At 38.6% G+C, this 121896-nt stretch overlaps 1 protein-coding gene across 1 annotated transcript; it reads left to right on the top strand.

Moving 5' to 3' along the window:
* The first annotated feature begins 350 nt into the window (after positions 1-350).
* On the top strand, positions 351-92578 carry cntn3b (contactin 3b). The gene is made up of 23 exons (XM_055213570.2): positions 351-809; positions 11878-12015; positions 24075-24210; positions 33411-33586; positions 43501-43596; positions 49803-50006; positions 57101-57203; positions 57900-58084; positions 64542-64678; positions 67454-67583; positions 68112-68262; positions 68351-68478; positions 72226-72401; positions 77219-77336; positions 77994-78152; positions 79957-80106; positions 80674-80744; positions 81248-81482; positions 84387-84496; positions 87074-87260; positions 88041-88153; positions 91216-91381; positions 91892-92578. Exons 2-23 carry the CDS (start codon positions 11961-11963, stop codon positions 91984-91986), a joined length of 3081 nt encoding a protein of 1026 aa, XP_055069545.2. The 5' UTR covers positions 351-809; positions 11878-11960; the 3' UTR covers positions 91987-92578.
* The last annotated feature ends 29318 nt before the right edge of the window (positions 92579-121896 follow it).

The raw sequence follows: 121896 nt of genomic DNA, 5'->3' as shown, positions 1-121896 counted from the left end.
ATGCAATTCCCAGTATGAAAAATGCCATAAAATATGACATCTTAAATTTGTGATTACTAATATTACCATATTATTGAACAGTATTTTGCTTGGACTTATCCATATGCATCCAAAAACAAACTTCAAGAGCGTACACTTGCTCGATGGCTTGCACCTAAGGTTGATATACAATATGTGCATTTGACAAGCCTCCTCCAAATGATTTGATTGCAAATTTGACACTTAAAACACAATGATCCGGTCCTTGACATTCCAGTTCTACATTCTGCTTCTGCACAAACCACAGAGGATCGTTGCAAGAAAGCGCGTGCGTTAAGACGTGACGCAAATGATTACTATCACATAATCAAAGCGTTGTAACACTTTCCTGGTTGAATTTGGGGCGTGCTTACACTGATCCCCTCCACCAGCATACATCAACATCATGACCAGCGCGCCTTGAGGTGCCACAACTGCGCACTGCATGCATCTCTGCGCGTCTGCTGGAGGCGATGCGCATCTTATATATCTAACCAACCGTGTCCACTAGTCTTTCGGACCACTCTGCTGGTGAAAACGGGGCACGTGTGCGATTCGTGGACTAATCTTTAAGGAATAATCTCCGCGAACCGAGAGGGAATAAGCCTCGTTTTTACGCGTTCTGTGGCATAATTATTTGTGACTGAAAGTCAGAGATCGATATTGGAACGATGTTGCCGACGAAATTGGGGGGTTAGAGGTGCCGAGGTGTATCCCGCCACTGAAAATGGAGTAAATTCCTTGTCTTTTCTTATTTTAAGTCGGAATACATTGAAGAGTATTGCATCACGGTGAGTTGATACATTGTAATTGTTTCATTATTCGAATTTAAGTTGAAGCGATCGCATGCGCGCGAAACGCGTATTCACGTAGCTCACGTAAGTTTTATGTGTTCATCACACATAAAGTACTACATCGTTATAAATAAATGATGTGCTATGTTAACATACATAAAAAGGCTGAACTGCTGGACAGCGCGTAAAATCTGTCCACGACCACGATGGATTTCTACACATGTAACGGAAGCTTTTGGGTATCCTGTGAAGAGGGGCGTTCACAAAAGACGCATTCTGTGTTGTTTTATTGTCTTATCTACAGTATGTAAATGCGTCAGACGGACGTCTCGTTGCGTTTTCAAGTTTTAAACACTATAACTTTTCCAAACGACTGCATTCAGTTACATTCTGCTGCACTCCGTATTGTTTGTTTTGGGGCAAGTGTGCTTTGGGATGAGAACTAAGGTCTCCAGACAGCTTTTGCGCTTGTGGTAACCGTGACTGTGTGATTTATGTGGCGAGTTGCGCACTGATCTCGGTCATCTACAGGGCGCACAACATCTTTCTTACTGCAGAGAACTTAAGATGAACATTGAGTCAAATGCAATACTAAGATCTATAGGATAGAATAAGCTATAAAAGCTGGAAGGTACGCGTCTTCCCTAGGCTACTATTAGTTGTGATTAGTCATCCATTGCAAAAGTCTCAATTGCCTGATACAGTACATCAATATTTCATTTATCTCATAAAGGTATGGATGGACATGGAAAGTCTAAACAATAAAGTATAAAATGACACAGGGGGAAAATTGTGAATATTGGTCTCTATGAAGCCTGGATATTTTTGATTTAACTTTCTCTAGTGAACATAGATTAGTTATATTTTATACGGCAGATATTACTCTTTATTAGTGCTAATGATAACATAATGCTGTCAATGGAGTGTATAATTGAAGTTATTTGCCTAATTGTTTAAATATTACCTTCAAATCGGAATGGAGATTCATTGGTGAATACTTTGAATATTCATTAAAGATAACCTCCAAACGTGAATCAGTCACTATTAGCCAAGACGGCTACTGTCTGTCACCTGGTTTATAATCTCACAAAGGTGTGACTAAGCTCTTGGAACTTTAATGCCATTACAGTACAGTATATGTGTTGCAGGAGAGAGAGAGAGAGAGAGAGAGAGAGAGAGAGAGAGAGAGAGAGAGAGAGAGAGAGATGGAATGAAAAGCATATCCGGATCTATCCGCACCACATCTGCTATTCAAATAGGAATGGGATCTTTCTCTTGTGTGCTCATGTTTATTTATGGATGCATGGCTCATCTCATTTTGTTGCTAACAAGCACAGCTAAATTAGAGGTGAGAAACAGCGGTGAGCGGAATTGAGTCAAATCTCTCCGCAACGCTGTCTGGCTTCCTCCGGGACTATTTACATCTCTCATTGTGCCGCATGAAGTTTATTTAAAGAGTAACTAAAGATACACTTGAAAGTGAGGATGAAATGTGTGCATTGTTAGTTTATATAACAGGGTGTGTGTTTTTAAATGTCTTAACATCCATCCCTCTCGGTTGTGGTTCCTGCGACCTCTGCAAACTTGTACTTCGTCTGTTTTTCTGTCCGTGGGTTACTCCAGTTTGTTGTCCATCTCTTTCTTTTGAGGCTTCAGGCAGAAATTTGCTGTAATGGTTGAATTGTGACAACTCCCCCTCTGTTAAGTGCACTTCAGCTACTCCTCCGTTTCCACAACATGTCTATGAAACACACTTCTGCGTTCAACAGAGAATGCATTTCTAGGAATGTTGTTTTCTGGCTTTGAGCTTGGTCTTCCTGCTTTTCCTGTAATTCGCTTGGATGCTAAAGCAGAAAAAAATCCAATCGGGTGTAAGGAGTGCTCTGGTGGATGAGCACGGATGTTTTCTGTTATGCTCGGGTTCAAGGCTTCCACTTTAGATCTGTATTCACATCTTGCACTAAACCCAAGCTCATATTTTATTGAATCAACTTCTCTTTGTAAAGATTAAAACTTGCACAGTCTTCTTAAAGGTACAGTTCATCGAAAAAGTAAAAAAATCTGTTATAACTTACTGGTCTTGGTGCCTTTCCAAAATCATGTTATTTTATCTGAGGAACATAAATTAAAATGTTTTTATGAAATGCATGGAGTTTCTTTCTCTACTACAGTACTTTAATGGCATATAGTGATAATTTTTTAATTAAAACTAAACCAATAATGCACCATAAAACACCTCATATGACTCGTGATCTACAATTAGAGTCTTCCTAAACAATCCTGTACCTTTATGTGACGAACATACCAACATTTGCATGTACTTATATCTTCCTCTAATTTTTGCATCTTTACAGTATATGCTGACTATGAACTTGGGATGCATAACGATTAATCGCGATTAATCAATAGCAGAATAAAAGTTTTTTGTTTACATCATATATGTTTGTGAACTGTGTATAATAACTTTGTATAGATATATGCACACACATGCATGTATATATTTAAGAAATGTTTACATGTGTATATACATGTCTATATTTTTGCATAATTTATATTATGTATAAATATAAATACTTAATATATAAATATATATATATATTTTTTTCTTAAAATTATACATGCATGTGTGCATATTTATATTTACATAAGTATTATACACAACTTACACACATATATGATGTAAACCAAAAACTTTTATTCTGTTATAGATTAATCGCGATTATACCACGGCCCTCATAAATGCTGTATTCTGATTGGCTAAGAAATGTTCCATGGGTGTTGATTATTTTTCAATAACCGCACGCCTAACCTTTAAAATATATTAAGAATAGGCACCAGAGCAATGTTTGTGGTAACCGTGGTATAAGCGGAATAATTGAATAATTATTTGAAAATAACCCAAACACGCTGGGTAACGGCGGGTGTGCATTATTTTCTTATAATTCAACGGCCCATTGTCAATTTTTCCTTACTTAATCGTTATGCATCCGTACTATGAACTGTTGTAACATCAGTATACTATAGTCTTTAGACAATTACTTTATTTTCTTTAGCAGACGTGTCTGATTATTTGGTATATCTAACATCATCACAGTGCTGTTCTCACTTGAAATTAATGGTCTGATAGTCGTGCTGGAATGTGATTTATCATCATTGGCTAAAACACAATATTCAATCCGCTTCATCACAATGATGGATGAGTTGTAGTAGGAATATGAAACCAACTCTCAATTTAAACTTTCAGCGTCAATCCAAGTACCATCAAACAGCTCATCTACAGTAAATATGATCTACAGCATTGCTCGCAAACTGCGTGTGAGAAGATTCAGAGCTTTATGGTATGTAGTCATTTAGCTGACACATTTATCCAAAGTGACCTCCAGAACATCTATTGTGTACAATCTGGCGGTTAAGTGCATTGCTCGAGGGCACAATAGTAATGGTTCAAGGATGGATCTTGAACTGGCAATCTTACAGTGAAGCCCACCTCCTTGAGGTGTTTAGTTTGACTAAAGGATGATCACGATTTTGGCAAGTACGTCTTATTATTGGATCGGCATCAGTTGTTGGTTTTGAAACAACTTTCTTGCCAAATAAATGTATTCTTAACTCTATTCCTAACTATAAACTACCACTAAATTCAGAGATAATGATAGGGTTGAAAAATTTTGGTTCCAAAACCTGCGCCAGCCCTCAGATTCACTCTTAAATATCTTGTTCGGATTTAGCTTCAGGATCCAGATTTTATAATGAACATCAAGTGGAGAACCAGCAGGGTAAAATGTTTAGTGTATTCAAGTCAAAAGTAACAAGAATGTGCTCTACAACAGGGGTTTTCAAACCTGTCCTGGAGGACCACTAGTACTGCACAATTTGCATGTCTCCCTCATTAGACACACCTGGTTTAAATCTTTAGCTCATTAGTAGAGACTGCAAGACCTGAATTGGGTGTGTAAGGTAACTGAATGAGGTGTGTCGCAAAAGGGAAACATGCAAAATGTGCAGTACTAGTGCTCCACCAGGACAGGTGTGAAAACCCCTGCTTTACAACATACAAAATTTGGATTACAAAAAAACGCTCCCAACCAAGGTATAATGTAGCGTTCACACCAGACGCGAACGAGGTAGTTGGACGCTTGAACATTTTGAGTTTACTCGCTTCATTCGCGCATGAAATTCTAATCATTCGAGACATTCACACGGAAATTCACGTCATGGGAGGGGCTCCTTCTGCCTTCGCTCGCTTCCTGTAATCCCGCCAATACTGCAAGCTCCTGATTGGTTAACGCAGCGTGGAAATCCACCAAAGTTTCGATTTTTCAACTCAATTCACACAAAGCAGGCCATCCGTGCGTTCCGCGCAATTCATGCCGCGTCTTCCCCGCCATTTGCAGGATGCCTATTTGCGTCTTTGCATTGACTTAACAGGTAATTCACTTGCGCTTGCCGCCTCTTTTGCGTCTGGTGTGAACGCTACTTAAGGGTCTAATCTAGCATATCGATAGTCGTTTTCACCAAAAAAAGTACTTTTAAACCACAGCTTCTCATCTTGCACTAGCCTTGCATGATTTATGCGAAACAACCATTCCAGTGTTTACAAGGATAGAGAAAGAGGACCGTTCCGACGTTGTTGTATGTGGAATGATACTAATTAATGTCTTTGTGTCAGTTTAATGTTTAAAATGGTCCGCAAGTGTGCGTTTCGCATATGTAATGCGCAACTTTTTGCCGTGATTACTGATTACATAATACGTAAGGTCGCGCTGGAGGGTCATACGGCTAGTGCAAGATGAGAAGTTGTGGTTTAAAAGTCTTTTTTTGGCGAAAATGATGATCGTTTTGCTAGATAAGACCTTTATGCCGCGGTTGAGATCGTTTAGAGTCATTTGAAGCTGCATTGAAACTGCAATTTTAAGCTGCATTGAAACTGTAAACTGTTGAGGTCCACTATCCCATGTTTTCCTAAAAAAACATTATTTCTTCTTGACTGAACAAAGAAAGACATAAACATCTTTGATGACATGGGGTGAGTAAAAGCAGCATAATTCTTTAATATTATGTAGAAAATGAAGAAGCTAAATAGGAAAAAAAATTAATTTTGTAATAGTAGTTTAGTTAATAATGGAAATTTACTTCTCAGTCCCTCCAGAAAAACGTGATTGTGCGATCGCGCGATATATTGCATAATCAGCCAAAGTCCGCATATTTATGCGGGGCTGCATTTTTTCCAAATACGGCGCACTTTCGCCGCATTAATTACATATTTCCGCACACAAAATATGCGGGGCTTGCATGATTTTATAATCTCTGCATTTTCGTAGCAAAAAGTCACATATATATTAGCAGAAAGTTGAAAAATGTTGCATTTGCTTCCCAAAAGCGCAGCCGTGTCCTCTATTGCCATGGGAACGTTATGAAGTGACGTGATTATGTGACGTGAACATCATTGCAGCTTTTGCAAGTTTCCGCAGTTTTTGCAAGTTCCGCAATTTTCGTAAATTCCTTCGCATAAATTGCATAAATATCCCATATATTCCATCGCATTTTTTAAGAAAACGTGCCGCAAAATCAAGGATTTTTGCCCGCAACAATCACAAAAAACTCTGCGTTTTTCTGGAAGTACTGACTTCTGGAAGTTGGCGAGACCTTCCTGGCAAAAGAGGTTGCATGCGGAGGAAACCATTGGTAAACTCTGTCTACGTTTACCCCCATTCGGCATCACATGCAGAGCTGGGTTATCCAATCTGACAGACTTTTCCTGCGGCATAACATGTCCACAAAACTCAAAAGCCACCGAGCAAATCCACCAAGAGACCCCCTGTCCCTACAATTTTAACAGTTATCCACACTAGAATACAGCGCCAAACAAGGGTCTCCTCTGGAGATTATGCAATTATATGAGAACGATAGCAGATTGCCCTTCCTCCAAATTGTCAAGCCTTTATTGATTTAAAGAGCCAGCACAGCATAAGAAACTATGTGTACACAAATGATTTTAAACCTCAGGGTTGATGACGATACAATCTCGGGGACAATTCATTATGTGTTCAGTGAAGACTGACTAACTGCAGATAGGATGAAAAATCAAATAAATTATATGGCCTCAGGCTATGGAGCTGGAACAGTGACAGCTTTGGATTTTCAAAGGAAAACGCAAGCAAAGGCACGGCTCCAGCGCTCGTTGGTGGAAAATCCTTATGAAATGCTGTAAAAATCCCAGAGTGCACGCCAGTCTCGTCAAGTTAAGTTTTATGGGTATTAAAAATAGAACAAAAGCATTTTGATGCAGAAGTTCACATGATAAGAAAGCTAGAGATACAGTACATATGAATCATCACTTTTTAAGTGATAAATGAACACATTGTGTAAACAATACTTTATTAATATTCCAAACAGATTGGTCATCTTAACGTGGGCAACTTGGCAACACGGTAGCTCTATTATAAAGTAAAGTGAACTGGCTCAACGCCTGCTGCCTACAGACATCTGCATTCTAATGCCAAAATGTATTTGTTACTGGATGCTAATTTAGTTTTTCCCACATTTGGGAACAACCGTCGTGTAAGGAGAGTGTCTTTGATTCCGTAAAATGCTACTTCACTAGATTTTTAAATACACTGTTGGAAAAAATGGTCAGAAATATTCCCTAGCTGTCACTGGAGTGGTACCCTTTCAACCTTTACACCTAAAGAGTTCATATTAGTACCTCAGAGGTACATATTGGTACTAAATAATGCATATTAATATCTCAAATGTACATATTAGTACATATATTGCTACCAAATCTATACCTATTCTAAATGGTAAATATTAGGATCTTTAATTAAAGGGGACATATCATGAAAATCTGACTTTTTTCATGTTTAAGTGCTGTAATTGGGTCCTCAGTGCTTCTATCTACTTAGAAAACGTGAAAAAGATCACACCCAAAATGGCACATTTTTGCTTACACCTACGAAGTGGCAATTTAAACATGTTATAACTTATCTATATGGTATTCTGAGCTAAAAAAAAAAAAAAACTTCACATATGTACTCTGTGGACACCAAAGTTTTATTTGACATATTAAAAAGTCTTGTGAAATGTCCCCTTTAAACGGTACTACCCCAGTGACAGCTAGGGACCTTTTTTTTTGTGTGTAGGAAAAAATATTAAGTTTTATGTTTTACTAGTATGATACTGTTCAGTGTAGTACATAAGGCAGAGGTTTTCAAATTAGGGTCTTCAAGAGAAAAAAAGACAAAGCAAAAATGGTAAAATGTAGCTTATTGTTTAAGTGTGTAAACAATTTGTTGTCTTAATAATTATAATATCAAAATTACTTTTGATCAAACAGTTTAAAAGTTCCTTTTTACAAAATATGGATATATGGATCTGAAATTTAGGAAAGGGTACCTCGCTGAAGGTCCCTTCTATCATTAAGTGCGAAAACGCCTGCATTAAAGGTGCAGTGTGTCATTTTTAGAAGGATCTCTTGACAGAAATGCAAAATAATATACAAAACTATATAATCAGGGGTGTATAAAGACCTTTCATAATGAACCATTATGTGTTTATTACCTTAAAATGAGACTTTTTTTCTACATACAGAGGGTCCCCTTACATGGAAGCCGCCATTTTGTGCCGCCATGTTTCTACAGAAGCCCTTAATGGACAAACTTTTTTTACGAAGCTGTCTCCGAAGATGACATGTTTGTCATGTGGTGGCTACCGTAACTTCTCTATGCATTTTAAAAGCGATGGGTGAGCAGTGGACTGAATTTGCAACCTCATCACTAGATGCCACTAAAATTTACACACTGCACCTTTAAAGGGATATTTCACACAGAAATGAAAATAATGTCACTAATGACTCATGTCGTTTCAAACTCGTAAGACCTCTGTTCGTCTTTTGAAACACAGTTTAAGATGTTTTAAATTTAGTCCGAGAGCTTTCTGACTCTCCATTGAAAATCTATGTACGGTATACTGTCCATGTTCAGAAAGGTAATAAAAATATCACCAAAGTAGTCCATGTGACATTAGTGGGTCAGTTAGAATTTGTTGAAGCATCGAAAATACGTTTTGGTCCAAAAATAAAAAAATGTGACTTTATTCAGCATTGTTTTTTCTTCCGGGTCTGTTGTGAACCGCATGCATGAGACTGCAGTGACGCTGCTGAGGTACTACGTTGCTGACGTACGACACTCCTGACGTGTTATCTTGTGCACCCCAGCTTCGTTTACAGTCTGAGGGAGACGCACGCTGTAAATTTCCCAAACATGTCTGAGGATAACACATCACCAGCGTTGTACGTCAGCATGTGCATTCGCAAAAAGACCGGTAAGAGAAGAAAATGCTAAATAAAATCTTATTTTTGTTATTTTTGGACCAAAATGTATTTTCGATGCTTCAACAAATTCTAACTGACCTACTGATGTCACATGGACTACTTTGATGATGTTTTTATTACCTTTCTGGACATGGAAAGTATACCGTACATAGATTTTCAATGGAGGGTCGGAAAGCTCTCGGTCTAAATATAAAACATCCTAAACTGTCTTTCCGAAGATGAACGGAGGTCTCAAGAGTTTGGAACGACATGAGGGTGAGTCATTAACAACCTTATTTTCATTTTTGGGTGAACTATCCCTTTAAGGTATGTATCTAGTAATCAAAACAACAGGTTCCTATGTTCTTGTGGCTTAGTGGTGGAGCATTGCATTAGCAGAGCAAAACATTGTGGGTTCGATCCAAGAGAGCACATGTATACCTTGTAATGCACTGCATGTTAGTTGATTTGGATAAAAGCATCTGTAAATGTAAAACATCAAGTTGTTTCAATCTGGAGGAAAATTAGTTATTGTTTGAATGTTGCTCTTTCATGGTTCAGGAAGGAGACTTCAACTTTGGAATAGAACTTGAAACAAATGAGACAATTGTTAACATTGTAAATGTGTAAAGCAATCAAATAAATGTAGAAAGTATTATTGTAATGCAGAAAGAGGAAAAATCCGATTAGAAATTGCAAACGTCTCCACTTGCTTTCCATTTAATATGATTGTGGAGAAATAATTGAGATATTATCAAGTCCTCCTTTGTAGTTTTTCTTTTCTGTAGGAAGTTATTCTGTCAGTATCAACCCTGTGCAGAAACATCATAGATGTTATTTATTATATACAGTGTACAGTTTGTAGGTGGAATGCTACAGTATACATTACTGAAAGCAGCACTAGTTGAAAGCTACAGTATCAGTATTTAGGTTGGCTGCTTGCTCCTATTAATAGTCAAGCGAAAGTAGCTTTTGAGGTCAACAAATTCCAGCCCCCTGATTTCTTTGATGTTGCAGGTTTTGGCTCGTATCTTTGGCTTTAAAAGTGATGGTGCATAATCTATACCGCAAATATCACAGCAAAACTTTCACTTGTAGATCCGCCATTAATAGTGCAGAATTAACATTTAAGATTTTTTAACAGGAATGTGAAAAAAACATCACATTTTCCATGTATAATAAGGATGGTTTGGGTTTGGTTATATTCAAGTAGTGGCTAAAAGTGATGCCCAACTTTGAACAATTGACATCTTTGTTGTTGTTTTTTATTTGAATATTATATTAAAGATGCATTATGCATGTTGCATTGGTGTGTTCGGAGTATGATGCTCATGCAGCTTTGAGAAGAATTTAGTGAGGCTTTTGCAAAAAAATTTTTTACAACACTGTGCAAGGTCGATACAGACATAGCCCATGATAATGGCTACAAAATATTACCACAAAAGGATCAACAAATAAAATTGTAGTTAATGTATGCTTAATTACCTGTGAGCTTTTTGTTTTATGGTGCATTTTTGATGTTTGAATTAAACCCAGATTCTTTAAAGGGACATTCCACTTTTTTTGAAAATAGGCTCATTTTCTAGCTCCCCTAGAGTTAAACATTTGATTCTTACCGTTTTGGAATCCATTTAGCTGATCTCCAGGTCTGGCGCTAGCACTTTTAGCTTAGCTTAGCACAATCCATTGAATCTGATTAGACCATTAGCATCATGCTAAAAAATAACCAAACAGTTTCGATATTTTTCCTGTTTGAAACTTGACTCTTCTGTAGTTATATCGTGTACTAAGACCGACAGAAAATTAAATGTTGCAATTTTCTAAGCAGATATGGCTAGGAACTATACTCTCATTCTGTCGTAATAATCAAGGACTTTGCTGATGTAACATGGCTGCAGCAGGCGTAGTGATATTACGCACTGCCCGAAAATATTCCCCTTAGTAACTTTCAATAGCAGGGGACTATTTTCAGGCAGTGCATAATACCAATATGTCTGCTACAGAAGAGTCAAGTTTTAAATAGGAAAAATATAGAAACTTTTTGGTTATTTTTAGCGCGAGGCTAATGGTCTAATCAGATTCAATGGATAATGCTAAGCTATGCTTAAAGTGCTAGCATCAGACCCGGAAATCAGCTGATTCCAAAACGGTAAAAATTAAATGTTTAATTCTAGGGGAGCTGGAAAATGAGCATATTTTCCCAAAAAGTGGAATGTCCCTTTAATACTCCATGGTTTGCCTTAATGCCAAAGTACACTCTCAGAAAAAAGTTACATGAATGTACAAAGTTGTCACTGGGGGACACCGTTTTAAAAAGTACACATTTCTACCTAAAAGGCACATACTGGTTCCTTCTTATGTACACGCTGGTACCTTAGAGGTACATACTGGTACCTTAAAGGTTATACCTGTACCTAAATGGTACATAAAATAACCTTTTTAAAAGGTACCGTCCCAGTGACAAAAAAGGTACAACTTACATTTTGATGGTTCAATCTAACCTGAGAAGGCATTAAAGCAAATATTGAATTTTTTGATGTATATACATCTTTTGTTGAAATATAGTCTCATTGATCCATCTGACATTTTACTTTCAGCTCCAACAGTATTTGACAACATTTGTCTCAGGCAGTGAAGGTGATCACTTTAACAGAGGCCTAATCTTTCTGATCGGTCTATAAAAGCAAAGCGGCTGTCATATTTAGGCCCTAAATGTCTCATTTTAATTATTTCTGTAATTACTTTCCTCCACAGATTATACGTCTCGCGTTCAAGGGAGAAATTATTCCATTCACAGGCAATTGGATGAGAGTCATACTTGCCCTTGGCAACTAAAGATGACGTTACTATGGAAACGACTTGTGGTGCTATCAATCATCAGCTGCCTAGCAGGTAAATTATTGTACTGCTGATTTCATTCAAACTAAAGTTTTTTTGCATGCTGTTTTTTATAATGACTGTGTGTTTGTGTGTGCGTGTGTGTGTGTGTGCGTGCGTGCGTGCGTGTGTAATGGACTGTCACGTTTGCTGTGATTGAAAAAGAAAATTGCATTACAATCTTAAGTCTTGGATTTGTTCATCCTGCGAGTCAATCTGGTATTCAAAATGCAAAATATGTTGTTTTGAAAATCATTTAAACTTAAATCAACTTAATGGTTATATTGAGAAAATAAATAAAAGTATGTTATTAAGAAGGCTTATTGAGGAATCAGGCTTATTCTTTATATAAAAATTGTGATCTTGCATGCTTGCAAATATTATATCACATGCGGTGTAGGAAGTGATATTTGCTTATACAAAATCTCTAAACTAAACTTAATTAAACTTTTCTGTGTTAATCATCTGACCCAGTTTATACTACACATGTGAATGTGTTAAGACCTAGCAACCACCCAGAACACCATAGCAACCACATACCAATGCTCTCACTCACAATACCTTATAGCATTATTATGCACAGTCATGGTCACTAAAAATCGAGTGTATATAAATTGAAATGCATCCCTATAAGAAAACTTTTAATTATCATCTCGGAGGCAGTGGGGAGTTTTAATTGATTGGAAAGGCAGTTTTTTATTACCTCTCCTCATCCCGGCCTCCTATATTCGTTTACATTCGTGCTCCCCGAAGGCTGAAGTGAGATTGTGGACTAATACTGTGTTTGTCAAAGATGATTATCGGGATCCTTGGAATGGAGGCACGTCCGTATCTCGGCAGAAGTCACTTTCTCTCTCTCCGCCTCTCTGGACCCAACAGATTACAAATGAAACTCCGAATTCAAAGGCATCAACTTATTTTTGTTCCATGGTGGCAAAGTTCAGTAACTTCAGCAGAAGGTTTGATTAATGGTGGAACAGATGCTATTGTTTGGAGAAATACAGACTAAATCATTTCCTCTTCGACTTGTATTCATGAAACCGAAACACAGAACAATTATAACCGGTGCATGCATCAAATTCCTATTATATTACAGACAACTGTAGTTATGGTGTGCGTTTCACAAATGATATGCACAACTGTTCTGTTATTTCGGCAATAGTAGCAGCCACACGAGTTCATTTATTCGCAGGATGATATTTCAGCATGTTCGCAGAATTCAGGTGGCCGCAGGGTGTTTTTCAGTAATGTTTGTTAAGGCAGAGAAATTAATGCCTGTAAGTCTCTGGCTTTCATCTGTTTAGACATATGTTACATAATACTATAGGGATGAAATATCTTGTGTAAGAAGTTGCTAAATATGGAAATAATTGTGTTTGCTGTGGATTTTAGTCTTCCTAGTGCAAATATAATAAAAAATACAATACATGAAGTAAAAAAGGTACACTACAAAGCTGCCACTGTGATGGTACCCTTTAAAAGGTACTATTTAGGTACAGATACAGTATGTGAGGTACCAATACCCATGAATCAATTTTGCATTTTAAAGACGTTCAAACACAGCCCAGACGTTAAAACCACGTCTGTCAGGGAAAACCACGATGTCTAACCATAGCATCAAAAATAAATAAAATTAATAAATAAATGAAACCATACACCTCGTAATCACTGTTAATAAATTAAATTCAAGTTTATTTTTTAGTGCTGGGCAAAGATTAATCGCGTGTGTGTGTACTGTGTTTAATTATTATGTATATTTAACCACATACACATACATATATTCATTTCAGAGTTTTTTTTATTTATATTTAATTTAAAAAAATGTATATATCATATAGAATATATAAAAATATAAAAAATGACATATACACATGTAAATGTTTTTTTAAATACATACATGAATGTGTGTGTATTATTTATATATATATATATATATATATATATATATATATATACAGTACAGGCCAAAAGTTTGGACACACTCACTCGTTCTTTATTTATATATTTTTTCCACATAACAGAATAATAATAATAAACTCGTCCTAACTATGGCAAAATTCTGTTATATTTTATCATCTGAAGTGCAGTCACCCTTCGCCTAGAAATTGCAAAACCATACTCGTGAGAAGAAGCTGCTTCTTGAAGTTTTACTTTAGACTGAATTTTAAAGAATATTGAAGGACTTCATTTAATCTGGGCTCTTATTGACAGATTTTTCTTTAATATTTACATAATAATTACAGACAGCACACAATCATAAATTATGCAAAAAAAAATCACTTTTATTTTGTATACGATTAATCGCGATTAAAGCGGACATGGCACAAGACTTTTTTAAGATGTCAAAAAAATCTTTAGTGTCCCCAGAAAACATATGTGAAGTTTTTGTTAAAAAATAGCTCACAGATAATTTATTATAACATGTTAAAATTGACACTTTGTAGGTGTGTGCAAAAATGTGCCGTTTTGGGTGTGTCCTTTTAAATGCAAATGAGCGGTTTGTTGCAATTGAAACTCAATTGTGCTGTGAATTATTTTCTCTCTCTCCTTTTCTCTGCACTAAATGGCAGTGCTGTGATTGGATAGGGGAGATTAAGGGGTGGTATTATTATAATAAGAGCTCCTTATGACATCATAAGGAGAGGCATATTTCAACGTCCTATTTTCTCATGTGCTTGTAGAGAATGGTTTACCAAAACTAAGTTACTGGATTGATCTTTTTCACATTTTCTAGGTTGATAGAAGCACTGGAGACCCAATCATAGCACTTAAACGTGGAAATAGTTGGATTTTCATGCCATGGCCCCTTTAATCTTTGCCCAGCACAATTATTTTTGCAAAAAGTGGGTTCCCTTTCAGTCGGTCACTACGACGTCACGTCGTGACCGACGAATTGGGAACCGCTTCGCGGGTGACCTATCTACTTCGAGAACTATCAAAAACGCCAATGAACTTGGCATGCAGGTATTTGCATAATGCCGGCGCCGCCCCGCCAGGTGCGTATATAAGGCACAGGTGCATAATACCAAATCAGCTTTATTGCTTCGAAGCCGGCAGACATCTGCTCACGAGAAGCTATTCTAACTGATCTTCGTAGATCCTGTTCTGGGAAGAAAAGTCTCAGCTTGCTGAAGTTGGTTGGGCAAAGACACCTCAGCGGAGGCTCGCAGTGTTTTTTTCCACCCTTTCTCTCTCTCTCTGTCTCTTAATTTAGGACTTGAGTTCGAGTGAGTGCGTTTGCCTCTCCCTGTGTGTTTCACCAGCTCGCACAAAAGAGTGATTTCCCTAAAAGAGCAGCACGTTTGAGCTTTGTGTCTTTTTAAAGACAGCCACTCATTCGTGTCACGGTCGGGGTCGTCTTTTTAAAGATGGATTTCCGTCCGTGCTCCGTTTCTGGATGCGGTGTGTTTATCGCCCCCCAGGATGGCCACAAGCGTTGTCTCTCGTGTCTGGGGCTCCAGCACGCAGAGGCAGCGTTGCGTGATAGTTCATGCCCCATCTGTGAGGGCATGACTATAGCGGATTTGCGGAGACGGGTGTCGTTCCTCCGGCAACGGCCCCCGCCTTCCCAGTCTGGTGCTGCTAAGGGCGCAGCTACCAGATTGGCGAAGGATGACCTCCGTATAACGGTGCTGGGTCGGTCTGCTGGTTCGTCCAGTAGCTCCCAGCGCCCTGATCCGTTGCCAGCGGAGGTCCCGATGGAGACGAGCGGCCCGTGTTCTACGGTGTCCTCGCGCTCTGTCGAGCCTCCACCTGACGCGATATCCACCGTAACGTCGGAGGGGGGGTTGTCAGCCTCAGACGTCGATCCGGATCCGCTCCCGCCTTCGGGCCAGGTTGCGGCTTCTGCGTTCGACCCTGAGATGGCAGCCATGCTCGCTCGGGCGGCGGAGGCGGTCGGCTTGGAGTGGACTAAACCTCCCCCACCTGAACCGTCCCGCCTCGATGATTGGTTCTTCGGGGGTGCCAGGGCTTCTCAGTCCTCGCCCCCGGTGCCTTTCTTCCCCGAGGTGCATGAAGAGCTGACGCGGTCGTGGAAAACCCCGTTTTCCGCCCGGAACCGGCCGTATCAGCCTTCACCTCTCACCTCTCTCGAGGGTGGAGATGCCAAGGGGTACACTGGTATCCCGTCAGTGGAGCGCCCGGTCACGATGCAGTTGTGTCCGGCCGGTGTCGCTTCCTCCTGGCGGGACCAGCCTACTCTCCCCTCACGGGCCTGTAAGCAGTCTTCGGCGCTGTCCGGTGCTGCTTACAAGGCTTGTGGGGAGGCAGCCTCTGCCCTGCATGCCATGGCATTGCTGCAGGTCCATCAGGCTAAGGCTCTGAGGGATCTGCACGCGGGAGGTCACGACTCGGCGGAGTTCTCGGAACTACGTGCGGCTACTGATCTGGCGCTTCGTGCGACCAAGGTCACCGCACGCGCCGTCGGGCGTGCGATGTCTACCCTGGTAGTCCAGGAACGCCATCTCTGGCTGTGTCTGGCGGACATGAAGGATGCTGATAAAACCCGGCTCCTGAATGCTCCGGTTTCCCAGACCGGCCTGTTCGGCGAGACGGTCGAGGAGTTTGCCCAGCAATTCTCCGCGGCCAAGAAGCAGACTGAGGCCATCGCTCAGATCATGCCACGTCGGAAGCGTCCTGCGCCTGCCCCATCCACGTCGGCGCCTCAGCCTGCTCCTCGCCGAGGGCGTCCTGCGGCGGCCGCCTCCGTTCCTCCCCGGGGCTCTTCTAAGAAGCGAGGAACCGGTCGTCAGCAGCCCGCCCCGCCCGCTCAGCCCGCTGCAAAGGGTGGTAAAAGAAGATCAAAGCGGCCCTGAGACGGGCGACCTAGAGATGGAGGGGATCGCTCTTCGGGAGATGGTGAAGGCACCACTCCCCCCACCGGAGGAGGGCCGGTTGGGGAATCTTTTGTTTCATTTTTCTGTTCCGCCGACTTTTCAGTCGGCACCCACAAATCCACAAAAAGAGCGAATTCCACTTCCATCTCTAGGTCTTCAGATGAGCTCTGGAGATACGAGAGGGCTCATAACCCCCCCTCGTTCTCCGACTCATCAGAGGAGAACGAGAGCGACGCACGGGCCCATAACCCCACCGCGCTCTCAGCCGGTAGGAGACAGCTACGGGCTCATAACCCATCGTCTCCCTCCTCCTTCGCCAGAGGGTGCATCGAGTGGCGTGAGGTGTCTTCAGCAGAGCCTCCCTTACTCAACCAACCCAGCAACGGACTCAGGTGAGTGTTATCACACACAACACTGCTGTCGGTGCGGCCGTTACGCACACACTGGCGATCACCTCCGTTGCGCCCGCCGCGGGTACACCGATCGTGCCTTTAGTCCCTCTCGCACGGTATCTGGGGGCGTGGGAACAGCTTCCCAGCCCGTCGCGTTGGCTTTTACGCACGATTCGTCTCGGCTATGCGATCCAATTTGCCCGGCGTCCCCCCAAATTCTCCGGCGTTCGTTTCACTACGGTGAGAGCTGCCGATGCGCACGTCCTCCGTGCGGAGATCGCTGTCTTATTGGCGAAAGACGCGATTCAGCCGGTCCCTCCAGCCGAGATGAGGTCGGGGTTTTACAGCCCTTACTTTATTGTACCCAAGAAAAGCGGCGGCTTGCGACCGATCCTGGACCTGCGTTCGCTGAACCGTGCACGTCACAGAATGCCGTTCAAAATGCTGACGCCCAAACGCATATTTCCATGCATTCGTCCAAACGATTGGTTCGCATCTATCGACCTGAAGGACGCGTACTTTCACGTATCGATTCTCCCCCGACACAGGCCGTTTCTCCGCTTTGCGTTCGAGGGGCGAGCATACCAGTACAAAGTCCTCCCATTCGGGCTCTCTCTGTCGCCCCGTGTATTCACCAAAGTAGTGGAGGGGGCTTTAAAACCCCTGAGAGAGAGAGGTGTGCGCATTCTCGCGTATCTGGACGATTGGCTAATAATAGCTCAAACACGTCAGACGCTGTGCGATCACAGAGATTTAACTTTAAAACACCTCGCTCGTTTGGGTCTTCGGGTCAACTGGGAAAAGAGCAAGCTTTGCCCCGTGCAGAGAATCTCTTTTCTCGGTATGGAACTGGACTCGATCGATTTGACAGCTCGTCTAACAGAAGCGCGTGTACAGTCGATTCTGACTTGCCTGAATACATTCAAGAGCAAGAGCGCGGTCCCGCTGAAACAATTTCAGAAGCTTTTGGGGCATATGGCAGCAGCCGCAGCAGTAACTCCGCTCGGACTGCTTCATATGCGACCGCTTCAGCGTTGGCTTCACGATCGAGTCCCGAGGAGAGCGTGGTTGCGCGGCATTCACCGTGTTATCATTACACCTGCGTGTCGTCGCACTTTCACTCCGTGGTCAGACCGTGCGTTTCTCCGAGCCGGTGTGCCTCTGAGACAGGTCTCCAGGCACGCGATAGTATGCACAGATGCGTCAGACACAGGGTGGGGGGCCACGTACGATGGGCTTGCGGCTTCGGGGGTCTGGACGACACCCCAGCTGCATTGGCACATAAACTGCCGGGAAATGTGGGCTGTATATCTTGCGCTCGTCCGTTTCAGCAACGAGTTACGGGGCAAAGATGTATTAGTTCGTACAGACAACACTGCGACCGTGGCGTACATCAATCGTCAAGGCGGTTTACGCTCGCGTCACCTGTCGCATCTCGCCCGTCACCTCCTCACTTGGAGTCAGAAGAATTTGAGGTCTCTTCGTGCCATTTACATCCCGGGTACGCTCAATGTAGAAACGGATGCGCTCTCTCGGGCTGCGCGTCCCGGCGAATGGCGACTCCACCCCATTGCGGTTCAGCAAATTTGGAGACGTTTCGGCAAAGCGCAGATAGATCTGTTTGCTTCCCCAGAGACGACCCATTGTCGCCTGTTCTATTCACTAGCCGACGACTCGCTCGGCGTGGATGCATTGGCACACAGCTGGCCGCGAAACATGCGCAAATACGCGTTCCCTCCGGTGAGCCTCATTGCGCAAACCTTATGCAAAATCCGGGAGGACGAGGAGAGCGTGCTGTTGGTGGCACCGTATTGGACAACCAGGAGTTGGTTTCCAGAACTCTCTCTCCTCGCGACAGCCCCTCCGTGGAAGATTCCCCTGAGGAAGGACCTTCTTTCTCAACAAGAGGGCACATTATGGCACCCGCGCCCCGACCTGTGGAACCTCCATGTGTGGTCTCTGGACGGGGCACGGAGGATATGAGTGATTTACCGCAAGAGGTATCTAACACTATTGCTGCTGCGCGAGCGCCGTCTACGAGACAGGCTTACGCGCTTAAATGGAACCTGTTTGTCGACTGGTGTTCTTCCCGAAGTGAAAACCCACGAGAATGCCCGATTAGTGTTGTGCTTTTATATCTCCAGCGTCGCTTGGAGAATAGGCTGTCACCATCCACTATTAAAGTCGATATCGCTGCGATATCAGCTCACCATTCACCCGTAAACGGTAGAACAGTGGGTCAGCACGACCTAGTCATTAGATTTCTCAGAGGCGCTCGAAGACTGAATCCTTCGCGTCCCCCCTCTATTCCTCCTTGGGACCTGTCCTTGGTGCTGAAATCACTCCAGGAAGTCCCATTCGAGCCTCTGCATAGTGTGAGTGTTAAGTTTCTTACAATGAAAACTTTAACTCTCCTTGCTTTGGCTTCTGTTAAGAGGATAGGGGATATTCATGCATTTTCGGTCGACGAATCGTGCCTTCAGTTCGGGCCGGCTGCATCCAGCGTAACACTGAGACCCCGGCCCGGCTTTGTGCCCAAAGTTCCCACCACTCCTTTTAGAGATCAAGTGGTGAATCTCCAAGCACTGCCTTTGGAGGAGGCAGAACCAGCCATGGCTTTGTTATGTCCTGTTCGTGCACTCCGTGTGTATATAGACAGAACGCAAAGTTTTAGGACCTCAGATCAGCTCTTTGTTTGTTACGGTGGTCAGCAGAAAGGAAAAGCTGTCACCAAGCAGAGGATGTCCCATTGGATTGTGGATACTATAGCCCTTGCATATCAAAAGCAGAATGTGCCTTGTCCATTTAATTTACGTGCCCACTCTACACGCAGTGTGGCATCATCTTGGGCACTGGCTCGCGGTTCCTCGCTAACAGACATTTGTAGAGCTGCAGGCTGGGCGACACCTAATACGTTCACAAGATTCTATAGTGTTCGTGTCGAACCGGTTTCCACTCGGGTTCTTTCTACTAACTAGTTAAGAATGCCGAGGGTCGGCTCGTGTGTCGGCTTGGAGCCTCTATTTTGGTGCTGCACATTTGCACCATTATGGAAGGCCATCGGGGCAAAAACGTCTAAAAAACTGTTTTTGCCTCTCCTCCACCGCCCTGATAGCTGGTGTTGCGGAGCATCCGCTGTCTACCTATCACTGATGTATTCTCTGTAAACCTGTGTAGGCTAGGCGTCCACATTTGTCCCCTACGTGGGGTTCATTTGTGTGTATAGTCCGTGGGGTTCTAATCCTCCACGTTTTTCCTTAGCAGAGCCTGCTCTGCATCTCTCAACATACCATGTATTGTTCAGAGACTTTTTTGAGCAACCTGTCGGTTGTTTCATATATTTTTATGTCATCCATTTAACCTTCTTAGGGGATGGCTTCCGCAGTGTTCTAGCTCCGCTCAGTTTAGACGCTTCTCCCAGTTCGCTGCTTCACTATCGTGGGTTAAGGAACAGGTAGTGACCGGCCTTCTGCATTTCGCCTTAGGTTCCGCCCCTTATGTGGAGGGCGGAGGGCTTTTGCAGGCACTGGAAGGGTTCAGCTGCAGTGGCGTTTTGGTAGGGATTCCCAATTCGTCGGTCACGACGTGACGTCGTAGTGACCGACTGAAAGGGAACGTCTCGGTTACGTATGTAACCCTCGTTCCCTGAAGGAAGGGAACGGAGACGTCACGTCCCGTCGCCACAGTTTGCTGTTCCATTGCTGTTCAGGCCGGGCACTGTTGCTCGGCTTCTCAGCAATAATATAGCTGATTTGGTATTATGCACCTGTGCCTTATATACGCACCTGGCGGGGCGGCGCCGGCATTATGCAAATACCTGCATGCCAAGTTCATTGGCGTTTTTGATAGTTCTCGAAGTAGATAGGTCACCCGCGAAGCGGTTCCCAATTCGTCGGTCACGACGTGACGTCTCCGTTCCCTTCCTTCAGGGAACGAGGGTTACATACGTAACCGAGACGTTACTTATACTGCCCTACAAACAGGGTCTGAAATTAACACCCGCCAAGCGCCAAATGCGGGTAAATTTTCCGTTTGGCGACTAAATTCAAAAGGCTACCCGCCACACTGGCGGGTGATTTTCATACCAAAATATTAATGCAATATAATGTGTTTGCCAGTAACTAATCTGGGGACGAGGTGAGCTAGCCACAGAACGTCTCTACGCTCCAAGTCTCGCACTAGAGACGGTCTGTTTCTAGCTAGTACTGCAGGTAACTTGCGGTCTGCAGCTATCTGCTGCATATTAGCTATCAATGCATCCCCGCCCTGCCCATCGGGCTATCTTGACTTATAGGGAGGAAAAAATATATTTAAATGCTTATGCATTCTTTCACAGATTTGGATGTGTAATAATGGTGTATGAAATTCAGGGTATTTAAATTACGTTTGAGCGCGCGCTCAAGTTTTACTTTCACTTTCGCGATCGCGTGAAAAGACGCAGTACAAGAAGCAATCCGTCATGATTTGTCATGGATTTGTTGGGCAAATCCTCCTTCGTCCTGTCAGTCATTACTATCCTCACGTAAGAAAATTAAATCTCTCGCAGCAAGCTTTAAAGTGATATAGATTGTACGGGCAGTGAAGAGAGTGACTGTTGCACAATCGGTCTTAAAGCGACAGTAACCCCTGTTTTTCTGATCGAAAAAATTATCCAATCTGTAACTGGATGATCCAAACTGTGAGTTTTGTGACCCACTAAACCACTTTTAAATGGTGAGTATATCTGGTGTGGGGATGAGCAGGAAAAGTTGGTTTACATGGAAATCCAGTCTTTTTGTTTGTTAAAAAAACAACAGCATCAAAACAACAAGAATAGCAGATTAAACATTGTGGTTAGAGGCCTTATTGGCTTTGTATTGGCAAAATTTGGCCTGAGGTAAAACTAATTGAATAAGCCTGTGCTATGCCCACAAAGTCAAGTGGCATTTTCTTATCTGTGACTTCATTTAATATTTCAGATTCAGAATCTGATGTATAGATATTTCACTTTGGTTAGAAGAAAATTTTGAACTGATGATTGATATGTACTGAAAATTGATATGTGTTATTTGTGTTTTGATAGATGTTTTGTTTTAATATTCTACATTTAAAGTAATGTATTTTTTATTCGGGCTACTTGCATTCATTTCGGGCTACCAAAAACTAAAGAGTGCCTGCCCGAAGGGCTACCAGGGATTTTGAAATTTTGCGAGCAATGCCATGAATACAGCAAAAGAAATTAATGTACATGTGACAAAAAAAGGCTGTTTATTATTCTGGCCGGTAAAAAATATGCTTGGCTGGTAGATTTTTTCATCTACCAGTCCCCGTGGCAGGTGAGCCAAAAAGTTAATTTCGGACCCTGCCTATAAAGACAAAACGCAGTAACTACGTAATTGGTCAAATTTGAGTTAAGGGTTGAAATGGGCTTTGCGAGATCTTTTGTGTCTTGTGACAAAGTCTCCTGGCTCAATTTGGTCCCATTTCAGAGAAATGTGTGTGCCAAAACTGCAGTAACATGTTTTTAAAAAAACTTTAAGGGCATTTTTCTCTGTTTCAGTGTTTGCGTAGTTACTGCACTTAGCCTTTGTAGGGCAGTATAACCGGACTATATTGGGCTTATAGTTAACCTATGATGAAATGGGGGCTATTGCTGGCTGTTTGATGTACTAATATGTGCCCTTAAAACGGTAAAAAGTTGTACTTTTGGAAAGGTTCCCGCCCCGATGGTTAATATTGGAACTGTTTAGTTTTATTTCAGTTATTTAAAGCTATACTCCAGTCAAATATCAAAATTACCCTATGATGTACTCACCCTCAAGCAATTCGAGATACATGTCTATCATCTTTTAGACAAGCACATTTGGAGTTATTTTAGTAAATGCCCTTCCTCTTCCAAGCTGATAATGGTTGAAAACAGGGATGACATTAAACCCAAAAAAGGTGCATTCATCCTTCACAGGGCTCCACACGACTCCAAGGGTTTAATAAAAGTCTTCTGTGGGTAATCAATGAAATTTTGGAATTTATATTTTAAACTTTATAAACTTTAATAACTAGCTTCTGGTACGATGCCATCTTGGACTCACACGATTCACGAAAGTCACCGTGTAACGTACCCATGGCAACGAGCCCTCAGTACGCTAAAACTCTCATGTGAGTCCAAGATGGTGTCATTAACGGAAGCTAGTTTTACCATTTATAAAGTTTAAAATGTAGATATGTTTCTTACACAAACGTGTTGATTACCCACAGAAGACCTTTATTAACCCCTAAAAGCCATGTGGATTTCTTCTGTAATGGATGAAAGTTGTTCCCTGATCCTTGTTTTCTACCATTATAAAGCTTAGAAGAGCAAGAACATTACAAATAAAGTCCAAATGTGATGGATCTCGGTTGCTTGAGGGTGAGTAAATCGTGGAGTATTTTTGATATTTGGCTGGAGTATCCCTGTAAATAATGTAATCTGGGTTAAAATATTTCTTTTTCCATCTCTTCTATTGCGCATCATATTTAGATTTTTCAAAAATTTCACATGCTTTACTTAAAACACAGCATCTATAATATCGAACACCTTGTCATCTTGTCAAATAAGCAATATCACACAAGTAGCTGATTTAAAGTAGGTCAGCTATTTTGTTTAGCTAATTGGTACACTGCTTGTCCAATCCAATTAGTGTTCTAATCCAAACGTCTTCTAAAAATAATTATTGGCTATTGGTATTGGCCAAAATCGAAATTGGTGCATCTTTAATGATCATTGAGTTAATGCATCCAACCCTGTGAGGAGCTTATAATGAAATAACAAAACGAAGCCGGAGATTTTTTTTACTAAGTGGAATTAAAAATGTTATTCTCTCATCAGCTCAAGCAGAATATGCAAAGTTTCTTGGTCCAAGCTGGAAAACTGAACCGGAAGACTTGGTACTTCCCATCTATTCTACTGAACAAGAGGCTGTTTTAACTTGTGAGGCATCTGGGGTCCCGTCCCCTCAATACAGGTAAGAAGACCTTGATCTTGCACACAAAAATGAAATGTGGTTTTTCATAGTAAAATTGTAGTGACCATGTTTTGTTTGAGTATTGAGTACCCCTTTGTAAAATTGTGGTTAAACTATTGTATGCTTGCTGTAGCAAAACAATGGTTAATTAGTGGTACCCACTGTAATGTGTAACTTTAGTATCCATATTTTATTTTATTTTATTTTATTTTATTTTATTTTATTTTATTTTATTTTATTTTATTTTATTTTATTTTATTTTATTTTATTTTATTTTATTTTATTTTATTTTAACCAAGGAGACATTCATGCATGCATCTATTGCTACTTCAAACCATTTAAGCAGCTGGATTTGGTAAATCGGCAGCTTTTTCCCCTGTGATTCGACTTGAAAAGTAATGGTACTGATTGCTATCGATTTTCTAGGTGAGAGGCAATTTATTTGTCCTTCTAGTTAACCATTTCAGAAATCCAGTAAACTGCTGTATTGCCAGCCACCTATTACAGTGCCATTTCTAAATTGTGACCCATTTTCCGTGTGCTTTCCAGAGTTGCACTGGTGTCAACGCTTTTGAATGTGCATCCACTCAAGAAACACAAAACTGACAATTTAGCCTACTTACGAGAACATAGAGGACGTTATAAACTCATCACTTCTTTCAGCCTACACGCTTCCATATTCAGCTTTTTGTGAGGGTAATGCGCTGTAAAGACGGAAATTGGCCTTGAAAATGGGAGGGGTCTAAATGACTAATTTGTGCTCGAGAATCTAAGACACTGTCCTGCGTACTCCCTCGTGGGGTGTCTGGTCTGAAAATAGCGCCGTGCTTTAGTTCTGTGGTATATTGTGTTTCCTAGCTGGGGTCAGCAACATGTAAATGCTCAAGCAAACACAAGGGAGGAAAGCAATAACCTTGTGAGTGACATTCGATTTAAATGCTTACGTTTCCCTTTAGAGTGTCTCTGTTGAAGACCTAGATTAACAGCAAGAACATATTTGTAAGAACAATGGACATTTGCAAGAGGAGGATTTAAAATGATAGTTCAGCAAAAAATTACTTACTGACCATCACATTTTCTTGGATGGTCACAAAAGGATAAAACAAACCTGAGTAAAGATCAGTTGAAATGTTTTTTGTTCCATTGTGAATTATAATGACAGATATTTTTGCTAAATTATTCTAACTATACTTCTGCTAAAACAATAACAAAGTTTGACTTTTGACCCAGCTCTGTGTTTGTTTATGCAGAAGCGCAACCATAAATAAATTCTGTTAGAAATGAGCAGAGCAACTTATGCATATATTCAGCAAAATGCAAATAGTCATTTTGAACTATGTCAAATGCAAAGCACGCCCTTCCGATCCTTTTAACAAAGATATTGAAAATGTTTGGATTTTTATATTGTCATAAAAATTATTTTCTCAAACCTACATATTGTGTAACCTACGCACGACTATAAATCGCCCTTTAGTACACCACCCCACAATACATCCAGATCACTTCTGTAGGTGAAGCAAATCTTTTCAAAATTTGCAACAAAAAAAAAAGCGAACACATGCGAACTAGGTGCGTTTTCATCATGTTGTATTATAACAATCAACTAGTTCACTACATCAGAATTTATTTGGTTTATTCAGTACATTTTTTAGTGGTTTATTCCAGCCCAGTCTCACGAAATTCCGTTATATAGTCACGTATTTTTTTTATTCTTTTTTCATGCTATTATCACAAAATTTCGTGTTTTTTCATGATCGTATAACGAATTCCTGTTTTCGTGTGATTATCACGTATTGATTACTCAACTGTTTTGTCCTATTTTCTTACCACTGTCGCTTCGGTTTAGGGTTAGATTTACATAAAATGACATCCCTAACCAAACCCAACTCTAACCCTAACGCCAGGCGACATATAAAAAATAAATCAGAAAAAATAGTATAAACCAATATATAAAGTGACAAGCACCAAATCTAACCCTAAGCCGAAGCGACAATGGTTAAAAAATAGGAAAAAGCAGTTGAGTAACTAATACGTGATAATCACACGAAAACAGGAATTCATTATACGATCACGAAAAAACACGAAATTTCGTGATAATAGCACGAAAAAAGTATAAAACAAATACGTGACTATATCACGAAACTTTGTGAGACTGGGTAGTTTATTCGCATACGTCAAAAAACCACCTCAAGGAAGCATAAAACCTTTTTTTTTTCAAATTAAGGGATTTTTATTGGACCTTTCACCTTTGACATTTTCATCACTCATTTTTAATGTGATACTTCAAAATGCGCATTAAATCATGGTAATGGAAACATGGCTGATACGATGATATGATGCTTTATAAATCATTGCTTGGGTTAAGAAAGAAAGATTTTCGATATATTGTCTCTGTCAGTAGAGCTTGTCTTACAACATTGAAATGGATTCGAAAGGTGAAGTCAAGCACAGCAGTGATTTCACCTGTGTTAGCAAAAGAGCAGCCAAGTCAATGTTGATGTGTAGCCAATTTAAGTGCAAAATAATAAACTGGTTAGAGTCTGTAAAACGTTGCTTTCTTTTTTAAAAGAATCTGACAATGTTCCAACTTTGAGTCTTGAGATATTTGTTGGCGTGAACTTTGCAAACACAATGTGGCAGGCGATTTTACACCCTGGTTTCAGATTCCACAGAAAGTAACTGAGTCAGAGGAGAGAAGTTGGCTGCCTTTTTCTTTTATTTTATTGTCTTTACAAAAATATTGCATATCTGTATTTATATTAATATAGTCAGGTCTATAGATGCCATAGTTAGGTTTTATGAACCATTAGTAGGTGAATTTCATAAAGAAATGAAGAGTTTAGATGCAAAACCCTTTAGCTCTTTTCCCACCATTGACGAGTTAAAGGGATACTTCACCGATTTAGCATTCAGCTTTGTATCTGTAGAAACCCGGCAGTATTACTGAATGACCATGTTTCCCTCCATCATTTCCCCCTGAGAGGAGAGATATCTGCATTTTGGTTCTGCAAAAAAGTCCTCCGATGATGCAAAAATCGTCATATTACATCATCGGAGGACTTTTTTGCAGAACCAAAATGCAGATATCTCTCCTCTCAGGGGGAAATGAGGGAGGGAAACATGGTCATTCAGTAATACTGCCGGGTTTCTACAGATACAAAGCTGAATGCTAAATCTGTGAAGTATCCCTTTAATTAAGAGAAAACACTGCCCTGCCAATGACGAGTATTTCCGGCAATCCGTAATACCGCTATTATCCACCACGTATTATTCCGCAACTTATAAAACCAGAAAGAATGGCTCTAGGGGAAACAGCTTTATGTCCGTGTAAGTTTTGAGGATCGCTCTGAATCTGATCTCTATCAAAAGTCCTTCCCAAAAATCCAATTATCTCAGCTTTTTGCTTAAAAGTTTGTGTTTTTTGAAGGAATCTACCCATATTTGAGATGTGATAAAATAAGAACTAATGAAGGTAGGAGGAAACTTTTTTTTTTAAAGTTCACGTAACACAAGCTGTTTCTGCATTTCTGATGTTAATCTGGAGTACCTATAGAGTAGTATGACATCCTTTATATCTCCGAAGAGTCTTTAGTTTAATCAGATTTATAAAAGAAAGATTAGCTTTACCGAATCTTTCCGATAACGTGCGAAAAAATGAAGAAGGAGGAGTTATACCGCGGGTGGAGCGAGTACGAGTCATGCAACACTCTACAACACTTATAACTTATGATTCACTACATGTTCGTGTCATTTATGTAATATGCACGCGCCTATTTCCAACATAAGACAGAAGTCTTACTTACCGCATGCAACTCATGACACGGTTGGGAAAATCCAGCGCATCAAACACACAAGCAAAACTCCGCTGCTACCCTGGATAATAAACTATATCCATTGTTTTCATAAGGCTGGATTTCTTCTCCTTACATCCAAAAACACACATCTTCTTTCGTGCCATTGTTGACTTTTGAAATTAAACAAAGCAGAATCACGTGAAAAGATGTTTGCAAGTTGTAGCGTCTCCCGCTGATTGACGGGTGGGCGGGGTTTTCCGGGGGAAGTGCCCATATAAAAAAGTGATGCGTATAGAAACCCCTGAAACGTCAGTTGGACCTGTAATCGAAAAAAAACTTTCAGAAACTTGTACGAACCCTGGCGACGTGCATTCGGCACAGAAATACTCTGTAACACGCCCAAATGCTTTTTTGACACTTTGCCTACGTTTAGCATGAGGAAACAACTCTATAACCGTGTTAATAAGTCAGAATGCTTGAAATACCATTAAACCCCCCCTTTAATGGAGAGGGTCTGTTCTTTCATTTGATGTATTGTATGTTTATATATTTAAAGAAGAAAATTTTCTGGAAGGCATTAAACGTTTGTGAAATCATGAAAAATGCTAGCGTTGGGTGGCAACTTAAAAAAAAAAATGCTGGCGGGGGAAAGAGTTTTCTTGTAAATTAGCATTTTTTATCAGGCTCTTCTGCTTAGGTTCATTCATTTCCCTTTTTATTTTCAATGAAAAGTTTATTAGTCAGTTACTGAAATGTCTTTTTTCACAAATGTCACTTTAGTCATTTCAGTCTTTTTTAGGTATTGGTCTTTCGCAGCAAAACCCTCTAAGTGCATGCGAGCATAAAACCTCCAAAATCTACTTCTTTCATATGAAAACAGTTGCAAAATCAATAAAGATGCTATTTGAAACATTGCAAATAATGAAAGTCAAAATGTAAAATGAAGAAACTGAACCACTGAACTGAACTATGATACAAGTGGTTGCCACATTCGGGTAATAATCAGGTCCAAGTACTCACAAGAGACTCAAGTTTGAATGTGCGCACCTAGAGGAGTTTGCTGAAAAATTGACATGGCATTTAGCAGATTCTGCCAACAAATTTTTGAATGGCCTTAGGTTGGGATTAAGCGGATTTGAAGCGGAGGTATTTAATGAATGTTTAATTACGTGCCGAGAGCATTCAGTTAAAATAATAATCTAATTTTTGACAGGTGGCATTTAGCAGCTTTTGCATCCGAGCTTCTAAAATATTTAGGGCATATTTTAAGCAAATTATTATAAGTGACTATTGTAGTGCAGTAATGAAAATCGAGACAGCAAAACAGTTAAATTCAGTATACAAATACTTTACATTCTTTTCAAATAATTTTACAAAATTGTTACATTTTAGTTGACAGTTAATCATGAAAATAATATGCAAAAATCGAAATTCTCTTAGAGTGAGATTATTTAGCTTTTGAAACTCATGAGGTTCACCCTAGTATCTCTTTTTGTATTTTGTAGTGTTGTTTCTTACTTTGGTCTTGAAAGAGGAATCTTAAAGCGGATTGCTATTGCATTCATGTATTACTGTGGGTCCGCAGGGAGGGATAAAGCAAGTAATCTGAGGCCACAGGAAAGCCACGACTCCGTCCCAAATTTGTTGTTTTCTCTTATGCCCAGAAGCAGTCATGCGGCAAAAAGTTATGTGAATTATAAACGCAAAACATTACAAAGTTTGATAAGTCGTTTTAATCATTCCAAGGTTCTCGTGATGCTATTTTAAATGCATTGCAATAATGAACTTCGATTTCGTCTTCCTAACCTACATTTAACCTGACAAGATCTTCAACCTGTCTTGTGAAAATGTGAGAACTTGAACCCTGGTCCGTAGAGCCGACAGGCATCAGAGACGGGCGTGTAAAGAAGGGCTGGTTAAAATGCAGCGATTACACGGAGAAAGTCAGAGGTGCGTTTGTGTCGGCTCTCATTAACTCAAATCCCGGGTGATCTGTGCGAACGCAGGATGGTTTCTTAGTACAAAGACTTGCCTGTATGAACCATCCTTTTGGAAATATAATTGGAGAAATAGCCATTGGTGTTTTTTTTTTTTCTTTTCGAGTTACTGTCCTAATGAGCAGGTGTAGGTTGTGCCTGTGGTCATTCGGTTAATGTACTGTAGCCTGATAAAATAATAGATGGAGGTTTTGGATGATGGCACTAGAAATTAAATCTTTGAAAATTACGACAATGGCGATGTTGATCGTGATGGCAATGATGAGAATTAAAACCACAATGATAGAAATAGTGGGGCTCAGTTTGGTGCGAGGGGAATGTAATTGTCCATTAAAACTGTCTGAGAACATTTGGCTGTTATAAAACTACTGGTAGCCTTAGGCTTTCTTCTCATTATCTGAAAATACTGTGGCTCCCCGTCACTACCAAGCCGTTTTGATTTCGGTAAAGGGGCTCCTTGGAGACTGGATTGTTTATAATTCTTCGCCTGGCCTTTTTTAAACAATCCTTCATGCACCAATTACTGAATGTGAGAATTTGGTTACCTAACCTGTGATTGAGTTCAAGGCTGTCTGGTTAAATGCCTGTTTTAAAATAACTACAATAAGAATATATGCATAAAAATACATCTTTTTTAACAGAAAGTTTTCTTTTAATGCTGTCTGGTTATATGTACATGCTGGGTTGCCAAGCTGAAAAGCAATATTTAGGTAGCACAATGGGCCTATGATAGTAAATCAGCTTTATATAAAATTAATATGTGACCCTGGACCACAAAACCAGTAGCATGGGTATATTTGTAGCAATAGCCTATGGGTCTGTATGGGTCAAAATTATTGATTATTTATGCCAAAAAATCATTTACTGCAGATATTAAGTAAAGATCATGTTCCATGAAGATATTTTGTACATTTTCTACTGTAAATATATATATAAAAAAATCTTTGTTTGACATAAAATTATTGCAAGATTGATTCAAAGCATACTGTATTGCATCATTCTTGTGATACTTTGATGTCATATGCCATTCGATCTGTGCCGTGCCATATGCAGAAGTAGCACTTCAAGCGTCAAGCACACCACTTGTTGCTTGTTGTTGCTTCTGCGAAACCACACTGTGGGCTTACATGTTAATGTAACGGTTATGAAATATGTGTACATATTTTTAATATGTAATTTATAAACATGATTTATGAGCCCTGTCTGATCGCATATCATCAGTAAATGACTACAGACAAAAAGACTACAACTCCCATTATTCCACGCTCTTTTACAGCATCATCAAGCTACGCCGTGTTTTTTTTCAAGACCTCTAGCAAAAATGACATGTTGTGCCTTTAAAGGAAAACTTTTATTTATAATATTTATTTTTTTATTATTTATTATTTAATTATTTTTTAAGCGGAACTGACTACACTCTAAAAAACAAACGGTGCTATATAGCACCAAAACTATTGATTTGAATCGTAACCATAGAAGAACTGTTTTTAGTGCCATATAGCACCGGTGAAGCACCGGTGAAGCACCTGTGTAGAACCATATAGGTGCCATATAGCACCACTACAGCACCACATTTGGTTCTACATAGCACTATATGGTTCTACACAGGTGCTTCACTGGTGCTTCACCGGTGCTATATAGCACTAAAAACGGTTCTTCTATGATTACGAGCAAAGAACCACTTTTGGTGCTATATAGCACCGTTTGTTTTTAGAGTGTAGTCCCCCTCTTGCTCAAACTTACGTCAACATTACTGCGCCCGAGGTCGAAGTGCTGCAAACTAAGTGCTCTTCCGCCATATAATACAGTTCATTTTTATCCGCTTAAAAATCACCATGTTATATTTTGTGCCACCATACTTACTCGGAACCATGTAACAGTCTTTAAATGGGGAAAACATGGAAGTGTTTGGTGGCTTCTAAATTCATTCCTGTTTGGATCCTAAGGAATGAATGGGGCTAGACTAAATGCTAACACATTCACAACGTGCTGTACAAAGACTAAGTGCACGCATTGAAAAAAAGATTTATGTATTAATTTGTCTAAGTTGAGGTAAGAACATAGTAGAATATTGAAAAACGGTGGTGTTTTCCTTTAATCCTTTAGTCATTTGTTTAGTTATTTACACATTCAGAAATTAACTGTTTTCAATCACACATTTCTTGTACTTAACATGTGTGAGTCAGTCAGGGTTACAGGGTTTGGATCCAGTTGATAAAAATATATTACGTATATGTAGAGAGCATATTGCTTTGGGAAACATATTGCTCTACAATACATGTAGAAAAAAAATGACGTTATATATGATATGCGCCCAGATAGTGATGATATTATATCCTTTCAAAGACTAACAGTAATCAAATGTTGAAGCGTGTGGGCCAAATGTAAATGTAAGTAAATGAACGATACTAAATATTGTGGCTATAATATTAAACTCGCTTGTGATGACTAAAGCAGGCAGATTCATTTGACTCCGACACCAAAATCAATAATAATATCTAATAGAAATGAGCTTTGGTGCTGTGTGTAATATTTAGGCTTTACTGTCTGTCAAATGTTGGTCATGACAAGACAAGTTTTTCTAAAATCAAGGTTTTTAAGTTTAAAGGTGTTTTCACATCCTGTTCATGTGTAGGTCAAGTGGTAAAGATTGAAGTCTCTGTGAATAAAGCATTTCTCCAATACCGGAATGTAAAATGATTATTATGCTTGTTTTAACCATGGATTGGAGGTGTCAGTAGATAGGATATATATTAACTGTTATGTAATTATATTTTATTATTTTATTATTATAATTATGGAAATTTTAGCTCTTTGTTTTGAAACTGGCTTAAGCAAGTAAACGTACAGTAGTCAAAAAAAAAAGAGGATAGCACTCGTTTGCAAATGCCACTTTGATGTTTTATGCAGTAATACGTTTTTGAGTAACAAGCAATCTCAAGAGATCACATTGTTGCATTTAATTTGCTCTGTTTTATCAGAGTCGCGTGTTGAATATTTTATCACACTGTTTAATCGAGATAAGAGTACACGACACACGCAAGTGCGGCTGAATAATTGAATTCATACTGAAATAATAATGAAAAATTAATATTTGAGCGTGAACGCTCCGTTACATAATTGGCAAGTAAAACCAGCGCACCCACAAACCAACTAGACGTTTTTCAGCTCTTTAAATAATCAGGTATGATCATTCATGAGTTCTGTTTTGCTTGTTATTCATCAGTTATTAGTCAGACTGAACCGCATAAGAACAAAGAACGAAAACAAATGTCAGCAGCGAGCTTTGTTTTGTTGCTGAATCTGGCTGTATAATGAAGCCGGCTTAATCAGATCGATGCATGCGATGAGTGTTGGTGAGTTCGCTTCTCTAGAGACCGCAGTCCTGATTGTGTTTGCGTCTCTCCAGATGGTCTCTAAACGGAACGCTCATTGATCTTCGTGGTGACGAGAGGCGTCGCCTGTCTGGAGGTAACCTGATCATTACCAGCCTGGATCGAGACCAAGACAGCGGTATCTACCAGTGCGCTGCCTTCAACGCCCAGGGAACCATTCTCAGTCAGAGAGCCACTCTACAATTTGCATGTGAGTTACACCGAATATTTTTAAAGATGCTGTGTATAACGTGGTTCAGGGTTGAAACACTTTGTCCTTTCTCCATTCAGTGTGCCAAAGCAAGCAACGGTTGGGTAAAACCGAAGGTCCACTGTGTAGATTTGTAGCAGTGTCTAGCGGTGAGATTTTGAATTGCTATCAACGGCTCAGTCCACAGCTCACCCCTTTATTTCGAAATGCATAGAGAAGCTACAGTAGCCATCACAAGACAAACACGTCGTAGTCTTTATAGCGACAAAACATGCTCTATAGAACAGTTTGTCCGTTTAGGACTACTGTAGACATATGGTGGCACAAAGTGGCGACTTCCATGTTAGGGGCCCGTGGACTATGTTGATAAAACGGCTCATTATAAGTTAATAAAAACAATACAGTTAATTCTGTAAGGTCTTTCTACACCACTAATAATGTAGTTATGTATATTATATTGAATTTCTTTCAAGAAATCCTTCTAAAGGTTACACAGTGCACCCAACTGTGCACCCAACTAAAAAAATCAATATTGACCCAACCATCCCAGCAAGCAATTTTGCATTTAGAAGATGTTTAATAGCCGTCCAAGCACAGCCAAGATGTGTAGCCTAAAAAGGCAAAATTTGGTCTGTCAGTGAAAATGTAATGCCCAAAAATAAATTAAATGCATTAAAATAAATACAACCAAACACCTTGTAATCGGAGTTGACTTTGCTTACCCAATGGAATATTGTACATCTCACAAGTTATTTGGGCCAAATTTAAGTTTATATTGGCTAGAAGAGGGCTAATCATAGCCAGGCTATATTGGTTCTAAAGTTAACCTAGACGGTAAAATGACGGCTTTTGCTTGCAGGGGTGGATTGAAACAACCCAACATAGGTTCATTTGAAACTGCAATCCATAATACACATATATATATATTTTTGTTAAAAAAATCAGTACATTAACTTTTCCCCGTCAATTAAGAGAAAACGCTTCCCTGCCAATGACGAGTATTTCCAGCAATCTGTAATACCGCTAATATCCACCAGTAGCAACTTGGAATAGTGATGCGCGGGTCGTCTCGTAACCCGCGGGCCCCGGGCGGGTAAAAAAATTGGGTAACACTTTACAATAAGGTTCATAAGTTAACATTAGTTAATATATTAACTAACATGAACAAACCATGAGCGATACATGTGTTACAGTATTTATTAATCTTTGTTAATGTTAGTTAATATAAATAAAGCTTTTAATTGCTTGTTCATGTTATTTCAGAGTGCATTAACTAACGTTAACAAGATTTTAATAAAGTATTAGTAAATGTTGAAATTAACATTAACAAAGATTAATAAATGCTGTATAAGTGCAGTTCATTATTAGTTCATGTTAACTAATGTAGTTAACTAATGTTAACTAATGAACCTTATTGTAAAGTGTTACCAAGAAATTGTAACTTTAATGCGGGGCGGGTTGGGACGGGTCATTAAAAACAAAATAAAAAAAACAGATATGTTGCGTCAAATTCCCTTAGCATATATATTAAATATTTGGGAATATATATTTTTATATTTTATTATGTTCTTTGATAAGGTTAAATTACGTAGGCCTACGTGGCAACGTAACTTCCGCAACGTAACTTGCACAACGTAACTTGATATCCCCAAACCTTTGGCATCACTTCACGGAAGCGCCAAGTAGCTCCCGCTGCCAGCCACAACAACAAAACAAACTGAGAATTAAAAGATGAAAGACGATCTGTGGGAGAAATTAAGGTAGGGAATTTGTGAATAGATAATACAAACGCTGCTTTTTAAATGTTGAAAATATTTATCATTATCCTATCTCTATATTAATATGACCATGCTGGTTTCAATGGTTCATTCGCGTTTGTTGTTGCCACTTTACAGGGCGATGTCATCTAATGGCTGTTTCCAAGCACTTTTAGGCTGAAATAAAGGCTATTTTTAATTACATTACAAATGCCTAGTATGTCTATTTTAATGGTCGCGGGGCGGTGCGGGTTGTAAAAATAGATACAGTGTTGCGGGGCAGGTTGGGGCGGGCCAAATATTTCATAAAAGCGGGACCCGCGGGTTGGAAAAAACGCAGACCCACGCATCACTAACTTGGAAGTATCTCATAGGGGAAACAGCTGTATGTCCATGTATGTTTTGAGGATCACATTAAGTATGATCTTTATAAAAAATCCTTCACAAAAATTGAATTATCTCAGCTTTTTGCTTAAAATTTGATGTTTTTGAAGGAACCTACCCACATTGAGAGGTAATAAAAAGAGAACTAATGAAGGTAGGATGAAACTTTTTTTTTTAAAGCAGAGGGTCTGTTTTTAATTTGATATATTGTATGTTTATATATTTAAAGAAAAACTTTTTCTGGAAGGCATTAAACATTTGTGAAAATCATGAAAAATGTTGGGGCTGGCTGGAATTAGTTTTAAAAACGCTGGTGGGGAAAGAGTTAAAATCTCCTTACCTCACCCCAATTCGTAACGGTAGGTTTATAACAATGGCTTATAATTTGAGCTACAGTATCAGGTATGATTTGTGGGAAAAGTAATTTGACTTCCCTAGTAAAGTACATAAAGTGACCTGCAATTGTATGTTTCAAACAAAGATGGCGATATAAAGGCAAAGCTGCACCCTAATAATTTGAATTAATACGTCATACTGTTTGACTAGTTAGAAGTTGCTATAAATTATAAAAAATAAACCTGTAATAACTTTTCCAAACTCCTCACTAGTCAAAATGACTTGTTTAGTTGTTTAGCTTGACTTAAAACCTAGGTGGCTGGGTTTACCTAACAAAACAATCTGGCATTATTTTAAAATACCCATTCATAGGTTGGCTTACCCAAAAAGTGTAAACACAGCCTTATTTAGCAATATATGTGATATGGGGTGATTTTGTTGCAGACTCCAATAAGCAAAAGTATAAACGTATCTTGTGTGTATGTTTGGAATAAGTAATACTGTAAAAGCTCCAGGTTTGGTGTTCCATATTCAAATTGGAATTGCTTAAGACACAGCAATCAAAAGAGCTGTCAAACGCGACAATTTCACAGTGCGAAGCGCCATTTCATCGACTTCAAACTTCATCAGTCATTCAAATTAGTCACCAGGTTGACGGCTCCAACAGCGTATTTGTGTGCGGTGTATTAATTGCTATACTGTCTGTTCTGTCTGTACCGTGAAGTGAACCGATGTGTATCAGAATAGCAATCTAGACACCTGACTGCCGCACAGATCCTTGTGTTTGCTCAGAAAAATCAGATGTTCACTCTGCTCAGTGAAAGTAGAAAAAGTGTCTGAGATGAAAACAAGCCTTGCCGCACTCTTTTTGTCTAAGAGTAAAGGCGCTCTGCATACTATTGATCCAACCACTTGAATATAGAGAGCATTCTACATTTCCCTTCAGAGGCCCTCAGCAACTTTATGGGTGGGATAATGAATTTCAGTTCAGGGGATTGGTTAACAGACCTGCTTGACATTTATTTCCCTTATTGATCATTTGTGAGTCAAAGGGGAATCATTGTTTTAATAGGCTGATAATGCTGGTGGCTTTCATAATACTGTACGTCAATTATGCTCAGTGCATGTTTGTTTTACCAGCATTCCTTCATTTCTTTTCTACTAACAGCTGCCTTGACAGCCAACTGAGTGGTCGGTGTTGCGTTTACATTTCAGTTAAAAAAAATGCGTAGTTTAAATGTCTTTGGGGGATTTGTGCCACAGTGGCATTGGGGTAATCCTTTTCTGGGCCAAGTTTGTGGACCATTCTCAAGAGTGCAATAGAATTACAACAGACCTTTCCGGTACTGACTGATGGAGGTGCATTTACTTGTCCAAAAAACGTCTTTGGACAAGATATAGTAAACAGTTGTGAAATCACTAAAGATGCAAACATTGCAAATTATGAAAGTCAGAATTCAAAATGTTAAAATGAACTGAACCACATATTAGGGGGCGTTGTGATTCATGTGGCTGCCACGTCGTTTTACATTTGTCTTCCATGTGCTTTTAGGACTTGGCTGAAAAATTTATGTTTTGTTTGGACTGATCTCACGACGAAAGTCGTGTTATAGTCACACAAAATGTGATTAATTCTTTTGTGTCCATGGCATGAAATTCAGTTTATTTTTCGTGCCTTAAGCATTAATGCACGAGTTTCTATAAATAGTTTTTCGTGTCTGTTGCACGACTTTCTTTTTTGTTTCATTTTATTTATTGTTTTCTCATTGTATTGCTTTTTCCTATTTTCTTACCATTGTCGCTTGGGATTGGGGTTAGAATCACTTTCTGTTACATTTTTAGTAGGGCTGTCTAAATTAACGCGTTAATAACGCGTTAACGCAAATTCATTTTAACGCCACTAATTTTATTAACGGAGATTAACGCAACGCGCAATTTCTGTTTGACCCTTGGTCCAGCCCATAGTTGAATGAACAGAGACGCAGACAAATGTGACTCTCTCTAAATGAGTAAAAGGTTTTCATAGAAATAAGAACATTAAGCAAATTGTCTACCAAATCCAATGCTCTAAATGCTCGTTGGACATCTGATACGATCTTTATTTATACGTCTGAGAGGTGTAACGTTACCGTCCTCCGGCTAATGCTTAATCTAATACAAAGATGCGTCTCAATTCATTTTGGTTTCGCTTTTATGCATGACTTAGAAAATAGACTGCAGAACTTGCTTGATGTTAAAAGAGTCATTAAGAGAGATAAAGTTCGGTACCTGATTAATGTTAAAGAGTTATTAAGAGCGACAAGACTCAAAAGCGATCCCCTCACGCTGACTGACTGATATCTGAAGCGCGTGCACACAGACGCGCGAGTGCGCGACCCGGATATATAGACATCTACACAAAATTACAGTTTTACAAATATCTGTTTTGATAAGAATTCACGCAGGTAGGCTCTATAATCTGTTATGTTTTAAGTAAATGTTTGGTTAACTGTTGGGTAAAACTATCTGATGTGTAACATTATATTAGATCACTTAGATTTTAAGCAGTCTGTCTCAATGTCAATCAAACAAAAGGAAAAAAAGTTGAACATACATTGATGATGTTTTTGCTTTGTGTGTGCTAAATCTATTAGTTTTACCAGTGATTTTAAGGTATTGATGTGGTAATATAATGTATGGATGTGGAAATGTTTGTGGTAATTTGACTCTTTCAACTTCAAACACGTGTAGTTCTGTCATATTTTGTTATATTTCAACAAATCATGCATTGTTCTATGTTTTAATAGAGAATGTCAAAATATGAACAACTATTTTTTAAAAATTTGCTAATTCCGACTCAACTTGCCAGCACAGGTCACAAATGATGCAGCAGCAAACAAAAATGGAGAAAGAAAAATCTTCTGAAAGGAAAATTCATATACAAAACAATGGCTGGTGATTCTGTTAAAATGTAAACAGGCTGTTGTTAACATACATTTGCATAAAGCATCTATATATGTATATATGATTAGAATATTAAAAACCTGAAAAGTGTTAAATTAGGGTAAATTTAGAATGGATAAAAATGTGCGATTAATTTGCGATTAATCGCAGTTAACTCATGAAATCATGCGATTAATCTAGATTAATTTTTTTAATCTATTGACAGCCCTAATTTTTAGACATCCTAACCCAAACCCCAACTCTAACCACAACTCCAGACGAGAATAGTTTTAAAAGCAGAAGAAAAACATGTAGAAACCAATACATAAAAGTACATCCTAACCCAAATCCCAAATCTTACCCCAAGCGACAATGATTTAAAAATAGGGTAAAAAAAGGAGAAAACAATCCATAAAATGACACGAAAAAGAAAGTCGTGCCACGGACACGAGAAACTATTTATAGAAATTCATGCGAGGATCACGAAAAAGACATTCGTGCTCAAGGCACGAAAAAAAGCTGAATTTCGTGGCATGGACACGAATAAATTAATCAAATTTTGCATGACCATTACACGACTTTCCGTGAGATCATGTTGGTTTCGTTTAACGTATTCTGTAAACAATCCGGTATTTCTAAAAAGCATGAGGTAGGGCTGATATATCAGGTGGGATTGTTATGCGCATCTCATCAGTAAAGCCATTTCGGTGATTAGTAGTAAATCGCCATCACCTGCTTTCAGATGGAACGGCATTTACTACACAGAGCCATAAGGGGATCGCACACCGGCCGCGCAGCTCAGCGCCGCGCAGCGCCGCGCCGTTCTAAAAAAATGTAACACATTGTTTTCTATGAGTGTACACACACCGGCGCCGAAAGGTGGCGCCTGTCCGCGCCGCCCAGCTGTGACTCAGGAAGTTGTTCAAATCCCTGTCGCGCCACACAGCGCCACTCACACAGTTTAACATTAAATAACATCATATTTGTCCCAAATCATTAACGACTAACATTGGCTGCTAACGTATATTTTGCATTTTGAAGTAGACGCTATCTGACGAAGCTCGCTCTATTTAATGTGCACTTCCGGTTTACAATACCTCCGAGTTCTCCTAGGCACGACGCTGCGCTGCGCGGCGCTGAGCTGCGCGGCCGGTGTGCGATCCCCTATAGTTCACTGACAAGCTACCCTTACAAAAATTAACCGTGTTTTTACTAGGGTTAAAATCAAAAACTATGGTTAAACTATGGTTAGTGTAGTAAAAACATGGTTTGCTAATAGTAATCAATACACCACAAAAACATTATATGAATTTTCGTAAGGGTCAAATCGCATGCGTTAATAAACGCAATGTTGCCTAGCTTGTCAGTGAACTACGGCTAAGACATTAAACCGAGTTCCTGACTCTCTGTGGTCATTAACAATCCCAGGATGTCCTTCGGAAAAGAGTGGGGTGTACCCTTGCATCTGGGCCAAATTTGCCCATTAACCTACTAATCATCCCCATATATACTGATTGGCTATATCACTTTGTCTCCTCTCCACCAATAAGCCAGTGTGCAGTGGGCGTTCTGGCGCAGTATGGCTGCCATCAGATCATCCAGATGGATGCTGCACATTGGTGGTGGTTGAGAAGAATTCCTCTTTCCATACGTTAAGCCCTTTGAATGCTGCAGAAAAGTGCTATATAAATGTAAAGACTTATTATAAAAAATAACCATAGTCAAGACAAGGTTACTTAGAAATTCTGCACAACCATACAGTATGTATGAGTTATGCAAGCAACCCTCAGCTCTTCGACCTCACCATCCTCCTATTAATGTCTTTCATTTAAGTAACAATGTCATTTACTGTGAAGATGTCTGGCCTGCGGTCTGCATCTGTCACGTGAGTTGAGCCTTATAGATTCGAACACAAGAGACCATAAATCAGAAGCAGTGGCTTTCGAGCTGTGAGACATTCATCCTGTTACAGAAAGTCCACGGGTCTCTGCTGTGCGAGTCTTCTTTTTCTGCCATCGGGGGACGTCTCATTAATCTTTCCCACCTCTCCCTAATCCTGATGTTTTCTTCTCCTCGTTTCTTTTCTGTAATTTGTCTTATCGGTCACATTGACTCTGCTGTTTGTGTTGGAGACTGTGACTCTTGGCTGTTTGCTTAAGGTTGCCGAATTGGCATGGTTAAAGCTGGCCCTCTCTGTCATGGGACAAGTTATCACAATGGGGGGATGAGCTATCTGCCAACTTTCTCTCCTAGTGTTAATTTGTTGGGATGGATCATGTTGATATGTATTGACAAGGAGGCTGCTGAAATATTAGGGTTTGTCCGGTAATGATGTAGCTTGTCGCTCTTGTAGGTGGAGATTATGTTAGCATCCCATGTTCATATACCGTAATGCTGTCCAAACCTCCCCAGACTGCATTGTTTGACACCCAGGGCTGTTTTCAAACTTTTTGGATTAGGTTTTCCTCAGTTTTAGCTTTCTCATAAATCGAGTGATTCACTGGTGCTTACAGTGAACAGTGAGTCTCTATTAGTTTAGCTATTACGTAAAGTGTTGGTTTTGTAATAAAAAATGTTTTGCATGCAGAACAACTGGGTCAGTGACAAAAAGGGTGCAGATTGATAAGAAAAAGATCATTTTAAAGAAAAACTTGAAAATGCAATATGTGGTTTCATATGGTTTTGAAAACCTTTCATGCTATTTTCAACAAAAGCCTTGTCAATGGGAGCAGCCAAGGATATACTTTTTTCAAAGTGAACTTTTTAAAGCTTTCCAAGTGAACCGTGCACTGGTAAAACATCTACTTTAGTATAATGAAATACTTTTGATTTCATCAGAATACCACTTTTCAGCATGCTGTGAATGGAGAAAAGAACGGTGTAGCATAATATCTGTCAGCAGGTGTAACAGTCTGTGCTAACCAGCCAAACTTTGACCATCTGGCCATACAGCTCTGACCTTTTATGTGTCATTCAAAAGTTTTTTAATATTTAACTCATTCCCCGCCAGCCATTTTTTGAAATTTTGCCCGTCTGCATTTTTTGTGATTTTCACAAAATGCCTTCCAGTAAAGTGTTCTTCTAAAAATATATAAACATACAATATATCAAATGAAAGAACAGATCCTCTGTTTTCAAACAAACAATAAACAAACAAATCAGGAAAAAAAAAACGTTTCATCCTATCTATATTTTTTCTATGCTTATAAACTCTTAAATATTGTTATTTTTATTAAAAAATAAAAATTTTTAAGCAAAAAGCTGTAATAATAGCATTTTTGTGAATTCAGAACGATCTGATTCAGAACGATTATCAAAACATATAAAGAGTTTAAAATTAGAAAATAACGTTTTTGCTTCAGTGGATATCTTGTGGATAATCGCGGTATTGCAGATTAACATAAAATTTATCAGGAACACGTTTTTTTATGCAAATGTTTTCTCTTATTTTGACGAGATAACTTTTCAATGGCGGGGACAGAGTTAAAAAAAAACTCATTGGGGCGGTTTCCTGGACACAGCTTATTCTAGTCTCAGAGAAAAATGTATGTTTGAGCTGCTATAATATTTTAACATATCGTTGCTGTCTGATGAAAACCACGTATGTCCATTTTGCCGATTTTGAGATTTTTTGACGGATTGAATGTCCAGGTTAATTTCCGTATACAGTATGCTTCACATATCTAAATGGCCAATGAAAAGTTGTAAAATCATGATAGCTGATTTTCACGTATATCCATTTGGTGTCAAAGCTGTCAATCACGCCGTGTATCTCCCGCACTGTGGAAGCATCTCGCCGGTCTGGACAGCCGAATAAACATAGCCTGGTGAGACAATGACTTTCCTTCATTGAGGTAAACGTTTCCCCCCTGACGCCAGACGTATGTCTAGGAATGACAAAATTACAGTAGGACTGTGCAAACAAAGTATCTGTCTAGCATTACCATGTCAGTGTATTGATTCATTGTCCCCTCATAGTTTGCAAGAGACATTTAATAAATGTATAATTAATATTAAATAAACTAAGCGTATTTAATAAACTATTTAATAAAGACGTAGGCTATTTTATAAACTGAGCGTATTGATCTGTCAGTATGAAACACGACTTGGCCATTCTAATTAATGATCGGAAGAATGCGCATCGACCACCGTTACTGTAAAATATGCACGTATGTCCATTTAAACTCAATTTTGGTCAAATGTGGATTATATCATTACACTGGCAAGAATATGTAAAGATGCCGTACCAAGTATGACAACGATACATTCAACTGCTTTTGATATACAGTGTTTTTTCACTTCCTGAAAAGTAACTGTTTTGGACATATGTGAGTTTCATCGGGCAGCGACGATATATCAGTGCCATTGTTTTTTCTCAAGATGTACACCAGTATTGTGTTTGTAAAAACTACTTAATATAAGCCTGTCCGGGAAACCGCCCCATTATATGTATAAAATCAATTTTTTATTAATTTAAAAACACAGTAAATCTCAATATGCACTAATCTGTTACAGATCTGGAAAACTTCAAAACACAGACAAGAAGTGCTGTCAATGTGAGGGAAGGTCAGGGTGTCGTTTTATTGTGTGGCACGCCTTTGCACTCTGGAGGTAAGTCTGTGTTGTTATGTATTGTGTTATATTGAATAACATTAGACTTTTTGCTTTTATCATCTAAATCTAGGGGTTTTAGAATAAACCAGACGTTTTGTGCTACTTTTTGGTTTTACGCTTCATGGAAGTACTGTATGTTATGGCCTGTTCACACTTGGGTGCTGTTTTACATGCTGGAACCAGAAGTGACGTCAATGCATCTTTGCATATTTTTTGTGCTTCTGGCACATATGGGCTTCCAGCCTATTGTTACCCATCGGTTTGAGCTCAAAACCGCGGCTGTAATTCAAGCAGCCGTAATTGGACAGAAGTCATTAGACGGCGAGTACAAACAGGAGCGATGCAGTGAGAGACATCAATATCAATTAGAGGTCACAACAATTACTGCGACAAATGAGATGTCTGAAATTAGATGTGAATTTGTTTCATAGGCCGGCAATTATAGTTTGCAGAGACAAGTCTGTAATTAAGCATTTGTTTAATTAGAAAACCCAGAAGAGGAGCGTTTTGTATAAGAAGACACATTTGGAGTTAGTTTAGTAAATATCCTTGCTCTTCTAGGCTTTATAACAGGGAGAAAACAAGGATCAGGGAACAACTTCTAACTTTGAAGCCCAAAAATGTGCATTCATCCACCACAGAAGTAATCCACACGCTTCTGAGGGGTTAATAAAGGTCTTTTGCGGGTAATCGATGGAATTTTGTAAGAAAAAAAATCCATATTTTAAACTTTATAAACTATAATAACTAGCTTCCCGTAACGATGCCATCTTTGCCTCATGCGTTGTTCCCTGATCCCTGTTTTTTTCCTACCAGCTTGGAAGAGCAAGGACATTTACTAAAATGACTCCAAATGTGTTTTTCTGAAAGATGATGGACATGTGTATCTCGGATTGCTTGAAAGTGAGTAATGGGCGTTTCACGCGGTGTGCGGTAGTCGCAAGTGTCTAGTTAATTTTCAATAGGAGACGTACAGAAAGCGACAAAACATGGGCGGTAACAGGATGGAGTGGAGTTGGTTGGCATGCCTTGCTTGTGCACCCAAAATCCTGCCCCTTCCACAGCTCTTCAGGGCATGCACAAAACGCTTCCACTACATGTGAAAAGCTGTAGCCGTGCGGCGAATCCACCGCTTGTCGCGTACCATGTGGAACGCCCATAAATCATGGGGTAATTTTGGTATTTGGATGGAGTATCTCTTTAATTCAGCAGCAATTGAAAACTTACTACAATTGGGTAACTATGGTTACAAAGACAGACCTAAATAATTCAAAAGTGCTTAAAAAGGCAGAAATGTAATCAATTTGTTGTGTGCAAACACGTTTTCTAAATCACTGACGGTCATTATATTCAGTGTAAGCATGCTGGTTAGGTATAGACCAAACTCATTACCTATGGATTGCGGATCAAGCATTTGTTTGTTTGGCTTCAATTTGTGTTCTCATTTCAATCACTTTCTTTTCAATCAGACCTGAATCTAGAGGCAAATGGAAATAAGCAGCTGAAATTGAATGCTCAACCAAGTTAGTAGCAAATATGTTTTTAGAAGAGTAAGCAATCGATTGTGTATCATTGTGAATGCAAAGGAGAACGCTACGCTTTGCACATTTTAAACTGATTTAAAGTTGGTGTTTTTAACTATAAGAAGTTTTGAAAGAAAAGGGTAGAGCTGCACATTAAGTTTCACAATATAGTTGCACTTTATCTATTCAAATTTTGAACTCAAAACACAAATTTGTTATTATTACCAACCTGTTTTACTGGGAAAGCTGTACACTGGTAATATTCGAAACATCTAACTAACCATTGTTTCCTAGAGCAATGTTCCTAGAATATGTTCTTTGTTGTAAAACAGTACACAAAAAAAATAGCACTAAAAGCTCCTAATCATAGGGGAACCATTTTTAGTGCTAGGCCTATATTCACCTGTAAAGCACCTATGAAGAACCATCTGGGGGTGATATAGCACCACTAAAGCACCAGATATGGTTCTATATTGCACAATATGGTTTTACACAGGTGCTACACAGGTACTACAAACTAGGTGCTAAATGGTTCCCCTATGATTATAATACAATGAACCACTTTCAGTGCTATTTAGTACCATTTGTTTTTAGAGTGTACAAGATCAAAGTTTTCAAAAAGCAAGTTTTCTTGCTCCACATTTACTGTTTGGCATCAAAATGTCATGATATCAAACTACAAGCAATAACGTAGTTGTCTGTTTAGATTGCTGAATTCAAGCACATATTGGTTATTATTACCAACCTGTTTTATCATTATGAAGGAAGCGATATTTTTTACTATATTTTAATATTTGAGACATCTAAGCAAACTTTTCCCAAGGCAATTGTGAAAGTGCTCTTCGTAAAATAGGAAGTAGATGTTCAACTGTTTAAAATTGAAGTTTGTGCTGGAATACATGATATCAGACTAACCATGATCTAGCTGTGTTCAGATTGCTAAACTCAAAAACATTGGTTATTATTACCAACCTGTTTTGTCATTATAAAGAAAGGTACAGTTTATTGTTCTACACTGGTAATATTCAAATCATCCGATACGTATTATTTTCCTAGGGGAATGCTGAATAAGCTCAATGTAGGAAAATGGAAAGTAGGTGATAATGCTTTTTAAAAAAGCAATATTTCTTTGTTCCACATTACAGATCTTCCATATTTTGTAATCTCAAACTACCCATAATCTTCTTGTCCATTATTTCTATTACACCACTGGTTTATTTACTGGTACGATGCGGCTTGGCAACACGCGGCTCGCTCACTTTACTTTGCCCCGGTTTGCTTTTCAATTGCAGTTTAGTGCCGCTTTACAGTGGTTGGGATTATAGACTCACCCCTCGTTCAGACAGACAGCGACGTTATCGCTGTATGTCGCGCGTCTCTTGCAACGAGGCGTGTTTAAATCTGGTTGTCATAAACAAATGAGTACCATTCACTCCAGTAACTGACGAGAGAAGGATGACGTGAACTCTACTGCTTCGTTCTCATTGGTAGTCGCTCCCGAAATTCGCTCAACGTTTGCATAAGGTTAAACTTTTCTTAACTTTCTCGCGTCGCTGGACACGCCCACACAGTCGCCAACGGTCACTTTCGCTCGTGTCGCCGGAAGTCGTCAGGTTTCCATTGAAATTAATGAGATTGCGTCGCTCTGCTACTGATGGTCACTGGCTGTCTGAATGGGGCTTTAAGGTATATTCTCATTATAAGCGACTTTGTCGCTGTGTGTCGCTCGTTTATTTCAAATGAGGCATTTCTAATCTTGTTGTCATAATCAAATGAGTAACCTCCACTCCAGTAACTGACGAGAGACAGATGACGTGAACTCCAACGCTTCGTTTTCATTGGTAGTCGCTCCTGAAAGTCGCTCATAATTTGCATAAATTTAAAAATGTCTCAACTTTTTTTATATAAGCGTCCTTGAGCTCTGGAAAGGCGCTATATAAATAAAACTTATTATTATTATTAACTTTGTCGCGCAACTGGACACACCCCATCCAGTCGGCAACGGTCACTGTCGCTCATGTCGCTGGATGTCGCCAAGCTTTCATTAAAACCAATTAGATCGCGTCGCTCTGCTACTGCTAGTCGCTGCTAGTCTGAATGCAGCTTAAGCGTTACAATTACACTGCCTCTACTGCCGTGACATCATTGTAAATGCGATGCAAACAAACGAGAGTAAAGGTACATTCACATTATAAGCAACTTTGTCGCTGTGTGTCACTTGTCTTTTTCAAAAGAGGCGTTTCTATATCTGGTTGTCATAAACAAATGAATAACGTCCACTCCAGTAACTGACGAGGGATGGATGACGTGAAATCCACTGCTTCGTTCTCATTGGTAGACACTCCAGAAAGTCGCTCATAATTTGCATAAATAAAAAAAAATTATCAACTTTTTCCCGCAACTGGAAACACCCCATCCAGTCACCAACGGTCACTGTCGCTTTTGTTGCTGGAAGTCGCCAAGCTTTCATTAAAAACAATGAGATCACGTCGCTCTGCTACTGCTATTCGCTGCTAGTCTGAATGCAACTTAAGCGTAACAGTTGCACTGCCTCTACTACCGTGACATCATTGTAAATGTGATGCAAACAAACGAGAGTAACGTCCACTCCAGTAACTGACAAGATGCGAGTGACGTAAACTCCACTGCTTTGTTCTCATTGGTAGTCGCTCCTGAAAGTCGCTCATAATTTGCATAAATTTAAAAATGTCTCAACTTTTTTTATATAAGCGTCCTTGAGCTCTGGAAAGGCGCTATATAAATAAAACTTATTATTATTATTAACTTTGTCGCGCAACTGGACACACCCCATCCAGTCGCCAACGGTCACTGTCGCTCGTGTCGCTGGATGTCGCCAAGCTTTCATTGAAACCAATTAGATCGCGTCGCTCTGCTACTGCTAGTCGCTGCTATTCTGAATGCAGCTTAAGCGTTACAGTTACACTGCCTCTACTGCCGTGACATCATTGTAAATGCTAAAAAATATCTGGTACTCGGTGAAACCCCCCAAAAGAGAGCAGTACCGAGCTGCTCCGGGCCGTACTATCCAATAGAAAGCGCTATTCGATAGGCCAATGAGCAGTGGTGGCAAGTGACTACTTTTTCAAGGGCGTATGTAGCCCGTCATGTGTGTGGTTTGTAATTTTTTATTTATGTATTCTGAGCGTTGTCTTGTCAAAATAAGTGCCTGCTGCAGAACCGTCTAAAGGGTTTATGATAAAAGAGACGCTCGCGTTTGCCAGATACTTGCATAATCTCATGCGTAATCAGAGTTCGCTGTTAAGGGAGTGTCTTGCGTGTATTTTGTGAACGTGAGCGTCTCTTTTATCATAAACGGTTTTGACGCGTGTGCAGCAGACACTTATTTTGACAAAACACGCGATGCACATGGTTCACATGACGCAACAAACAAATATTTTGAAAACACGGGCAACACACATGACACTCCGAAGACATACTGTATTTTGAATTTGCGCACCTCAAAAGAGCAGTCACGAGCCGCCACTGCCAATGAGGGAAGTGGATGGGAAGTTTAATCTTGAATAGATTGACTATTGTCTCACAACATCTATCACAGTCAGTCTAACTTTAGTCTTTTGAATAAAGTATATGAAATTACATATTAACATATAAATAAATGCCTTTCTGTACCTTTTATAGAAAGCAATGAATGCAGGTTCTTTTGTTGGTATATGTATTTATTCATTCTTCGAAGAATGATTATTTTCAAGCTGTGGGCTATTCGTCCAGCATTTCTAGTGCACTTCACTGTGTGAAAATATCTTTATTTAGACAGCATGTTGCATATTGTGTATCGCAAGAGAAAGGGTATGTCATGCACTCTGGCATGTTGGAAAAATGATTGGCCCATTTTCCCTCGCTGAAGACCTCGATTGTTTGACAGATCCTCATAAAAATGTAGCTATAACTATGTACAACAAGAAATCGTTCCTGTTTCAGTTATGAATGCAATTTATGTTTGACTTGTTTGTTTTTGGACATCATTCCATACGTGTAGCAATTTCTTTCTTTTCGATTTGTCTGCAACAAAAGCTATCACTTCTTATTAAGGTAACATGTCTGGACTTAGAAATCTGGTTATGAGTAATTGTTCAACCTCACTTCAACTGGCCTGCCACAGTGTTTCCTTAGCTTCAGTTTGGATCCCCGAAACACTTCTTGAGGGACAGGCATACTGTATGCCTTGTTTATCCGCAATAGTTGCATCATCTGGTTTTTCTTTCCCCATCGTTTCCATTCCTGACCTTCCCTCCACCCAGTGTAATGCAGATGACACGCTAATGCACTGTGGCAGAGCCTTCGGTTCTCCCTGGTTCAGTCCTTTCCAGTGAGGGGTAGCCAGGCATGAATGACGCTGGCGGAGAAGTCCTCGTCCCCAACTGCTATGAGCCGGACAGGGCACGTGTCATAAGAGCTCCAGTGAGGCGCTTTAATCTAGTTTGTTTCGCTCTCTTTATCGCTGCCTCACAAAGGCATAGATGCTCCGTTTACTAAGCCTTACAGGTCACCCTGAGGATATGAGAGTGGTGTTATACACGACACATCTCCCTCGCTTTCAGTCCGAGGTTAAAGTTTAGCGAACAAAGTGACTCAACACCTTTCTAAAAGTATAAAGGTCTATGTCAGGAGTTAATGTTCTGTTTGTGACACCTTCTCTAGAACTTACCTTCACCTGGGTCTTCAACGACTACCCTAACTTCGTCCAGCAAGACAGTCGGCGCTTTGTATCCCAGGAGACGGGGAATCTGTACATAGCGAAAGTCGAACCATCAGACGTGGGGAATTATACCTGCGTGGTCAACAATACTATCACGAAGGGCCGAGTCTTCAGTTCACCGACGCCTTTAGTGCTAAGAAATGATGGTAAGAAGGCCGTAGTAGCCAGAAGTGTGTTGTTTTTCCTTGGCGAAGTATGTAAAGAAACAACTTGAAATTAGCAAAGCATTGAAAAATAACTATTCAGATTGCTACACTGCAAAAAACGACTTCCTTGCACTGCAAAAAATATCTGCCAATGGGGTGAGAGTGTTTAAGAAAAAAGTAAACTTATTTTTAAAAAACTTTCCCCCTATTGGCAGATATTTTTGCTTGAATTCACTTATGTTTTTGACTAAAACTTATTTTCTTAGGTCATTTTGCTCATCAAGAAAAAAACATTTTAATAAAAAAAAAATACTAAGTAAGAAAGTGCACTGCAAACAAATGATTTTTAAGAAAAAAAATTCTTAGTATTTTTGTCTTGTTTTCAGTAAAAATATCTAAAAATTCTTAAATTAAGATGCTTTATCTCGATGAGCAAGACGACACAAGAAAATAAGTCTAGTTTTTAGACCAAAAATATCAAATTTAAGTGATTTTGTGCATAAAACAAGCAAAAAAAAATCTGCCAATGGGGTTATTAAAAAAATTGTGAACATTTTTCTTAAACACTACATTTAAGAAAAAAAACTTGATTTCTTTTGCTTGTTTTATGCACAAAATCACTTAAATTTGGTCGTTTTGCTCATCAAGAAAATGCATCTTAATTTAAAAAATTTTAGATATTTTTTTTTACTGAAAACAAGAAAAAAATACTTAAAACATTTTTCTTAAAAATCATTTTTTTGTGATTTTTTTTGTTTTGTTTCAGTACAAATATCTAAAAATTCTTAGATTCATTCATTAAGATTCATTTTCTTGATAAGCAAAATTATTAAAAAGAAAAAAAGCATAGTAGTTTAGACAAAAAACTAAGAAATAAATGGGGTAAGAAAAAAATCTTAAAATAAGTTTACTTTTTCGTAAACAAGAAAAATTCAAGAAAAATTTTCTTACCCCATTGGCAGGTTTTTTTTTTTTGCTTGATTTAAGCACAAATTCACTTAATTTTATATTTTGAAAATGCATCTTGATTTGGAAATGATTAGACATTTGTACTGAAAACAAGACAAAAATACCAAGAAAGTCATTTTTTTCCAGTGTATATAAATAGGTATACACTACACTGCAAAATACTAGGTGAGAAAATTTTGCTTAAATTATAATTTTTATAATTTTTACTCTCCCCAGATATTTTTGCTTGTTTAAAGTTTAAAGCTCCACTGTGTAGGATCTACTCCCATCAAGCGGTGAAAGTCTATATGACAACCAACTGAATTTTACTTTCTAGCCCCCCCCCATTCGGAACGCGTTTTAACTCGTACGGTGGCCCGGCCGTGTCATGCCAAGGTTAACATGGCTTCCAGTAGTTACAAAGCAAAAGCAATGAAAAAAAAATGAACAATTTGCAATGTCATTTGCGTGTGATCCATCAAAGCACACAGATTTATGTTTAACATGGAAAAAGTCTGATTGTCATGATATGTCCGCTTAAAATCACATACAAAAAGCAACCATAAACGTAGCTTAGACACTTCTTTTTTCATCGACGCGAGGAAAATATCACACGGGCTGTTAAACTTGGTATTAAGATGTGTTTTCATTGATCAGATCACAAGTGGACGAGAGAGACACATTACGTTTACACTTGGTGTTTAAATCCGTCTCTTTTTGTCCATTTTCGACAGCTTCTCTTCAGAGTCCCTCTCCTGTCATTTAATCATGAGCTAGAGTAATGACGGATTTAAATGGACACGAACTAATATGTCAGAGTCCAATGCTTATGTTTAAGTAAACATTACATGTCTGTTTATATGTAAGAGCTTTCTCTGATATTGGTGAAATAAGATCGCTCAACTTTCACACGCTTGTAAAATGAAACGAAATACGCGCAGATCAGACGCTTTTATCAATGAAAGGCTAAAAATAGCGCTGTACACCGTGTGTTTGTGTTAGAGGTCAGAAAAGATGAAAAACATTTATCTCAGTACCTCAGATTACATAAATGTGCGGAGAGACGGCGTGTGGCTGTTCCAAGACATTAAACCACATGCATGTTTACACTAACAAGTGTTACGCATACCCATGCTATAGTTAGCCAAGGAACTATAAAACTTCAAGTTTACAACATAAACTGTATATATGTAAACGAATATGCTGAATTACCTGTGGTGAAGTAACCTAGCAACTTCATTGTCCAATGAGCCCCATCTTGGAAAACTAACTCCAATATTGACTTTGGTCTTGATGTTTTTCCTGTCGCATTGTCTTTTAAAATCCCTGTTTCGCTTCCTTGGCGACTTGTTTTAATGTCCTCGAGAATAGTTCTTCAACAGGCTTTCAAATCTAAGCATTAGATCGCAGGTTTATCACGGCGTGCGGCCGAAGGATTCAGTCTAACGCAGGTCGCATATCCGGGCTGCATACGTCATCAAGCCTGGTTTATTTAAATTAACTGAGCATTACATTCGCAAGTCATAAGCATATTACATCAATTTACAATTAACTAAGAATAAATGTCAGCTTTTGTAACGTGGTGCTTTAATGAAAGCGATGAAAACGTGAATTCATGTGCAAAAGGTGTTTATTGTAAAATCCCAATAAGGGCCAGCAAACAAATCCAAAGGTAAATCCAGTAATCGTAATCCAAAGACAGGCAAAATATAACAGGGCAGGCGGCAAACAGGCAAGATATCCAAAAACAGGCACAGGTCAAAAATACAGGCAGATCCAGGTAACAGATAAAACAGATACAGAAAACAGATTCAGAAAACAGGCAGATACAAACAGGATGTGGCGATGTATTTCAAAATAAAAGCCAGAACAGAACAGGATGTCAAAATAAAAGTCCAAAATACAAAAATACACAGAACACAAGTAAACACAGAACAAAACCATTACAGAACCCCCCCTCTAAAGGGCGACTCCCGGAGCCCAACAAACAAAACATGCAGTCCAATAGAGGGTGGGCGGGCGGGCCAGGACCTCTTGGCGAAGGCAGGGCAGTTCAGGAGAGGTCCTGGGTCATATGACTAGGATGGTCCAGGAACATGAGCCAGATGCGGGCCTGGGTCATGGGGCAGATGCGGGCCTGGGTCATGGGGCAGATGCGGGCCTGGGTCATGGGGCAGGCTAGGACCTGGGTCGTGGGGCAGGCATGAAGCTAGATCATTGGGTAGGAATAGCCCTGGAACACAAGGAGAGGAAGGATCAGAGTCCACTTCGGTCTCCGCCTCGGCGTCCTCTGCCTCCTTCCTGTGTCCGGGTACTACCCCCCCCCAAAAAAAACTTGGAAAAGCTTCCAAAGCCCAGGGTGGCGAAGTCCCAGGTGGTGGACCAGACAAATCAGATGAATCAGGTGAGCCAGGTGAATCAGATGAGCCAGGTGAGTCATATAATACAGGTGAGCCAAGTGAGCCAGATGAATCATGTGAATCAGGTGAGTCAGACGAATCAGATGGGACAGGTGAATCAGGCAGGACAGACGAATCAGATGAAGCGAGCGAGTCAGATGAATCAGGCAAGTCAGATGAATTAGATGATTCAGGCAGGACAGGCGAATCAGGCGGGTCAGGCGAATCAGGCGGGTCAGGCGAATCAGGCAGGACGGGCAGCTCAGATGAGTCGGGCAGCTCAGATGAGTCGGGCAGCTCAGATGAGTCGGGCAGCTCAGATGAGTCGGGCAGCTCAGATGAGTCGGGCAGCTCAGATGAGTCGGGCAGCTCAGATGAGACGGGCAGATCAGATGAGTCGGGCAGATCAGATGAGACGGGCAGATCAGATGAGACGGGCAGATCAGATGAGACGGGCAGATCAGATGAGACGGGCAGATCAGATGAGACGGGCAGATCAGATGAGACGGGCAGATCAGATGCAGGGCCTTGAGGAACCTCGGGAACAACAGAGCAGAAGGCAGACCAAACGCACCACAGGGCTATGGCAAATTCAGAGATTAAACAGTCAATGAGGCATACCTCTGTGGCTGTTGATTCAGGCATGGGGGCCATCTTCACGATAGGTGCAGGATGTACAATGGCACTCATAGGTGCAGGTGATGTGGTGACGATGGCCCTCTGAAGCACAGGTGCAGGAATGGTGACAGCTCTCTCGAGAACAGGTGCAGGTGCAGAGACAGGCAGGATGGCGGCCATTTTGGGAACAGGCAGGGTGGCGGCCATTTTAGGGACAGGCAGGATGGCGGCCACTTTGTGAACTGGCATGGTGGCGGCCATTTTAGGGACAGGCAGGGTGGCGGCCATTTTGGGAGCAGGCATGGTGGCGGCCATTTTGTGAACAGGCATGGACAGAACAGGCATGACTTGGCTTTGTGTGTTGTGAATAGCTTCTGAAGGTGTATCCGCAACACCCACAGTGAAGGGGGAACCACACAACAGCAATGCAAAGTCAATATATTGCTCCAGAGACCAGACAGACATATCACGTGGCATACACAAGCGCAACCATTCATCTAAAGCATTATAAAAAAATCGGTTTTAAAGTGTCCTCATCATAATGTACCTGATTTGATAATTCCAGAAAGTCTTGAACATAATCCTCAATGGGCCGGTGGTTCTGACGGAGTGCAAGTAGTGCATAAACAGGTTTCATGGTGCTGGTGGGAAGTTACAAACCTTTGCTGGATTCCGGGTTAGGCTGATTATTCTGTAACGTGGTGCTTTAATGAAAGCGATGAAAACGTGAATCCATGTGCAAAAGGTGTTTATTGTAAAATCCCAATAAGGGCCAGCAAACAAATCCTAAGGTAAATCCAGTAATCGTAATCCAAAGACAGGCAAAATATAACAGGGCAGGCGGCAAACAGGCAAGATATCCAAAAACAGGCACAGGTCAAAAATACAGGCAGATCCAGGTAACAGATAAAACAGATACAGAAAACAGATTCAGAAAACAGGCAGATACAAACAGGATGTGGCGATGTATTTCAAAATAAAAGCCAGAACAGAACAGGATGTCAAAATAAAAGTCCAAAATACAAAAATACACAGAACACAAGTAAACACAGAACAAAACCATTACAGCTTTATAATTGTTAATATTCTGAAATAAGACTGTCTTGATGACGTATACCGCCTACACATGCAACCTACGTAGGCTTCAGCTCGCGGCCAGCTTGAGTGTACTCTGAAAGCACGAAAGGTGGAGCTTGAATTTCAGGAATGTCCCTCGTCAGCGAATGTATTTCAAAGATGGAGGCACAACATGGATTCAGCCAGAGAGCGACTCGATCGTATGTATTTTAAATAGCAGATTCTACACTTACGAGAATACTTTGATTAGTGGGGTGGAAGGAATTACACATGAATGAGCACATACTTTTGGAAGAAAACATGGGTTTTTGCTAAGAATTAACTAAAAAAAGTACACACTGGAGCTTTAAATTAACTTGAATTGAATATGTTTTGTCTATAAACTAGACTTATTTTCTTAGGTAATTTTGCTCATCAAGAAAAAAGCATCTTAATTTAAGAATTTTTGATATTTCTACTGAAAACAAGACAAAAATACTAAGTAAGAAATTCATATTTTAAAGTTATTTAGGCAAAAATGACATGTAACCAAATTCAAGGTTATTGTTTTTTGTTGGAAGTGTGTTACTCATAACTAAGGTTTGGCCTCGTTTCAAATTTATCCATTCCGATTCCAAATTCGATTCAGCTTATTGAATCCGATTCCTAACGATTCTTGGTTTTCGCTTCCAAAGGGGTGAAACGCAATCAAATTCAAGCCTCTATAGATCAAAAATACTTATTTTGTGCCGATACTTACAGCTAAGCACAAAAAAAGGAGGCTACATAAAAACTTTTTAGGACCTGCAAAATTTTTAAACAAACATGGTTAGGCTAGTTAAAGATAATTTTCCCTCGCAACTTAACACCTACCTAAATTACACAGACTCAACAACAAAAAATGCATGCAGCCCTTTCAATTTAAATGTTGTGATCCTTCTGTCACACTCCTCAATTTTTTCTTGAGCCTTCCCTTCGAACCGATGGAGAAGAGGGTCTCACAAGCAGCACTCGGCAGGGTCTGCACTCACAATGCGCAACACATCAAACCGGGTACGATGAACCAACTGCAGATGCTTTGCCATATTGCTGGTGACAGCCATCTTGCAACATAATCGTTTGTCACAATAATTACACTTAGCTTTGTCTTTTTCTGATTTTGCAAAATGTAGCCACGCTTTAGAGCGCCTTCCACCACGTGCCACCATGCGCACTGTGCATATGACATGAAGATTATGAGACCACTCTGCAAAAAATGATTAAAAAAAAAAATGTCTTAGTATTTTTGTCTTGTTTTCAATAAAAGTATCTAAAAATTCTTAAATTAAGATGCTTTTTCTTGATGAGCAAAATGACCCAAGAAAATAAGTCTAGTTTTTAGACCAAAAATATTAAATTTAAGTAATTTTGTGCATAAAACAAGCAAAAAAATCTTGAACATTAAACGGTAAATTCAAGAAAAATGTAAGAAAAAATTTGCTTACGCCCATTGGTCTATAGTTAACCTATGCGGTGAAATGATGACCATTGCTTGATGGGTGATTTTTTGTTATTAATGCCGGCAACGCTTTGTTCCTACAAAAAAATGCTAATTTTCATTCAAACATGGATAGTCAGGGTGGTGCCAAAGGACCGATTAAAGGCCTGATTATATATATGTGAGACAGAAATGACTTCACCTTTAAGTTAAAGCCCCATACAGGAAAATATTTCAAATGGTTCAAAGGAACAAGTGGCATTTATATAAGAGGTCTTTAATCGTAAATGTCACGGATGGTTTTAATGCCATTCTTTTAAAAGCTAAACTGCCTCTTTTAGGAACTGTAACCTATACCACTGACAGTGCCTCAAAGGAGTATACATTTCCATTAGGGATGGATCCTGTTTTTATTATGTGTTCCATAAATCTTTAATAACATGCCTCTGTATTTTCTGCACAATGCCGTTTATTGACAGGTCTTTGTTTTTCTCCATGTGTTGTTGTTTCGCTTGTATTCTGGAGTACAAAGCATGTACATCATAAATCATAGATGACGAAGCCGTTTGCATCTGTGTATTGTCTGCCCACTGTAGGAGCAATGGGAGAGTACGAGCCCAAAATAGAACTTCATTTTCCTGACACAATCCCAGCTGCTAAAGGATCCACACTGAAGCTGGAATGCTTCGCCCTGGGAAAGTAAGTATGATGTAGGCAGGTGTAAATTACTTGCAACACCTCTCAATTGAGAAAAATACCCGGCAGAATTATTTCTAAGCAGATATGAAACTGTATTTTGGATTATTTTATTATTTTTAAGCAGTGAAAGATGTACGCTGTCATTGCAAATACTGTACATGGGATCAGAGTCAGTCTTCACCTTTGAAATAATGAAATATGTGTAGTCTGTTTTGTGCACGTATGTCTGAATGTGCAAGAGTTCATCGTCACTAGTTATGACATTATAAAATGCGTAGACTTTAGATGAGCACTTCAGGTTCGCTTTTATTGCGATTTACTGTCTGTCATGGATGATTTGATTTCCTGAGAAGGCTTTTCATTAAATGGCCCGCTTTGCGGAGTGCAGTGACCTAAAAGATTTTCTCCTTAAATAGTGTGGAAATATAGCTGGAAGCTTCTTTTCAAAGCAAAATATGGGTTTTCAAAGAGTTGGAGATGATAGCTTTTCAGATTATACAAGAAGCACATCACCCCAAATGTGAATCAGATCTATTCACATTCACATTTCCCTAATAGAGCACAGCTATAAAGAAGTGGAGGGAAATTGATTTCTTTTAGCCCGATGCAACTTAAGACAAAACTCCTTAGAAATGAATCTTGCATGGAATTTTGTGTCATTTCCGATGAGTCTTAGTTTTAATGGTTGCTTTGCAGTCCAGTTCCTAAGATCAGCTGGAGACGAACCAGCGACTCTCCGTTCCCTAACAAAGTCAAACTGAAGAATTCCAACGCCATTCTCGAGATTCCCAGTTTCCAACAGGAGGACACTGGGACATACGAGTGCATAGCAGAAAACAGTCGGGGGAAGAATGCTGCACGGGGTCGTGTGTCTTTCCATGGTAGGTTATTCATTTTTTATGTTTATACAGCAGTTTTCATTTAATACCTCCTTTCTTTCCTCACATAATCGTGAACATTTACACAGTACAAGATAGTTTTATAAAACCTTGAAACATTATACAGTATATTTTCTGACTATTCAGAAGAAAGTGCAATACAATGTTGGATTAAAAAGCAGTCTTTAAAGGGCACATTTTTACAAGATGTAATATAGACCGTTTCATCGTGCGCACGTGCGGTGACGCGATAAGTGTCTGGTCCGAACTTTACTTTCGGTTTCTGTTTGTTTGTTTAATGGTCTGATTAGTTGCTGAACTGAACTCTTAAACAAATACCTCGTCGAAAATAACAAATGTTTTGGGTTCCTATGTAATCTACGTGTTGTTTATTTTGCTTGTTATATAAATAAACTACTTTAAAAGGAATGTTGTTATTTATCCTTCGCAGAGTTTACCGGAAGTTACGTGATGACCACGAAAGCCGTGTGCTTATGTTGTTACTGCTGAAACCGTCTAGTCTCAGGTGTGCCTAGAATGTGTCTGTGAAGTTTCAGGTCAAAATACCCCACAGATCATTTGAAGAGTTTGGTTCCAAAACGCAATAAATCTATTTTGACTAATTTTGGTAAAAACATGTTTCCTATACCAAGAAAGTGACAAGATGAAAACCACTATTTTCTGTTACAAACTTTCACATAGCATCTTTAGGTTATAAAAACATAAAAATTCAAATCCATAATTTGCTTTTCAAAGATTTATTATAAAAACTGATAATTTTTTCTTCAAAATGCTATAAATCTATTAAATCAATATATATACATGCATTCATCTTTGCCATATTATATTCATTTACTTGACTATTGGTATACACTGATTAAACATTAATGGCATTAATCAAAACACTTACTTTGTCATATTAAGAACACTGTCATTGCTGCTGTTATACTTGGGACGTTGTCGCTGAACTTTTTTGATAGCGATCAGCTGTAAAATGTTTTGGTCCTGCTCGATTTTAGTTGACTTTGAGTAAAATAATGGAACAATAATGGGTCAATGTGTTAGCATGACAGAAGCTTGATGCTGTCGTGTGAGAACAAGCAACAGCCGGCATTTTCCATCTCCCGAGTAAATTATTAGATTTTGATGACTTACGTTTCTTCCCCATCACAGAAAACCACCACAGGTTTAGCAATACCATCAAAGTATTATTTTATTTTGTTTGTTTGTTGATCAAAGAATACAAAGTAGATGAGAAAACTATTTAGATGAGCTGTGATTTGTTGAGCGGCTTTATTGCATTCTGCAGAGGAGGAGGACTGGCGTTTATCACTTTTTGGGAATAAAGGTAGAAAAGATGACAGAATTACACGGCAGATATTGGATTTTGACGAAGCCGTTTGATGAATTACTTTTTAATACTGACCTGATAAAATGATTTTGGCGGTAACTCTTTAAACGGCATTTATTGCGTTTTGGAACCAAACTCTTCATTTTTATACCATGTCCAAAATGCCCCTATTTGGGTGGGAGCAAAAAAGCGCTCTTTTCGTGTCTGTACCTTTAATGCAAATGAGCTACTGCTTTTCACTCCCTTACCAATAGACAGTGAGCTTTTTCGGTTAAAAATAGATCTGATTCCTTTGAATACAGTCTAAGACAATAGTATTTTTAGCCCCATTAACGCTACAACGTCTACAAACGCATTTAGAAAAGCTTTGGCCGGATTATCAGTGTGACATCACATTAACAAGAGAAGTAAAACAGCATGATGAGACTGGTTTGGTTAATTGTGGATTAAAAAAGGAGGGTTGTTTTTTTATTGTAGGGTTGTTGTGTTCACACACTGCCAACACACATTTATTTCCAAACATTTTTTTTTTCCTAGGGGGTTTTTCAACCCGGGGAGGCAGCCCTCTTGGGCTTAACTTCTATACGTCACATTAGTAATACGTTCGCTTATAATGTTGATTTAAAGCCGCAGCAAATTTAGCTGTTTGTGCTATCGTGTATTATGTTGTGCTATCTGTCGATTTTCTGTGCTTTTCACTGCATCTATTATGTAAACCTGCTTTGATACAATTACAAAATTGTGAAAAGCGATATATAAATAAATTTGAATTGAATTGAATTGAATTAAAAATGGAATATGTGCCCCTTAAAAGCCAATGATATGCTTTTCTTTGCCATGTTACATTTACTTACGGGAAATGCACTTGTTAAAATTGTTATTTCACAACATTTATGTACATTCATGTGGTATAAATCGATGCCTGTAATGCAGTAAAAGCTCAAGTATTGCTCAAGAGCATGGCAGAGCATTGTGTAAGTTGTGTGAAGGTTGTGAGTTTGATTCCAAGGAAACCCACATATAACCTGAATATGAAGAGTTTGGTTCCAAAACGCAATATATATTAATTTAGTTGACTAGTTGTACACCTGACTAAAAAAATAAACATTAATGTCATTAATCAAAACACTTACTTTGTCATATTAAGATCACTTTCATTGCAGCGGTTATACTTGACATCGTTGCTTAGCATTTTTCACAGCCATCAGCTGTAAAATGTTTTGGTCCTGCTCGATTTTCGTTGACTTTGAGTAAAAAAATGTATTATTCATAAAAAGTTATTCATAAGATCCCCTGGGGTCAATGTATTAGCATGAGAAACTTGATGCTGTCGGGAGATAAGCACCAGTCTCCCCAGTGCTTCGCGTAAATTATTAGATGTTGATGACAATCTTTCCCGTCACAGAAAACCATCACAGGTTTATCAATGCCATTAAAGTATTATTTTGTTTTGTTTGTTGATCACGAAGTACAAAGTAGATGAGGAAAACTAGGACTCCGTGTACTCAGCGCGCCGCCATGTTTGTTTACATTGCGTGAACCAGGGCCGTGCACAGACATTTTGAGGGGCAGTGGCTCAAACCAAAAAGGGGGCACATGATGTTTTACAGATTAGTATCAAATAAGAGAAGTTATAATGGAAAATATAATTAATAACAAGAATTTAAGGGTGACAAAACTGCTTAATATTCTATGTGATTTACGTGCTGAAGCTTTGAATTCATGTTTGCAATGTTGAACTGCGTTTGCAGCCTCCATTTCGACTCAGTTTTTTTGTGAAAACATAGTTTTTTTATTTGTGTCTTTTTTAGCAAATTTTGTGTTATTTATATTAGATCTCATCGGGTACATTTCTTTGATTAGACAAGAACTGTTATTCTAAGAATGTGCATATTTTGTTGTTACTTACTTGCTAAGTTATTAGCACTTTTAGAAGACTGAGAGCAAATCATTACCGACAGAAATACAAAAACATAGGCTACGAAAGCCGAGAGGTCATCGATATTTTTATTTTTGCTTGCTTGTTTTCTTGTGATCACGACTAATTTTCTCATGATCTCGAGATAACAAAAGCTGTCTTCTCGTTATCCTGACATGATAAACCAAAGGCCATAATATTTTGTTTATTTTAAAGTGGACTGCTGATGCAGAGTTTGGGTCTTTGCCGTTACTACACGTGTAGCTAATTGCCGATAAACCTAATAAATAAATGAAGTTGGATGTTTGATGCTCGTGAATTTAGGGACCAGCTCTAAAGTAATAATGTACACGTTTCTATATTTAATAGTATTTAACAGTTTATTTTAAATTAATATCAAAAATGTTAAAGTGTGCATTATAGTTGACAACAACATGAACACTTTACAGTTGGTTTTGTGACTGATTGTTGACTTTAAGTCATTCAATTTAAATGCATGTTAAAGTAGAAACGTATATATTAGTTACTTTAAAGACGGTCCCTTGAGCGAATTCCTGATCAAAGTAAAATCTCATTTGTTCATCCATGCTAATTTAGCAAAATATGATTTTGATGTCTACAAACAAAATACATACTATTGAGTACACGTAAGCTTTAATCACATTACAAGAATACAACTTTTGTTATGTCGAGATCACGAGAAAACAACTGTTGGTATCTTGAGATAACGAGAAAATTAAGTCGTGATCACGAGAACACAAGCAAGCAAAAATAAATATAGTACATGAACTCTCTCGGCTTCAAACTACCAAATTACTTATTCAGCTCAACAACTGAGGAAATGTAATGAATCTATCTGTCAATACAACAAACTGTCATCTCCGCCAAGAGTGGACACAGATTGTGAGAGATGCTGCGGAGCGGCCGGGAAATCACGAAGTGGATTACTAGAAACAGTGGATCTTAAGACGAGCGGTAACAGAATTTGACCGGGGTTGGCGGTTGGTGAGAGGGGCACCTCAGCCGATTAGGGCAGAGGGGCAGTGGCTCTAGCCACCGGGCCATCCCCCTGTGCACGGCCCTGGCGTGAACGGTGGGCTGTAATTTCTGGAATGGATTTATTGCGTTCTGTAAAAAAGGAGGAGTGGCGTTTATCGCATTTTGGGAAAAAAGGGAGAAAAGATGACAGAATAACACGGCGGATATTGGACTTTGCGTAAAATTAATTATTTACTTTTAAATACTGACCTGATATAATACTGATTTTGGCAGTAACTATTTTTTTTAAAAAATGGCGTTTATCGCGTTTTGGAACCAAACTCTTCATATATAGTTGCTTTGGATTAGCCCTCAAATGGTCCTCGTTTCCTGTTTACACTACTGGCCCTTGGGGTGTATATGATTTAACACAAAAATCCTCAGCTGGCATGTGAAACATAGATTTTTTTATGAAAAAAAATTACTTCAATTATTATATAAATTTAATTTAAATTGTTTTTGAGTATTAATCTAGGTGTTCAGTGTAGAATTCCACCTTTTGTTGGTTAGAGATAAACCTAAAGGAATTACTGTTTAATAATTAATACAGATTCATAATTTTTTTACATGCCTTCAGAACAACCGAATCAAGACCAGTTTTTTGTCTATATACTGTATAGATAGATTATTTAGGAAAAGTCACAACATTTTATATCTCTGAGATGAAGGGAAGCACTTTTTTAACTAATGAAATGTCGATTTGGGTCATATAGACCCCAAGGACCAATTGAGGGTTAAAGCATCTTACGAACATATAAATGCAAATAAATGTAAAAAAAAAAAAAAAGGGAAAATGCTACTGAAGTAAATGTGACCAAAAGTTCAGTTATAAGTTTCTAAAACACATTGGATGATATATGGCACACAAAGATTTTACCTGTTTCCATGGTCATTATGGCATAACCTCTATAAACCTCTGTGTCATAACTTGGCACAATTGTTAAGGACTGTTGTGTCCTTAGAAGATGTGACATTTTATAACTCACGTGATCGCATGTTAACAGCGCCGCTCTGTTAAAGGTCAGGGAGACATTACTTTAATGCTTTAACTTTTTATAAAACATATAAAACCCACTTATGTGCTTGGTATTAAGGCCCTTTTAAAGCTTTCATACTGCAGCTGCAATAATTTCCTAAAAGTCATTTGCGTCTGCATGATACGCTAATGAAATTTTGCAGAATAAATTTAAAGTTTGCATTGTCAGAGGAGATTTTCTGTTTGACTTCCAAAAGGCAAGCCATGTAAAAACACTCGATTAGGCATTAAAGGTTTCAGGGGTTTTATCCTGTGCTTTTTTAAAATTAGATTTTGTAAAAGGAACGCAATTATGTGAATTTGTTAATTGAACTCGAGATTCGGTACACAGCCACTGGAGTTTCTGCCAGGCAACAGGATAATAAGCTTTAAGAAGGAGGTCAGAGGATTTGTAGCATGGAAGGATGATAAAACTGACATATTCACCATGTGTCCTATACTCCAGTGGTTGAATTCATATTCACTTGGCTCTCGTGAAATGGGTCGGCTATTCTTTGTTTTCATTTAAGCGGAAAGCATGACGTAAACATTATTTATCCTAGCGTGTAGGTGTGTGGCAAATCCTCGGAGATGGACGAATTTTAGTGAAACAATTACAGTTGCCGCCACTATGCCATTCTCATATTGCAACTCTTGCTAAAAATTATAATAATAACTAATAACTCAGGGCTCACTATGTGTGATTTAAACAACTTCAGGGTGAGTATTTTAATTAGTAGTTTAACCTTTTTTTGTTGTTGAAGGCAACCTGCTGTGATGGATTGGAAAAATATGTGAATGTATGTCACACAGATGAGTTTTGAAAACTGTGGTGGAAACCAGCGAATCACTAAGCTATCATATGACTTGGATTTTACTGTAAAGGTTGAGTCAAGTTTTTGTCACACTTGGAGCTAGACCCATTTACTTTACTTTAAAAATGACCAAGACATCCCGGCAAGCATCTGTTAGTAGAATAAAAAAAGGCCAGTAAATAATACATTTGGCTGTACTGTTCCTTTAATTCAGCCTGGGGTATATGAGTAATCCAGCTATACATTCAATTTGTCTGTATTCTTGAATCTGTCTATCATTCATTCTTTATTAAATTACTTCTCTGACATCTCTCTTTTTTCAGCGACACCTCATTGGCTGCAGACGATGACAGATACGGCGTTGTCCATAGAGGAGAATCTGCTTTGGGAGTGCAAAGCCAATGGAAAACCGAAGCCGTCCTACAGCTGGCTGAAGACCGGAGAGACTCTCATGTCTGAGGTACCTTGAGGCTATCGCAAGACCCTAATGAGACCAAAACATTATCTGCTTTCAGTTCAAGGTCAACACACAAACACCCTGCCGAGACCTGAACAATTTTCATGCATGAGATTAAACAACATAGCTTGAAAACAATCAGGCTTGAATGAGATCAGAGACAACAATTGTTTAAGAAGGAGAGATGCCCATGACATCGGCAATAGAGAGACTCCATTAGATGTGACCTGCATTCAGACTTCCATCCCAATCAGTTCAGTCTCTCCTTCTGACTCTTTGTGCTGAGTTCAGGCCTTAAGAAAAGCTGATAAGCTTTATGTCCACCATGCCATTAGCACAAACATCAGCTCAACACCTCCCTACCTGTCTCGCAGACTTTTCCAACTGGTCGCCCATGCCAAATGAACTTCCATTAGTATTTCTCTGCTGTTTTCAACATTTCTTTTCTGTTCAGTGAAGCGTTGGGTCAGCATTTTACTTTTTCTCTCTAATAACCTTCAGTCTCTTCTAAACTCTCTTTAGACGTTTTAAGCAATTTTAGAGTGTGGCGTAATAAAAGGTGGATGTTCCTTCAAGCTATGGTCAATTTGTGTATTAACAGAATTGTAAAAGTCTTGCCGTATTTCCTATTAAAACAGCTGGTATCAGGGGAAGGGGACTTCTCAATCTAGGGATCATTTGATTGGATAAAGGTTTGTAGTGCAAGATGAGTCATATTATTATTATTATTATTATTAGGAAGGTACCAATACAAAATGTCTGTGCCGATACCGATATTCGATGACATCTTCCGTTAACGATAGTATTATGTTGTAAAATCTAAGTGCAGAGCGTACAAACTACAATACTTTTCTCACTAGCTGGGTTTCCATCCATATGTGAAGAAAAAACAAAAGCGAATTAGATGCGTTTCCATCAAGCTGTTAGAGCGAATGACGGTGGTATTGGTAACCTGGTAACCAACAGTAAATAAAACATGGCACGCTTAGAAAATGGATACAGGACTGCATGGAGTCACAATGGGGCAAGTTATTAATTTGTTAGCAATGCAGCTTGTAATTGCCAAACTAAATTGGGTGCACAGAAAAAGGAATGCAGCATTTTGGATGCAGGTACTAGCAGCAAGGGCATACAGACTACCGGCACATCTGGGAGCTTAACTGTGAATTTCGTCTCCGCCCCTTTTTGGGGGAAAAGAAACTAGACTTCCCATTAACTTCCATACAAAATAGCGGAACAAAGCAAAGTTCTTACAAAGCCGACAGGTGTAAATAACTTAAGAAATTTGCTGTCTCTTTGCGGTGTGAGCTGATGATTTCATAAATGCATAGCTGTCCTCCACACACAAAAAATAGTGACACTTTCATTATTTTTTCTCCGTGAGAAGCACTTTAATAGAGTAGTAGCGCAATTTCACGTTAAAGCAAAGAAACTTTGCAAAGACGTGCATCGTTTATCTCCATATCTTTCTAGATTCGCTCTTCATGTCAGGTAGCGTGGCCATTCGTGCCAGTTCCGCCAGACACGTCCTGAACATGTTTTCGTGTTCGTTCTCCGGAAGTCGCGTTGTTTGACCGCATACGTCATCCAGGTTCTCACATTTGAGTTAAAATACATTAGAAAATTAAGATTTATTTCTTTTAAGACATACCATAATTGTAGTTTCCTTTGTACCTTGAAATGTAGCGGTTGCTTTTCTGAAATTAAACCCGAAATATTAAACCTTGATGACGTATGCGGTCGCCCAACGCGACTTCCGGAGAACGAACCCGAAAACATGTTCGGGATGTGTCCGGCGGAACTGGCACGAATGGCCACCCTACTGTCAGGCTGGTTGTTGTGGAAACGTGGGGGTGGTCATGGGGGTAAGCGATGTCAGAGACCCATGATAGCGCTGACCGTTGTCACATGGTGACAACGTTTCGAGTACGGTAAAAACAACATATGTGAACATGAACCGCACTAACTGAAAAATGATACAATGTAGGGCTGCACGATTTGGGTAATTTTTCCCATTACGGTTAGTGCTGCTAATATTGCGATGTGCGATTGCAATTATACTAAATGGTATCATGAGTCAACTTAATGGGTTTTAAGGAAAATCCACACACAGTTTAGCTAAAACGTGTATTTGTAAAACTAGAAATGTTTTCTTATTGCCACGTGATGTAGCAACTGCTCAGTGTCAGTAATCCTAAATCCAAAATACCGCCATACAACAGACATAGTTTTTTTTTTAGCTACCAGATCACTGTCAATCTCCTCTGCATCCATCTTCGCTCTGGTATAAGTGACGACGCACACCACACGTGCACTGCCTATTTTGTTCGTTTTCTTTCTTTTTTTAAACAGCAAGGAAAATCATCAAACTGTTATCAGAAAGTTTGTGTTAACAAGTCCACACATTTATTTATTTAATATAATTGCAAAATTTTGCTGTCATATAATTGCACAGGCTGACATTGCGATTGCGATGCGATTAATTGTGCAGCACTAATACAATGTATTTTGGTGCGCTCCGAGGCCGCATCACAACATGTGTGAAATCACCCTAGATACTCTTTTGATTTGGACCAGTAAACAATCCCCCACAGACTCACACACACACCCCCCGACTACCCTAACAACTACATACTATAGCAACAAAGCAGCAAAAAACACCCAAACATTATGTCAGCGATTCTAATGGCATCCACATTGTGCTTTGAAGAGCCACTCTCATATATTTTAGAAAATGTAAAAATGTCATTGTTGACATTTGTGTGTTTGCATTTACAGGGCCGAATGCAAATAGAGAACGGCGCTCTTTCCATCTCCTCGCTGAATCTTTCAGATGGCGGGATGTATCAGTGTGTGGCGGAGAACAAGCACGGCATCATTTATTCCAGCGCTGAACTGCTGGTGCTTGGTACGACCGCAAACCGCTCTGTTTTCTCTGCCTGCTTGCCATTCTTTATTTGAATGATAAAACTTTTATTGTCTAGTCAGAGCCCAGGCTCGAATTGTAAAGCCACATCACTCAAAAGGTTACTCTGGGCGGCATTGAAAACGTCCGTCTGATTGAGTGCTTCATTCTGAACTCATTTTTCCCCCAATATTGATTCTGATACTTCGCAATGTCTGCGGCCTGAATTCATTCATTCGTTTTAATCATGACACATTGGTCGGTATTGTGCACACGGGGCCAGTGTCTAATGAATGGCTTCTTTGGAAGATCCCGTACAGAATGCTGTAAAATGTAAGTTTGGTGGAAGATTAATGGCCCGTAAGAAGCCAGTGGAAGCGGGTAGCTCTATTTGTTAAGTCCTTTAGACTTTTCTAAAAGGCTTTCCTCATCTTCTGCCAGAGGCTCTTTGAACGTCAGTTGCTGTTCATCACAGATTTCGTCGAGGCTTTGAGTGTGAGTCTGAACACCAAATCTTTCTGTCTCTTATAGCTTCTCCTCCCAGTTTTTCCCAGAATCCTTTGAACCGGGTGCTTAAGGCCCGCTCGGGTAGTGACGTTATACTGGACTGCAGGCCACATGCCTCGCCCAGAGCCATTACCCTGTGGAAAAGGGGGAGTGAAATACTGCAAAGAAATGAAAGGTGGGCTATTACCAGCATTTTATTCACAATAACAGCTTTGACCATGTGCCACTATTGTAATGTTGAACTATTATTATTTGCCTTCAAGGATTTCTCTCTTCGCCAATGGGACTCTAAAGCTTGCCAATGTAACTAAGCGAGAAGGGGGAAGTTACACATGCGTAGCGAAAAACCAGTTTGGCACTGCAAGCACAACCGGCAAACTGGTAATAACAGGTAAGTACTGCAATGTTTTCAGATTAGAGGCTAATGCTACGTGCACACCGCCAGCGACTATGTTGCTGTGTGTCGCCCGTCTCTTTCGATAAGGTTAATAGTAGGTGTGTCTAATTCTGGTTGTCCAAGTAACAATTATAAACAAACGAGTAACCGTCGAGAGACGCATGGCTGGAAGTCCACTGCTTCACTCCCATTGGTAGTCACTCAGTCGCTTAGCATTTCGATGAAATTGAATTTTTCCCAATTCGTCAAATAGCTGGACACCCTCACTTCCTGATATCAATGGTCACTGTCGCTCGTGTCGCCGGAAGTCAGCAAGTTTGAAATTAATGAGATTAATAAGATGTTGAAATGACCGTCTGAAAGGGAACGTCTCAGTTACGTATGTAACCCTCGTTCCCTGAAGGAAGGGAACGGAGACGTCACGTCACATCGCCACAGTTTGCTGTACCATTGCTGAGGTCGGACAGGCACTGTGCTCTGCTTTCTGAGCGAAAAAATCTGATTTGGTATTGCACTTGCTGCTTGCTATATACTCACGCGGCGGGGCGGGGGCGGCATATACCTGCATGCCAAGTTCATTGGGGTTTAGGCCCTGTCCCAAATGGCACACTTCATGTGAAATTTCGGTCTCGTGGCCTTAAATTGCTCATGCTCGCTTGGTCTACGAGTCCGTAGGGTGTCCCATTATGCAGGCCACATGTTCACATTGATAGGCAACTTCTCTTCCTATTTCCGGAGTGACGCTCGAGTCTGTCCCAAAATACGACTCTGGTGCGCCCTCTTGGACTCGCGTCAAGGGTTCCTAAGGTCTGCACTACATGATGTCATCAAAGTGTGGACTCTGAGAGGAGGTCCACAAGTCCAGAGTGTGGCATTTGGGACAGGGCCTTAGAAGTTATTGGTCCCGCGAAGCGCGTTCCCAATTCGCCAGTCACGATGTGACGTCTCCATTCCCTTCCTTTAGGAAACGAGGGTTACATATGTAACCGAGACGTTTTGCTGTAAATTATAATTTTCTCAAGTCAATTTTGCAGGCCGGACAATAAATTTTGCCTATTTTAATACTGTATCCTTGATGTATTACCATGATTAGCTTTGAAAGAAATGTCACATATGGCTCTTATCATGACGCATCACTTAAGCTGTAACTCCAAATGCATTACCAACTGACAGCTCAATTCTTTCAAATTTCTGTTGTCGTTTCTCATAGCCTTTTAAGTCCAAAAAAAAAATCACACGCTGTACGATTTGTTTAATAAATGTTGCAGAATACTTCTACACTATTTCAAGACGAATAGCTTTTCATTATCAAGTCTCGATGTCGAACATTTTCAAAGATTAAGATATCTCTATATATTATAGTGGGGATAAAACATTTTCTTCTTCAGTTTTATATTCTCCAGCAGGGCTTTATTTATACATAGACATGCTTCAATCCTGCATACGCAAATGGGCCCTCAAAGAGTGGTCTTTAATGACACTCAGGTTGATGTAGTGGAGGAATACAAGTATTTAGGAATTATTATAGGATTGTTGAATAGGCTGAAGTTTGATCAAAACACAGAATCATTAAAAAGTCACATCAAAGATTGTTTGTGCTGAGAAAGCTAAATTCTTTTAATACAAAGAGTTATTCTCAAGACTTTTTAATAATTCATTTATGGAAAGTATTCTGTCTTTTTTCTTTATTTGTTGGTTTTCCTTATTTTCTACCAAGAATAAAAACCGGATGCAGGGTGTTGCTAATATGTGCTCAGAAATTGTAGGTGTTCCCTTGCGAAATCTTACATTTTATTACGAACAGCAAGTGATGAGGATGACACATTAAATTATTGATTATTTTGAGTGGATGCCACTTGGGCGACATTTTGGGTCAATCAGATGTTCCACAAATTGGTACAAATTTACTTTTGTTTAATTTAATTTAATTTAATTTAATTTAATTTAATTTAATTTAATTTAATTTAATTTAATTTAATTTAATTTAATTTAATTTAATTTAATTTAATTTAATTTAATTTAATTTTGTTAGGTATTTGGTGTATTTTGAATATTTCTATGTGTGTGCTCCAAGTGTTGTATATGTGAAGCACCACAAAAGTCTCAATTAACTGCCCCAAGGGGATATATAAACCATTAAACTAAAACTATTTCGCACATTTCTCATTGTTAAAGGACAAGTTTGGTATTTTACACTTAAAGCCCTGTTTTCAGATTGTTTATGATGAAATAGAATGGTTTTGACTGAAATTTGGACATATGATGCTGGCGCGAGAATTTTCAGGTGTTTCTTGTATCACCTCACACCTCTATAATGGCTCTATAGGTGCACAGGAACAATCCTTCCTAAAATGCATTAAACTTTCATTTACAAAGACATGAAACTCACCGAGTGTTCAGGGGTGTTCACTGATATGCTCACTCAAAAAGCGCTGCAAAAGACGCATTCCAACAGGTTTTATCGTAGTTTTGTCCAACTCCATTGACTTGTATTAGATGTGCTGTGAGGTACAGTATTACTCCGCACCGGGAACTTTGTTTGTATTTTTGCAATTGGCAAAGGTGGATTATCGCCACCACCTGGGCTGGAGTGTCTATTATTCAAGCTCTCAGTGGAAGAATGTACGGGTGTGAGGTGTTTGGAAAAATGGGTCCACAAGTTTACAACAAATGGTAAAACAGCTGTTGGAAAGCATCTTTCGCAGCGACTTCCGTGTGAGCACACCAGCGAACACCCCCGACCACTCGGTGAGTTTCACATCTTTGTAAACGAACGTTTAATGCAGTTTAGGAAGGATTGTTCCTGTGCACCTATACAGCCATTGTAGAGGTGGTAGGTGAAACAACAAACACCCGAAAATTCTCGGGGCAGCCGCATATGTAGAAATTTAGTCAAAACTGTTCTATTTCATCATAAACAATCTGAAAACAGGGCTTTAAGTGTAAAATACCGAACTTGTCCTTTAAAGTAATTTTTAATTGCACTGGCCATTATCCATAAAAATTGCCATCCCATTATGCTATAGAACAATGTTATTTCACACCTTTGTACTTCATTATATAGGTTTGCGGTTTAATCTGCATTATTTATATGGTATCAGAAGTAACTCATTAGCTTTGGACTGTATCTTTGTGAACGTGCCTTTGTGTTTTACTATAATGCTATGTCTATTTTTTCCACCCGCTGGCAGTTGACCCCCTTAATGTAATTTAATTAAAATGACCTTTCCTTTATAAAGTGGCTTCACCCACCATTTCCGCTCACAATTCATGTTGCTCTTATTAAACATTCCACATTATGTTCTCGAATTAACAGTTTCCATATGGAACGACAGCATCTAAAAATCTAAATGTACTACCTTGAAATTAAGATTATTTAATAAAGCAACAAACTACGGCTCCATGGCCTTTAATATTGCATAGTCTGACATTTGACTTCAGCAAAAGGTCTGTGTTTCTTTAACTTACGCTGACCAAGGACCACCCACCACCCTGGCCAAAAAGAGCTGATGTAGCGATGGGGTGGGGTTATCAGATATATAGTGTAGCACAATAATATGTTTTCATTCATGCATCAGACGGTTCACAAACAGACTATGGACTACATTCATAAACTTGGATTTCAGATCATTTTTGATGATTTATAATTTTACCAGTCAAACAGTAGCTTTATCCCATAAGATCATGTATTTATTAATCATAATTGGAAATTGCTGCATCCGATTGTTTCCTTTTTCACAGAGCCCACGAGGATCAGCCAGGGTCCCAGCAGCACAGAAATCACAGTGGGCGAAAGCATCGTGCTGCCCTGTCAGGTGACCTCTGATCCAGCTTTGGACGTGGCCTTCTCCTGGGCCTTTAACGGTCAACCTATTGATTTTCATCAAGACGCGGACCACTTTGAGAGAGTCGGAGGGGTGAGTATTGAATTGTGTTTTTAGTACGTTATTGCAACCTCAGCAGCCTCTTCCCACCACACTTTCAAAATGTATTGGGAACACAACGTTAGTTTAGATGTACTCTTTAAAACATTGCTAGATTATTACAAACCACCGTTGGGTCGAAAAAGGAACAAACCCAGCCGTTGGGTTAATTTTTTTATTTTTTGAACCAACAATGGGTTAAACAACCCAGCATTTTGGGTTAAAACAATTCAGCATAGGATTGGGTTGGGTTTGTCCCTTTTTGACCCAATGCAGCAATATTTATGAGTTTTAAATGTACAAGTAGCAAAGAAATTGAATACACTAAAGGTACTGTGTGCTAGGTATTTATTCAAATTGTTTTGCTGGGCAACAACCTATTAAAACTGTGAATTGTCTCCTTCAAAGAGATTTATACGGCCATTATGGCTGTATTTTGAAAACGTATAGTCGGGATAAATTCCGCTTTCTCGTTTTGGGTCATTTATTCATTTGACCTACATTGAACGTGAATGATTCAACATGTATCCCAAACAGAATCTATCCACAGAATGAACCAAGAAAACATGCCACATCAATTAAAAGTCTTGTTCGCATTTTACCCCTACAGCACCACAGGACATTGTTATATCTCGGGGGAAACAATTCAACTCAAACAAATTGAAATCCTTGAAATGGCTTTGCGTTTTGTTGAACGTGCGTTCCATTTATCAGTAAGACTCTTTTGTTTCCATGCTTGTTTCTTGAAAGACAGTTACAGTAAAATAGCTTTTCAAAAGTCCTGTATTCATTCTGAGATATAAAAGTCTTGTTATTGTCCCATTGGTCATGTAAAGTTTATACATTAGGCTCTTCTCTCAAAGGCACATCGACTTATGCAGATGTGGACTATAATGAGATGGTTTTCACATGTACACGCTTTCTCTGCTCCTAAAGATTACCACCTTCTGTCTCAACGTCCTCTGATAGAAGCATTAACATAATTAAACATCTTCCACCGTGCAGTCTTTCCATTCAGTCCACAAATGTAGGATTCAACCATTGATTTGTCTCTTTTGTTAAGTTAAAGGTATTTTTGTTGGAGCTGATTGCAGAGACCCCAACATACCATAAGCGTTGGTTCACTTTTGACTGTAGGCGTTTCGTGTTTTGTTTAGTTTCGTGTTTTGTATAGTTGTGTGTTTAGTTTTGTGTTTAGTTTAGTTTCGTGTTTCATTTTGTCTCGTGTTTCATTTGTCTTGTGTTTCGTTTAGTTTCGTTACGTTTAGTTTCAAGTTTCATTTAGTTGTGTGTTTCGTTTAGTTTCATGTTTCGTTTAGTTTCGTGCTTCATTTAGTTTTGTGTTTCGTTTAGTTGTGTGTTTCATTTAGTTTCATGTTTGTTTAGTTGTGTGTTTCATTTAGTTTCATGTTTCGTTTAGTTTCGTGTTTCATTTTGTCTCATGTTTCGTTTATCTCTTGTTCAGTTTAGTTTTGTGTTTCATTTTGTCTCGTCTTTCGTTTGTCTTGTGTTTTGTTTAGTTTCGTGTTTCGTTTAGTTGTGTTTTTTGTTTAGTTTCATGTTTGTTTAGATGTGTGTTTCATTTACTTTCGTGTTTTGTTTTGTTTAGTTTCGTGTTTCATTTTGTCTCATGTTTCGTTTGTCTCGTGTTTGTTTAGTTTTGTGTTTCATTTAGTTGTGTGTTTCGTTTAGTTGTGTGTTTTGTTTAGTTTCGTGTTTCGTTTTGTCTCGTGTTTTGTTTAGTTTCATGTTTCATTTAGTTGTGTGTTTTGTTTAGTTTCATGTTTTGTTTAGTTGTGTGTTTTGTTTAGTTTCATGTTTGATTAGTTGTGTGTTTCATTTAGTTTTATGTTTTGTTTTGTTTCGTGTTTCATTTTGTCTCGTGTTTCGTTTGTCTCGTGTTCAGTTTAGTCTTGTGTTTCATTTTGTCTCATCTTTCGTTTGTCTTGTGTTTCGTTTAGTTTCGTGTTTTGTTTAGTTGTGTGTTTCGTTTAGTTTCATGTTTCGTTTAGTTTTGTGGTTCATTTAGTTTCGTGTTTCGTTTAGTTGTGTGTTTTGTTTAGTTTCATGTTTCGTTTAGTTTTGTGTTTCGTTTAGTTGTGTATTTCGTTTAGTTGTGTATTTCGTTTAGTTTCATGTTTGTTTAGTTTTGTGCTTCATTTAGTTTCGTGTTTTGTTTAGTTTCGTTTTTCATTTTGTCTCATATTTAGTTTGTCTTGTGTTTCGTTTAGTTTCGTGTTTCATTTAGTTGTGTGTTTTGTTTAGTTGTGTGTTACATTTAGTTTAGTTTTGTTTAGTTTCGTGTTTCGTTTTGTCTCGTGTTTTGTTTAGTTTCATGTTTCATTTAGTTTCATGTTTTATTTAGTTGTGTGTTTTGTTTAGTTTCATGTTTCATTTGGTTGTTTGTTTCGTTTAGTTGTGTGTTTCTTTTAGTTTCGTGTTTTGTTTAGTTTTGTGTTTCATTTAGTTGTGTGTTTTGTTTAGTTTTATGTTTTGTTTAGTTGTGTGTTTCGTTTAGTTGTGTGTTTCGTTTAGTTTCGTGTTTCATTTAGTTTCGTCTTTTGTTTAGTTTTGTGTTTTGTTTAGTTTCATGTTTCGTTTAGTTGTGCGTTTCGTTTCATGTTTTGTTTAGTTTTGTGTTTCGTTTAGTTGTGTGTTTGGTTTGGTTTAGTTTCGTGTTTAGTTTAGTTTAGTTTCATGTTTTGTGTTTCGTTTTGTCTCATGTTTTGTTTCGTTTTGTTTGCTTTGCTTTGTTATGCTTTTTATTATGCATTATTTCATTTACAGACGTAATAAGTGAGTGATACCTGCTACCTTACATGTATATATACTTTTTATATATTTTATATGTTTATTCTACTATTTGAATACCAACAGTAGCTGCGTTTCCATTACCCTTTAAATTGTGCAAATTGATATTGTGAATTGAGAGTACGGCCAATTAAAAAATATAAATTTCGTAAAAACTTCTATATATTGTTTTTACACTCGCATGAGGTGGTTTTTCAGGAAATTCTGAACTGCAATGGAAACAGTTTATTTGCATTTTCAGGTCACCTGATTTACGTAAGTCATATAATCATTATTTTGAAAATGATGCGATATGTATTAAAAGCTCCCAAATATCACCTCGTACGTTGCTTCTCCCAAGTATAAGGGGCTTATGTTGGCATTAGTGTTTGGATAACACTCCTGTGTCTAATTTGATTAAAAAATAAGAAGTGTGGTGGATGTGGTTTATAAACCTACCAACATCTGTCAGCGTGATGTTTTGAATGACTTATCGTGAGAGGAAACACCATCATTTCACGAAATTATTTTTATTGACATTTTAAAAATATCGCATAAGTTTTGCGCAAAGCTGTCATGGCAATGCAGCTAGTGTTTTGGTATACGCTTGGGTATTATATCTTGTAGTCTGTATCACAATTTCCATATTCTCCAAGGCTTTAGTGTGCTGTGTTTTATTTAGATCAATATTAGCACCCAATGACTTATGTAATTGTGGAATAATTAGCATAGTCTTGCCAATTAGCCAGTGTGTGTGTGTGTGGGGGGGGTTATGTGCGTTGGTTGCGTGCATGTGTGTGTTTTACTATGTTCCTGTGTGCCAGGGAGAGCTGGATCTGAACGAATCCCAGAGGCTAGTTAATAAGAATATTTATTAACCCCCATCCAATCTCTCGGAGCACAGCCGCCATCTCAAGTACATCCTAGTATGCAGAAATCTGCACAGGTTTCTGCCAAGAAACGTTGGTATGCCAGCCTCAGCTTTATTTTTGTGCTAGCAAACTCTGCAATAAAATAATAAATACAAGAGTACTAGACACACATTGCTGTTGAAACGAGGCTCAGTGTCACTCTGGGCAGTTTAATGGAGTTCTTTTTTACAAATCTGTTTTTTGGATGACAGTGTGAAGAGGAAAAACTTTGCATTTGCAATTCTGATCTGGTGTGTGTCTGATTTATTTGCAGTGACTTCAGTGTAAACAGTCAGCCAGGTGATATATTTGTTTCAAATGCATACAAACATTGTGACACTTGCATTGAACAGTGGCAATGCAAGTGCTCACGAGTAGATTTAAGACAAAGTTGTTCTGACCTGATGTAAAATATGATCTCACAATAAATGACATGTGGGCAATGTCAACGATATCTCACGAGAATTCGTACATAGTTTACGAGTTGGCTAAATCATATAAACTCATACAACCACATTTGTACGTTTTTGTACGATTTGCCTTGATCCCTTTGGGGTTAGGGACGGGGTTAGGGGTTGGGTTTCGTTGTTGTTTGTTTTTTTCATGAGAATCGTACGTTTTTGCACAATTAACTTCGTATGAATTCATACCAATTAGCCAACCCCTAAAATATGCACAAATTCTCCAGAGATCAGGCTGGCAATTTTATGTGGCACATGCCAGAGAGTTTTATACATGTTGGGCAGTTCACTTGTTTAGACCAATGTCAGATATGAGTCACATTTTAAGGTCACATTAACAATCCCACACAAAAGGTTTAGGACTAGATAAGTTTTCTTACATTGTAAATATATCCTCTGAATCCTGATTGGGTCATAGCTGTTTGATAATTTCTGGAAATGCTGCCAGAATTTACTGTGCCAAGAATATTTAGCTTAAGGTTATGCTATTACATGAATATATTTATGAAGTTTTGCATTGCAAAACGGTTTCTGTTTTAGTCAAGATCTGGGTTTCCTGTGGTGCTACTAGTAATGTAAAAAAAAACATATTAATAATAGTAAGTATGTTTCCTTTAATTTTTGTATTTTGTCTTCATTATTGCCACAGAGCTTTTCCGGTGACCTTATGATTCGAAACATCCAGCTAAACCACGGAGGAAAATATGTTTGCCTCATCGACACAGACGTTGAGAGTCTGTCCACTGATGCAATATTGGTCGTTAAAGGTATGAACAAATTCTCATTCAGTTTATAAATCAACATTTGCCTTCCGAGCCCCAAGTTGTATTTATTTATACCCGTCTTACATGCCGTAAAGCTTCCCGCTAGGTGCATATTTTAACATAAGGGTGCGGCTAATGTAGCAAGAGTTCGGATGGTGCTAAATGTGTCATTTGGGATGGTTTATGGTGCCACGTCCTCTCCTCGTTGTTAAAAAGAGTCGCATTGGTATTCATGGCCAAAACACAACACGGTTCTGTCTCAGGTGTTTGGAGAGGAGCTTGTTTATCACAGAAGATGTCTTTAATTGGCTCATTTACACATCAGCTAAGCAGCACAACAAGCCCCAGAATGCTGTGCATTTGAAAAGAAAACATTTTAATGGCAGAGGGTTATTCAGAACAAAAATGTAAATCATTTAGTTGAGTGTGTGCGTGTAAATACAGCGCAAGTGTATACAGAGACACAATCTCTACCTTTGCTTAAAACTTCTACTAACAAGCACAAGCAAACTGTTTATTTTGTAACACCTTAGCGTGCTCTTCGAAATGAGATAGAAGATATGTCTTTTCATCAAGATGTATAATGTGAAAGCAGAATTGAACTTTAAAGTAGATGCACAGCCTGATCAACCTTTATTAAATTAAATTAAATTAATTCAGGTCCCCCCAGTCCCCCAGACTTGGTTGTGGTAGAGGAAGTCACAGACAGCACGGCCCAGCTGTCCTGGAGCCCAGGCCAGGACAACGGAAGCCCCATTACCGGATACGTTATCCAGGGGAGGACTCCGTTTACTGTGGGTTGGCAAGCCGTTGATACAGGTACATCATATAATTGTGTTTATGTTATTGTGTTTGTGTTATTTTTTAACCATGAACATACCTGATAGCTCTTTGGTGCAGAACGTCAACTGGTGAGCACGTCAATGCTTTTCAAAACCAAAGCGCACCTGTTCCTTATAAAATGTCTTCTAATTGCTCATTTTCCGCAGTAGGTACATGGTAAGAATATTGTCCCGCCTCAGTTTTGATTCCTGCTCACAATAGTGTAGTAATATAATATAACCGCAGTTACCAAAAAAGCCACACAATAATCCCGCAAAGCTGCTGTCTGTCAATCCTGGCGGACAACTTTAAGGGGATCACGGAAAATTAACAGATGCACTCTGACCAATTTAAGGAGAGTTTACTCACACGTAACAAAGTCTGGTTCATTTGGAAATATTGCCTTGTGAATGCGAAACAAACCAAAATGAAATTGCAACATTGTAGCCATTTAACCCCCGCTTTTGGAACAAAGCAATCGATCTACCAACCGCGTTTGAGGCGTCAAAATCGTGTCTACCGCGTCTAGTTTGTCGCTTGAGCATTTTGAGTGTACTCGCTTCATTCGTGCGTGAAAGCCACACGTGAAATTCTAGTCATCGAGAAATTCATGCGGAAATTCGCGTCATGGGAGGGGCTTCTGCGACCTGCTCGCTTTCTGTAATCACGTCACTACTAGAGCAAGCTCCTGATTGGTTAACGCGGCGCATTTTTTCGCCAAATTTTTCAACTCGTGGATTTGCTGCGGCAACGCTCAATTCGCACGAACTAGACACGCGAATGAGGTGGAATCACGTCTACCGCGCCGCACTAAACGGCTCATTCGTGCCGCGAGACCTCCAGACGGGCGTCAACACGTCTTCACATTTACCTAATATTGAAATCACTCGCGCTTGACGCCTCTACCGCGGCTGGTCTAAACGCAGCATTAGAGAAACTATGGTAGCTGCCACAGGACAAAATGTCATTGTCTGAGAACAGTTTGTTCGTTTAGGGCTACTGTAGAAACTGGTAGCTCAAAATGGGGACTTCCTTGTAAGGGGTCTCATTACAAGGAAGTCGGACGCACGTGATATACATCTGGATCCGAACCTTATGTCAGGTTTCGTTTTTTAATAGTCTGACTAGTTGCTAAACTGATCTCTTGAACAAATGCCTCGTCTAAAATAACAAATGTTTTCATTTCCTATGTAATCTATGTGTTGTGGTTTTGCTTGTTATATAAATAAATTACGTTTAAAGTACTTTGTTGTTATTTATTATTAGCGGAGTTTACCGGAAGTTACGTGCGTACCGCGACAGCCGCTTGTTTATGTTGTTACTGCTGAAACCGTCTATAAAGTGCACAAAACAGGGCTGGAAACGTGCGTACGCCAGTTCCTACGCAAAGTTTGTGATCTATAAAAAACAAACTTGATGGGAGAATGGGCTTGAAGGGTGAGATCTAAAGATGATTCATACACGCATTTGAGAGATTTGTTACCTAACCTTTTACTTTTAAAGTTATTTCTACTTTGATGTCAGACATTTTAGTTTCATTTATATCTACATAGTATGTAGATATAAAAAAATAATAAAAATGTAACAGTTGATTATGTAACGTTTTTATACACCTTTGAAATATAGTTTTATGTATTTTATATTGCAGTTTATGTAGTTTTATCTATTTTATATTGCATTTCTGTCAATAGATTTTACTAAAATGTACACACTGCACCTTTAAGTCTTAAGAATAATATATATGTAATATATATATATGCATCCTAATTGGATTTTGTTGGTTTTACTGTCTACTATTCAGTTCCTGAGGTGATCAATGGGAACACTCTGACCGGAACAGTGGTGGGTTTGAATGCCTGGGTGGAATACGAGTTCAGAGTTCTGGCCAGTAATGGTGTCGGGATGGGAGAGCCCAGTCCGCCATCCACCAAGATCAGAACAGAGGATGCTAGTGAGTTGTGCACTTATTTACCTGGATCTCTAAGCAATTGAACAACAGACCCATCAGCGTCAACTTCCAACTCTTTCAGCACGCCCACATGAAAATGTTCTGCCTAATGTTTATGTGACACTTTTAAATAAAGATCCGCTTTGATGGCCCTTTTACATGACTTGGCTGAAGTTTCAAGCATCGCTTCCGCCTTACAAAAAGCTTTGTGGTTAGCATTGCAGGGAGGCATTGGTAGGTGACAAGAAAGCAGAAAGTGATGTAATGATACGTTGTTCGATCTTGCAATAACTATTTACTGTCGCTTTGAAGTGTTGGTGTTGAAGTTTAACTCTTGAGTGCTCAACCGAAGTGCAATGCGATGCAAACGCTTCACTCCACAGAAATCAGTGCATTGTGAAAGGGCCATAAGAAGCATATTTTAGTCTCTCTTGAATCAAAATGTAAATCAACTTTTGATGCCCGAACAAGCAATTAAAAGAAATGCACCATCTGATTACTGCAGTCATAGACAAGCCTTTGATTGAACTCAGCAGTGTTTTCATTTTCTTTCTGGGTTTTTGCCCTCAGTGCCTGACACAGCCCCCACTGAGGTTGGAGGTGGAGGAGGAACAAAGTCAGAATTAGTGATAACGTGGGAGGTAAGTCATTTGTCAGATTTTACCGCTCCCTCAGCCGAGCTGGGCTAAATGCCGGTGCTTAATTGTGTAGAATGAAATGTAGCCATTTTATGATGGGTACTCAGACCCTCCCGTGCCCTCCGGACTTCAGACTTTATTTCCTTTTCTCCAAATGGAAGTCAGCTCACGGCCAGAGTTGCTTTGAAGTTTATTTCAGCCACAAACAAGCTTTGGTCTGATCGCGGAGAGAGCATGAGTTATGGGGAGTGTCTGGCTCTTTTGCTTTCAAGCTTTACATTTGAATTATAAACATTTGAAGGAGTGTTTATGCTAAGCTAAATACATTTAAAATCATTTTAGATAATCTCGCACTGCAGTATCTTCCACTGCCCATTTTACCTTTTTGATATAACTGCGAATGAATTGCATCGAAGCGCTGCTTAAGCCCTGTTATCATGTGGGTCAGTTGGTATGTTGGCCTCAATTTGTTTTAATATCACTATAGTTTTGTGTTCCACTCTCAGCCTGTTCCAGAGGAGTTGCAGAATGGAGAGGGCTTCGGTTACATCATCGCCTTCCGTCCGGTGGGCACGGTCACTTGGACCCGAGCCGTGATGTCAGCGCCCAGCGCCACCCGTTACGTTTTCCGCAATGACACCATTCCGCCTTTCTCACCTTTCAATGTCAAAGTTGGAGCATTCAACAACCGAGGGGAAGGGCCGTTCAGCTCCATAACAACTGTGTTCTCGGCAGAGGAAGGTAGAGATGATTTATCTACATCATTACCGCGACCACAACGACCTACACTCTTAAATATAAAGGTTCATAAAAGGTTCTTTGTGAGGCTGTATGGGTCCATAAAGAACTTATAATCTACACAGAACCCTTGCACAAATAGTCTTTGTAGGAAAGAAATTATTTTTTAAGAACGTTTGACTGCAACTTGCCGGATGTAATTAGGGATGCACCGAATATTCGGCCACCGAAAATTTTCGGCCGAAAATGGCCCAAAATACTTTTATCACCGAAACAATATGGCCGAAATGTTGTGATGACGCAAACAGAAACTGCAACCTGCACGTGCTTGTCTGAAGCAACATGTATGCGGTGTGGATGTATTTAACTGCAAAAAGGCGCTAAGTGACCAGTTGTCTGTATGCAGAAAGGCACATGTGGTTGAATGTGTCCGGTCCAGACGTGATCATCACAGTGAGTACGCCCTTCAAAGATCGGAACTCTTGATGTGTAAACTTCAGAGAGAGTCGCGCAAATGTGTCTCATACTGTAGTCCATTAACATACATTTGCCGAATAAAGCAATGAAAACAACGTAACGTTTTTATGCTGCGTTGTTTGGGATTCGCCCTCGGTCTCTGTGTTCGCGCGTGTTTAAGTGCCCTTAATAGTACACACACGAGTGAGATGCAAACAAGCGAACGTAAAATCTTTCTGTTATTGGCAGGGCACATATAAACAAAATTATTTCCAAAGTATTCTTTTTCTAATAAAAACATTTGTTTATGTCTTAAGTCTATAGATTACAGTCAGAAACCAGTCTCTGCTTATTTAAAGAGACAGTAACCTCAGTTGGCCTGCTTGGGTCTGTGTCATTGATGTTGGTCGGGCAGCCCAAGACAAAGAGAGAATCACTTATGTAGCTCTAAAAATAATACTATATTTAATTTATACAATAAAGACAGTGTTATGACTCATTTAATTCGATTTCTGTACCTAATGCTAATGTTAGCCCTTATTAATGTGCAACTTTGTTCTTTTTTATAAATGTTTGCAATTTCTTTATTTGTAATTAGATTTTCCCCACTCCCTTTTTGCTGATCTGAAAAATAATCTGATCCGTGCCTCAAAAACTGTAATGTGATCTGTCACACACCCCTAGTATAGTTAGTACACAGTGATAGCCATAAATGCATTTGTACTAATAATTGGCATAATAATTTATTTCGGTTTTTCGGCTTTGGTTTCCTCTTTTTTGGGTTTCGGTTTCGGCCAAGAATTTTCATTTCGGTGCATCCCTAGATGTAATGCTATGTACACACCAAACACGGAGCATCACGTTACTCGTTCTAGATTACTCGTGGGATTTGAGTTCGTGCCATGCTAATTTTTCCCTTGAGTTGAATATTTTCAACTTGGGCGAAGACGCGTTTGAGGCAAATAGCACGTTTTCGCGGCAAACACGCCGCCCATATTGGCTGCGCAGGGACGCCTCTGATCGCGTCTTTGCATTGACTTTGTATGCAATCTACTCGCGCAAATTGCTGAACTCACATTTGGTGTGTGTGCCCCATAAGACTCGAACCAACGACCTTTGGGTTACAAGCCCAACTCTCTACCCATTAGGTCACATTAACTTATGTATTGGATAACTTGTGTGATTCACTACATCTTTGTGTCATTTACATATGCACTTATGCGCTCATGGCATTTGATGCAGTTTTACTTACCGCCTGCGACTCATGACCCGGTTGGGACCGCCCCATTTCTACAAAATCCAGCGTTAAACAAACACACATGCACAACTCCGTTGCTACACCGGCTAAACAAGCTATATTCAATGTTTCCATAATGCTGGGGTCTTTGGGTCAAACAACATTACACTTCTATGATGATGTTGATTTCGTGTCAGCTCTTGGTTGGTGTGTGTGTGCTATTAGTGCCCATATAAGGACTTCCACTGTACTTCCTGCACAGAAATTGCCCATAAACAGAAATAAAGCATGTATGAATATTTCATGTTCGAAAAAAACTTTCAGAAACTACTACGAATCCTGGCGAAGTACATTCGGCACAAAAATACTCTGTCATACGTCCAACTGCTTTTTTGACACATGTGTATCATGAGGAATCCAACAGGCTTTATGCCGAGCTCCACTACTTCCTGAATTTCAGCCAGCTCCTTGTTTCCTGTCTGCCATTATTGGACAAACCGATTAATCCAGGTGTGTCTGATTATTGTTGTTGTGACTACTGAGGTCAGGCACACCTGGATTAATCAGTTTGTCCAATAATGGCAGACAGGAAACAAGGAGCTGGCTGAAGTTCAGGAAGTAGTGCAGCTGGGCATAAAGCCTACTCTTAAACAGTGTTAATAAGTCGGAATGCATGAAAAGTCAAACTCAAAGCAAAATTTTAAAGCCCTGATAGGATCGGCTTGTAATACTGCTATAATAAGACAGCTGCCAATGTAAAAATGCAGATAGATATTGCATGCCACAAACACAGCGAAGCACAGCAGTAATCCCAGCGTGTTCTCGAAAACTTACTTTCACTCTCACATACAGGTATGACCTTGAATAAAAATCCTGGAAAAAGTTGATTGAGACGGCTTTTCACCCCTCCTTCCCCGTTCAAGCTGCAAATGACAGCCTTATATATGCCATTGCAGCTATAGGTTACTGCAAATCCTGCTAGACACTTACGGGCCTACTGATGTTCTGGAGTGGTAATTGAATTTTCTAAACAGATCGTCTCCTTCACTGTCAGTCACAGTTCTTATTAAAACGAAGTAAGGTCTCTCTCTCTCTCTCTCTCTGTCTCTCTCTCTCTCTCGCTAAGGTGAGACCGTGCCTTTATTCTTTGCTTTAATCCAATTTCGCCTCATTGGCTGTGTAAAGCTTTTAAACGTCTTCTCGTTCCTCCGCAGTGCCGAGCGTAGCACCGGAGAGAGTCGCAGCGAAAAGTCTGTCCGCGGCCGACATCGAAGTTACCTGGGAAGCCATCCCGTCGACCCCTGAAAGAGTTCTTGGATTTGAGGTTTGACATTATCTTATCCTTCTTCTGTGTAAAACGTTGAATATTTTGTCTTGTGTACACATCTTATCATTATATAACACTTCTTTCTACGCTGCATAGCAGCAGTATGAGCAGCTTATACTGTGGATTGACACATTATACAAAGACGGAAATTAAATCACAAACATTGTCTCAGGTGTTTAAAGTTGATATAGATTCGTGTGAATAGCAGGACTGCAAAGCTGTAAAGCTTTCTGGTTGATGAGTCAGTGCTTTCCTGTGAAGTGCAGAATTGCCTCTTTCTCGTTTACATTGTGTTTACATAAACAGCCAATGTGCAGTAGAAATACCGTATCAACTAGATTTACACTTCGTTAATGACAGAAAATTATCAGCATGTTTTTCATTAACACCCAGAAAACACGTAATAACAAACAATGATTAAAAAGTGAATCAATTCCCCCGAATAACATCACTATGCAGTTAATTAGAACGTCTTACGAAGAATGTTTGTGCATGACATCACTGCCTGTGGGCGGGGCCCCGCCTCATGGTTTGCGGTACATTACTTTTCCCTGTTATGATGGTCAAACATGGAGGATAACAGTATTTGGGCAGTTAAATTCAGTCTTGTGCTTTCACATGCTGGACGAATGCTCTCTTTCAAGAATGCAAAGAGAGTCTCGCTTTCTCACAAGCCACTCTCTCCACCCCTGCCCTGCGGCACAAAAACTGCCACGTTGCCAAGGTAACGGCCATATTGTCTGGAAAGAATATAGAGCTAACATGTCACCAGATTTTTTGATGAAAAGAAGCTAACTTTTTGTCGCTTTTAGCAATAACTGCATGCATGAATTTTGAACGACTTTATATAATATATGAAAAAAATTAAAAAGGAAACTTTTTAAAAATTTGATTCCCTTGAGCAGGTCTCATCAATGTTTTAATTCACTTAAATCTTTTGAAACGTAATACCTAAATATTGATATTACATTTGACCAGAGGTTAATAATTGATTATTTCATTTTCTTTATCTAAGGGTTTCTCACCTAACACACAGCTACAAGTTAATTGAAATGTTATATCCTCAAGAAAATCAATTACATACCTCTTCCCAAGAGTATCATATTTTCGGCTAGTCAAAGATATATGGTCTCATAAAAGACATCATCATTTGCTGTATTCAGCTACTCAGTTATATCACTTTTTGACATGATTAATAGAGATCTTTCATCTTTACAGATCTAGTTTACCTTTATGCATTTAGTTGCTTTTATCCAAGGTCTGCATTCAGGCTTTACTTTTTCACTGTATTATTGATAGATGCTTATCCAAACCCTTACGAGAATTACCATGATTTTACTGCAGTTAAAAAAACCATGGTTCCCACAAAGTAACCATGGTTTTATAAAAAACATAGTTAAACCATGGTTACTGTAGTAACCAGCAAGACCAGCATATGTTGTGTTTTGGTGCTGGTTTGCATAATTTCCATGCTGGTCCATGCTTGTTTGGTGCTGGCTTAGCTGGTGGTCATCAGCATACCAGCACTAGCATCCCATGCTGGTCAGTGGTGCATGGGTCAATGTATAAACAACCCGCACCCGACTGACGTTTTCAACTAACCCGCCCACAACTTGGACTGCAAATGAAGAGTTTCGTTGCAAAACGAGATAACTCCGTTCTTTAAATTTTTCAGAAATCTCGTTTTTTTTTTTTTGGTTGTGCATTCAAATTAATATCAATTCAACTGCAGTTTTTTTTTTATTTAAACCTTCATAACTTAAAAAATCCAGCTAAGTAGCACCATAAAACAAAATAATAACATGATAACATAATAATAAACATGTTTTGACAAAAATTAAAAAAATGGATTTATCTCGTTTTGCAACGAAACTCCCCGATCCTCTTCCTGGCCCGCCAGCTTAACCAACACCAATCCAGCATGGACCAGCATGGGAATTATGCTGGTCTATGCTGTTTTTTCAGCAGGATACACCAAAAAAACCTTGTTCACTACACTTTTACCACAAAAACAACATGGTTAATTTTCGTAAGGGAAGTGACTGTATTCAAGTTATACATTATATCTGTGTGTGTGTGTGTGTGTGTGTGTGTGTGTGTGTGTGTGTGTGTGTGTGTGTGTGTGTGTGTGTGTGTGTGTGTGTGTGTGTGTGTGTGTGTGTGTGTGTGTGTGTGTGTTTTCTTGAAATCGAACCCACGACCTTGCCGTTAAATGCAATGCTGCACTGTATGCAATGTTGTGAACTCTTTGTATATCATGTCACACCTTCATTGGCAGCAAAATAAAACATTGCTGGCATTTGCTCTTAATTTGATTTTATTAATTGTAGAGATACATCACTTTAAATAAAATATATTCAATTAGAAACACAAGTTGAGCAATTAATTAAGTTTGCTAAATGAATATGCCAAATTCGCTCTTTATTCAGGTAGCTGCACTCACTTTAAAAACATAAGCATATTGGGGTCAGCGAGGGTTGCGAGAGTGTTTAATTATATTGGCAAAGAGCTGTTCACGTCTAAATCACAGTCAAGGATGCATACAATGTCCTTGTTGTGTCTCCTGGCGAACAGGTGGTGTACTGGGAAGATGACACCAAGCCGGAGACCGTGGGTAGAGTGAGGATCACTGGAAACTACACAGCGGTAAATGTTAGCGGACTGCAGGGGAACACGCAATATTATGTAGCAGTCTGCGCATTTAATACTGCAGGAACCGGCCCACAGTCCGTACCTGTCAATGTCACCACCAAAAAACCACGTGAGTACCTTGTCTAGTGACCATGTTTTGTGTAAACTTACCTTAATAGAGCATGTCCATTGCTGCAATGGACAATTCAATGAAAAAGTTTGATTACTGTACTGTACATTCTATTAAGGGTGTTTTCTGTGTAGTCCTAAAATGTGACCCAGTCTGTGAAAACCCAAATAACTTATATAGTAAAGTACATTCTGTGAAAATATAACTTTAATATTGACAGAGTAATGTCAAAGATTATAATCGATGTGAAAAATGATTGTAATCAATCTTTGATGCTCTTTATCTCATATTTATATTATAAGACTTCAGCCTGGATTTCACTGACAGGGTAACATCGACTCCCTTTATAAAATTGACCCACTCTTTTAGAAATATTTAGCAAACTTGGAAACTGTGATTGGTCACTTGATGTCACACATATCTTGTTTAAAGAAAAGCTGTAACTTGTTTTTCTTGGTGTTTTATTCATCGTTCAGATTTGGATGGGTGGTTCAATAACACATTTTACCATGTTGTGACAAAAATTGAACACATATTTAATATAACTTTAAACAGACTTTATAGTTATCGACGTGCTGCTGACATACCTGGCATATGATGTGCCTCATATTCACCTGAACAAGCCATCTGGGCTAATAACTGGCAGACCCAGCTGAATGTACTTAGTGAAAGTTGACAAGTTGTCAGTAGTGAAAAATCGGTCTTATAGCACACTGAAAATCTTTATATTTTCAATATTTAGTTGATTTCTCAAATTGTTCTGTCTCTCTTACTCTGCAGCACCTGCACAACCCCCTCAAAATGTAGAGTGGAATCTGATTGGTTCGCAGCTCATGCTGCAGTGGGATCCAGTCATAGCTCTCGAAACAGAATCCGAGGTCACTGGATACATAGTAAGCAACATCTGTCAACCTGCACTTCATGCAAACTAGAAAACGCTTTGGAGCTGTGTTTCCCCTTAGTTCAGAAACAACTACTTTGTTTGCTAAACACAATAAGAGAACTACAGATATTGGTGGATAACATTAATAACTAGGGGTGCAACTGATGATTATTTTCATAATCGATTAATTGGGCGATTATTTTTTCGATTAATCGACGAATCAGATAAAAACATAATATTACTCAATTCGATTTTTCACTTATTATAGTATAGGCAGTAAATTAGGGTATTCACGTGTAGAAGTGTACTTTTAAAAGTGCAAAAGCCACACACTACTACATAGTTTTACTAATATAATCTTTGTGATTTTGCCACAGGTTAATAAACTCATTTTAATCTTCAACTTTAGACCTTGATGAGAATTAACATTATTCGTTACTAACAAAATAAATAAGATATTATAATATGAAAGTGATATACATGCGTTGTTTGTTGTTACAGAAATAAAAATCTTGATTTCCCCCAAACTTTAAAACAGATGCTTAGTTTGTGGTTCAATACTATTTTTATTAAAACCCTACAACAATTATCGATTATTATCGATTGCCTTATTTTTCACGTCGTGACATATATCCGGGCTTCAGAAATGAAATAAGGCAGGGCGGGCTTTGAATTTGTGCATCGAAATCTGATTGGATCATTTAAAGTTGGGTCGTGTTGCTGATTGCTAATCTTAGCAATTTTCTCCTGGACCCCGCCCACTTGCCATTTTGTGTTTTTAATAAAGATTATGAGGGAACATATATTTTTTTTTAAATAATGAAGCTCATAGATGAGTCATTTGTAAAACATACCACAATATTCCAAAACAAATTACAGTTTTTTTTTTTCGTTTTTTTTTTCATGGTGACTTTAACTCTTTCGCCACCATTGACGAGATATCTCGTCAATCAAGAGAAAATGCTTCCCCGCCAATGACGAGTATTTCCGTCTTTCCGCAACTTTTTAAACCCGGAAGAATTGCCCTATGGCAAGCTGCTGCATGTCCGTGTCTGTTTTAAAGATCGCTCTGAATGGGATCTCTATGAAAAGTCCGTCACAAAAATTGAATTGTCTTTGCTTTTTGCTCAAAATGTGGTGTTTTTGCAGAAACCTACCCATATTCAAAAGCTGATTACAAAAGAACTACTGAGGATGAAACGGCTTTTTTGTTTGAAAGCAAAGGGTCTGTTCTTTCATTTGGTATATTGTATGTTTATATATTAAAAGACAAAATAAAATCTTTATTTGTGCTTTTGCTTCCGTCATTGTCCTGTCAGGGTTGCCAGATCCGTGTAACAAAGCCCAATGGCCATTAAAAATTTGTCCAAAGCATCCCAATGACTATTCATAGTCCAAATATCAACAACCAATGAACCAAATCCTTCCATCTCTAACCGGCAGACAAATGCAGAGAACCTGGCAACGTTGCCTTGCTTTTAAACAAGCTGGTTGTGTGGTGAGAAGATGAAGCGCCTGATAAACGTGCATCTGGCATTGTATGAAGAAAACGTGCCTGACTTTGAGCACGCAGCTCGCCATGTATGATAAATCCACGCCTGACTTTAAATATAAATGCACAGTTACTTCGCTGTCTGACGGTGGTGCCGCAGCATGTGATGTCACAGACCAACTAATCGACAATTATCGATTTTATCGATTAGTTGTTGCAGCCCTACTATCAACTAAAATCAAGTTGTTGTGTTTTAGCTACAAATATATGCCAGTTACGTCCCTCGAAATCATTAGTTTGTGTGTTTTTACCGATAAAAGCACAGCATATGCTGTTTTATGTCTAGTTCCACCTCTCTCTTAATTACACAGGCGTGCATTTAACAGCTCTCACAGTGCTAATTTCGCCACAAGGGAAAACAGTCATCGATCTCAGGGGAGAAGAACTTGCCATTAGCATCAGTAAACATTATCTAGAGTAACCTGTGTTTAGTTGCTTTCATGGTTAGGTGTGTGTGTATGTGTCTCTTTTATATCATTAATGATGTTTACTAAGGCAAATGTCACTATTGAAGTTAAAGATTTGATCAAACTATAATCCATACGGCAAAAATATATATTTTTAAATATATTTCAAAATATAAAAAATGGCCAAAAAATATATTGGCTGAAATATATTGCAAAATATACAAAGAAAATTGGTGAAAAATATTTTTGTAAACATATTCCAAAATATATTTTAAAAGTAAATACATTTTAAAGCATTAAAAAAAATATTTATCCCTCCATATTTACTTGACATTGATATTTTAATATTTAATTTTATATTTAAATTAACTTGTTTTAAACATATATTTAAAATATATTTGGGATGTAAAATTAGAAATGTATTTGCTTGCCCTTGAAATACATTTTGACATTTATTTTGATATATGAAGGTTAAAACTAAATATATTTCCAAATTCAAAAATATACTCAATTCAGAATAACATTCTACAAAATGTATTTAGCATTCATTTAAAATATTTTTGGCCAGAGAAATAAATTTTTTCCCCTATGGGACACCTAAGGCCTGGGTGTATACTTCACTTTTACACGTACGCGAGGGTCAGCGTAAAGTGTGCATGATGCAAATTTAGCCATCAGAATAGTATGTGTTAGTGATGTTTCATAAATATAATATTTCGTAAAAGCGGGACCCGCGGGTTGGAAAAAACGCTGACTCGCGCATCACTAGTATGCGGGTACTGAATGCGCACCGCCAAATTTTTGTAGCCGTGCAAACAGTAGTATGTAGTTTGGGGAGGTACTGCAATTTGTCGCAATGCACATCTGTTGTACACCTGTGTATGTGTATGAGTCAAATGAAGTATACTATGTGCTCGGGTACGTGTAAAAAAATAAGTATACTTGGGCCTTTAGTATTAAACTTTGGTGCATCGTTTTGCTATTTAGCAACCAGCAAAAACACCCTGACATCATGGATCTATTCAGGCAACCTTAAACTTAAAATAGGTTAAAGGTTAACTTGAGTTTTAATTATTGTGAGTCTCATCTTTGATGTTGTTGTGGCATCCACAGGTACTATACAGAAGACACCGAAACAACGATATGTACTCCATCATCACCAACAAAACGTCCGTCGAGGTGACCCTTAACCCGAACGACAACTACGTAATTCAGATCAAGACCCTCAGTGAAGGGGGGTTGGGGGAAGGAAGTGAGCCGATTCACATCCACCAACTCAGTAAGTCTGTTGTTTTCCTGTTTCCCATCTTTTATTTTATCCAACTTTGGCATTCATAAGGTACTAATGGAGATTCAGTCGCCTAAATATTCGGTCCATTCGTTTCAGCCTCGGTTCTTTTCGTAGGGCGTCTCAGATCCCGACCTTTTAAGAAATGCACATTCATTCGCCATCTATCTCTGTCACTCGGTTATTCCTTGTTGACTGCGGTGCCCGACTGGCATATAAAGTAGTGAAAATCAGCCACCCCCACAACCGTCTACCTCAGATGTGCGGCAATCAAACTCGACTTCCCTTTCCTTTCTTACAGAGATCTGCTCTCAGATGTGACGGGAGCCCTTATCGTTGCAAGATTCCCCTCGAAAGCTATTAATAATGTAGATAGCGTAGTGCACAATTCCTCTGATTTACAATGAGCTGTCTGAGAATTGAGACGTAAACAGTTCTTTCTTTCTCCAATGCGAGAGGTTAAATGCGTTTCCTAACAATTCTGTTTGCTTTGGGTTGCAGGCATGGGTGCGCGGGGATCCGGAGCGGGAAGGCTGTGCGCGTTCTCTCTCTCTCCTCTTCTCGTGTGCGCACTGTCGACGCTCAGTGCCTCCTGATGTTTGCCTCCCATGACCATTGGACATTTACGAAAACATGTACAAACTTTCTGCTCTTCGCCCAGCCAAGGCTTCTGTTTTCCATAACCCTATCCGATCGGATTTCCCAACTCTGGCAGCATGCATGTTGGAGATTCTGAAACGTCACATGGGAACATGAGGGAATGCATAATTTGTAAACACGGCAAAGTTCTGCAAAAATTCGCTAAGATTTTTGGATTGACACGGATGATCTGTAATATTATGAGCTTTTTTGGCACTCTAAAACCGGGAATAACGATTGCAATGGCTTTGTTCAAACTGCACACAAATCCGATTTGGTTTTCAAATCCAATCTGTAGTGCTAAGTGTTCTGGCTGCAAGTGATCTAGATATAGCTTTAGACATTTTGCATCCTTAATAACAAATCATTACCTATTCAGAGTGATTTTAATTGGATTTATAGATCACACATGCATGCACTTTAGTTTAGATTTTTACATGTTTTTGGTGTTTAGATTACATCTGACAATTTTTTTTGCTGCTGACTGAACAAGGCCAAAACGCTTACGTTTTTTGTTTCTCACATAATATATTTATTTCATTTACAGTGCTAATGTATGCATCCTTCATCTTTCGCTCCGATCTTTAAATGCCTTAAATTTATGTACGCACCAAAGTAGTTAACAACAGTTGTGCAATTGAGTTGTATTCAAAGAGGGCAAGGGCTCAAAAACCAGTGTTGCTGAAAGTTGCTCTTACAGTATGTGTTGATTTTGGATTTGTTTGTGATTAACAAAGCCAGGTTCAAATGGAAATCCTCTGCCAATAGTTCACTTCTATTACAGAGCCATCAAATCAAAAGGCTCCTCTTAGTCTCTTTACTAGGTATTAGCATTTTGTTTGACGCTTCATGTTGGTTTAATTATAGATTAAGGCGTTAAGGCTTTTCCTGAGAGTATTTGCTCTAAAGGTCCACCGGCTGAACCACTTTCACATTTTAGTTTCCTTTCTGTTCGCCTGCTGCTGTACCGCGCCCATCGCAACTCATTCAGCGTTTTACAAATAGTCAATATGCCAAAAAGCATCAAATTCATACAATAGCTTTGAATATGTTTCGAAAGCATCTGGCACTTATGAAAGCAAGCTTTTAAAAGCATTCCCGCTCTATGCCTCGCACACCTCTGTCAGTACGTAAATAAACACGCGAGAAGTTTGTCAGAAGTGGCGAGATGCAGAGTGGGACTCGCATGAAAGTTTTATAGCTCTAATGGCTTTGTAGATGTGAAAAGGGTAAAAGCCTCACAAACAAGTTGCGTGATAGACCCAAGAGCTCCCTACCAGTCTATATGTCTCTGAATAAATGCAATTATTAAAGGAACATAGCATAGGACACGGCTGGGCTTTTAGCACTGGGCTTGAGCCTGTAGGTTGTCAGTTTGGTCCATATGAAGACTGTATATATCTCCAGTATGACGTTATTGTACAATCCCTAGTGGCTAGGTCCTTTAGAGATGGAAAGGTCACATAATACCTTAAATTGTCGCACCTATTATTGCATATCCAAAATATGATGATGCCCATCTCATGCATCTTAAAGGGCCAATATTATGCACATTTTTACAAGATGTAATAATATAGGTCTCATGTGTAATAGGTGAAGTTTCAGCTCAAAATACCACACCAATCATTTGTTATAGCATCTCTAAAATGCCCGTATTTGGGTGGGAGACAACAAGTGCTGTTTTAATGTGTGTACCTTTAAAGGGACATTCCACTTTTTTGGAAGTTATGCTAATTTTCTAGCTCCCCTGGAGTTGGGCATTTGGGTCTTGCCATTTTGGAATCCATTTAGCTGATCTCCGGGTCTGCGCTGGCACTTTTAGCATAGCTTAGCGCAATGCTAATGGTCTAATCAGATTCAATGGATTGCTAAGCTATGCTAAAGTGGTAGCGCCATACCTGGAGATCGGATGAATGGATTCCAGGGTGGTGGGATTTCGGTGTTTGATTCCGGGGGAGCTGGAAAATTAGCACATTTTAGAAAAAGTGGAATGTGCCTTTAAATGCAAATGAGCTACAGCTCCTCACTTCAAATAGATCTGATTCCTGTGAATACAGTCTGAGACAATAGTATCTTTAACTGCATTAGTGCTATAACATGCTAAAAAAGATTTTGGGTAAAGTTTACCAGTCAGTCAGTGCCTGTGGGCGGGGCTTTGTTAGTGTGACATCACATTAGCAAGAGAATCATGTCTCTTGACATGTCTGAGACAATAGTATCTTTAGCCACATTAGTGCTATAACATGCTAACAAACATATCTAAAAAAGCTTTTGGGTACCAGTCAGTGGCTGTGGGCGGAGCTTTGTTAGAGTGACAACACATTAACAAGAGAATCATAACAGCATGTCTAATGACAACTGCTTTGGTTTAATAGGGATAAAAAAATTAGAAGTTGGTCGATTTTATTTTTCATTCTAGGGTGGTTGTGTTTACACACTGCCAATACACATTTATCTCCAAACACCTTGTAAAAGTGGATTTTGCATAATATGGGCACTTTAAAGGGACATTTGACTTTTTTTGGGAATGTGCTCGTTTTCCGGCTCCTCTGGAGTTGAACATTTGATTCTTACCGTTTTGGAAGCTGATCTCTGGGTCTGGCGCTGGCACTTTTGGCATGGCTTGGCGCGGTCCATTGAATCTGATTGGACCATTAGCATCTCGCTAAAAATAACCAAGGAGTTTCGATGTTTTTCCTGTTTGAAGCTTGACTCTTCTGTGGTTGCATTGTGTACTAAGGCCGACGGAAAATTAAAAGTTGTCGGTCTTGGTGCATGATGTAGCTGCGGAAGAGTCAAGTTTTAGATGGGAAAAATATCGAAATTCTTTGGTTGTTTTTTGGCGCAATGCTAGTGGTCTAATCAGATTCAATGTATTGTGCTAAGCTATTTTAAAAGTGCTGGCGCCGGACCCGGAGATCAGCTGAAAGGATTTCAAGGTGGTGGGAGTCGGGTGTTTGGCTCTGGGGGAGCTGGAAAGTTAGCATGTTTTCAAAAAAAAAGTGGAATGTCCCTATAAATTCAATATCACTATTTTAAACCCTAGACCCTATTGCTGTAGGCACCTCTGTACTGACTATTAATGTGAAGGCAATATAGTTCCTTTACCGAACAATATGTTTCTGGCCCTTTCATGGCAGTGTCAGGCTGCAGAGACTATAATTCGCACTTGTTCAATGAAAGTCAGAAGCAGATGCAAGGAAGTGAACCAAGGTGACACAGCCTTTCTGCTAACTCCCCAGAACAGGTGCGGTACAGCCTGTAAAAAAAGTTTGCAAGAGAGGAAAAAGAAGCCGCACACTCACAATCAGGACAGCCTATCTGTTCTCCTTCGAGCTTTCATAAAGGTCTGAGGACCTTGATTAGGCTGCAGTGGCCCAGTCAATGGGATATCGATTTTTCTGCTCTATACCGCGGCTGTCACAATGCAGCCTCCTGATTGACTGATGCCAGTGTTCCTGTCGGCCATCTTGGATTGAGTTTGTGCTCTGAGTGTCAGAGATGTCCTTGCCCCTTCATTTTTATCGTTCACTGCTTGGGTTGGATTTTAGCAAAACAAGTTTTGAGCTTTGATTACATTTGGGGTAAATAAGCGAAAGTTGGATCTACTTACAATTTTTTTCTATTTCTTACTTTTAGTGAAAATTTAATGTGAAAAAAATAAAAAAATTATTTGCTAGCACCTAAGTTTTTTTTATTTAAGTTGAAAAAAATACCAATTGAAGTAATTTTTTAAGTTAATCCAACTTTCACTTTTTACAGTGTTGTACACATTTGACAGTATAAGAAAATGAAAGTTTAGCCAAACATGACATTTCTGTCATCATTTACTCACCCATATTTTGTTCTAAACCCGATTTGACCCGAAATGATTTTCTTTATTCAGTTGAACACAAAAGAAAATATTTTGATAAATGATGGTAACCAAACTCTTGATGACACCCATTGACTTCCATAGTGTTTGTTTTTTTACTACTGTTATTTTTTTACTATGTGCTTACCATCATTTATCCAAATATCTTCTTTTGTATTCAACATAACTTTTTAAACATCTTTAAAGTCAACATTTCCCCATTCATCTTTAAATATGTATTCCTGATCTTATTGGTTATGGTTCCTCACGCTACTCCAAAGAAAATAAATGTCATAAGCCTTCATCATATTGAAATTAGGGATGCACCGATAGGATTTTTTGGGCCGATACCGATTTAAACAGACAACTTCTGGCCAATACCGATGCCGATATTAAACACTTGTATACAATACTATACAGTTGGTCTATTAGCTAGTTTATTTCTGCATCAAATTATTTTTACTGAACATGGATTGGATCTAATTAACATTCAACTGACCAACATAATAAGAGAGGCACAAATTACGCTAAAACAAATATAATAAGACAGCATGACAACCTTCAAAGGTGGTTTTTGCTATTCAGCATTTATTTTATTAACAACATTAACTCGTTTTGTACATATAATGGATTTCTTTATGCAGTTAATTAATAAACAATCGGTATCGGCCTTTCTCGTGCTATTGCCGATATGCTGATGGTTTCAAATTCATCAAAAATCGGCCGATAAATATCGGCGGCCGATACATCGGTGCATCACTAATTGAAATTACTCAGTTTCCTTTTTGGCTAACATCACCAGGTTATCGTTAAGTTCTATTTGTCAGTGGCACCTCGTGACTGCTCTTCTGAAGGGCGCAAATTCAAAATAAGTGATCGGAGTGTCATGTGTGTTGCTTGTGTTTTCAAAATGTGTGTTTGTTGCGTCGTGTTAACCATGTGTATCACGTGTTTTGTCGGGGTAGGTGCCTGCTGCACACGCGTCAAAACCGTTTATAAAATAGACGCTCACGTTCAGAAAATACACACTAGACACTCCCTTAACAGTAAACTCTGATTACGCATGAGATTATGCGAGTATCTGGCAAACGCGAGCATCTCTTTTATAAAAAACCCTTTGGACGCGTCTGCAGCAGGCACTTGTTTTGACAAGACACGTGATGCACATAGGTTCACTCGACGCGGGAACACATATTTTGAAATTGCGAACCACACACATGACGGGCTACATACATGTTGTGACGAATTTTTCATCGTGCACCCTCGAAAAAAGAAGCCACCGGCCACCACTGTTTGTCAAGCTGCCATATAACACTTTTTACGAATTGATGAACCCTTCTCTTGTATTTATATTTCATTGAAAATTATTTTACACAGAAATGAAGCACACTTCGAGTTAAATTGCGATAGAAGTCAATCTTAGTGTGGACTTTAAAGGCAGTGCCACAGACAGTTATTTTACGGTAAACGTTTTGTTTTAGTTCTGTAGTTTAAAATTATTGCATTTTTTTATTCTCAGCCTAGGAAAACAACAATAGATAGTGGTAAACATGGTCTGTATTATTCTATATGACAGTAATTACAAAGTGAGTGCTGTTTATAAATCACACCCCTTGTCACTAATAACATGTTGTACTGAATGATAATGTTTCCATTTTCTGTTTGGTTCCACCCACTCTCTATTCGATTCTAATGTGGCCCATCAGCCGGCACAATATCAGCATACCAATGCTTGAACAATAACTGTTGTTTCAAAGATGTTTTCTCTCATACACTTAAAATCGTGCAGTCTAATTTTCCTAATTTTGTGTAAACAGTATAATCACAGATTTTCATTTTGTTGTGTTATGATTTTCCCTTCGCCAAAACTCCTACTGGCAGATCTTATCAATCCAATCCAATTTTGTTTCCAACTTATCTGAAATGAAAAATGATCTCACCTTTACCAGATGTAAATAGTGGCTATATATTTTTAAAAGTCGGCCAGCATTGACAACACCATGTTTTTTCTACAGCACACGGCTTTGGGAATTTAATACTGATGTATTAATAAATAATCTCTGTGAGATGCCTTGCATAGAAATGGACATTTTCATATTGAAAAGTAACTGTTTTGTCTTGTATACTAAAACTGTGCATGTGGCAAAATGTTTGGTGAATATGTGTTGAGTTTTATAATCCTGTTAAAAACTTAATAAAAATGTCAAAAGACTGACTCGCTGCCGTATCTCACCGGGGGCTTTAGCGCTTGAAAAATTACAACGCGGGGGGCATCGTAAACTAATTTAATCCTTCGAAATCCATTTAATGGGTAATGCCATATCTGTGTGCACCATATTTCTAGTGTAGCACGGGGAGCAATGCCTAATCAAGTTTGGAGCTGTGATCTAATGCAAAAATGTTAAGTTCTGTATATCTTCGCTGGGACAAAATCAAAGGGTTTGTACATGAATAATATACCACTTTAATCTGTAGGATCTAAACGGGATCAAGCAAATCCGCGCTTGCTTGTGGAACAAAGTACTGTAGTTGAATGCAATCACTTAAATTTATTTAAAATGTCAAGAGTTGTTAAAGTGTTTAATAGCTCCTTGGAGAACTGATATGATCCTCTTGATAATAGTACTGATGGTTTTTTAAGTAGCTGGATGTGCTGATCAATATCCGAAGCAGCTTGGGCAACTAATAGATGAACTTCAACCTAATTTGCATGTAAAGTCACAAGACCTTTTTTTTAATCAGTATACTATAGCCTCTTCTTGCATCACTGCATATGTCCACAAACCAGCCTGATTTCAGATCAGTGTGAAATGTGGTTGGTCTGGGTGATATCTGAAGGTTGGATGAATAGTATGTAATTAAAGGTTCAGCGGACCGGAGTGTTTTCCTAATTAGGTATAAATGCCATGCTTGTCAGGATGAAGCTCGGGTTCTGTCTAAATGCCAGGCTTGAGATTTTATTAATGAACGGCATGTTTAAAAGTGTTCAGTCTTCTTTATTATTAATGCCAACACACAAATGTGCCCGTGTACACATTTTTCACTGTTTAGGTGCATATCCTGTTCATGTAGCTTGGTTGGTAGAGCAAATGTAACAGGTTTGATCCGAGGTAACAAACATGGGCACTTCCAGCTTTATGGATGTGACATTTGCAGTCAAAACTTGAAATATAATTTCTCAGAGAAAGCATTTATTACCAATATATTAAACCAGATTTTTTCATCTTTTCTAAAACCCTAAATAAGATAAAAAAATATTAGTGTATACCAGGGGTCTCCAACGTGGTAGCCCACACTGAGTCTGTGAGATGCCCGCCAAAGCATATTCTACTAATAGTCTCAAGTGTACCGAGCCCCTAAGGTGACATTGGAGTAAAAAAATCTAAAGTTTAGTTTCATGTGCTCACGTGAAACTTTCGCGTGCTCACGTGAAAATTTTGCGTGCTCACGTAAAACTTTCATGTGCTCACACAAAACTTTCATGTGCAGAATTTTTTTGTAAATTTTAGATTTGCGTGCGCACGTGAGACTATCGCGTGCGCAGGTCAAACACACATGAAACTTTTGTTTTCATGTTAAAAAAAATAAATAAATAAATAAAGTTTAGTTTCGAGTGCGCACGTGAAACTATCGCGTGCGCACGCGAAACTAAACGCGATAGTTTCTAAACTTTATTTAATTTATTCTCCATGTCCCCTTAGGGGCTCCGTACAAGTGTAATATTTATTTATTACATATTTTTTATATTAGCTTGGCTTGGTTTACGTATGTTAACATTTTAAACAATACTAAAACATATCAAAAAGTAAAATAAAATAAACAAATAAAACAAAAATGTTTTGAGTAGACTATATCAAAAAGTAGCCCTCCAGATTGTTTTTTAAATTGTGGTAGCCCTTGCTAACAAAAAGGTTGGAGACCCCTGGTCTATATCGAGGGGCAACCTAACGATCTCTCAGATGAAGCCTGCAATTCATCAACTGGCCACTAGAGGCTGGCTCCAAAAGGGAGTCAATTCCCTTAGACCCCCATGTTAAAATTACCAAATTTACACCAAAAAAATATGTTTACAGCCTGGTACAAAAAGTGTTTTTGGTCTATATAGCTAATTTTGCCCTTTATGACAACTGTGAGGAGGTACATTTTTTCAAAATCATCAGTTTAAATGATATTAAGCCTTAAAGTTCTGCATAATTAAGGGCGTGGCCACTTGAGTGACGGGTGAACTGCCACTGCTGTCACTAGAGTCGAGCTAGGCGGGCGTTGTTTCAGCAACCAGCCACTTCAGCTTCACCCACGTCCCGCCTCTTTACCCATTTTTGGATATCCGTGAGTAATGCGCAGTGACGCGATGCCAATATTGCTTTAACTATTGGCTTTAATAAAGCTCTTTACAAACCTATGGGTGACCTCACAGACACTACGTTTTTGGAAGACAGCATACTTTGAATTCTGTGAATTGAAAATGCACAAACCAGAAACAATAATATCCAACAAATGGAAAAGGGATGGGTTTTCAAAGAAAAGAAAATATGTATGTGTATTTATAAAGAAGAAATCGCATTATTCATTTCTCTTTTATGGACGTGACAATTCTGAAATGTGCACTTACTTTACTTTGGAAAGTAATAAAACATGCATTAAAACTTTGCATGGTTATTTAAACCAGCACATATTTACATCTGATGAATCAGTATGGTTAAAAACGTTGGGTAAAAACTTCACTTTTTATGATAAGGTTGACATTCGCATGGAATTTCCCACATGCTGGTTTCAAAAGCATTCCTTGAATGCACTGTAAGTTGCTTTGGATAAAAGCGTCTGCCAAATGCATACTGTAAATGTAAAAGTTAAAACTACAATATTTGCCAATTTTTTAATCTTCCAACTATGACAAGCCAAAGTTTGCCCTGAGCGGTTCATCACATCACTGTCAAAATAAGCTTCCCATGTCCTTATTTTCCAGTACATGTCTCTCTAGTTTCTCAGCAGTGTCTTAACCGATATACTCACTTATTAGCTTTTAAGGTCTCCATGTGCTCTACTCTATATGGTATCCAGCATATGATTTATGACAGATTCTATCATTTATTGGCACCAGTTTCTATTGGCGAAAACCCTGACATGTTGGCATGTTGAAAACTGCTGTAGGGCTCTGCTAGAATAAGGAGCGATGTTCGTAACCAACACAGTCTGCTGGCACTGAAGTTGGCCCTTTGAAGCAGACATATTAATGAAGGGGCATCACTCCTCATTATCATGGCATACTGGTTTGAACATGTACTGAAGGGCTTTTGGATCATAATCACGTACAGCCAGACAAGCATTAAACAAGCTGTTGCCATTTGCCATTACCGTTTTTTTTTAAGTGCAATGGCATTATGAAAAAGATAAATGATCTGAACTAACATGCAAAAGTCAGTTTTTGACATACAATATTTCATTATATTTGCAAGGATGCTTTCCAAGAATTTTAGCCCTTACAAGTTTTGCCAAACCACTCGAGTAAAGGAAAAAGGTTTTAATGTGCAAATGTTTATGCTAATTTGTCTCCTTTTGTTGCCTTTGTTTTCCTTACAAAGACAAGTACTAGTAAAGCCCAAGATTAAAGTGATTTTGACATTAAACATTTCCTCACAGCATTGTGATTTTTGTTTTGAATAGTGGTACAAAATTAGCAAGCGCATTTGAAGAGTCTGACTGCATTGTACTGCTAGCATCCTAGAGAGAAAATGTTACTAATATAAAAAATATTTATTTTAAACTTTATTCTTGTAAAAACAGATGCTGTAAGCCTCTTCAGTTCCACTCATGCTCATGCACGGACATTCAAAACAGTATAATTCACTTTTTATGTAGTTTACATCTTACAAATCATGTTTGTTGTGATAAAGCAAGCAAACGGCACGTGATCAGCCATGCCTGACGTAAATACCGCAAACTACGGGAACAACAGCGTGTCCAACTTCACGTCTCCGTTTTCAGCTCCTCCCCGCCTTCACCGATCGGTTACATCCAGCCACAGCCGATGTCGAACAAACCTGTTTACTTGGTGGATTTGGAGCGGCAATTTTCACAAAAAAGAGAGGATAAACGAGCATCATTGTGGAAAATCCTGGTGGCGGCGGAGAAAGTGAAGATGCAACAACATTGGTTCCGAAAGAAGGCAAGGAAATTATTTAACTCCGGACCTTTCTAAATCGGAAGGCTGGAACCTCCGGAGGTCGCATATGCAGGCTGTATACATCATCGTTCATTTGAGTTACCGGAGCATTACATTCGCAAGTCATAAACATACTTCAACAATTTATTATTAACTAAAAATATTAGTCAACTTTATAAAGTTAATTGTTTATATTATGAAATTATGATGCGCAGCTTAGAAATGCGACCTCCAGAGAGGCTGCAGCCTTCAGATTGAGAAACGGCCTCTGTGTCACCGCCACAAGTTCCCCATTAGAAAGGGTATTTAGCATGAGGGGAACATTGTTACATGTCTGCGTTTCTCTCTGATGCCTCAAAATGTTGATCGTTTAGTCTTTTAAACTGTTAAGCGTCGCCGTCCCAAATACGGGACACCTACATTTGCATTAATATTGTTGATGTAAATTTTAATCCATCACTACAAACTATATATATCGTTGGAAAGGTCTAGGCCTCCAGAATAGACATTTCCACAGTGTTTTATCAAATAAATTATGTAGGGAGAGTAATTGATTCATTTATGAAGAGAGTGTGCCTCAAAACATTTATTTTCTGTCCCACCAGCAGGACGCCTACATTTACTTCAATGTTTGTATATGAATTCTTATCTAATCATGACAAGAGTGTAGATTTAACTCAATAGGGTGGGGTGACGCTTAAAAGGTTAAAGGCTTAACGTTAGTGTTTGTAAAGTTTTAAGGTTGGCCAGTTTGATAGTACAAAAAGCACAGGTGCAATTTAACATCTAACATATTTTAAATTACTCAAAATTTTAAGAGGTCTAAAATAAGGAAGAGAGACATTTAAGACACGTTATTAAAACTGAAAGTCCTGTAGCACATTTTTTTAGTTAAGTGCATAATAAATGTTTTTGTAAAAAAAAGAGAATCGGGTGAGAGAATCGGGATCTCAATTCCTATGGAAAAAATGTGATTCACATTTTAGCTTGAATCGTGCAGCCCTACTCTGGAGACTTTTTTGGGGGTTGGATCATAGACTGTAATAAAGATAGATGATGATAGACTGTCATTGTAAAAAAATGGCCAAAATATCTAAAAAATATCTACTGACATCTTGCGCCAATGACGTAATTTGGATCCAGAGTCTGCGCAGTATTGATCTTGAGGTGAAGCCGCGGTATCAAGGCCCCGCCCATTTTACAGTTTGACTCAATCACAGACACACAAATAAATAAGTAATTGCACCCATTTTATAGCATCTAATAACTTAGAGCAAACTTATTAACACTTAAACGTACATAAACATGATAAGAAAGACCTAAATAACCACTGTTGGGAAAAAATTTGTGTAATTATATATACAAATTTTGCTCACATCCCATTTGTTTACATGGAGAGGGAGGGGTTTATGACCTATACTGCAGCCAGCCACCAAGGAGGGCGATGGCAATATTTTGGCTTTATTTTTCACGCCTGGGTTGAATGCACGTCATAATTCAGAGAAACTTTCCTTAGAGTGATTTAAGGACATTTTTACAGTTTGACATAATTTTTATGTAAGTAAGTTTGTGACCTTTTATTAACAATTTCCCAGTAGGATTACCGCACCCTCCGATTTGGTTGCTTCTCGTTCTCGTATGCAAGGCTGTAATGCTGATCATGCAGCAGGTTTTGGTTTGTGCCCTCAATAGATATCACACTGATTTTGCATTGTGCATCTGTTAGTGAGTCTCTCTCATGAAGGAGGCAGTTTGCCATATTGAGTGTTGTAAGACTCCCCACAAGGGTAATTATCTTGCAGATTGCTTTTCGCTAGACATCCTCACACTGTTTTTTGACGACACGCTGACACTATTAAATCAAGACGGAGAACAATTCTCTCACAAGGATCCCATACTGACAAGGTTGAAAACTTGATATTGCTTAAGGTCGACACACAATCGTTTTAATTTTAACTATTTAAATGTTAAAAGTTCATTTTATCCTCTTATGAATTCACTCAGGGTCTATAAGACCTGCTTAAGGATGAATGTGATATTGTAATGAAGGTCAAATGTGTGTACCACCTGGAACAGCAGGGTGGTTGAGCGACATGCAAAAAAAAAGTACAACAAATATTGTTTCCTGGGAAATAAGCATGACTGCTGGTCTTGGTCTTTGGGTGTCACAGAAAATGTAATGTGTGAACAAGGGCAAAAATTTTGCCCTTAGCCTTGACATGTTAATCTGTAACTCAATGAAACAGTCCAAGGACATTTCATACAGTAGCTGAAAAAATTACTTGGCACATCTCAGGGCGTAGTTTTGGTGAAGCAAGCACGTTTTATATATTCTGTATGGGTTTGATTCCTAGACATGTACTGAAATAATAATAAAATGTATTGCCAAATCCATAAATAGGAAGAATGTGCATGTATTTATTTTAATGCAATGATTGCTATAATGTTTTTATGTGGCTTTGGTTTTGACAAACCCATAACCTTATGTTTGGGTAGCAGTAATATGAAAATGTGACATTTTTTAAAAACATTTTTCTTGCCAAGGTTATACAGTGGGTCTAATTCCTAATAAAAGTTTGAATAAGCTGCAGGTTGCTTTCGATTACACATAAATAAAACATCATGTGAAAATGATATGCATAGAGCTAGGGATAATATTCCCACTCTCCACTATAAAGCTATTAATGATTGCAAACGTTGAAAATTTCTCATTCTCTTTGCAAAGTCAGGGCTGCTGTCTTTTGTCATTTGTGTTAAACAAGATGCAACAAAAGTGATGACATTGAAGGGTCACAGAATAACAATATATTTCAAAATTGGGTGACCCCGATGGAACGTAAACAAACACAGGATCGATAAAAAGGAAGGATTCCTGCTGGGGGGAACACGAGTGTCAATAAGACACAAATTGAAACGCCCTCATACATTTAGTCCCTGTGGCACTGATCATATTTAAAATTCAATAAGAGTGCAACATATCAACATTTATCTCCTGCTGCTTGCAGTTCCTATACCAGTACATGTCAAAGAACAAAAAATAGCTATACAATGAACAAAAGTAAACCATTTTTGCATGTTTTTTATTTTAATGCATTTGGCAGACTTGATCCAAATTTTTCCGAGACGCGTCTTTCGTAAGTAGTAAGGGACAGCAGGGGCGAAAGCAGTTGCGTAGCGTCTGGGCATGCAGGGTATGCACATGCAAATGGGCCCGGGCCAATAGGGGGCCCGGCTCTGGGCCCGCCCCAGCTTTTAATTAAAAAAAATTCGATTTAATTTTTATTTGTGGCAGCAATAAATATATTTCTGTATGCATATCATGTGTAGTGATTTCTTATTTCTCCGTAATGTCTAATTTCTTTGTCATTTCTTGCGTTGATTATTTTTTTTTTGCACTCTGCGGCTGTCGTAGACTACTACCCCATAATTTTTTACATGACGCATCGCCGCACCAAAAAAACCCCCAGAAAACACAGTGTGAGAGGTTACTATAGCGGCTATCTACATGAATCTTAAGGATTAACAAATATAAACATAAAAGTGGGGCCTCAAAGAGAAAAGAGAAGGTGGAGAAGTTAGTCACTAATCAAAACTACCCAAAATATTTTGTTTTTCTTTATTTAAATCTACCCTTGAAAGTTAAAAAGTAAAGTAAAAATATTTGACTACCTTATTAAAAGTATATGTTGTTAACAGACCTGCGCGCCACAGTTAACAGTGCCAACGGGAAAGGTTGGGGGGGGGCTTTGGCTTAAGGGGGCCCGTAATTTTTTTGCATATGGGCCCGGGACTCACTTATTGTGTTACACTTGTTTTTATTAAATATACATGACTACGACTTTGGTAATATGTAACTGCAAACATATGTTGTCATTTATCTTTGTAAAAAATAATGAAATTACATTTTCATTAAAATTTCAGTTTTATCAAATGTTTCAAAAGCAACCAACAGTATAAACTTAAATTGTTGAGAATAAAACATTTTTTCAACAGTTTGAACACTATGAAAATGAAGTTAAATCAAATTAGAATAATATCAATTTTCAACATATACAACATATTAGCAGCAGGACAAAAGTAAACAGTGTAACTTTCATCCCTACAGGATCTCCTCACATTTAAACCTGATTTACTTTTATTTTGAGACTTTTACTTTTAACTCTGAGAAGTCAAACTTCAGGATGTGTTAGGTCACTATAAATAACCTGTAGATTGATCAGTACTGTAATATGTGAAACCAGAAACACAATGCGTTATAAGTAAAAAAATATCGCTTTAGGAATTTACTTATTGTGGTTGAAAACACCTTTCTAGATCTACACGCTGAAAACGGTGAGTAAAAACCGCAATATTTGTCAGGTCTGTGTGTTAAAGATGCTGTCATAGTTTGGAATGCAAATGTTATCAGGGCTCAGAGAAAATGCTTTGTTACTTTCGTCCCGCGTTACTTTTGCTCCAGTTTTCCCCTACTTGTTAACCGCATACGTCATTGAGGTTTATTATTTCACTCTGATAAAAAAACTTGTGGACACCGGTTGCACATGATTAAATAAAGTTTTCTTAAAATGATCCAACAACTTAAAAAAAAAATTAAGAAAACTTAATTCAATATTTTTTCAGTGCAGGTTCTATTTCAGAAAAACATCCTTTACATTTCAAGGTAAGAATGAATCTACTATAATATATGTTTTTAACTGAAATGTGAGAACCCCGATGACGTATGCGGTCGACAAATACGGACAAATTATGGAAAGACGCACCCGGATGCATCTCGGAAAAAGGGCACGTATGGTCAGCCTATACCTACAGTATACATTTTATATGTTTGTGTGTTCCCTACAAATCAAACGATCTTAAAGGAATATTCCATTTTCTTAAAAGAAAAATCCAGAAAATGTATTCACCACCATGTCATCCAAAATGTTGATGTCTTTCTTTGTTCAGTCGAGAAGAAATTATGTTTTTTGAGGAAAACACTCCAGGACTTTTCCCATTCCAATGGACTTCAATAGAGCCCAACACCCAATACTTAACTCAACACTCAACAGCCTTTTTCAACGGAGTTTCAAAGGACCACAAACAATCCCAAACGAGGCACAAGGGTCTTATCTAGTGAAACGATTGTCATTTTTGACAAGAAAAATAACAAATATACACTTTTAAACCACAACTTCTCGTCTAAATCCGGTCGTGATGCGATAGCTTGACCCCACGCAATACGTCATGACGTCAAGAGGTTACAGAGGACGAACGCGAAACTCCGCCCCAGTGTTTACATGTGTTGAGAAAGAGGACCGTTCCGACGTTGTTGGTTGTCGAATGATATTAATTAATGTCTTTGTGTCAGTTTATTGTTTACAATGGTCCGCAAATGTGCGTTTTATATATGTAACACGTGACCTCCCTACGTCACTACGCATTTACGTTAGGTCGCGCTGGACCGGACCTAAACGAAAAGTTGTGCTTTAAAAGTGTATATTTGTTATTTTTATTGTCAAAAATGACAATCGTTTTGCTAGATAAGACCCTTATGCCTCGTTTGGGATTGTTTATAGTCCTTTGAAACTCCGTTGAAAAAACAGTTAAGTATTAATTGTTGGTGTCTATTAAAGTCCATTAAAATGAGAAAAATCCTGCAATGTTTTCCTCAAAAAACATATTTCTTCTCGACTGAACAAAGAAAGACATCAACATTTTGGATGACATGGTGGTGAGTAAATTATCTGGATTTTTCTTTTAAGAAAATTGAATATTCCTTTAACGTTGCAAACAGACTGTAAGTCAACCCTAGAGTTAATATTTCCAGTTGTGGTTTAAATTTTAAAAATTAAAATCAATAATCACAATTTAGTAGTTGTTTTCTTATTTTTAGATAATCTGCTGTGACAACTTACTCACCAATGGGGCAAATTGTCAAAAGTGAACATTCTCTATTCAACAATCTACAACTCTGAGATAAGATCTGAAAATGTAATGAATACAATATATGTGCCCAAAACTTCATTCTTTCATTTGGTATGAGATTTATACCATTGTGATGTTTGGTGCTAAATGTTAGACAAGTGAAAAGTGTGAAAACTTACCCTGCTCTCCCCTACTGTTATTGAATGAATGAAATGGCACGTCCTTACATATTTGCTTGTTTGCGTATGTATTATTCTGTTGTTTTCAGACGGCAGCTCTAAATTATTTTTCATGCCCAACCACGTCAGGATTTTTCATCTCTGACAGCAGGTGGTATCTGTATATCTATACCTTTGAAGTCAGCGGGTTTCAACAGTGGGTAACCTACCACTGAACATATTGAACAGTAATGACAACATTTCAAAAGGCACAATGACATTTAAAAATGCGACATATTGAGGCAAAGATCAAAGAACAGTGTAACCGTGTTGTGCACTTGTTCTGTTTAACAAAGCACCCTTAACCTCGCTCTGCCTAGGAAATGGTTGGTTTTCTGATGCGTAGGAACATGTGGGTGGTGGGAGAAGTTTACAGCAACAGATTATTCTGTTTATTCAGTGCACTTTCTGTTTATTCAATGAATGTTATTCAAGCTGTTACAGAGCAGAACTTCATGATGGTGATGTTGTGATCATAATGATCATGACAATGTTGATGATGCTGACAGCTTTTAACCTCTGGCTTTTGTTCACAACATATTTTCCATTCCTTTTCAGATCTTAACCTATAAAGATTTCAGCATGGTCTCCAATTATGCTCAGTCTAAGAGGCTGCATTAACTTGGCAATTATATGCACATGCATTGTACATGTCTATGTCCTGTTTGTGTGTGTTAAGCATATGTTAACTCTTGCTCCTATCCACCTTTCTCTCGAACGCGGAAGTAAGTGATGTGAAGTATTTCCCTCCCTGTGCGAGACTCCCAGTTCAATAGCCAGCCGGTAGAAAACAGTGTAGTGGGAGCACGCGTTAAACATGATTTAAACTGTTAATATTTGTTACACCTGCCATGTATGAACCAGTGTGAGGATTAAATTAAGAAGTGGCTTGATATATGAAGATATATTCAATCATTTTGTGTTATTGATCGGAGCACCAATGCACAAATATAAAAGCACAGAGACATACCAGTATCTTTACAATGGGAAAGTCAGTCGAGTGTTTGTACATGGAATTTACCAAGACTTTTAACTTTTCAGGGGCTGGTTTAAAATGTCACAACTGTCCCCCTGGTGTGAATTTTTTTAAACTGCAATTTTTAATGAACTTGTTTATGGCGACACTAGAGCTTCACGCGGTCCGACACAGTCAGCAGTATCTTTCTCATTCAACACATTGTAAGTTATTTGAACAAACCATAATGAACATATTAAACTACTACATGTATTGAGTATTGTTTTCGTTTTATGAAAATATTATTACATCTCTTCTTACGTACTAGGTAGAGACATGAGCTTCTGAAATTATTTGCTTTTTAAAGTATTTGCTTTTTCATTTAAAACATAACAGAAGTACGCGCAAACACATTAAGAACTATTATAAACATTAAAGGAATAGTCTACCCTTTTGCCATATTAAACTATGTTATTACCTCAACCTAGACGAATTAATACATACCTATCTTTTTTCAATGCGTGCACTGTACAGCGCGTTGTGAATGTTTTAGCATTTAGCCTAGCCCCATTCATTCCTATGGCACCAAAAAAGTTTTATTTTGTGGCACCATACTTACTGGTATAACTCCTCATGTAACAGTCTTTAAATAGGGAAAACACGCAAGTGTTTGGTGGCTTCCCTGTTTGGTACCATAGGAATGAATGGGGCTAGGCTAAATGCTAACACATTCACAATGGGCTGTACAGTGCACGCATTAAAAAAAGATAGAAATGTATTAATTCGTCTAAGTTGAGGTAATAACATAGTTTAACTCTTTCACCGCCAGCGTTTTTTTTTAAAGTTGCCAGCCAGCGTTTTTAGTGATTTTCACAAAAGTGTAATGCCTTCCAGAAAATGTTCTTCTTCAAATATATAAACATACAATATACCAAATGAAAGACAGACCCTCTGCTTTCAAACAAACAAAAAAACTTTTCATCCTACCTTCAGTAGTTCTTTTGTAATCAGCTTTTGAATATGGGTAGGTTTCTGCAAAAACACCACATTTTGAGCAAAAAGCAGAGATAATTCAATTTTTGTGACAAACTTTTCATAGAGATCCCATTCAGAGCGATCCCTAAAACAGACACTGACATGCAGCAGCTTGCCATAGGGCAATACTTCCGGTTTTAAAAAGTTGCGCAAGGGCGCCACCTAGTGGATAATAGCGGTATTGTGGAAAGACGGAAATACTCGTCATTGGCGGGGAAGCGTTTTCTCTTGATTGACGAGATATCTCGTCAATGGCGGGGAAAGAGTTAATATGGCAAAAGTGTAGACTATTCCTTTAACTAAGCAGATTATGTCGTATATTCCGTAATGTAATCACATTTTTATAATAATATACAGTATAGTAGCAGAACAAACAAATCAGCTAAATCAGCATATTTTTATCGGCATAATATTAGTTGTTTTTAAACAATTATTGTATTTATTGTTTACTGACAGTTTCTATGAAAGGTTTTACTGGATGGATTTGTAAATACAGATCATGAGTGCATGTGCGTCACATACACATTCAGTTTTTGTGCATGGATTATGGTTAAAATACATGTTTTGTAGAGATTTACTGCTTTTGTATTAGCTATTATGGCAGCCCCTAACTGCACAAATTATGTCGGCCTTCCTGGATTTCATAATAAAGATTAAACAGCCAGTCAAAACGGCACACTTGTGTCCTTCACAACCATTAGCTTTAGTGGTTCACCGTAAGTCATAAACAGGAAAGATGGCGGCGCCCACGTTTACGTCAAGAAACAGGTGGATATTTCTAAAGAAATTCTGTGTTGTTTCATATATTTTGTGGACATTTTGTAGAGTAATTTAATCACTGAGGGGCATTTTCCCGGACAGGGTTTATCCAGTATGTTTGTAAAAACATCTTAAATGTTCTAGGCTTAGTCCTGGATTAACCTAAACCCTGTCTGTTACAGCCCCAGTGGGTTTGTCCATATTTCACTCACCCATGAGTCGAGTAACAACCCAGCATTTTTTGCACAGCATGTTTATTTCTCCTAGGATTTTTTCAGAGAATCCTTGGAAATAACATTGACACTTGATACATAATGAAATCTACTGCTACATAAAAGAGCAAGAAAAATACAAATTTCTTCCAGGATGCTATGTTACACTGTTAATTAACTTAACCCGGTCAGACAGATCAATGCAGACCTGGCACATTTTTAATTGGTCCACATCTTTTGGCACGTGTCCAACACACAACATGTTAATGGTTCTGGGCAGGATTTCATAGTGTGAGAAAACACCAGCTGTTCATGCTAATAAAGACCGCAACGAAAAAGATAGAGAAGAGAGGAAGACGAGAGGGGCACAAGGAGCTGTTTAGATATTTTTCAACAAAGGGCAGATTTTTAATATTAGAAGGCATTTCAGCAAATCTATCTGATGTATATTTTCACAACCTTTTTTTCTGTGATACTGCAATATACAGGCACTGAAGGGACATAGTTAGCAAACCTAAAGAAATGTCAGTCTTTTCTCATTCAGTGGTCAGACAAGGGCACTACTTAGGGTTCAAATAAGCCCTTTGTGTCTGACAGATATATGATGTAGTTATTATGCTCCCTTCACTTTTGAATGATGAATGATTTTCGAATTTCAGAGTGTGCCCACGACCATCATTTTTTCACTTTTCACATGAATTACAGTGATTTCTAGACTGTAGATATGTGAGCAACACTGACTCAGATATCAGCTTCATTCTAAACCCTAGACGATAGACTGGCATTTACAATCCCAAAATGCATTGCGACAAGCCCAGTAAAAATTAATTCATTTCCCGCCAGACTTTTTTTTTTAAGTTGCCCACCAGCATTTTTGTGATTTTCACAAAAGTTTCACTTTTCAAAATTTTCTTCTTTAAAAATAAAAAACATACAAATATATCAAATAAAAAAGAACAGACCCTCTGCTTTCAAACAGACAGTAAACAAACAAACAAAACTGGGAGGAAAAACGTTTCATCCTATCTTTATTTTTTTCTCTGCTTATAAACTTTTAAACATGGGTATTTTTCTTCAAAAATAATTGTTTTTAGCAAAAAGCTAAAATAATTGCATTATTGTGAAGGAATTTTCTTAGAGATCAGATTCAGAATGATTATCAAAACGTACATGGAGTGTAAAATTAATACATTTTATAAAACGGCTCGTTCTGGTTCTTCATTCTGATTGGTTGAAACGCGTTCTAAGCCGTGATAAAATACACCGTTAAACCCACGGTTCAGACCGCATCACAAGTATCACTGCGCCACTGTTGCTGCGTGCTGATTTATGAAAATAAACACCACAGTCTTTAATCATTTTTTAATTTTTCTATCTTTGCACAATTATGGCGATATCCAGATAAATGTCAATAAATATTGTTGAGTCATTTCGTCAATAAAGAGAAACGTTCTCTGAGTTGTTTTTGTCTTATTGATATTTCCGCTATTATCCACTAGATGGCAATCTTACCCAATTTAAACACTGACGCATCCACTCGACACAACAGCGTTGAATCTGATCTCTTACAAAAGTTCTTCACAAAAATGGAATTATCTCTGCTTTTAGCTGAAAATTTGAGAGGTGATAACTGATAAGAGAGCAAATGAAGGTAGGATGAAACTTTTTTGTTGTTGTTGTTGGAAAGCGGATGGACTGTTCTTTCATTTGATATTTTATGTTTATTTAAAGAAGAAAATTTTTCTGTAAGGCATTAAAATAAAACTGGGTGGCAACTTTAAAAAAAAAAAACGCTGACGGGGAAAGAGTTCAGCATGCTTCCAAGCATATTTGATCATCACTTCAACAGTTGCACGATATAAATGTTAATATATATTTTAGATGAATGTTATATATAAATAAACACCACAGTCTTTAATCATATTTTCATTGTGTCTTTGCTGCGTCTGTGTTGGTTGGGAACTGCGCTCTGTTTCCGTCACACTTGATCTTGAGGAACTACTTTGTTTGGCTGAAGAGTAATATTTGTACTAATATAATTAAAACTTATTTGTGTTTAATTTTGTAAAACCCTGCTATGCATATGATGTAACCATTTTATAAACGCCATAAACCCCCGCAAAGCGTGGGTTACCAGTGCATTTTATAACAGCTAAGGGGGTTTAGGCACTCCGCTTCGCATCATGCCTAACAACGCCCCTTAGCTGTTATAAAATGCACTGGTAACCCACTGCTTCTTGAGGTTTATTGCTTTATTTTACTTCAGTTTATTTATAAATTGGGTAAGTGCACCATCTAGTGGATAATCATGGTATTACAGATAACCATCAAAACTTATTAGGAACACGTTATTTTCATGCAAATGTTTTCTCTTAATTGACCAGATAACTCGTCAATGGCGGGGAAAGACAAAGTCCTTTTAGGAAAGTTGCGCCACTAGGCGGCCATGTTTGCAACGCCTCATCTCATGGTAGCTTGTACGTATTTTACGAGGTGGCTAATTTGTATGAATTTGTGCAACCACATTTGTACATTTTTGTATGATTTGTCTTGACCCCTGTGACGTTGGAGTTATGGGCGGTTAGGGTTGGGTTTTTTTATTGTTTTTTTTTTTTTTTTTTTTGATGATCGTATGTTTTTGCACGATTAACTTTGTACGAATTCATACAAATAAGCCATCTCGTAAACTATGTATTTATTCTCATGAGATCAGGCTGGTAATTTTAATCATGCGAGACTAAAGTCTGATCTACTTGAATGGGGAAAGACACAAATCACGTGCTACAATCACAATTTTCTGACCAACAATTGAACCTGACATCAACTGTAACATAACATTCGTTTTAATAAGCTCAAATTGCACTAAAAACACCTTTATTCAAGGTCTTCTCAGCAACACAGGTTAGCAAGCGCCTGATGCAACTTTATAGAGTCACTCCAATATAAAATAGTAAAATCTTTATATATTGATGATTGGTTCTTTTAACTAAAAAGGCGGGACTTGCATCGGCAGAGTGCCCGTATTGAGAGTTGCATTGTCCCCTATTCATAGTTATAGCAGTGCTCAATCTTGTTATATGGGTCAGTGATGAAAAATTCAAAAATCTTTTTTTAAAGCATGCATCAAGTTTTTTTTCAATGCACATAGTGTATGTTCATTTTATGCAATAAAAAATTACATTTGCATCATTTTTATGAAAGACTGAATTGACCTGAAAATGTCAAATGGTGTAATTGCGCCAAAAAATGAGAAATATTACATATTTTATCTACCTTGATGGCATGTAAGCGTAATCATAAAAAAAAACATTTTAAATATAATTTTATTAGTTATTTCTAAATGTAAATTTTAATGTGTTTTTGTAATATTTGTCCTGACATATGCGGAAAACAGCTCTGACAAATGATGTAAAAAAATCATATTACACTAAAATGATTATATATTATTTTAATTTTTATGAATATATTTATATTTTCATAAAAAAATAGTTACACCAATTGACACAGATCGGTTACACCACATTGACATTTTTGCAATTATCCCCCAAATATTCTTTCAGAATGAAATAAAACTTTTATTTTAGACTAATTTTAGACTTGGTCCTCAAAAAAGATAATGTATTTTAACCCTTTTACATTTAATTAAACCATACAGACACAAAATAATTAACGTCACGTCATTGACCATATCCAATATCTTTGTAAAAATGTATCCAAGATGGCAACAATGTTACAAAAAAAGTGTTGATTCTAATTTGTATTTACATTTTTACTCCAAGTTGAGTTTGCAGGTGGTAAATAAATATAAGTTGAATTTATAAACACTATTGAACCTAATAAATGGACTAATTTACCCAATTGATGTGTGCAACAGTCAAAGATGTCAATTTAGCACATCTGTCAATTAAGAAATACGTTTTTGTAGCTCACTGGTAGAGTATTGCATTAGCAGTGCAAAGTCATGGGGAACACATACTGATAAACATGTAAACCTTAAATGCACCAAATGTATAGAGTCAAATGCATAAATGTAAATGTATTTGTCTAGGTAGGCAGTAGACAGGTTTTGAGCTATTGTAGGAGCTGAGCTTTGATGCATGGAGGACAGCTGGTTGTCAAGTTTGGTGGACACACTGATGGCCAGCACACTGTGATTTGTTCCGTTGTGTTAATCATGGATCTCACAGCATCTGCCTGATGACCATCAAAGCAGAAAAAGAAAAAACACTCAGAAAATAACAGGACCTGTCCAAACCTCCTTTGTATCAATCATTCTCAAAACAAAGCTGTAGCAGATTATGGATCATCCCAAGTATCCCCCTTATTTCAAAAGCACACTCAAATAGGCGGCGATGCGCACACAACGTGCATGCGGTGCGACACGCTCTTTTTCGTGGAGCGTCAGCACCACAGCAAGTTAAAAATGCTTTAACTTTTCAGAATGCCGCATTGAAAGCGCAGTGGAAATAAGGAGGAAAGTGGCGGGGTCGAGGTTTTACACGCAAAATGTGAATGATGCAAGTGTCAATCACTAAACTAACTGATGGGTAAACATATCAGTTTGCACATTATACTGAATACAAATCTAATAAACAATGTGGTTGTGTTTACAGGTTGCATAATTATATTGTTTGCTCATGAATGAAAAAACCTTTTAACATTTAAGAGGGCCACTGGCAAAGGTTTGCATTAAAATGAATGGCACAAACCAAGATCCTAAGGGTTGACATATGTTAATATGTTCTTTGGCTGCGCTCGGATTTGCTGTTCTGCGCAAAAGCCTCGAGCGAGCAAAACTCGGACGTGAATTATACATGAATTATACATATTCAGGAAAAAAAATGCAAAGTCATTGGCATTCAAGTCAGAAAACTCATGCGGGTTTATATATTCCAACATTTCAAAGACAAAAATGTCAGTGTACGAAATGTTTTTGGGAGTGATCGCGAAAGGTCACAAGTGTCTACTATAAAATATCATCCCGGCTGTCAGCATACTGTACTGTAGATTTCATTAAGGTCAGTTAGGAGGCCATATTTATGCCACTGTATTTAGCAGTAATGCTTTTTGTGTATACGTGGCTTTACTTAAATAATTTAGTGGTTAGGTTTACTTTTTAATATTGCATTAGAAATTCTTGTTTTGGACGAAAATCTTGTGTTTCGTGTTTTTTAAATGAGAACCTTGGAGTTTGTCTTGGATCAAATCAGGACAAGTCTAGCTCACAGAAAACATTGCACAGAGCTCAAGTCAAGTCAAGTTGACTTTTATTGTTGTTTGTACAGCTAGTACAGTACACAGTGAAATAAAACAATGTTCCTCAAGGACCAAGGTGCTACATACAACAACACAGCATTGCTAAAACTACACAAAGCTATTAGACACAACATTTATACATAAAGTGTGTGTGTGTGTGTGTGTGTGTGTGTGTGTGTTTGTGCGCGCGTGTGTGTGTGTGTGTGTGTGTGCGTGTGTGGAAAAAACAGTGCGAGACGTGCGTGCGTGCTCGTAAAACAGTGCGAGACAGTATAATAAGACAGGCACAGGTGACATTTTAGCACACATTAGTTTAAATTTTTTTGGTGTTTAGGTGTTTTTTATATATAGTGGGATAAATATATACAACATGATATCACGGAAAGTCGTGTTATAGTCACAAGAAATTGATTAATTTATTTGTGTACATGGCACGAAATTCAGCTTTATTTCGTGCCTTGAGCATAAATGTCTTTTTTGTGTCACTCACACAAATTTCTTTTTTAGTTTTTCGTGTCCCTGGCATGACTTTCTTTTCGTGTCATTTTATGTACTGTTTTCCAATTCCCCCCCCCCCCTATTTTTAAATCATTGGTAGATTTGGTAATTGGGTTAGGATGTACTGTTATGTATTGGGTTCTACATGTTTTTTTTCCGCTATTCTCACCTGGAGTTGGGGTTAGAGTTGGGGTTTGGGTTAGGATGTCTAAAAATGTAACAGAAAGTGATTCCAACCCCAAGCGACAATGGAGAAGGAAATAGAAAAAAAAAAACGATGAGAAAACAATACATAAAATGACACGAAAAAGAAAGTCATACCACAGACATAAAAAACAATTTATAAAAATTTGTGCGAGTGACAGTAAAAAGGCATTCATGCTCAAGGCATGGAAAAAAGCTTCATTTCGTGCCATGGACACAAATAAATTAATGTAATTTTTCGTGACTATAACACGACTTTCCCTGAGATCAGTCTGAATATATAAGTAGTACAAATAACTCTAATTAATAATATTAAACAAGCGTGCTGCACAAGCCCTGAAAAGTGAAGCCAAATGTCTCGATCGCCCCCCCAGTGACTGGTCCTAGTATAGGTCATAAACCCACCCTTCCCCATGTTATTTAATGGGACTTGAGACCAACTGAACAATTGAATTACACTTCAAATATCTTTTTCTCCGAAGCTGTTTTCTGTTATTTACTGTATCATGCTGATGTAAATTCAAGTGTTTGTTTTTAAAATAAGTTTGTTTTAGTTAGTTATTTAATGCTATAAAAAGATGGTGTGACATCATGATTGACAGCTGTGATATGCACATTCTGTGAGAGCGAGGGAGGGGCCTTGATTTCGCGGCTTTACTTCCTGTTCACTACTGCGCAGGACTAGTCCCGAAATTGCTACTGCGCAGACTCAAGACCCAAGATGTCAGTGCCATAACGGGACACTGGCGGCTTCACTTTTCACCAATGGAAGAGAGCGAAAGGGCGTCGTCCATCTTTTTTAACCGTCTATGGTATTAAATGACGAAAAGCGTAGGTGGTCCATGAATATTAAAAATGTGCAAAAGATTGGTGTTACATACCAGTTATATTATTACGATAATTTTTGTATAATTTTAAGTCCATTTAGGGAAGTCGCGCCACAAGGCGGCCATGTTTGCAATACCTCCGGATAGGGCTTTAGTAATGCAGACAGCAAAGACAGATATATCGAAAAGCAGGTGCTATAATCAAAATTAAACAACATATTTCGACAATTAAATCTGACATAGACTGTTCCATAACTTTTGTTTCTGAAGCTTGGTCTTGCCAGACCTTTGTGCTAGATTCAGGTCTGATTTCAGATGGTACTGTGTTTTGTGTGGGAACACGTGACACCAACACATGATGCGACTACATGTGTCCCCACACAAAACACAGTACTGCCATGATCTTGTCATCTGAAATCAGACCTGAATCTAGCACAAAGGTCTGGCAAGACCATGACAGCGACAAGACACTGGGAACACGTGAAAGCCACACACACAATATGACTCCACGTGTCCCCACACAGAACACAGTACTGTCATGGTCTTGCCATATGAACTCAGACCTGAATCTAGCACAAAGGTCTGGCAAGACCATGACACCAGGACCATGGAAACAGGTTGGCAAACAACTTGTGCAACTCTGTAAGTCCCTCCCCCAGAGAATCATCAGTGTTTATCGACTAATGATTGGTTATTTTAATTGGAAGACGGGACTTCAGTCACCATAATGCCCATATTGAGCATTGCATTGTCGCCTATTGATAGTATTGATCTTGTTATATCCAATATCATTGGTTATAATGGTTAAGCACCATTAAAAGTAAGTTAATGTTTTTTATTTCTAATTTTCTGGTCCACCTTAACTCTTTCGCCGCCATTGACGAGATATCTCGTCAATCAAGAGAAAACGCTTCCCCGCCAATGACGAGTATTTCCGTCTTTCTGCAATACCGCTATTATCCACCCTTCCACAACTTTTTAAACCCGGGAGTATTGCCCTATGGCACGCAGCTGCATGTCCGTGTCTGTTTTAAAGATCGCTCTGAATGGGATCTCTATGAAAAGTCCGTCACAAAAATGGAATTAACTCTGCTTTTTGCTCAAAATTTGGTGTTTTTGCAGAAACCTACCCATATTCAAAAGCTGATTACAAAGGAACTACTGAAGGTAGGATGAAACGTTTATTTTTTTTCTTTTTGACAGCAGAGGGTCTGTTCTTTCAATTGATATATTGTATGGTTATATATTTAAAGAAGAACATTTTCTGGAAGGCATTAAACTTTTGTGAAAATCATGAAAAACGCTGGCGGCGAAAGAGTTAATGGCCTATTTAACAACTACTTTAAGAAAGTTGCTAATTTTTGTGAATTCGTTCAACCTCATTTACAATTTTTGGTACACAGTATGATTTGCTTTCGTACAAATGATGTTCGGTTTAGGGGTGGTCATTCTTGTTTTTCTAAAAATAAAATTCACATATGAATTTATACAAAATCTCCACCAAAGTAATTCCATTTTTCAGAGAGATTGTGACAATTGAGACCATTTTTATTTTTGAGTGTTCCTCAAAAAAGGTACAGACGGTTTCATCGGACGCACGCGCATTGTCGTGTTTACGTGTCAAAATGGCTTAAAATGAACTCTGGAAGAAATACCTCATCAAAAATATTGGTTTTCTAAAGACAAGGGGAGACGGCGATCATGAATCACCACTATGTGAAGGGAGGTTTGGCAGCCGGTTTGTAGTTAACATTGTTTACATTATAGTATACATTGATAGTATTGATCTTTTACAAAGCAATGTTAGCTCAATGTCATGTTTTATACGCTTTAGTTATGAAATATAAATGGTAATCTACTTGTTGTTTATTTTGCTTGCTATCAGAAATAACTACTCTAAAAGAATTTAGTTGTTATTGATTCTTAGCAAAGTTTACCGGAAGTTACGTGTGTTCCACGAAAGTCGTCTATTAATAAATGGTTATTCTGCAGTCTCTATGCAGTGTCATATATGTTAAGACATGAATGTGTATAAATGGGACTCGGTGACCTGTGATGTTTGTTTGGAAAGTAACAAATTCGGCAACCCTTCGCTGAGCATAAGAGCCCTGTACTACAATAAACCTTGTACAACCAGAACACTGTCATTTTAATCTCTTTGTCTACATCATTGTGCTACGTTTCGTTCTAATTTGAGTTGGCGTTTGAAGATAGTTTAGTCTGAAATTCCGCAGCGGTTTGATGATAAAAGTCGACAGACGGGGGAAAATAATTCAAAGCAAGCAGCGTAGCCATTACTGAACAGCATAACTGACAGTCCGTATCCTGGAAAACAGGTAAAGCAATCCATTCAGAACGCCATTATAACATCCCTCAGACTGAATACAGCCGTTGTTAGTTTCAAGTGGCATCATTTCCCAACGTCAAGCACGAGAGAGTCTGAGATCAGCAGTGTCTATCTTGATCCACAGCTCATGCAGCCAAACACAATGTGACTCACATCGGTACACTATATAAGCTCACTGCAGCATACTGTAGCCTGCTCATGCTCAAGATTAAACCGATGTGAAAGGCCACGTATGCAAGTGTTGATGGCGGTGATGCGCGTGCCTTCCCCCCTTGTGGGCTTTTGGGTTTGCTGTTTTGCAAGACTTCATTAAAACCAATGTGGCTTGTTACGTGTGCTGAGGTCATGATGGATCTTGAGATAAGACTGTACGAGATGTTTACTGTGAAAGACATGCCAAGTTCAATGCACATTAAATATTAAGAAGTCTTTGCTTTACACGATAAAAATATAAAATAGCAGCCTCATGCAAAGCATTCTGGGAACCAGAAATGTGCCACAATGTGCAAGGGACCCTAAACTGTCTTATCTTTAAATGGTTTTCATAGATGTTTTGCAGTTCCTGAGTTGAGATTTGGCTGCAGTTCTGCGACTTTAAAGTTATCTCTGTAGGCAAAGCAAATGCTGTCTGGTGTACCTGGACAGGCCTGTGCCAGTGGATTCATCCTCAGTGACAGGTGTTTGATTGTGGGCCATAATAGGAAGCAGCTCTGCTTTAGGGAACGCTCTTCCTTTCCAGCTGACAATTTGAATTCAGAAGCCCAGCTCTCACTGAGCCTCGGTACACAGAAACATACACTACAGTACAACTCACATTAAAGGATTAGTCCATTTTCTTAAAACAAATCCAGATAATTTACTCACCACCATGTCATCCAAAATGTTGATGTCTTTCTTTGTTCAGCCGAGAAGAAAATATGTTTTTTTGAGGAAAACATTCTAGGATTTTTCTCATTTTAATGGACTTTAATGGACCACAACACTTAACAGTTTTAACGCACGTAATTGCGTAATGATGTGGAAAGTTCACGTGTTACATATATGAAACGCAAAAAAAAAAAACATATATGAAACGCACATTTGCGGACCATTTAAACAATAAACTGACACAAAGACATTAATTAGTATCATTCCACATACAACAATGTCGGAACGGTCCTCTTTCTCCACACTTGTAAACACTGGGGCGTAGTTTCACATATGTCATCCATGACCCATGACGTAATGATGTATTACACGAGAAAGACGGGAAGTTGTGGTTTAAAAGTGCATATTTTTTTCTTGCCAAAAATGACAATCGTTTCTCTAGGTGGGGCCCTTGTGCCTCGTTTGGGATCAATTAGTCCTTTGAAACTGCAATTTGAAACTGCATTAAAACTGTTAAGGGTTGGGGTCCATTAAAATGAGAAAAATCTTGGAATGTTTTCCTCAAAAAAATGAATTTCTTCTCGACTGAACAAAGAAAGACATAAACATTTTTGATGACATGGTGGTGAGTAAATTATCTGGATTTTTTTTAAGAAAATGGACTAATCCTTTAACATATGTTGTCTGGGATCGGATCACGTTTAACCACATTAATAAAATGCATTTTGTAGATGAAAAAACACACTCAAGTTAAAGTATCCAGATAATG

This window comes from Misgurnus anguillicaudatus, chromosome 8, assembly GCF_027580225.2.
Source record: "Misgurnus anguillicaudatus chromosome 8, ASM2758022v2, whole genome shotgun sequence".
NCBI lineage: Eukaryota > Metazoa > Chordata > Actinopteri > Cypriniformes > Cobitidae > Misgurnus > Misgurnus anguillicaudatus.
The sequence above is the reverse complement of the archived record's forward strand: the minus strand, read 5'-3'. Positions and strand labels throughout refer to the sequence as shown.

Excerpts from the sequence above, each read along its gene's own strand:
- cntn3b (XM_055213570.2), top strand. The coding sequence starts at position 11,961 with ATGACGTTACTATGGAAACGACTTGTGGTGCTATCAATCATCAGCTGC. Across the intron at positions 24,211-33,410 it reads GTCCCGTCCCCTCAATACAG|ATGGTCTCTAAACGGAACGC; the intron begins GTAAGAAGACCT and ends GCGTCTCTCCAG. Across the intron at positions 50,007-57,100 it reads TTTAGTGCTAAGAAATGATG|GAGCAATGGGAGAGTACGAG; the intron begins GTAAGAAGGCCG and ends TGCCCACTGTAG.